Source organism: Phyllobates terribilis, unplaced genomic scaffold, assembly GCF_046119375.1.
Source record: "Phyllobates terribilis strain yellow unplaced genomic scaffold, ASM4611937v1 Scaffold_9__5_contigs__length_417890890, whole genome shotgun sequence".
Classification (NCBI taxonomy): Eukaryota; Metazoa; Chordata; class Amphibia; order Anura; family Dendrobatidae; genus Phyllobates; species Phyllobates terribilis.
In genome coordinates, this window is record NW_027362769.1 from 401,174,433 (window position 1) to 401,289,421 (window position 114,989).

At 47.4% G+C, this 114,989-nt stretch overlaps 1 protein-coding gene across 1 annotated transcript; it reads right to left on the reverse strand.

Annotated features, from left to right (window-relative positions):
• Window positions 1-15,900: 15,900 nt before the first annotated feature.
• Window positions 15,901-99,237, reverse strand: LOC141161436 (transmembrane protease serine 9-like). The gene is made up of 11 exons (XM_073646245.1): window positions 98,730-99,237; window positions 83,685-83,934; window positions 82,986-83,257; window positions 81,309-81,478; window positions 78,448-78,638; window positions 69,055-69,081; window positions 62,614-62,774; window positions 36,817-37,018; window positions 36,105-36,376; window positions 35,701-35,870; window positions 15,901-16,170 (listed from the first exon to the last, which is right to left on the reverse strand). Exons 1-11 carry the CDS (start codon window positions 98,770-98,772, stop codon window positions 15,901-15,903), a joined length of 2,028 nt encoding a protein of 675 aa, XP_073502346.1. The 5' UTR covers window positions 98,773-99,237.
• Window positions 99,238-114,989: the final 15,752 nt, after the last annotated feature.

A 114,989-nucleotide genomic window follows, 5' to 3' on the forward strand; every position in this document is an offset into this window, starting at 1 on the left:
CTCTGAAAAAATATTTGGGCTTCTAGCAGTGTGTGGGACTTGTTCTATTAGTCCATCTATACTGACCTCCATCAGGTTGCAAACTGAATACAATTTTTTTCTGCATCTACCTCTGAAAAAATATTTGGGCTTCTAGCAGTGTGTGGGACTTGTTCTATTAGTCCATCTATACTGACCTCCATCAGGTTGCAAACTGAATATAATTTTTTTCTGCATCTACCTCTGAAAAAATATTTGGCCTTCTAGCAGTGTGTAGGACTTGTTCTATTAGTCCATCTATACTGACCTCCATCAGGTTGCAAACTGAATACAATTTTTTTCTGCATCTAGCTCTGAAAAAATATTTGGCCTTCTAGCAGTGTGTGGGACTTGTTCTATTAGTCCATCTATACTGACCTCCATCAGGTTGCAAATTAAAAATAATTTATATCTGCATCTAGCTCTGAAAAAATATTTGGCCTTCTAGCAGTGTGTGGGACTTTCTCTATTAGTCCATCTATACTGACCTCCATCAGGTTGCAAATTAAAAATAATTTTTTGTCTGCATCTAGCTCTCAAAAAATATTTGGCCTTCTAGCAGTGTGTAGGACTTGTTCTATTAGTCCATCTATACTGACCTCCATCAGGTTGCAAACTGAATACAATTTTTTTCTGCATCTACCTCTGAAAAAAAATTTGGGCTTCTAGCAGTGTGTGGGACTTGTTCTATTAGTCCATCTATACTGACCTCCATCAGGTTGCAAACTGAATACAATTTTTTTCTGCATCTACCTCTGAAAAAATATTTGGGCTTCTAGCAGTGTGTGGGACTTGTTCTATTAGTCCATCTATACTGACCTCCATCAGGTTGCAAACTGAATACAATTTTTTTCTGCATCTACCTCTGAAAAAATATTTGGGCTTCTAGCAGTGTGTGGGACTTGTTCTATTAGTCCATCTATACTGACCTCCAGCAGGTTGCAAATTGAATATAATTTTTTTCTGCATCTAACCCAGCCAATAGTTTTGGCCTAATACCACAGTTTGGCCACTCAGCTCTGCTCGGTTCCCATCCATTGTTTTTTTGTGCAAACAACTCCAGAGTTGTGAATTAGTTAACCACCAAAATGAGTGGAAAAAGGCCTGCTGCTGGTGGAAAGGGGAATAGGCGTGTTGGGAAGGGGAAAAAAGGTTGTGTCCGTGGGGTAGGTGTTAAAGCAACAGTAACATCTGCAGAAGAAAGACCATCTTCCAGCCAAACTAAAATGTCTACTTCTTTTAGCGGACAATGTGATAAGATCCCTTTCTTACGGCCACGCCAATCGCTACAAATTCCAGATGAGGCACAAAAACAGCAGGTGCTTCAACGGATATCAAGTGCTCCTTTAAGTGGGCTCTCCTCCACATCAACTTCAACATCACAAATGCTCCAGTCCTCAAAGGTGTCACCCCAATCGCACTTGCTTCCTCACAGCTCCCAAATCTCCAGCTGCCCGTCTGAGTATGAGGTAGAACAGATGGTTGAGTCTGCAGAGCTGTTTACTCATACTTTAGCCTGGGAATCAGAGGTCGACTCCAGCGCTTCTGTGAATCCAGACGAGGAAATGATCTGCACTGATGCCCAGAATCTTTATGAGTCGGATCCAGGACCAGACGCAGAAGGTTCTGACCATAATGTAGATCCTCATTCCCAAACTGTAACTCCTGTTGGTGGAGACAATGAGGAAGACGATGATGAGACTCAAATACCTGATTGGAGCGACAACTTTAGTTTTTTGTCAGGGCAGGAACAGGTTGGCTCTGAGGACGACGGGTGTGATAACGCACAGGGTGATGATGATGAGGTTGGAGATCCCACTTACTGTCAACCCACAGTCAGCCAAGAGATGAGGTCAGTAGAAGAGGTGGAGGAAGATGCTAGTGACGACGAGGTCAGGTTGTGCCTTCCTGGACAGAGACGTAGTACTGGAAGCACGTCAACAACTGCATCCTCAAACACAACTCTGCCTCTCACCACAAGTTGTGGTGGCTCTTCAGGTCGCATGGGTGCTAAGCCTTGCATAGCCTGGGCATTTTTTCAGATCGATAAAGATGACCCAACTCGTGTTATCTGTAACATTTTTCAGCAAAAGCTAAGTAGAGGCCAAAAAATACATAGTTTGAGTACTTCATGCATGAACCGGCACATGGACATGAAGCATAAGTTGCAGTGGGAAGCTTAGTGTGCTACAATGCGGCCTAGCCGGCCGGGCCAACCACCGTCTGCCATATCTTGTGCATCCGCGGCCTCTTCATCCTCTGTGACTGGAGGGACAGCAGTCACACCTGTTTTGGGGCGCAGACCTGCCACCTCTTTACCCGCAACAGCCAGCGTGATTGGCAGGTCATCATTTTCTTTGGAGGTGGTAACACCAGCTGGTGTTGAGCGCTGTCCGACATCGATAGCACCACCTTTGGATCAAGGCAACCTAACATGTCCGCCTGCATCTTCCTCACAGACCGGCAGTTTGCCGGGGACACCCTTATCAACCCCGTCTAAGCACAATAGCCAGCCCTCGGTCCCTCAGATGTGGACAAGTAAAAGACCATTTCCTCCTAGCCATGAGAAAGCTAAGAGGTTGAATTTCACCATCTGCAAGCTCTTGGCTACAGAAATGCTGCCTTTCCGCCTGGTGGACACAGAGGATTTTCGAGACCTTATGTCCGTCGCAGTGCCCCAGTACCAGATGCCCAGTCGGCACTACTTCTCAAAGAAAGGTGTGCCTGCGCTCCACCAGCATGTCGCACACAACATCACCGCTTCTTTGAGAAACTCTGTGTGTGACAGGGTGCATTTCACCACAGACACTTGGACGAGTAGGCATGGACAGGGGCGTTACATGTCGCTGACTGGGCACTGGGTAACTATGGTGACAGCAGGACAAGGGGCTGCTGTCCAAGTCTTGCCGTCCCCACGAGTTGTGCGTCAATCCTCTTTATGTCAAAGTTCCTCCACTGCTTCTGCCTCCTCAACCTCCTCTCGGTCTTCCACCTGCACCCAAAGCCTGTCTGGTCATGCCACAAGCTTTCTAACTGCGCAGAAGGGATCCTGCACACCTCCTTACTATGCTGGCAGTAGGGCTCAACGTCATCAGGCGGTTTTTACTTTGAAATGTCTGGGAAATGTGAGTCACACAGCTGAGGAGTTGTGGTCAGCTCTGGAGAACCAATTTCATGAATGGTTGTCTCCACTGGACCTGAAACCAGGGAAGGCCGTGTGCGACAATGCTGCAAACCTGGGTGCGGCCCTTCGCCGGGGCAATGTCACACACGTGCCTTGTATGGCTCACGTGTTGAACCTGGTTGTCCAGCAATTTTTAGCCCACTATCCCAGACTAGATGGCCTTCTGCAGAGGGCACAGTCGCTGTGTGCTCACTTCCGCCGTTCGCATCCCGCAGCTCAGCGACTTACATCTCTACAGAAGTCGTTGGGCCTGCCACTTCACCGGCTAAAATGCGATGTGCCTACCCGGTGGAATTCAACTCTGCACATGTTGCAGCGACTGTGGCAGCACCGACAAGCCCTGGTGCAATACGTTCTGACGTATAACCTGGGCCAACGAGATCCAGAGGTGGGGCAAATCACGCTGGAGGAGTGGTCTCAGATCAGGGACCTATGCACCCTTCTGCACAGTTTTGAAATGGCGACGAAGATGTTTAGTGCTGATGATGCCATTATCAGCATGACTATTACGGTGATTTACATGCTGGAGCACATGTTAAACAGAATTCGGAGTCAGGTGGTGGCACAAGAGGAGGTGGAGGAAGTAGAGGAGGAGGAGTTGTATGCGGAAGGGCTAACATCTGCAAGGTCCAGACGGTCGGCAGCACGAAGGCGGCAGGCATGTGAGGGTGGGGGAGATGGTTTTACCAGGGCGCATGGTAGCAGCCAAACTAGTGAGGAAGGTGCAGGAGCCCAGGAAGAAGTGGAGGACGAACTGATGGAAGACTCATCAGATGAGGGAGACCTTGATCACATTTCTGTTGTGCGAGGTTGGGGGGAGAGGACAGAGGAAGGAAGCATGATTGTTACCTCGCCACCAACACAACAGGGACTTGGTGCTCCTGGATGCGCAACACACATGAGTGCCTTCTTGCTGCACTACCTGCAACATGACCCTCGGATTGTGAGAATTAGAAATAATCCTGACTACTGGGTTGCCACACTGTTAGATCCCCGGTACAAAAGTAAATTTGCCGAAATTATTCCTGCCATAGAAAGGGATGCACGCATGCAGGAGTATCAGCAGAGACTGTTGCAGAATCTTACATGTGCTTTTCCACAAAACACCAGTGGTGCACGTAGTGAATCTCACAGTTCCAACTTGCCAACCGTGGGACCGTCAAGTGTTCAGCACTCAAACCGTAACAGAACCACAGTATCTGCTGGTAACATCAATTTTGCGGAATCATTTCACCACTTTTTTAGCCCATCCTTTGCAAGGCCACAGGAGACAAGAAGTCTGACACATAGTCAACGCCTAGAGACGATGGTACAAGAGTATCTCCAAGTAAACATTGAAGCCATGACTGTGTCACTGGACCCTTGCTCTTTTTGGGCTTCCAATCTGGATAAATGGCCGGAGCTAGCCACTTACGCCTTGGAGATCTTGTCATGCCCCGCAGCCAGCGTTCTGTCTGAACGTGTGTTCAGCGCTGCTGGTGGTGTGCTGACAGATAAGCGCACGCGGCTCTCCACTGATAATGTAGACAGACTCACGCTCATAAAGATGAACAAATCATGGATCCGAAATGATTTTTCTACCCCTGTGTCATCCTGGGGAGAGTAAAAGCTTGATGATTGTTTAAAATCACCCTACCAACCGTTTTAAGCTTTCAAATTACTAATCATGTTTATCTGTATCTTGGCTGGAAAATAATTTGGGCTTTGTAGCAGTGTGCAGCACTGATTCTATTAGGCCATCTATAATAAGCTCCACCAGATTTAAAATTACTAATCATGTTTATCTGTATCTTGGCTGGAAAATAATTTGGGCTTTGTAGCAGTGTGCAGCACTGATCCTATTAGGCCATCTATACTAAGCTCCACCAGATTTAAAATTAATAATAATTTTTAGCTGCATCTAGCCCGGAAAATAATTTTGGGGCTCCGAGATGCGCAAGACACATAAGTGCCTTCTTGCTGCACTACCTGCAACATGACCCTCATATTGTCAGAATTTGAAGTAATCATGACTACTGGGTTGCCACACTCTTAGATCCCCCAAACTTTTCGATCAACCTTTTCATTTTAATAAAGACCAAAAAAATGGTCATTTTTGAAATTATAAGCATTAGCAGGTTGTTAGAAACTGAAATCAAACAGTTTTCAACTCAAAACTTTATTCTAGGTGATGTTACATTTTCACATAGGACCCCTTGTTCGAAAGGAGCTTCTGAACTCTCTCGTCCATTGAATTTGTCAGGTTTTGGATGGTTTCTGCTTCAATTGTTTTGCATGAGGACAGAATACCCTCCCAGAGCTGTTGCTTAGATGTGAACTGCCTCCCGCCATCATAGACACTCCTTTTGATGATGCTCCAGAGGTTCTGAATGGGGTAGAGGTCAGGGGAGCATGGGGGTCACACCATAAGTTTGTCCCCTTTTATGCCCATATCAGCCAGAGATGCAGATGCTTTATGTGCAGCATGAGATGGTGCATTATCATGCAGAAAAATGATCTTGCTGTGAAATACACGGTTCTTCTTCTTGAACCATGGCAGGAAGTGCTGTTTGAGAAAATCCACATACATTATGGAGTTCATCTTTAGCGCCTTCAGGGATCCTAAAGGGGCCGACAATCTCTCTCCCCATGATTCCAGCCCAAAACATTACTCCACCTCCTCCTTGTTGGCGCTGTAGCCGTGTTTGCGTGGGGTGTCCATCAACCAGCCATCCTTCACTCCATCCATCTGGACCATCGAGCGCTGCACGGCACTCATCCGTGAACAAAACAGTTTTGAAATCAGTCTTCATGTAATGTTTGGCCCACTGGAGCCGTTTCTGCTTGTGTGAAGTGGATAGAGGAGGTCGACAGGATGGCGTATGCACAGCTGCAAACCTCTGAAGGACCCTGCATCTTGTTGTTCGGGGGATGTTGGAGGCACCAGCAGCTTCAAAAACTTGTCTGCTGCTATGACAAGGCTTTTTTGCCGCTGCTCTTTTAGCCTGACGTAATTGCCTGTAGGAAAGAGTCCTCAATTTGCCCTTATCAGCACGCACACGTGTGTACTGTGAATCAGCTACATACTTCTTGATTGCCAAGACACTTCATCCTGATCATCGCACAATGTTGATTGTAGTCATGCCTTGACCTAAACACTCCACAATTTGTTGCTTCTCAGCAGCCGACACATCCTTTTTCTTTCCCATTTTGGCAGAAAATGTAGGCTGCTTAATAATGTGAGACAGCCTTCTTAAGTAGTCTTGCCTTTCATTGGACACACCTGCCAAACTAATTAGCACAGGTGTCTGCAATTGCTTACAGTGATATAAAGAGCCCTGACACACATCACCATCAATGAGTTTAACTGACAAACAAACAAATTCTTCCCTTATCACTCCTAAACACTTTTTGCATAATAATTTGGAACACAGTGTACATGTGCTTTTCCACAAAACACCAGTGGTTCACGTAGTGAATCTTACAGTTCTAACTTGCCAACCGTGGTCTGTATGGAGTTGTTCAATAAAGGGCCCAAAATTAAGATAACATAGACGGGAGAGATCTCTATGAATAGGAATTCCTAAGTATTTGATACCCTGTGAGGGCCAGGCAAAGGGAAAGTTGGACTGGATGGAATCCTATATGGATTCGGGGAGGGAGACATCGAGGGCCTCAGACTTCGCTGCATTGATTTTAAAATTTGACCATGTAACAAAGTGATCTATTTCAGCCATAACAGCATGGATGGATATATGTGATTGAGTGATATATACTAGGACATCATCAGCAAATAGAGAGCACTTGTACTCGGTGCCTCCCACCTCAATCCACCTAATATTGGGGTTATAGCGAATTGATGAGAGCAGGTGCTCCGTCACTGGGATGTATAAGAGAGGGGACAGAGGACATCCCTGCCTTGTCCCATTGGTGATTGTGAAAGGTGATGAAAATGTTCTGACGCACCCCCTGGGCCTTGGGACACCCGGAGCCGGACCCTTTTTGGTGGATGCTGGTGGTTGTAGTCTTCGTGGCGGCGACCCGGTTCCGTGGCTCAGGGTGGTCAAACCAGTGGCGGAACTATTTATGTGGTTTTGATGCTTAAATGTCCGACTACGCCACCCGTGGATTGCAGTCAGAGTGAACCGCCGCTCCAGGGCAGACCGCTGAGGCTGGTGTTGTGGGTGCAGCAGAGCGTAGCATAACTCCCCACGGGAGGAGTATAGCCTCAGGGCAGTGTATGCAGAGGATGGGGGTGATGGTGCAGGGCAGCAGCAGTAACGACACGGAGTCAGTGATGCAGTCCAGGGCCTTTACTCACAGTTCTTATTATCCAGACCACGTCTGCAGGTAACGGCTGCCCACGTCGTACTGTGCTCACCAGGTGAGGGGCTCAGACAACTACCAGATAACTTTGGAGCGCTTCACAGGACCCCCTTTGTGTGTCCTTTGTCTGGCCTTTCTTACCAACACTTCTGTCCGGCTGCCTCGGGCCTCCTCTTGGTAAACTTGGCGCCAGTTTCCCTGACCCTATGTGGTGCCTTCCTAGCGGGTGGAGCAAGGGGCTGCGCCACATAAAATGTCAGAGCCTCCGGTTTCTAGCTGAGGGTCGTTTCCTGCCTCCACTAGTTCGGGGACCGGTCTCCCCCTTTGGCCTGACCCCTCCACGCAGGTGGATTCGGGCGTGCGGTGGCGACTCGCCCGTCCGCACCCCTGGGATCCCTTCATTCCTCGTTCCTGGAGCCTTCTCCGCTCCTCTTCCTTCCTTCTCCCTCTTCCAGGCCTGGGCCTCTGTTACTAGGCCCGCCTCCGGAGCAGAGCTCATGCAGAGCCCCTGCTCCCTGCCACTTCTGCTCAGACTTCTCTGCACTGAACTAAGATGGTGCCCACCTTTTATACTCCCTTCTCAATGCACCCAGGAACTGCTTCCTCCCTGCTCCTGCACTACAGGGTTCCCCTTCCTCAGTGTTCCCTCCCCCCACTCCAGCCAGGGACAGGGACTGTTGTGCCCATCTCAGAGGCATATTGGTCGCCCTGCTCCACGGCAATGTGGTGTAATGCATGCAGGTGTCGGGTCCTGATCCACACTCCATCCTTACCTGAGAGTGAGATATCACACCTCTGGGTGAGGTGCAATACCTCTGTAGCAACCGAGCCCTCAGGGTGCTACAGTTCCATTTATCTTCAACCTAGGTGACGTATTGTGATACAGGGCCGTGATTTTGGCTATAAAAGGGTCCCCTAGACCCCTACCCCAAGCTTTTTAAGAGAATCATATATGGCGTGCCAGGAGACTCTATGGAATGCTTTCTCAGCATCCAACGAGAGTATTTAATTACAAATTTTTAACTGCATCTAGCCCAGGAAATACTTTGTGCCTAGTAGCAGTGTCTGCTAGTCAGCGGATTATCCCGGCTGTTAAGCAAGCTACACCACCTGTAGTTTAGACACTTAATTTTTTCAAAGGAAATGCTTCGGGACCACGGGATACTCAGTGAAGAGCATCAGGAGGCACCCCAAGGCATAGGGGCTGGGACTGGCAGTAGGATGCCTTGCGGTGGACAGCCGAGCTCGATCCTTATAAAAGCTTTTTAACTGCAGCAGCTTTAGTGGACGCTACTGGAGCTGGAATTACCGCGGCTGCTGGCATGAGACTTGCCCTCCAATAGATCCTTGTAAATGGATTTAAAGTGTATTCATTCAAATTAGAGAGACAATTTAAATTAAAAAGCTTAGAGCTGCCTCCACCACAGGGGGGCTCGCTCGACCCACCAGCGGACAGGCACCATTATTGGGAGAGGGGGGCTGGCCGTCAGGGTTCACCGCGGCTCTGGCACAAACCCGGCGACACGGAGGTGGCACGGACAGGAGCGGACTGAACGTGTCGGCTTCTCACTTTTTGGATTTTAGAAGGGCATGACATGCCTATATCTGTGTCTCCCCCTCCTTTTACTCCTCCACCTCTTTTCTTTTCGCATGACTATATGTACTTGTCACTTTTCCATGTGTTAGTTGTGTCTTCTGAGCAGTTTGTCAGCTTTTGGACACCTTTGAAGGTGTTTTCTATGTGTTTCTATGTGTTTTTGTTTGCCTGCCATTGGTTTTAACGGTGTTCGAAGGTGTTCGACGAACAGTTCGACGAACAGTTCGGCGAACACACGGGTGTTCGACGAACCGAACTCGAACACTACGGTGGAGTTAGATACAGAGGCAGGGAAACAGAACAAGCAGAACCAGATACACACAAGGTACTTGCAATGAAGTAGCGAGTGGACACAAAACTCACAAACAGAAGTACAGAGACAACGAGTTGGAGTTAGGTGCAGGTACATATACTGCAGGAAAAGGGAAAGGTACAGACATAGAGACAAACAGGTAACGAACTAGGACACTGTTCAGACAGAATCAGAACCAGGAACAAGATACAGGAACGAGCCTGGGAACTCAGCCCCCAGGGTGGCGGAAACTGACTAAAGTCACAAGTACAGGTAACAGGCCTGGGCATACAGCCCCCAGGGTGGCATAAACAAACTAGATACAGGACAGGACCTGGCAATTCAGTTGCAAAGACAAACTAAGTGAAGGGGTTGCTCAGGTCCCTCCTACTGGGTGGACGGGGTTTAAGTATCCAGTGACTCACAGCAATAGGCTGGGGATGCATTAGGACTGTGCACACAGTAGCTATAAGAAACAAGCAGAAAGCCGCGCCGACGCCCTAAGCAATCAGACAAGAGACATGGACACAGCAGAAACAGAAACAAAGAGTGCAGCATGGACTGACAGGTAAGATCGAGGTCTTGCATGGTGGAAGGTGGTGCACCATGCAAGCATGCCGCAAGAAATGTTACAGTACCCCCCGCCTTTACGCCCCCTCTTCCTCCAGCCAGCAAGGATTTTATGCAAAGAATTTGGAGGCCGATCCTTCTCCTCAAGAAGATTTCCTCTTCTGTCCACTAGAGGGAACAAAGCTGGTCTCATCATCTTGGTAACTAGAATGTTTCCTTCCATTGTGCCATCCTCAGCAACAGATGAAGTGGGCAAGGTACCAGGAACAGGACACAGGAAAGTCTCTCTCCACTTATTAATAGCGGGTAGCACCCCAAAGGGTTCAAGGGACAACTGAAAATCCTCCAATGAGTTGGAGGGGTGCAAAGACTCGGGGGAAACCACCGCCTTGACGTGCACTTTGCCAAGCTTACTGGATGAAGTGGGCGAAGTACCAGGTATAGAGTGCAGAAAAGTCTCTCTCCAATTGTTATCATCGGGAAGTACCCCAAAGGATTCACGGGACAACTGGAGGTCCTCCACCAGGTTGGAGGGATGCAGAGACTCGGGGTTAACCACCGCTTTGACGTACACTTTGTCAAGCTTATTGGATAAAGTAGGCGAAGTACCAGGTACAGGTTGCAGAAAAGTCTCTCTCCATTTGTTATCAGGTAGCACCCCGGGGGCTTCAGGAAACAACTGGAAGTCCTCCGCCTGGTTGGAGGGGTGCAGAGACTTGGGGGTAAACACCGCCTTGATGTACACTTTGCCAAGCTTACTGAATGAAGTGGGTGAAGTACCAGGTACAGAGTGCAGAAAAGTCTCTCTCCATTTGTTATCAGATAGCACCCCAGAAGATTCAGGAGGCAACTGGAGGTCCTCCGCCTGGTTGGAGGGGCGCAGAGACTTGGAGGTAGCCACTGCCTTGATGGACTTATTGCCAGATTTGTTAGAGATGGAGGATCCTTGATTAGGAACCAACTTCAGTCTGGTTTCTGAGATGACACGTCTGCGAGGCGGGGTGGTGCCTAAAGCCAGATCATTGGTACAATCGTCGAGACTGTGAGGGGAAAATGCCTCCGCTTCCCTTCCTTCGGAGACTTCAGAGCACAGCGAGTCAGCGACTAGCAGATCTGGTGAAGAAGAAGAAGAAACTGCTGACTGTCCTGAAGATATAGGGACTGGACACCTCTTGCACATCAGCAGTCCCCCAGGAAACACCATACAGGATCTCCAGACCTGAGCGGGCACTAGATCTCTCGGCTCTGGACGACTTGTGGGTAAACCAGTCAACACCTGGAACGTGAACTTCTTCATGTGTAATGCTCCAATCTGGAGCTTAATTTGTACAGACTTATTTTGACTGTTTCAGAGTAGGGCTCGTCCTTCTGCTGACAATGCCCAAACCGGCTTCTGGAGTTGTCGGACGGGAATCAGACACCGACTCTTAAAGGCTTTAAGCCCGAAACTTCCGGTTAATCCGATGCCTTCACTTGCCACGGAGACAGTCATGGTCTTCTGTGGAGAAGAAACACTAACGCCAAGGGCAGCCTCTCCTACAGGCTTAATGTCTTTGGGTTCTTCAACCTTCGCTGGACCAAGACCGTCAGGTGGTCCCAAACAACCGCAGCGGGACTGCAATCCGATTTTGTGATGGAATCCTGGCCTCTGCTTTGCCTGACGAACATAGTCATCCTTCATGGATTCTGTGCGGAGAGCTGCCTCTACCGGCTGGGGAACAGGAGGTCTTTGGGAGGACAGAACCTGGCGTGACGGTTTACCTCTACGCCTTGCACGTCTGGACTGCCTCTTGAGGTTGGGAAGGAAAGTATTCTGTGGAGCATTGTCATCCTGTGTGGATTCTGTGTGGGCAGCATTCTCTTCAGGCTGGAAAACTGGTAGGCTACCTGCACACATTACCCATCTGGGCTGCTCCGGGATACTGGGAAGGGAAGCTTTAGCAGAAGCCTCAGGGTTAGGGTCATCGAAGACCATTAGAAAGGCCACCAGGAAGGCCTGAAGGTCAGAGACGATAGGATCCCATGCTTCCCATAGGGGGGTGATCCATTTCAAGGCATCACCCGCTAGGTAGGACATCATGAATGCTACTTTAACCCGATCAGTAGGAAAATAGTGAGCATAGAATTTGAAATGCAGCATGCATTGCTCCACAAATGCACGGGTTCGTTTTGGATCCCCATAGTACCGTGGTGGATCCGCAGGAACGAGTGCTGATAGATCCATTTGGGCGGCTGCGTAAATCGCCTGTGCAACAGCTTGAGAAAAAAAATTTTCTTGGTGCACGTATTCGCCAGACAAGGATTCAAAATGTCTCTGAGAGCGAAGGGCCGTGGGGCTCAACGGGAACCATGGCCTGAGCAAACTGTTGCGCTCGCACCCGGACTGACTGGCGTGAGCGTGATTAGTGATCCCACTGTACCATGAACCGAGGAGTGTCTGGAGGGGCGTAACTAAGTATCAACCCGATTCGACAAGGTCACACGGTGGCTCAGTCCACTCCATGAACCAGAGAGGAACTGAGCAGAGGGACCAGGTGCTACTCCAGGTCAGACCCCTGTCACAGCTGTTGACCCACACTGGGAAATGCAGGAACAGGCAGGTTGAAATGGCATGTAGACAGGTGGGTACTGGCAAACACGGCTGGTATGCAGACAGGTGAATATTGACAGGCACAGCTGGTATACAGACAGGTGGGCACTGGCAGGCACGGCTGGCGTGCAGGCAGGTGGGCACAGGCAGGCACGGCTGACATGCAGAGAGGCGGGTACTGGCAGGTAGAAACGCAGGCAGGATAGGGAGCAGTACAGACTGGGATACAAGAACGGAGCCGCAGGTGCGGTAGGCAAGCAGAGTGAAGCAAAACCCGCAGATGCGATGAACAAGCAAAGCAGAGCAAAACCGCAGATGCGGTGAACAAGCAAAGCAGAGGAAAACCCGCAGATGCGGTAGACAAGCAAAGCAGAGCAAAACCCGCAGATGCGGTGAACAAGCAAAGCAGAGCAAAACCCGCAGATGCGGTGAGCAAGCAAAGAAGAGCAAAACCGCAGGTGCGGTGAGTAAGCAGAGCAAAGAAAAACCTGCAATGCGGTAGACTGGACAGGGCTCTGTTCACATGGAACAGACTGGAGAACACAAGAAGATAGCTGAAACACAGGAGTTAGATACAGAGGCAGGGAAACAGAACAAGCAGAACCAGATACACACAAGGTACTTGCAATGAAGTAGCAAGTGGACACAAAACTCACAAACAGAAGTACAGAGACAACGAGTTGGAGTTAGGTGCAGGTACAGATACTGCAGAAAAAGGGAAAGGTACAGACATAGAGACAAACAGGTAATGGACTAGGACACTGTTCAGAGAGGATCAGAACCAGGAACAAGATACAAGAACGAGCCTGGGAACTCAGCCCCCAGGGTGGCGGAAACTGAATAAAGTCACAAGTACAGGTAACAGGCCTGGGTATACAGCCCCCAGGGTGGCAGAAACAGACTAGATACAGGACAGGACCTGGCAATTCAGTTGCAAAGACAAACTGTGTGAAGGTGTTGCTCAGGCCCCTCCTACTGGGTGGAGGGGGTTTAAGTATCCAGTGACTCACAGCAATAGGCTGGGGATGCGTTAGGACTGTGCACACAGTAGCTATAAGAAACAAGCAGAAAGCCGCGTCGACGCCCTAAGCAATCAGACAAGAGACATGGACACAGCAGGAACTGAAACAAAGAGTGCAGCATGGAAGATCGCGGTCTTGCATGGTGGGAAGTAGTGCACAATGTAAGCACACCGCCAGAACTGTTACAAAAGGGACCGTCTTCTTCAAGAGTTTCTGCTGTGATCTGCAACAAGTACTAAGGAAAGAAGGGGAAAGCTGTCCCTACAGTAAGACTAAGCTGAATCCTACGATGTAGCGGGCTGCCTGTTCCTTGCGAACAGACTCGCCTTAGTCCTCGGCTAATCTGAACGAAGACCTATAGAATAAAGCGAAGGGGTCCCTAAAAGAACTAAGGACTGGAACAAAAAGGTACTAGAGGTCCCAGAAGGACCAAGTGAACTGACAGAGATAGGCACCGAAGCACCAGGCTAGCAAAACAGTCAAACAACACTGAAGTCCAGCAAAGCCAAAAGGGCGGAGCTGGAATATAAAGGCAGATGGTCACGTGACCGCAAAACACAAGATGAAAAAACAAACAGGAGGGTTCTAACAGTTCGTTCTTCAAGGCAATCGGCAACAATAAGCCGGTGGCAGGAGAGCGTTCATGGAAGAGGATACCCCCAAGAGTAGATAGTAATGGGGACACTAACGCACGGACCGTAGAGGAGCCGATCACACGGCAGCGTTCTACCGGGACCGGTCCTTCAACCAATCACCGAGCCGATCACTAGAGCAACCAGATGGTGTGATTGACACATAAATACGCTTGTAACAATGTAGACATGAAATACGATGAATAAACGTGAACAGACATACAATGTGACAAATAATGAAGTGATTTCTGATCAGAAGGCTGAATCCGTGACTGATAAACCTGAGGGAGAAGAAAAGATGATTTTTTTTTTTATTTGATTTTTTTTAAAGTGTGCACTAAAACAATGGCAAAAAGACAATTACAACGAACAGATAGAAGTGATACATTTTATTTAATAAACATCACAAAACAGTATAATTAAAAAAATCCCCAAAATACGTTTGTGATCAAGTAATAATCGTAATAATAGGCGGCACCGAATCAATAAAACTCATCAATCATCCACAAAACAGTCACACACGGTGCCCAAATAATGCCACCATGGAGATCAGGGCAGGTGTCCATCCAACACCCAAAGTCTACCTTCAGATTAAATAAAAAATATTTGCCGTTAGTTCATATGAAGTACAAATATAAGGTCCACAATCTCTACAAAGTGCTGAACGGGGCCCAAATTACCATTATCCAGGCTTAAGAAATAATTACACAGAAAAAGTAATAAAGTCCCATTTACAGGGACTGTGCACTTGTAAACGTTGTGTCCGTGGCTTCGCCTGTACTCGGCACTGTATATTGTACAGAGAATAGTTTTGTGGCTGCCTAATTTTCTTAATCCAGAGATTTATGTCTATGGCCGCTCTACGGATCTGTGCACCCATTTCCCTGAATTTTTCCAGGGAATTAGATTTGCAGCAAATTAAAAATAGTCCTGAGCTTCCAACTGCCCCAAAAAGACGAGTGTAAAACTCTGAGGTCTCCTAGGACTGTATCCAAAAACTCTGAAAACTCCTAGGACTGTATCTAACCCACAAACACATCCTAATGTCAAAGTGATTTCATCATATACAGTACAGACCAAAAGTTTGGACACACCTTCTCATTTAAAGATTTTTCTGTATTTTCATGACTATGAAAATTGTACATTCACACTGAAGGCATCAAAACTATGAATTACCACATGTGGAATTATATACGTAACAAAAAAGTGTCTCGGTCTACGAGAAAAGTCAGCATCCGCAGGTTCCTAATATGGCAGCGTGAATCCACCACTGTGCAGGCACCGGAGGGGATCTGCGTAGCTGCAGATATGGGGCTCTGCTACTTTTTTCTGCACCTGTACACAGCACCATCTTGGGACTCTGTGGTCGTCTTGTATTTGCATTTACATTGAACGATAGTAGACTCAGCCATCTTGAAAATCTATGAAAGCTTTGTACCAGCACCTGCACAGTAGGGGGTTCAGCTACAGCCATCTTGGGAATTATGGACCAGTGGGCATTGGGGGCTTGACTATGCAGACTGTGTTGAGCTGTGAAGCATTCTTGAGTTCCTCATGCCATTACGTGTCAGTATGGGGACAAGTTTCATTGCCTTTTAAAATAACACAAGAAAATTGTGACAAAAACACAAAGTTTATGATTAAGGACAAATGTGGCTCCATTGCGAATGGACATATTCAGACCTAATGCCTACGGCAGCACCGCCTGGAAATGCAACCCTATGTGCAGCAATAGACTGAGCGCCAATAGAGACACTGATGCAGAAAACATGGAGGATGGGGACTTGAAAGACACAGAAGACGGGGACGTAAGGCGAGAGTTGATCCAGTTGTAGTAATCCGGGACATAGGTGTAGACTCCGGGCCGTTCAGACAAGGCACATCCATCTCCCCAATTTACAATGCCAGCTTGATACCAAACCCCATCGATTTTACAGACCAGGGGTCCCCCAGAGTCACCCTGAATAATAAAGAGAGTTTGATAAATGCCACAAATTGAAAAATACTAAATAACAGACATCAGAAATTTTTGAAAATTTGAATTGGCCAGTTACAACAAAATTTTTGTAAAAAATTTGTTTTGTGGCAAATCGATTTGTAAGTCTTCCATTTTCCAAAAAAAGATCAATATAACGCTCTGAGGTCTCCTAGGACTGTATACAACCCATTCAAACTCTTTAATACAAACACAGCTGTAGTAATGACAAAGTGAGATCATCATATATGGCTATGGGTGACTGTTGTGCTGTCACAAACAGCCCGTACAGATTCTATGCTGTTTCATGGCTTTATGTCCCATCCATATGGTTACGTTGTATCATCCTCTCAGCATGCAGATGTACAACAAAGTGGCTGCTTCATTCCCTGCCTTTGATTTTATACAGGCTGTAATAGTTTCTCATGATTGGCTGTGCTGTACCACGTAATATGATACATGCAAGGCATTATGCGGGAGTCATGGGAGCCTTCTGTGGCTGATGCAAACTCAAATCAATTTCCAAAATGTGGTGATCAGAAACATGAAGAGACAAAGGTAAGCAGGGGCAGATACACGAGGAGACAGAGGTAAGAGGGAGCTGATACACGAGGAGACAGAGGTAAATGGAGCAGATATAAAAGGAGGCAGAAGTAAGTGGGGGCAATACATGAGGAGACAGAGGTAAGTGGGGGAGATACACGAGAAGACAGAGGTAAGAGGAAGCAGATACAAGAGGAGACAGAGGTAAGAGGGAGCAGATACATGAGGAGACAGAGGTAAGAGGAAGCAGATACAAGAGGAGACAGAGGTAAGAGGAGCAGATACATGAGGACACAGAGGTAAGAGGGTAAGATACATGAGGAGACAGAGATAAGAGGGAGCAGATACATGAGGAGACAGAGGTAAGAGGGAGCAGATACATGAGGAGACAGAGATAAGAGGGAGCAGATACATGAGGAGACAGAGGTAAGAGGGAGCAGATACATGAGGAGACAGAGATAAGAGGGAGCAGATACATGAGGAGACAGAGGTAAGTGGGGGAGATACATGAGGAGACAGAGGTAAGAGGGAGCAGATACATGAGGAGACAGAGGTAAGAGGGAGCAGATACATGAGGAGACAGAGATAAGAGGGAGCAGATACATGAGGAGACAAAGGTAAGTGGGGGAGATACATGAGGAGACAGAGGTAAGAGGGAGCAGATACATGAGGAGACAGAGGTAAGCGGGAGCAGATACACGAGGAGACAGAGGTATGTGGGGGAGATACATGAGGAGACAGAGGTAAGTGGAGGCAGATACATGAGGAGACAGAGGTAAATGGAGCAGATATAAAAGGAGGCAGAAGTAAGCGGGGGCAGATACATGAGGAGACAGAGGTAAGTGGGGGCAGATACACGAGAAGACAGAGGTAAGAGGAAGCAGATACATGAGGAGACAGAGGTAAGAGGGAGCAGATCTATGAGGTGACAGAGGTAAGTGAAGCAGATACATGAGGAGACAGAGGTAAGAGGAGCAGATACACGAGGAGACAGAGGTAAGTGGGGGCAGATACATGAGGAGACAGAGGTAAGAGGAAGCAGATACATGAGGAGACAGAGGTAAGCGGGAGCAGATCTATGAGGTGACAGAGGTAAGTGAAGCAGATACATGAGGAGACAGAGGTAAGAGGAGCAGATACACGAGGAGACAGAGGTAAGTGGGGGCAGATACACGAGGAGACAGAGGTAAGAGGGAGCAGATACACGAGAAGACAGAGGTAAGAGGGAGCAGATACACGAGGAGACAGAGGTAAGATGGAGCAGATACACGAGGAGACAGAGGTAAGAGGGAGCAGATACAAGAGGAGACAGAGGTAAGAGGGAGCAGATACACGAGGAGACAGATATAAGAGGGAGCAGATACATGAGGAGACAAAGGTAAGCGGGGGCAGATACAAGAGGACACAGAGGTAAATGGGGGCAGATATGTGGCACCCCTGCGGGTTCAGTCGCCACAGAGGTACTGCATCTCACCCAGAGGTGTGGTATCTCACTCTCAGGTAAGGAAGGAGTACAGCCCGGAACCCTAACACCTGCATCCAACACTACACTACTCCAGACCAGCAGGAGGGGCAAGATGCGTCGCTTCCCTGCTGAGCCCTGTCCCTGGCTGGAGTGGGGGGAACCAAAGTAGGGGGAGCCATGTAGTGGGTGTGGGTGGAGGAAGTAAATCAGAGGAGCACTTGTTAGGAATAGAATAAAGAGGGAAGCCATCTTGGGTGTGAGAGTTCAGTCAGAGGAGGACAGTGAGAGGAGCAGGAGCTCTGTAGGAGCTCTGCTCAGGAGGAGGACCTAGTCAGAGAGGCTCAAGACTGAAGGGAGAGAGAGGAGCAGGAGAAAGGCTCCAGGAACGTGGAAGGGACCCCAGGGGTACGAGTAGTGCTGGAGGCCATCCGTACACCCGAATCTGCCAGGCGGTGGAGGGATCAGGTCGCACAGAGGGGACCGGTCCCTAAACTAGCAGAGTTCTTTAAGCCTCAACTAGGAAACCGGAAGCTGCAGTATTTCAGGTACTGCAGCCACAAGCAACATCTATCTCACCAAGAAGGTGGCCATAGAGGACCAGGGGACAGAGAAGACGTCGCCCGACATGGTCCGCAGTCACAAGATTGGGACACTAGGTGTGAGGTGTAGGGAGACGGCCAGAAAGAACACACAGAAGGGGGTCCCGTTATGTACTCTGGAGGTACCTGAGGGTTGGCTGAGCCCCTGCACGGTGAATGCAGCACGACGTGGGAAGTTATGATCTGCAGTTGTAACCAGGAGCAAAGTAAGAACTGTGAGCAAATCCGGAAGACTGCACCCCACTGTCTCTGTCAATTATTACTGCTGTGCCATCCCCTGCACTACACGGCACCACGAGTGCTACCTCAATAACAGCAACATCTACACTGCCCTGGAGCTTAGCTCTGCCTGTTGAGAGCTGAACCAACTCTACTGCATTCACACCAGCTCCAGAGGATCTGCTCCGCAGCGGCAGCTCCATATAGCCGCATACCACAGGTGGCGTCACGAACTGTATATAAGAACTTTAATTCCACTTTAAATATCCCCTTTTTACTGACCGCCCTGGGTCACGGACCGGGTCACGGACCGGGTCACCGCCACTGTGACATCTCCCTTAGCAACGACCGGCCCGGCATCGAGTACCAGGGGGCGCGTCAGATACATGAGGAGACAGAGGTAAGGGGGGGGGGGATTGAAGATAAAAGAACATATTCGGAAAAAATATTTTTTTTATTTCAAATTCTGCACGAATGTTGCTCATTCGGATTCATGATCGGACACCTAAGTGTCGTTACTGAAAATCGTCCAAATTTGGCAAAAGTCCGGTAAATGATCACGTTTCCATTACTGTATTGTAATTGTAGGGTAGTGATGCTGTATGATGAGCTGGGAGGGGAACATGTTTAATGAGGGCAGGGGTGGGGAGAGGAAAGAGTAACGGTGTGCTGGTAATCTTAATTTTTTTTTCTCTTAACTTAATGTGTGGATTCCTGCAGCTAATCAGGGCGTAGGAACCATCCACAACGTCCAGACACAAGGGCTTCTGTCATTGGTTGCTGAAGTCACATGTCTCTCTCCATATAAAGAGCGGACATGTTGTGTTAGCACCATATTGTTAGTATAATAGATCAGAGGGGATTCTCCTGACGCTGCTCCTGGATACTGATAGATTGAGATAGTTAGCTAGGCGCTTGCTTCTAAGTCAGATAGTTTAGATAGATAGGATCCTGTGTGGATGGGAAATCGACTTTCCAGCAGATCAATCGTTTTTGCTAATAGTGAGGTCAGGACAGAGACAGCAGGGCACATTTCAGCATTTAACTCTGTTGTGCTGATATTGTGCTCCATGCACGAGTATACCTTGGAAACTCTATTTTTTTCTGTTACTACTGTGCTACATAAAGTAGGCCACATCTGAGCTTGTAATTGCATTGGGCTGAGATTCTGCAGTATCCAGGGCTCCACAGTATAACATCTAAATTTTTGTTGCTAATAGCGTGCTCCAGCCACACTATCTGAGCAAATAAATACTGATTGGTAATTTAGTGACAGGTGACTGACATGTCTGGGCATAGGTTTGTTAAACAGCTGATTAAAAAAGGGGAAGGTTACATCTAATATGAGTGGGAGGTTGTGGTGGAAGGGGGAATAGGCTTGGTGTTCATGGTGTACGTGGGGTAGGTGGTAATGTTAATGAAAGCACTAGTGAACCACCACCGTCATGTCCTATCCAAAGATCCAAAGACAACTGACAACTGTTACTGGATGGGCTACTCCACTCCATTCCTTTGGCAGCTGCACAGCGATACGCCTTGTTGCTAAGGGCCAGAAAGAGCAGTTGCTCCAGTGGATGGAAAATGCTGCTTCAAATGGCCTCTCCTCTTCTTCCTCCACCTCAACATCACACACAGTAGAATACACAGAGGTGGCATCCCAATTACCCTTGCTTCCCCCGCATCACAACTGCCCAACTACCCAACTGACTGTAGCGAACCACAGATGGACGAGTCTGTAGAACTGTTCACACATTCTATACCATGGGCATCAGAAGTGTACTCCAAAGATTCACAGAGTCAAGAAGAGGAGGAAAGCATCTGCACCGATGCCCAAAATTTTTTTCTGTTGGATCCAGGGCAGGACGGAGTAGGGTCCAAGCAGAATCCCGACCCTCATCACCAGACGTTAACCCCCGGGGGGAGGTGATCCTTATGACACTCAGATACCTGAGACACACACGGACTGTACTGTGCTGTCAGGGCAGGAAGAGGAGGAGAGTGACTCTCATGGCGAGGAATGGGAGAACAGAGAGGATGATGATATGGATGTAGATCCCACTTGGTGTGAACCCAGAGGCACGTAGCTGAGTAGCTCATCTGAGGAGATGGAGGAGGAGGAAGATGAAGAGGTTAGGTTGTGGTCTACCGCACAGACAAGGAGTGATGCAACCATGCCGAGCACTGCATCCTCAGCCTGAATTTTGGCGCCAGCAGCAGTCGCGGAGTCTGCAGCTCACAGGAGTGGCAAGGGTTGCCTAGCCTCGGCCTTTTTTGAGACCGCAAAGGATGACCCAACTCACGTTATCTGCCAACTTTGCAAAAAAAATGGCTCAGTAGAGGGAAAAAGTCCAATAATTTGACTACTACATGCATGAACCTTCACATGTGCAATCAACATGCGTTACTCTGGCAATCTCACTGCGATAAAATGAGGTCCTCAACAATCATGAGCCGCCCCATCAATCGCATCTGCTGCTTCTTCTTCCTCTGTTACCATGTCAAGTATTGTCACGCAGGTCTCCGACCACAGAACCTCCGATTCTTTACCCTCTCCAGTCAGGCTGAGAGAGAGCCCGTCAGCTGTAACGGAAGTGGACATGCCTGCTGCTTTTGTTTCACCAAGCACACCACATGTTTCTCAATCCACCGTAACATCTGCGCCTGCACCTCACTCACGGTCCAGCAGTTTGTCCATTTCACCGTTTTCGACCCTCTCTCAGCACAGCAGCCAGCCCTCGGTCCCACAGTTGTGGTCACGTAAAAATTGTTTCATCCTACACATGACAAAGCTAAGAGTTTGAACTATCCTGCTTAGTGGATATAGACGGCTTCCAAAATGTAATGGCTGTCGCAGTCCTCTAGTACCAGGTGCCCAGTCGCCATTACTTCTCTAACAAAACTGTGCCTGCGCTACACCAGCATGTCGCAGACAACATCCTTGACTAAATATATGTCTGCCAGGCTGCATTTCACCACAGACACCTGGACGAGTAAGCATGCCCAGGGGTGTTACATCTCGCTGACTGGTCACTGGGTGACTCTGGTGGCTGTGGGGGCAGGCGGGGAAGGGTCTTCTCCACAAGTTTTGGAATCCCCAAGTCTTGCGGGACAAACCTCTGTGCAGAATGAATCCCCACCACCCCTGTACTGCGCAGTCAGGGCTCACTGCAATCAGGCAGTCTTAAAATTAATATGTCTTGGAGATCGCAGTCACACAGGTGAAGAGTTGTGGACAGCTATCCAGGATGAGTCTGAGAAATGGCTGTCTCCACTGAACTTGGAACCAGGGAAGGCCATGTGCGTTAACGGTGCATACCTGGTGGCCAATCTACGCTGGGGCAACCTCACAAACGTGCCTTGCATGGCTCACATCCTTAACCTGGTAGTACAGCAATTTCTCCGCCACTTTCCCGGCCTGGATGCGCTGCTGCAGAAAGCACGGTTGCTGTGTGTTCACTTCCGCCGTTTGCACCCCTCAGGTCATCGACTTGCATCGATACAGAGGTCTTTCTCCATACCAGTTAACCGGTTGACATGTGATGTGCCGACACGGTGGAATTCCATTCTGCACATGTGGCAGCGACTGTAGCAGCAGTGGCGAGCCCTGACGCAGTATCTCATGTCATACAGCCTGGGCCAATGCACTGCGAACGTGCTGCAAATCACGTTTGCTGAGTGGGTACAGATTAAAGACCTCTGCACCCTTCTGCACAGTTTTTAAATGGCTAATAAGATGGTTAGAACTGACAATGCCATTCTCAGCATCACTATTCCGGTCATCTACATGCTGGAGCACACTTTGAATAGTCTGCGGGAGGGTGTGGTGATCCCAGAGGAAGAGGAGGATGTGGAAGGGATAACAAAGTCTCTAAGTTCCAGACAGTCATCACAAAGACAGGTTCTAAGGCAGGGTGTACTACAGAAATCGAGGGGGGCTCGTGTTACCAGCCAAACTGTTAGTGAAGGTGCAGGAGCCGAGGAACAAATGGAGGAGGACGAGAAGGAAGAGGTGATGGGCAAGCAACAATCAGGAGATGTGTGATGCTCGCAAGCCCTGCCCTGGGAAGATGGGGTACTCGGAGCCGGGTCAGATGTTGAGAACGGGGATGCAGTCGTGGCCTGGACCCGTTCCGTGCCCAGGGCCGTCACATTGAAAATGATGTTAGGCCTTTCCGGGTTGAGTGGTAATTGTCGACTACGCCACCTGTGGTGTCTGGTGATGCGCCACCAGTGCCGCTACAGTCCGCTGAGGCCCGATGTCATGTCGTCTAAAGCTCTCGCTGCTCCCCACAGGCGGAGCCCGGCCTCAGGGCAGGCAAGACAGGATGAAGGGGGGTAGTAGTGCGGGAGTAGGGATGCGGTGTCGCACGGTATGGCGCGTAATGAACAGTCCGAAGGCCATAGGGATGAATTTCCAAGGCTTTACTCACAGTTCTCATAAGCAGCTCAAGGCTTCTCCCTGCTCCTCGCGGAGTCCTGCGGCCACCAGGGATGGGGGTCCGACTACCTCCGAGGAAGTCCAGTATGAGGTAGCATCCCTACACCAGAGTGTTCCTGCACTACAGACTTTACCCCTTCCCGTCGGTGCGTGTGTGGATAGGCCGGGTCTCCCTCTGAGCTCCTCTCAGGTGTATGGCTCGGGTGGCAATTCCTCTCCATCCCAAGCCCGGCGGGATCCTCAGGGCCTAACCGGGCTTTCCCGTCCTGGACATAGAGTACGAGGTCGGGGGCCGGTACCCCTCTTGCAGCCGGAATCCCTCTGAATAGATCAGGTAGGCGAGGACAGGTGGCGTACTCCGCTCCGTCTGCATCCTCCCCGGGACCCATTTGCTAGGGAGCCACACTCTATAGCTCCCGGGCCTTCTTGATCCTGGTCCTTGGCCGGGTTGAGACATTCCTTGTCTGCAACCTCCCTCTCGTCCCATAGACCGGGGTACGAGGGCTGCGTCCCATCCGGTGCAGGCCCACACAGGATCTGCGCTCCCGAAGGGAAGTCACATCACACACAGTTCATGACAGCACAGTGCGACCACTTAGAAGGATAGGTCCACACAGAACCTAAAGGACCAGCAAGAGACCAAGATCAAAGGTGGCATCCTATTAAATATGAAATTAGAAGTGTCACTAACTAACTGTTCCTCCACCCACACCCACTAACTGGTTCCTACCACTTTATGTTCCCCAGTCTCCCTGTAACCAGGGGAGCAGCACCTAGTGCATACTAGCTCCCTCTGGTGGAAATGTGGTGTTGGATGCAAAAGGCTGGAACACTACCATCACACCGGCCTTACCTCAGAGGAGGAACACCACACTCCATTAAAGAAGTGCAGCATTCCTGTGGCGGTCGAACCCTCAGGGGCGCCACAGATGAATAGAATTATGATCCCCTTCTGTTGTACGTGGTTGGCGGGAGGGGACGGAGGAAATAAGCATCAGCGTTATGCGGCCACCAACACTCCATGGGCTTGGAACTCCTGCAAGACCCCAATATAGGAGTGCCTTCTTGCTGCACTATCTGCAACATAATCCCCGTATAGTTAGGATTCAAAATAGTGCTGACTACTGGGTTGCCACTCTTAGATCCATGTTATAAGAGTAAATTTTGCCAGATGCTTCCTGCCCTGGAAAGGGACAGTACGGTAATTCCTGGGACTGGTCGGGTACTACAGGAGGTTCATAAAGGACTATACCAAAAAGGTAGCACCTCTACAAGATCTCCTGGTAGGACAGTCCAAAAGAGGAAAAAGTCCCCCATTCCAGTGCGGCAAAAAGCAGACTGAGTCCTTTGCATCAATGAAGGAAGTCCTAACTGGTGAAGAAATCCTGGCTTACCCCGACTACAGCCAATCTTTCCTGTTATACACAGACGCCAGCAATGAGGGACTGGGAGCTGTGTTGTCCCAGTAGCAAAATGGCAGAGAAAAGGTAATTGCGTATGCCAGTAGGAAGCTTCGTCCTACTGAGAGGAACCCGGAGAATTACAGTTCCTTCAAGCTGGAGTTCCTGGCCTTGGTCTGGGCTATCACTGAAAGATTCAAGCATTACCTAGCCTCAACCAAATTCACAGCCTTTACCGACAATAATCCCTTGACACACCTGGAGACAGCCAGGTTGGGAGCCATGGAACAGCGTTGGGTGGCCAGACAGTCGAATTATCAGTTCACAATCAAGTACCGGGCAGGTCACAAGAATATCATTGCTGATGCCTTGTCAAGGATGCCCCACCAGTCAGACACCGAGGATGAAGTGGATGATCTTGAAGAAACTGAACTAACTGCCACAGAAATGGAATGGTCCACGAGCAGCGCGCCTCCAGAAGATGTCATGGTAGGAAGCCAAACCCTCTACCTCATCACAGCTGGAAGGAGACCCAGGACAGTGACCCAGTTGTCAGCCTCATCAAAAGACTGATAACCCAAGAAGGTTCTCACCTGGAGAAGGATGCTCCCCCACAAGCCAAGCACCTGTGGAATGAAAGAAGCCGGCTGTTCATCTACAGAGAGAAGCTGTGCAGAAGGTATGTCAACCCCAAGACCCATGGAATGGTTTGGCAGATTGTTGTACCTAGGACAGATATCCAGATGGTGTTGGAGGCCTACCACGACCAGGCAGGTCACTTTGGCTGGAAGAAGCTGGAAACCCTGCTGAAGGACCGGTTCTATTGGGTTGGAATGCGGAGCTCCATAGAAAGGTGGTGCCAGAATTGTGGGCCCTGTAGCCTCAGAAGAAAAGACTACGGCAGCCAGAGAGCGCCCTTGCAGTCCATCAAAACAACCCAACCCCTGGAGATTGTCGCTCTGGATCACGTCAAACAGTCACCCAGCAGATCAGGCTACTCCTATGCCCTGACCATGGTGGATCACTATTCCCAGTTCCTGGTGGTAGCCCCTGTCAAGGACCTGACAGCAGAAACTGCAGCAAGAACGTTCCAAGCCTACTTCTGCAGACCCCATGGATATCCGGAAAAGGTGCTCACAGATCAAGGCCCTGCTTTCGAAGCTGAGCTATTCAAGGAATTCTGCCACCTGTATGGATGCAAGAAGATCCGGACTACGCCATATCATCCGCAAACCAACGGTATGTGCGAGAAAATGAACAACATCGTCATTGACCTGTTGAAAACCCTACCTTTGGAAGAAAGGAACCAGTGGCCAGAAAAGCTACCTGACCTAGTGGACCTGTATAACCACATACCCGTGAGTTCTACTAATTGTACCCCAGCGTACCTTATGAGAGGAAGACCTGGAAGATTGCCCATGGGCCTGGAGCTCGGAGTGGTAGAACCTGCTGCAGATACGTCCACTGAAGACTGGGACACAAGTCGGCAAGAGCAGTACAGGAAGGTACAGGCCTGTGTCGAAGACAGTCTAAACAATGTGAGGGAAAGACAGGAAGAGCAGTACAATAAACATGCACCAGCAGAACCCTTGGCACCTGGAGAGATAGTGCTGACGCGGAAAAGAAGAGGTCACAAGCTCGATGACCAGTGGGAAAGAGAGCCCTACACTGTGTTAAACTCCAGATTTGACAACAGTAAAACCTGCCTGATTAGTAAGGATGGAGGTAAGACAACCGCAACAGTCTCAAGACACCACTTGAAATTGTGCCCAGGTCTACTGAAGACAACGGAGGAAGAAGTACCTCCTATAGCACCGGAAGAACCCAAGGAAGATGTGCTTCACACAGTTCTAGGAGATTTCCCTGCAGACTGGCCTCAACTTGATGGAGCAGTTATTATACCAGTAATACACTTCTATCAACCACAAGAAGAACCTGTGAGTGCCCTAGAGGAACCTGCTCAGGAACAGGAAGAGTCCCCAGTCAGAGGAGGATCACTCGTTGAGGCAGAGCCTGAAGGCCCAGTAATCAGTGCACTTGCCAGTCCCATAGAGAGATTGAGGCAGTTTTATAATCTACCAGCACGTACACCTGATAGGTTAGCAGAGAGTGCATGCACAGACACCAGTACCACCCCAGTGCTACGAAGGTCCACACGCAGCACACAAGGACAAATCCCAGCCAGGTTTAGGGAATAAGCACAAAGTGCCTACATTATAAATAGTTACCCATTGGGGTATTGTCTATTGTTTATTGTGTAAACTGAAAATAATGTGTGCATTTAGTTACCCGTCAGGGTACAGAGACTTGTAGGCTGACGACTGTGAGCAGCGAAAAACTGTCCTTGTAAATAGTTGCACTCATCAAAAGTGCCCCCTTATTTGACCACTGAACAAAAACCCGTTTGGCGTGGCCGAAGACGTGGTCCAACACCTGGATCACCTATGCCCTGTAGCCACGCGCCCAGGTCCTATGTTGAGGGTTTTCAGGCGGGTCCCTCATGTTACTCATTTTGCACTTTCATCGGTGAAATGGACACCGGGTTACGGGACTTACTGTAACTTTATTATTGGTATTGTTATTATTATTATTGTTACTGTTGTAACCTGTTACAAAATGCTTCAGTCCAGGAGTACTGAATTGTACTAGGGGGGAATGTGGCACCCTGCTGTTCACAGGTACCACAGGACCCCAAAAGGGTGCATGGATGGACTTCTCCACAAGAGGCCCTCGTTACAAACAAACACCTCCACCCTTCCACCTCATACCACCATAGGGATCCCTGATAGGTGTTATGTTCTGCTACCAGAGCTAAGGAAAGAGAGGAGATCTGTCCCTACGATAGAACTCAGCTGAATCCCTACGATGTAACAGGGAACCTGATCCTGCGATCAGACCTGCTAAAGTCCTAAGCTAGTCTGTACGAAGACCTATAGATGTGGGGGAGGAATCCCTACAAGTACTAAGGACTGGGAGGAATATGGGACACCTCCTAACTGAAATAGTAGCAGACAGACGAACAAACAAAATATAAAGAACATAGAGGTCAGTAAACCAAGCAAACTAACAGAGCAAGACACAGAGCACAGGCTAGCTAGAAAGTAGAAATACAATGAAGTCCAGCAAAGCCAGAAGGGCGGAGCAGGATAAATAGGCCAACAAGGTCATGTGACCAGCAAAGGAAAAAAAACCTAACAGCAAGGTTCTAACAGTACCCCCCCTTCTAAGAGGATCCTCCGGATCCCCTAGGACCAGGCTTATCAGGAAATCTCCTGTGAAACGCTCTGATAAGTCTGGACGCGGAAACATCATCAGACCTCACCCAAGAGTTATCCTCGGGTCCGAAACCTTTCCAGGCCACAAGATACTGCAAACTACCTCTATACCGTCTAGAGTCAAGGATGCGAGAAATTTCATATTCCCCGTCCTCCACCACCGGAGGAAAAGAGGCAGAGGCGTCACCATCCGACACAACAGCTTTTTTTAACAGAGAGACATGAAAGACCGGATTAATTCTCCAGGAGGTAGGAACCTCCAACCTAACAGCAGATTGGTTGACAACCTGAAGCACCTTAAAGGGCCCTACAAACTTGGGACCCAATTTCTTAGAAGGAATCCTCAACCGCAGATTCCTAGAGGACAACCAAACCATGTCACCAACAGCGAACAAAACCTCCTGTCGTTTCCTATCAAAGTAGTCTTTAGATTTTCTGTTGGCCTCCTGAAGATTACCACGCACATCCGTCCAAACTCTTTCCAAATCACCGGAAAAATTCTCCTCCTCAGGCACGGCAGATCCCAACTTGGAGAACGACCCAAACGACGGATGTCTCCCAGAACAACAAAAAAAAGGCGAACAACCAGCAGAAGAAGATGTATGATTGTTCAGAGCAAATTCGGCAAGTGGCAGAAACTCAGACCACCCCTCTTGATTGTCTGCCACAAAACAACGCAAGAACTGCTCAACATCCTGGTTTTTCCTTTCTGTCTGGCCATTAGATTCAGGATGATATCCGGACGAAAACGACAAATGAATTCCCAACCTGTCACAAAAGGCACGCCAAAAACGAGCCACGAACTGAGGACCCCTATCAGAAACAATGTCAGTAGGAACGCCATGAAGTCTGACAATTTCCTTGACAAAGGCCTTAGCGAGAGTTTTAGCGCAGGGCAGTTTGATGAAGGGAACCAAGTGACACATCTTACTAAAACGGTCCACGACCACCCAGATGACAGTAAAACCCTCAGAGGGGGGAAGGTCAGTTATAAAGTCCATAGCCAAATGTGTCCAAGGAGCACTGGGGACCTCCAAAGGACAAAGCAACCCCGCAGCAGGAGTATGTGAGGACTTAGATCTAGCACATACAGTACATTGGCGTACCCACTTAATGACTTCCTTCTGCCATCCAGGCCACCAAAAACTGCGACCCACCAGTCTCTTGGTCTCAGAGATTCCGGGATGACCTGCCAACCGAGATTCGTGACACTCAACAAACAAATCTCTCCTAAAGGTCCCAGGCACAAACAACCTCCCATGAGGAGTGTTAGATGGGGCATTCTCCTGAGCTTTAAGAATCTCATCTTCCAAAACGGAGTCTAAAGCAGCTATCACAACACCTTCTTGTAAAATGATTTCCTCTTTCTCAGCACCGACTATGGGAGAAAAACTGCGAGACAAGGCATCCGCCTTAACATTCTTAGTACCAGGGATGTAAGTAACGGAGAAATTAAACCGCGAGAAAAACAGTGCCCACCTAGCCTGACGGGCATTCAGGCGCTTGGCAGCGTCAAGATATATCAGATTTTTATGATCCGTAAGAACCTGAACGGGAAATTCCGCACCTTCCAAGAAGTGGCGCCAGTGTTCAAATGCGAGTTTAATAGCCAATAATTCCCGATTACCAATATCGTAATTCAATTCAGTCTCCGAAAATTTTTTTGAAAAAAAGGCACAGGGATGTAATCCATCCCCGTTATCCTGAGACAATACTGCGCCAACCCCCACAGAGGAAGCATCAACCTCAACCAAAAACGGCCTAGTAACATCAGGCTGCATAAGGATGGGAGCAGAGGTGAACCTCTCCTTGAGATACACAAAAGCTTCAATGGCCTCAGAAGACCACTGAACCGCATCAGCACCTTTCCTGGTGAGATCAGTCAGAGGTTTGACAATACTAGAAAAATTTTTTATGAATTTTCTATAGTAATTGGCGAAACCCAAAAACCTCTGTATCGATTTCAAACCAATAGGCCTAGGCCATTCCTGCACAGCCTGAACCTTAACCGGATCCATCTCAAAACCTTTGCTGGAGATAATGTAGCCCAAAAAACTAATTCTCTGTACAGCGAACTCACATTTCTCCAGCTTAGCAAAAAGCGAATTGTCCATTAATAACTGTAATACCTCACGCACGCTCCGCCAATGAGACTCCAGATCTGGCGAATAAATCAAAATGTCATCCAAATACACAACCACATTTTTACCGATCAAAGGTCTAAGGATGTCATTAATCAGATTCTGAAAAAATGCAGGAGCATTAGTAAGACCAAAAGGCATAACCAGATTCTCAAAATGACCCACAGGAGTGTTAAAAGCAGTCTTCCATTCATCACCCTCCTTCATGCGCAACAGATTGTATGCCCCCTTAAGGTCAATTTTAGAGAACCACTTGGCCCCCAATAACTGGTTAAACAGATCAGGAATCAATGGCAGTGGGTAAGGATTGCGTACCGTAATTTTGTTAATCTCACGAAAATCCAGACAAGGACGTAAACCGCCATCCTTTTTTTTTACAAAAAAAAATCCAACCGCCACAGGAGACTTAGAGGGCCTAATGTGACCGGCGGCCAAACTTGTCTGTATGTATTCCTCCAAAGCCTTCCTCTCAGGAATAGTAAGGTTAAATAAACGACTTTTAGGAAGAGTCGCTCCAGGGACAAATTCAATAGAACAATCATAGTCTCTATGGGGAGGCAAAACCTGCGATTCCTTCTCAGAAAAAACTCTCCAAAAATCCTGAATAGGAACAGGCAATTCTCCCCTATCCAAAGCTGCAATACGCCCGTTACAACACTTGTCATAACATTTATGGCTCCAGGATTTAATTTCACTGGTAGACCAATCCAGTACAGGATTGTGACATTTTAACCAAGGCAATCCCAATATTACTGGAGAAGGCAAGTTATTCAACACTACCAAATCCAATTTCTCATGGTGAACACCATTAATAGTGAGAGGAAATTCACAGACCTTGAGAGTAATATTCTTCAAAGGGGAGCCATCCACAGAAACCACAGCAATGGGGGATGATAAAGGTTCAGGTTTTAAATTGAGTTTTTCCACGAATCCCCCATCAATTACATTCAGTGTAGACCCGCAATCAACAAACACCCGAAATTCCATTAATTTTTCCTGAGCAATCGTGGAAGCAGCTAAAAATATACCCTTGGAATTTAAACAGGCAATACGGGCATGACTGACCATTTTTTTTTCTTTCTTCATACGAAGCTCACAGCCTTTAATCAAATGACCAGATTTTCCGCAATAGAAGCACAAGCCTTTCGAAAAACGACGGTCTTTTTCTTGAGAGCGAGGTGCCACCGATCCAATCTCCATCGGTTCACCACTGTTAGTACACACATTCTCATAACCAGAAACTGACATAGCAGAGGATTTGCTCTCATTAACCCTAGCACGCAGTCTTCTATCCACCCGTATAGCTAATTGCATAGCCTGTTGCAAATCCTCAGGTGTAGGATAAGCAATTAGCAGGTCTTTAACCCTTTCACTGAGCCCAGCAAGAAATAGACTTTTCAGAGCAGAATCGTTCCACCCTGTCTGAGTGGACCAACGACGAAAATGTGTACAATATTTTTCGACATTACCTGATCCTTGTTTTAAACGTCTCAACTCAGTCTCAGCTGATGCGACACGGTCAGGATCATCATATAATAGTCCTAAAGCAGAAAAAAAACTATCCACTGATCTGAAGCATGTATCACTAGGTTGCAAAGAAAAGGCCCACTCCTGAGGCTCTTTGCGCAAAAGTGACATTATAAACCCTACGCGCTGGGATTCATCCCCAGAGGACTTGGGTCTCAAACGAAAATACAATAAGCAAGCATTTTTAAATGAAAAAAATTCTCGATGTTCACCAAAAAATAAATCCGGCAAACATACCTTAGGCTCCAAGAAATGTGCTCCAGAACAGTTACTCACGTGCTGACGGAGCTCGGTCACTTCCAGAGAGAGTCCCTGCAGGCGATGAGCCAAATCCTGAACCGACACCATGATGGAACAGAAAAATCTTTCCTTAGAGAATTTGCTGGCTGGACTTACTGTTATGTTCTGCTACCAGAGCTAAGGAAAGAGAGGAGATCTGTCCCTACGATAGAACTCAGCTGAATCCCTACGATGTAACAGGGAACCTGATCCTGCGATCAGACCTGCTAAAGTCCTAAGCTAGTCTGTACGAAGACCTATAGATGTGGGGGAGGAATCCCTACAAGTACTAAGGACTGGGAGGAATATGGGACACCTCCTAACTGAAATAGTAGCAGACAGACGAACAAACAAAATATAAAGAACATAGAGGTCAGTAAACCAAGCAAACTAACAGAGCAAGACACAGAGCACAGGCTAGCTAGAAAGTAGAAATACAATGAAGTCCAGCAAAGCCAGAAGGGCGGAGCAGGATAAATAGGCCAACAAGGTCATGTGACCAGCAAAGGAAAAAAAACCTAACAGCAAGGTTCTAACAATAGGGATGTATATATGGAGGGTGGAGAAAGGCAGTTCAGTTGTTGTTTAGTCAGAGAGTGTGCTGACACTGAGAGCAGTGAAGACGCAGCACGTCTGCTGCTGTATTGAGGGCCCCGAGTGTGGCCGGAGGCAAGGAGGAGAGGAGAGAGGAGTTGAGGGAGAAGAGGAGCATCATAGGCTCACCCCAAGATACGAACCGGACACCGGGTCCGCGCCTACAGGGTCCTTTATACCCAGAAGGGATCACCGGCATACCAGGAGGACTACAAGTCCCTGGTCGACCTGAAGCTAAACCATTGACAGGACTAGGAACCACGAAGGCCCCAGCATCCAGGGATAGTGGTTGCCGGAAAAAGGTCCTACTACCAAGCGACAGGTGAAGGAACAGCACGACACAGAAGCTAGGCCCAGTTGCAGGCTGGCCAGGAGCTTAGAGAGAGGGCGACACGGACCGGGAGGCCTTATACCCACTCACTGGGGAGAAGTCCTGAAGTGCACCCTTCCTACCGAGTACCCTGGACCATACCTGACATCCGCACCAGTAAAGGTACTGAACTGAATCTCCTGTCTCTGTCAGTTACTTCTGCTGCTCCATCTCTCAAGCACTGCAAGCCCCAGCATCACCACCATTTGCACGTACACTGCCCCGGGGGCCCGCTCCACCTGTGGGGAGCAGAAACATCCCAGCTGCCATCCCATCACCCTCGGAGGTCTGCAGCAGCACCGGTAACCATTACCGGAAACCACGGGTGGCGTCACGAGACAAATTGTATACTAAAACCCCTTTTTAAAGAGAGACCCAGAGTACGGGCCCGGGAGCCGACTGCCGTGACATCCTAAACAAGGTAAAAGGCCCGGGTACCGAGTCCCCTATATTCCCCCATGGGTGACACATTTGTTTGTAACGAGGGCCTCTTGTGGAGAAGTCCATCCATGCACCCATTTGGGTCCTGTGGTACCTGTGAACAGCAGGGTGCCACAGATACATGAAGAGATAGAGGTAAGAGGAAGCAGATACATGAAGAGACAGAGGTAAGTGGAGCAGATACATGAAGAGACAGAGGTAAGAGGAGCAGATACATGAAGAGACAAAGGTAAGTGGAGCAGATACATGAGGAGACAGAGGTAAGAGGAGCAGATACAAGAGGAGACAGAGGTAAGAGGGAGCAGATACATGAGGAGACAGAGGTAAGAGGAGCAGATACATGAGGAGACAGAGGTAAGAGGGAGCAGATACATGAGGAGACAGAGGTAAGAGGAGCAGATACATGAGGAGACAGAGGTTAGAGGAGCAGATACATGAGGAGACAGGGGTAAGAGGAGCAGATACATGAGGAGACAGAGGTAAGAGGAGCAGATACAAGAGGAGACAGAGGTAAGAGGAGCAGATACATGAGGAGACAGAGGTAAGTGCAGCAGATACATGAGGAGACAGAGGTAAGTGGGAGCAGATCTATGAGGAGACAAAGGTAAGAAGAGCAGATACATGAGGAGACAGAGGTAAGAGGAGCAGATACAAGAGAAGACAGAGGTAAGTGGAGCAGATACAAGAGGAGACAGAGGTAAGAGGAGCAGATACATGAGGAGACAGAGGTAAGAGGGAGCAGATACATGAGGAGACAGAGGTAAGTGGAGCAGATACAAGAGAAGACAGAGGTAAGAGGAGCAGATACATGAGGAGACAGAGGTAAGTGGAGCAGATACAAGAGGAGACAGAGGTAAGTGGAGCAGATGCAAGAGGAGACAGAGGTAAGAGGGAGCAGATACATGAGGAGACAGAGGTAAGTGGAGCAGATAGATGAGGAGACAGAGGTAAGTGGAGCAGATACAAGAGGAGACAGAGGTAAGTGGAGCAGATACAAGAGGAGACAGAGGTAAGTGGAGCAGATACAAGAGGAGACAGAGGTAAGTGGAGCAGATACAAGAGGAGACAGAGGTAAGAGGGAGCAGATACATGAGGAGACAGAGGTAAGTGGAGCAGATACAAGAGGAGACAGAGGTAAGAGGGAGCAGATACATGAGGAGACAGAGGTAAGTGCAGCAGATACATGAGGAGACAGAGGTAAGTGCAGCAGATACATGAGGAGACAGAGGTAAGTGGAGCAGATACAAGAGGAGACAGAGGTAAGAGGGAGCAGATACATGAGGAGACAGAGGTAAGTGGAGCAGATACAAGAGGAGACAGAGGTAAGAAGAGCAGATACATGAGGAGACAGAGGTAAGTGGAGCAGATACAAGAGGAGACAGAGGTAAGAGGGAGCAGATACAAGAGGAGACAGAGGTAAGTGGAGCAGATACAAGAGGAGACAGAGGTAAGAGGGAGCAGATACATGAGAAGACAGAGGTAAGAGGGAGCAGATACAAGAGGAGACAGAGGTAAGTGGAGCAGATACAAGAGGAGACAGAGGTAAGAGGGAGCAGATACATGAGGAAGCAGAGGTAAGTGGAGCAGATACAAGAGGAGACAGAGGTAAGAGGGAGCAGATACATGAGGAGACAGAGGTAAGTGGAGCAGATACAAGAGGAGACAGAGGTAAGAGGGAGCAGATACTTGAGGAAGCAGAGGTAAGTGGAGCAGATACAAGAGAAGACAGAGGTAAGTGGAGCAGATACAAGAGAAGACAGAGGTAAGAGGGAGCAGATACAAGAGGAGACAGAGGTAAGAGGGAGCAGATACTTGAGGAGACAGAGGTAAGTGGAGCAGATACATGAAATGATATAGGTAAGTGGGTGCATTCTGTACAACGTCTTTCTGTCCTTTCTTAGCTACCCCTTTCTCCTGAACATTTCTGCTCCATCATTTGATGGGCCTTGTGGACCTCCTATTGATGAAAATCTCAAAAGTTTTTTGAAAGTACAGTCTAATCTATACAACAATATACAAAAGCTCTATGTCCCACCACCTAAAGTCACGTCCCCCTTTTGCTTATTGCTCTGGGGGTCTATATTGCACTTTATCAATTGCTGGAAATGGAAAATAAGGTTTTTAAAAATAAAAATACTTTTAATGGTTTGTTCCCACCACGGATGTGCCTATTATTAAAGTCTGAGATCCGAATACCCCTTTATTTGGAGGATACGTCACTCACCTGGCAGGAATCTTTCTGTCCGGCCTCAAATCCTGCACAGATTTGGTCACTTGGCACAATCTGGTGGTTGGCACTAATACCGGAGTTGATGTGGTACATGGCATCACAGGCACTGTTATTGATCAGAGGCACCATGACCTGCTGGAGAGTCTTGGGAGAAGGAAGAGACACTGCAAGAAAAAGAGAAATGGTCCAGGTCATGTAGTGTAAAATACAGAAACACAAAGACCTGAAATGGTGAGAACTCTTCCTTGTTGTCCCTAAAATTGACAATTTTAACCCGTATCTGCTAAAGTCACAGAAAACAGAGATAAAACAGAGGCGTCCGGGGATGTAGAGTGGTACTCATGGTCAGCATCATACATGATTAGCTTATAGTCCCATGAATCTCATGAGCTTCTTACCATTACTTCCCGTTCTGCCCCATCCTGTCACCCAGCAGTTGGTGCCATCGGAAAAGTTCATGGACGCTGGTGGGACACACACCGGCAGGATGTAGTCAGTATAAGTAACGGGACTGGAGAGTTTGATCAGGGCGATGTCCCCTGGGGTGGCAACTCCACTGAAAAGGGGGTTCACGATGATACTTTCTACACTGGACACAATCCTGTGAGCACTGGGGTTCAGCAGCTGGTACTCGCCAAGACCGACTTTGAAATAAGAGGCATTCTTAGACCTATGGGGTGAAACCAAACACAACAGTGAGTAGGAACATCTCCACCCTCCATAATTTTATTCTTGTGGGGTCAACACATCTGCCTCGTGTTATCACAAAAGAGAATACATTACGGCAATGGATTGGCAGTGATGTCTTCCACTAGAATCATCCCTGCTTCAGACATAAGTCCACAGCTGGGACCCTCCGCCTGGTGCCACCAAGGACTGTTAGTACCTCTACACTTCTTCTCCCAGGTTGTAAGAAGACAAGGTGGTCATCTTATCTGCCTTCCTTCCCCTTCAACCCAATAGCCATGTTTTAATCTTCTTCATGTCCAGCTGAAATACTAAAATAAATGCAGTACCCTTTTTCCCCGTTTCCACTTGGTGGACCATACTGACCACTACAGGTTAAGGACCACGTTTAGATCAAGCATTCTGTCTGCAGCAGCAACTTACAATTTAAAACAATGTGCGGCGCAGAGCACCCACTGGTTGGAGATCAGGGACCCTCCGCAGATGTGGTAACCATTGTACCGCAGGCTGATCTGCCACGGCCATGCTCCTTCAGTTGCAGCTGTGCCACCAAGAATCCGATTGTTGATCACTGGATTTCCGCACACTGGTTGGGCGGTGGTGGCGGTGGAGGTGGTGGTGGTGGCGGTGGTGGCGGTGGAGGTGGTGGTGGTGGCGGTGGTGGCAGTGGTGGTGGTGGTGGTGGAGGAGTTGGAAATCACAGGGGAGGTGCAGACTGGAAAACAGAAAAGAAAACAGTATATCAATCTGGGGCAAAAGGGGCATTATTATTAAATGTTCACACACAGGGGCATTATTAATATACAGAGGTACAGAGAGGGCAATTATTACTATGTGCAGGCACAATGGGAGCATTATTACTATGTTGAAGAACGAGGGGGTACTATTACTATGTGAAAGCACAATGGGTGGACCACTACAATATGGAGGCACAGAGGGAGCACTATTGATATATAAAGGCACAGAGGAGGCATTCATACTATATGGGGTCAAAATTGTTAGGTTGGGTTACACAGAGAGGCAATATTTGTTGAGTCAAAAAGGAGGCATTATTACTATATAGAAGCACAGATGGGGCACTATTACTGTGTAGAAACATAAAAGGGAGCATTATTACTATATAGGAGCAGAGGGGGCACTATTACTGTGTGGAAACACAAAGGGGGCATTATTACTATACAGAAGCACAGAGGGGGCACTATAACTGTGTGGAAACACAAAGGGGGCATTATTACTATACAGAAGCACAGAGGGGGCACTATAACTGTGTGGAAACACAAAGGGGGCATTATTACTATACAGAAGCACAGAGGGGGCACTATAACTGTGTGGAAACACAAAAGGGGCATTATTACTATACAGAAGCACAGAGGGGGCACTATAACTGTGTGGAAACACAAAGGGGGACATTATTACTATATAGAAGCACAGAGGGGGCACTATAACTGTGTGGAAACACAAAGGGGGCATTATTACTATACAGAAGCACAGAGGGGGCACTATTACTGTATGTAAACACAAAGGGGGCATTATTACTATATAGAAGCACAGAGGGGGCACTATAACTGTGTGGAAACACAAAGGGGGCATTATTACTATATAGAAGCACATAGGGGGCACTATTACTGTGTGGACACACAAAGGGGGCATTATTACTATACAAAAGCACAGAGGGGGCACTATTACTGTATGTAAACACAAAGGGGGCATTATTAATATATAGAAGCACAGAGGGGGCACTATAACTGTGTGGAAACACAAAGGGAGCATTATGACTATATAGGAGCAGAGAGGGGGCACTATTACTGTGTGGAAACACAAAGGGGGTATTATTACTAGTGATGAGCCAGCGCTAAAATGCTCGGGTACTCGTTGTTTGGGTTGAGCACATTGGAATACTCGGGTGCTCGAGTATTTTTCAGGCGGCTCCCCCCGGCGGTCTGCAGAGGGCCTAAAGATTGCCCAAATCTATGGGAACAGTGCCCAAATGGCAGGGGAACAGCATGGGGAAGACCCCTGGAAGCATTTCTGACTCCCAGGTCACTTCTGTCAACAACGTGGTCAGAGTATTACACCACTTTTACAGACTCACAACAAAACATACAAAAACTAAACCAAAATGTATTTTCCTTTGAAATATGTTAAGGAACATACTTTTCAGGGTAATGACTTGTATATAAGGCAAAATAAATAACCAAAAACAAAAATACTCCTCCACACTTTGGGCTATGTTCACACGTTGCGTTTTTGATGCGTTTTTGCAATTTTGCATTGCTTTTAACCGTGACAAATGCTTTCACTGGGAAATGTCATTTTAACATTTTACAACCTTATCTGGCCATGGGGTGTGTGAGATATCATCAGACACATCGTGCTTAATTTATGATGGAGGGACTCTGAAAGTGACAAAGCCTATTTTTATAAGGCCATCAGGTGGCCTTTACTATTCTTAAAGGGCCAGCAGTCGCCCCTCACTATTCTTAGAGAGCCATCAGCCAGCTAGGCTTTGTTGTTCTATTACTAAAGAATGGGTCTCCTATATTGTAATTGCATATGCAGTGAGTGGCAGGGCTGCCCAAAATTTGGACGCACCCCAATACCACTTTGAAAATTGGGATGCACCACAATACCCCTTTGAAGAGATTTAGAGGAGGGCCTCCTGAAAACAATGTTCCCCCTTATTAGAAAGTGGGTCTCCCATAGTGTTGGCCTATGCAGTGAATGCAAGGGTTGCCAAAAATTGTGAGGTACTCCAATGCCCCTTGGAAGAGACGTAGAGGGCCTCATGAAAAAATATTCCCATTATTAGGAAATGGGTCTCCCATAGTGTTGGCCTATGCAGTGAATCCAAGGAATGGCAAAAATTGGGAAGCACTCCAATGCCCCTTGGAAGAGATGTAGAGGGCCTCATGAAAAAATGTTCCCATTATTAGGAAGTGGGTCTCCCATAGTGTTGGCCTTTGCAGTGAATACAAGGGTTGCCAAAAATTTGTAGGCACCCCAATGCCCTTGGAAGAGACGTGGAGGTCAGAGGGCCTCCTGAAAACAATGTTTCCATTATTAGGAAGTGGGTTTCTCATTGTGTTAGCCTACACAGTGAATCCAAGGGTTGACAAAAACTGGGAGGCACTCCAATGCCCCTTGGAAGAGACATGGAGGTCAGAGGGCCTCATGAAAAAATGTTCCCATTATTAGAAAGTGGGTCTCCCATAGTGTTGGCCTATGAGGTGTATGCAAGGGCTGCCAAAAATTGGGAGGCTCTCCAATGCCCCTTGAAAGAGACGTGGTGGAGGGCCTCATAAAAAAATGTTCCCATTAGAAGGAAGCAGGTTTCCTATACTTGAAATGCCCATGCACTAAGTGTATGGGCTGACAAACATTTACCCCTGGGGGGTATACATGAACATACTGTATAATTTTTTTTTTTCTTACGGGCATCATAAACACCCTTTAAAAAAATTATGTGGCTGTTGCATCACAGACCACGGTTACCCTGGTGATATGGTGGTGGAGGATGAGGATGAGGAGATGGAGGAGGACAAGAGCAAATAGCCAAAATCAGGAAGCGTATACCAATGTGTGGGTGTGAAAAGGTGCATGGGAATACACCTCCCAAAAAAAGACACTGCATTTGAGTTTATGTTACGCTGCTATCATTCGGTGGTGTTGAGAAGTCTGGCCCAATCCAGCCCTTGTTCATTTTTATAAGAGTCAGCCTGTCATCATTTTCAGTTGACAGGCCGATGCACTCATCAGTTATAATTCCACCAGCGGCATTAAAAACCCGCTCTGATAAAATGCTAGCGGCAGGGCAGGCCAGGATCTCCAAGGTATAGAGAGCCAGTTCATTCCACGTATCCAGCTTGGATACCCAATAATTATAAGGCACAGAGGAATCACGGAGGACGTTGGTACGGTCAGCAAGGTACTTCTTCAGCATCTTCCTAACTTTGCACTCCTTGTGAGAGTACCCCGTGCCTCAGGGCCTGTGCGATGGAAGGGGCTGAGAAAATTCTCCCAGAACTTTGACAGTGTTCCCCTGCCTCTGCTGGATTGAAGTTGTGTCTCTCTCGCCTGTAGTCCTTGGTTATCCAACGAACTGTGACCCCTGCCACCAGCGTTTTCAGATGGGAATCTTTTTAGTAATTCTGCAACAAGGGCCTTCTGGTACAGCCCCATTTTTGTAGACCTGTCCGCCTCAGGAATAAGAGATAGAAAGTTCTCCTTGTAGTGTGGGTCACCAACCAGTAATGACTGTCACCCAAAATTTTGAGAACGCGAAGGTCATGGGAAAGGCAGCATAACATAAACTCAGCCATGCGTGCCAGACTGCTAAAAGGCAAGACTTCCATGTCCTCACCAAGAGGACAACTGACCATGCTCTCCTCCTCCTCCCTGTCCTCAGGCCATACATGCTGAACAGACAGTATGAGAGTTGTGCAGGTAGTACCGTCTATAGCGCATGAAATTAGCTCCTGTTCTTCCTCCTCCTCCTCTTCCTCATTGTAACCCAATCCACATTGGGATGAGATGAGGCTGGGCTGTGTGTAATCACCCTGTATGGTTCCTTGCTCAATCTCATCGTACTCCACCTGCAATGCATCCTCTTTGATTGTGAGCAGAGAGCATTTCAGAAGACAGAGAAGTGGGATGGTGAGACACTAATTATGGCGTCATCGCCACTCACTATCTTAGTGGAGTCCTCAAAGTTTTGGAGGATGGTACATATGTCTGACATCCATGTCCACTCCTGAGGTCTTATGTGTGGAGTCTGAACTGAATACTGGCGACCTTGTTGATGCTGATACTCAACAACTGCCCTCTTCTGCTCACAAATCCTTCCGAATATCTGCAGTGTAGAGTTCCAGTGCCTGGGGACATCACACACCAGTCTGTGAGCCGGAAGCTGCAAACGCTGCTGAAACACGGCAAGGGCGGCGGAAGCTGTAGCTGACTTTCTAAAATGGGCACACAGGCGGTGTACTTTAACAAGCAGATCCGGCAGCTCTGGGTAGGATTTGAGAAACTGCTGAACCACGAGGTTAAGCACATGGGCCAGGCATGGTACGTGTGTGAGCTTGCCTCGCCTCAGAGCTGCCACCAGGTTCCGGCGATTGTCACACACGACCATGCCTGGCTGGAGGTTCAGCGGTGTGAGAGACAGATCTGCCTGCTCTTTCAGAGCTGTCCACAACTCTTCAGCATTGTTCGGTTTGTCACCTAAGCATATTAGCTTCAGCACAGCCTGTTGCCGCTTGGCCGAGGCAGTGCTGCAGTGCTTCCAGCTTGTGACTAAAATGGTCATTTCGGAGATGGAGGCTGAAGAGGAGGAGGAGGCTGAGGAGGAGGAGGCTGAGGAGGATGAGGCTGAGGAGGATGAGGTGCAGGAGCTGTACTGTGGGGGCAACCCTGATTGACCTAGGGCCCCCAATCCTTGGCGTCGGGAGGACGTTTTCCGTCCCAAGGTCCGACTGGGTCCCGGCTTCCACTATGTTAACCCAGTGTGCCATCAGCGAGATGTACCATCCCAGCCCACAAGCTGTCCATGGTCCGTGTCCGTGGTTAGGTGGACTTTCCCGGTAACTGCGTTGTTGAGGGCATGGCTAATGTTTTGGGACACGTGCTTGTGTAATGCAGAGACGGCACACCAGGAGAAATAGTGGCGGCTGGGGACCGAGTACCGAGGGACGGCCACCGTGATCAGGTTGCAGAATACTTCTGTCTCTGCAAGCCTAAAAGGCAACATTTCAAGAGCAAGCAGTCGCGAAATGTGGGAATTTAGTAGTGTGGCCTGTGGGGCGTTGGCTGCGTATTTGCGCTTGCGTTCCATTGACTGGGGTATGGACAACTGAATGTGACGCACCCCTGGGCCTTCGTCGCGCGGCATCGCGCGCACGGGAGCTTACCCGGAGCCGGATCTGCTGAGCGTTGTAGTCTTGTGGCGGTGACCCGGTCCGTGCCCAGGGAGTCAAACTGAGCGACGAGTCTATTAGCAGTAGATGTTGGATGACTACGCCACCCGTTGAATGCAGCTTTGAAGCTGCCGCTGCAGGGCAGACCGCTGAGGCCGGTGGAAGGATGGTGCAGCGGGGATGGTATAACCCCCAACGGGAGGGGTATGGCCTCAGGGCAGCCGACGTGGATGATGGGGGTAGCAGGAACCACTCAGAGACGATGCGTGTAGTTCAGGGTCTTTACTGGTGATAAAGATAGACCCTCCCGGAGTACTGGCTAGCGACCGGGGCCTGGTCAGTCCTTGAGCAGATGGGATCTCCCCTGGCCAGGCGGAGTTGTAGGCCTCCCAAACTGACTGTACTCTTCTGGCTACCTTGCTAGAGGCGGGTATAAGTAGCCCACGTCCCTGAGTGTATCGTGTGGTGCTCACCCGTATGGCCGGTGACTCGGGGCCTTCTAGTGGCGTCCGCTCCACGACGGCGGTGCTGGTCCCACGCGTGTGACCGTGCCTTCGGGTTTCTTGGCCAGAGGACCTGAAATCCCCTGCCGGGCGGTTTCTGCTGCTGGGTAAAGATTAGTCCCCACAGCCTCGGACTCCGGGTCCGGTGATAGCTTCTCAGTCAGGGCGAGCTCTGCAGCTGCCAGCCCCTGACTCTTTGTATTACTGCTCCCACAGAGCTCCTGTTGTTTCTTCCTATGCTGCTTCTCTGTCTCTACTTCTTCTCTACTCACTAACCCTGCCTCAGCCCTAGGTTTATATAGGGGAAGTTCTTCCCCTCCCAGGACTGGGCAGGAGGTGTGGCATGCACAGGATCCCTGACCAAGAGACCTCCCACCTGCTCTCAGACATAACATTGCCGTTACTGTGGAAACCAGACCCCTGGGGTGCCACAAATGCTGTGCTGGGACAAGGACACGGACGTGCTTCCTGATGCTGCTACTTGAGAGTGTGCAACGACAGGTGCAGGGCAGGAGGCATCTTTGCCTGCACCACGGACAGGAGATAGGCTTGCATGTACAACAGCAGAAGAAGCAGTGGTGCCACCCGCAGTCAGTGTTCCTGGACCCTTGGGTTCGGCCCACAAAGTCGGGTGTTTTGCTGCCACGTGCCTGATCATGCTGGTGGTGGTCAGGCTGGTTGTTTTGCTACCCCTGCTGATGCTGGCCTGGCAGGTGGTGCAAATGGCCCTTTTGGGGTTATCGGCAGAGTCTTTAAAAAATAACCAGACTCTGGAAGACCTAACAGTTGTACTGGGAACTTCCTTTGTGTTGGTGTTACGGGTAACGGTTGCCTGCCCTCTGCGGCCACCACACTGCTTCTTCCGCTGCCTCCCTCCCCCTGTGTGCTGCTATCCTCGCTCTGCATGTCCCCCTGCCAGGTTGGGTCAGTTACTATATCATCCACTACCTCGTCTTCCACTTCTGCACCCTGGTCCTCCTCCTGACTTTCTAGCAATTGTGTCTCATCATCGTCCACCTCTTGTGACACTTTCCCACCGTCGCCTTCATGTGACCGCGGCTGCTCAAATATTTGGACATCGCTACATGCGATCTCCACTTGCCCCGCTTTAAGTGGACCGGGCGAGAGGCCCGAATCTATAAATGGAAAAGTGAACAGCTCTTCAGAGTGTCCAAGTGTGGGATCAATTGTGTCTGAGCACTCGGCATGGTGGGAGGAAGGAGGATCAGGATGAGGAATATATGGTCCAGACTTGACCGTGTGGAAGACAAGGTGGTGGTGGTGATGGCTAAGTGACTGGAAGCATTATCTGCTATCCAACCAATAACCTTTTCACACTGCTCTGGGTTCAATAGTGGTGTTCTCCAGTCCTCTATTAATTGGGACAGGAAGGTCGAGCGAGAAGATGTGGGTGTTTGTTGTGGCACAATTTTGGCTTGCCCACAGCCTTGTCCTCGGCCTCTGCATGTGACGCGCCCCCTGGGCCAGTGTTGTTTGGGGGATACCCGGAGCCGCATCAGATGGGGGTTGTAGTCTCCGAGTGGCGGTGACCCGGTCCGTGCCCAGGGTGTCAAGCTCAGTGTGTGGCAGTCCTACAGATGTTACTGGATGTTCTTTAGTGTCGACTACGCCACCCGTTGATTTGCGGTCACTACGGCCGCTACTGCAGCAGGGTCCGCTGAGGCTGGTGGTGTGTGTGCAGCTCAGGTAGTATAACCCCCAACGGGAGGGGTATAGCCTCAGGGGGTCAGTTGCAGAGGATGGTGGTTGTGGAGGTGCAGTGAGGATGGTAATGAAACTCAGAGTCGGGCTGTGCAGTTCAGGGTTTTTACTTACTGCTTTTGTGTTGGTCACTCCGGCCTTGAGTGACCACCCGAGCCGTGCTGCGTCCACCAGGTCCTGGACTCGGCCAACCCCCAGGTGATTCTGGAGCGTGTTCCTGAGCTCCCTTTCTGACTTGTCCTTCTCTCTGGCCTTCCCCACCAGGGATCCACCTAAGTCCGGCTCCCTCGGGCCTCTTGTTGGTAAAACCCTTGTCTCTGGGTTCCCTGACCCTATTCTTGGTTTGCCTTCCGGGTGGATTTAGTGGGTGGTCGTGGCAGATCCTGCCCACGACCTCCGGTCTCTGGCTAAGGATTAGTGCCCTCCACCAGCTTGGGATCCGGTACCCTTGTGCCAACTCTTCACCCTCTGGTCTAATTTTGGGTTCTTGGAGTTCCCTCTTCTCCCCCTCTGGGTCCTTCTTTTCTCCTCTCTCTCACTCTCTTGGCCTTGGAGCTGGCTGAGCTGCTCTGCTTGTCTGACCAAACCTCTACAAAAGACCCTGTTCTAAGATGGTTGCCACCTTATATACTCCCTCTATGTGTGAGCTCAGGTGACCAGCACCCAATGAGCTCCTAGCATTACCCAGACTGCTCCCCCTATCTGCCCCTACACTACTGGGATGTTCCACCCCCCTCCCACTCCAGCCAGGGACAGACGCTGTCGTACCTGCACATTTCTCTAGTGGGAGTACCATTGGTCTGTCCCCCGGAAATGGGATGTATGTAGTGCATGCAGCCTACTGAGCTCAGTTCCACACTCCATCCTTACCCGGGAGTGGAATATCACACCTCTGGCTTGAGGTGCAATACCCCTGTAGCAGCCGAATCCTCAGGGTGCTACATTCCCCCCTGGTAAATCACAGCACGTCCTCGGGCTGTAAGATATAAAAAACATCCAAAACATACAATTTTTTTTTTTTTTCATGAACATAAACATATAAAACATCACATATATTATCAGCAATAAAACTTTTCATATAAAACTTTTCATAAATAACATCCTTGTAAACACTCTTGCTCCTCCGGCCACGGTGCAACTTGTGACCGGGAAAAGTGCGACAGTCTCCTTTAGAAACACGGTTTTCCTATAAAACCTGTAGAGGGCGCCTTAGAAAGCGCAACTATATACAGGGGGAATATGGCCGCTCTCAGTCCTCGGCCAGGTAATGGGAATAGGGACACACGGGTTAACAGTTCACTCTTGTCCCAACGGGGACATATTTAAAGCAGCAACAGTTCACTGTACCCCGATGGGTAACTATTTACAGTCTCTTTACCGTACTTTAACGACGGCGTCCTCCTGCTCCTTCTTTGGATTCAGACCCGTCTGGGTCCTCTTGCTCCTCCTCACACCGCAGCTCCTCCTCCGTCAGGCGATGTACATGGAGGGCGTAGGGTCCTTTGGCACACTTGTGCCGGGTGAAGGTGACCTCGTCCCCTACATACAGGTCACGACCTCTGTGTCCCTCCGGCAGATGGCTTTCTACGTCTCTGCGGGTGACAAAGACGTCGCCGGGGGTATGATGGTCTCTTATGAAGCCCCACCCATGCTGCAGGTTGAATTTAATCACAGTCCCGGTGGTACGGGGACCATGAGCTGCACAGGGATCTCTCCTGGTCCGGCTCTTCTGCTCCGCGCTCCTTATCTGTGCTTGCTGTTCCCGGACCCGCCTCTCTCTCCGCTCCTTCTCGAAGACCTCGAGCTGCTGGCGGCAGCACTCTGCACGCTCCGCTGCGGCCGCCCGAGTCTCCTGAGTGAACCCCATGAGGTCTCCTCCGGTGGGGTCCCACTCAAACTGTGCCTCCTCTAGCGGGGGCTGGGTCCTCCTGACGGGCTTCGGAGCCGGAATCAGGGGCTCACACAGGGGCCTCGCCCTTTGGAGTTCCAGTTGGTAGTACTCCTGGGGCCATATGAAGGGCTGCCCATCCGGGCACGTATGCTGGGCGAACAGGTCCTCACCCAGGTGCGGTACTTTAGGTGTTATGGGCGCTGTGGTGGTAGCGGCGCCCGGGTTGACCAGGCCTTGCAACCAGGCTTGGGGCACGCTAAAGGAAAAGGGCACCGTAAGAACGGCGGCGCCCGTGGTTACTCGGCCCTGCGACCAGGCTGGTGGCTCCGCGGAGGTAGGGGGCGCTGTTGGAATGGCGGCGCCCGGGGGTACTAGGCCTTGCGACCAGGCCGATGGTATTTCCTGCTTTGCCGCGCTCAGGGTCGAAGCGCGTGACGTCACAGGGGTCGCGGCCGCGGTTTCCGGTTGAGGCCTAGTCTGCGGCGGTGACGATGCAGCGACGGGCACGGCAGGGGGAATTTCGGGCTCTGCGACGGGGAGCTGGGGCAGGCACGCGGTTTCCCGGCTCGGGGTAGAGACGTCCCCTTTACCTGCCTCCATTCGTTCAGCTCCCTTCTCGGCGCCGTCTCCGGCCTTGAGTCCTCCTGCACCATCCTCAGAGGCGGTCTGTCTCCTCGTCTCGGGTGGCGTGCTCCGCTGACGGGTTTCGGTCCGCTGGGCCATCTCTCGGCTCCACTCCGCCAACGTCTCTCGCTGCACCCGGGCCATCCTCCGTGCGAGGCCCTCCAGCGCAGTCTGTGCACACTCCCGGTCTCGGGGGAGCTGTGCCAGGACCTCCACTAGGCCTAGTGGGGTTGTGGCTTGTAGCAGGCTCCTGACCACTGGGTCGGTGCTGCCTGACTCTCCCTCCATCTCCGGGTAGGCTCTCTCTGGACTCCTCTCCAGACTTCTTGTCTCCGGGTGCGCTCTCTCCAGACTGCTCCAGGCGACACCCATCTTTGCTCTCTTGTTCTGTCTCCGCCCACATTGAGGGTGGTCCCGGGGCAACTTTGTGATTGTCAGTTCCAGGGGCAGTTCTCTCACGCTGATGGACACTTCCAGCATCACAGTCTCTGTTGGTGGGCGCGGTTTCCCTTTTGGCGCCATTCTTCGACCTGGCCCACGATGGGAGGTGACCTCTTGCCACCCTCTGGCACGCCCATAATGGCGTCCGCTCTTCCAAGGCGGGAAATCTTTGGAAATGGCGGGAATCGTCTCCCAGTGGCGGGAAACTCCATGGATGGCGGGAAAAAGCTGCAAATGGCGGACAACCGGCGGGAAACGACCTGTGATGGGGTCCGTTGGCGGGGACCCTCCAGAACCGGCGGGAGACTTCTTTTTAAGGTAACGGTGAACTTTTCTTCAGGCACGCAGTACCCGGTTGTTGCGGGCACGTTATCCTGCCGACTACGCCAAAATTGACGCGCCCCCTGGGCCAGTGTTGTTTGGGGGATACCCGGAGCCGGATCAGATGGGGGTTGTAGTCTCCGAGTGGCGGTGACCCGGTCCGTGCCCAGGGTGTCAAGCTCAGTGTGTGGCAGTCCTACAGATGTTACTGGATGTTCTTTAGTGTCGACTACGCCACCCGTTGATTTGCGGTCACTACGGCCGCCGCTGCAGCAGGGTCCGCTGAGGCTGGTGGTGTGTGTGCAGCTCAGGTAGTATAACCCCCAACGGGAGGGGTATAGCCTCAGGGGGTCAGTTGCAGAGGATGGTGGTTGTGGAGGTGCAGTGAGGATGGTAATGAAACTCAGAGTCGGGCTGTGCAGTTCAGGGTTTTTACTTACTGCTTTTGTGTTGGTCACTCCGGCCTTGAGTGACCACCCGAGCCGTGCTGCGTCCACCTGGTCCTGGACTCGGCCAACCCCCAGGTGATTCTGGAGCGTGTTCCTGAGCTCCCTTTCTGACTTGTCCTTCTCTCTGGCCTTCCCCACCAGGGATCCACCTAAGTCCGGCTCCCTCGGGCCTCTTGTTGGTAAAACCCTTGTCTCTGGGTTCCCTGACCCTATTCTTGGTTTGCCTTCCGGGTGGATTTAGTGGGTGATCGTGGCAGATCCTGCCCACGACCTCTGGTCTCTGGCTAAGGATTAGTGCCCTCCACCAGCTTGGGATCCGGTACCCTTGTGCCAACTCTTCACCCTCTGGTCTAATTTTGGGTTCTTGGAGTTCCCTCTTCTCCCCCTCTGGGTCCTTCTTTTCTCCTCTCTCTCACTCTCTTGGCCTTGGAGCTGGCTGAGCTGCTCTGCTTGTCTGACCAAACCTCTACAAAAGACCCTGTTCTAAGATGGTTCCCACCTTATATACTCCCTCTATGTGTGAGCTCAGGTGACCAGCACCCAATGAGCTCCTAGCATTACCCAGACTGCTCCCCCTATCTGCCCCTACACTACTGGGATGTTCCACCCCCCTCCCACTCCAGCCAGGGACAGACGCTGTCGTACCTGCACATTTCTCTAGTGGGAGTACCATTGGTCTGTCCCCCGGAAATGGGATGTATGTAGTGCATGCAGCCTACTGAGCTCAGTTCCACACTCCATCCTTACCCGGGAGTGGAATATCACACCTCTGGCTTGAGGTGCAATACCCCTGTAGCAGCCGAATCCTCAGGGTGCTACACATGCACCATTACCATCACGTCCAGTTCCCCGTCCCTTGTCACGTGCCTTGCCCATTTTAAATGGAGGACAGTATCTTCCACGCTCACTACAAATGGGTAACTATTTTGAACAACAAACTGGTGTCAAAAACTTTCGTTGACACACTGAAACAAATTTTTAATGGAGGCCAGAAATGGCAGTATTTTCAGCGCAATTATATGTGATCCGTGTGACGGACAAAGCACAGTTTTAAATAGCTGGATTTCTAGCGCTGTAATATGGAAAGGACCTGGCTGTCTTCTGCAGTGCCAACAAGCAAATGGCGCAGAAAAATGGTGTTCTCTGGATTGCTTTTTAAGCAAATAATGAGGATTAAGATCCAAAGAAAAGTATTCCTGGCCCCTGAGACCTGGGCCTATTTATAGAAATATCTAACAGCAGCAGAAGGCAGAACTGGAATGGAGCCTCTTGTGCTATGTGCACTGCAGTCTGCTATATACACTGCCTGCCTATATACACTGCCTGCCTGATATCTCTGCAGATGGATTAGTCCTCAGAAGGACTGTTAGTTGAGATGGATATGTGTCTCTAATATCGTTTTTTACACCTACACTAACTAGAAACAAGCGAATCTCTCCCTAGCTCAGCAGCACCTCTCCTGTCTGATTCCGGAGTGAGGAAGTTGGAACCAGCTCAACACACCGGAGTAATTAAAAATTCACAAAATCTTTATTGGAAATCCTTTAAAAATAAAAATGCTGAAAAATTGGACATCTCAGACAACAAAGCAATAAAGAGGGGTGGTGTGTATAACAGGAATCAGTCCATACGCGTTTCGAGCTACATGGCTCTTGAACGCTGGATGAAGAGTGGTATACGAACTTGGAATTAAATATACTCCAACGTAATCAAGGGAAAAACAAAAACACATGGTACGTATGTGAGACTGCACGGAGGAAAAGAAAAAAAAAAGGAGAGAAAAAGGAAGCAAAAAAATGTGTATAAGAAATATATAAGTAAAAACAATAAAGAAATAAAATTAGGACATAGTAAAATATCGCAGAACATTGATAGAGAAAGAATAAATTGTATAAATTACAAGAAGGGCAAGTATGGCAATGCAAAATTAAAAAATCTGACCGAAAAACCTGATCAAAAAATAGTGAATTGTGCACTGAAAAAGAACTAGTAATGGAACATCACTTCTCGTCTGAGGTTCAATCCTAATGGAACGTAAGTATTCAAAGAAAAGATCCAGTAGGCTTCTTTATTGCGTACCGCACCCGTGTGATGACCAGCTCTGATACATCTAGGTATATGTTCAACCGCATATGCACCAAAACCTACTATGCTACGATTGTGACTTTCCAAAAAATGTCTGGAAACGTGTGATAAGTTTGTATCTGTGGATTCTTCAGTATCATAGAGATGTTCTCTTATTCTAGATTTCAGTTTTCGGATAGTGGAACCGACATATTTGCAATATTGCAAATTGTGCACTCCATAACGTAAACCACGTGATCACTGTTGCAATTCAAAAAGTTTTTTATAAAAAAAACTTCATTATTGAAAAAATGATTTAAAAGAAGTTTAAAAGAAACTTTGCAAGTTTTACACGGTAATTGGCCGCACTCGTAATAGCCTTTAAGAGACAACCAGGTTTGAGAACTGGGTTTGTTGGAAAGATTAATATGAAGACTTTGAGATAATAAGTTTCCTAATGTTCTCGCTTTTCTGGGTACAATCCTGACACCGTCTTGCAATATATCCATAACAATGGGATCATCATATAGAATAGGTATATTGCGCTGCACTATTCGGGAGATAGACTGAAAGTATGTACTATGTGAATTATTTTTTTTGTCTTTGGGTTCTGATTTTTCATTAATTAAATCGACTCTATCCCGATCGGTGGCAATTTTAAGTGGTCTATTTAGACTCCACGTTGGATAGTGACAGTCAGATAAACGTCGTCTAATGTTTTCAGATTCAATCCGAAAGCTCTCAGAGGTGCTACAGTTTCTTTCGGCTCTGATAAATTCGCCTACAGGAATTGCCTTAGTGACACGAGGAGGATGGAAACTACATGTATCTTGAGCGCCTCTTGAAAAAGAACGCCGAAACGCGCGTCGGGGCGCGTTCTCACCCGTCGCACTGCTGGGGACTCCCCTTTGGGGTCGTGGGCTCCTCCTATATCATCTGTTTGTGGTGAGTTCATACATTGATGCGCTATAGGGACTATTGGCCTGACTAATACCTCCTTTTCTCAGTATTAGGACATTTATATATAGAGTGCATAACGTTAAGGCCTCCCTGTATGCCATACTGCATCAATTCTGTTTTTCATTGGACACTACCTGTTCTATGCTATATGTATTAACTATGACTCACCGCAACCTATATTGACTATATAGATAAATTAACTACCCTAAACTGCCCATTTCCCCACGGTACTCCCCAGCTACCTTGCACCTTACCCCCCTGCTATTTAAAATGTTATATGTTTTTTACAAATTTGGAATGTTGTATTTAAATAAAATTGTATTCATTGTTTGCCACAGTACTCAAGTGTCCTCCTATTTTTACATGAATTTATTTGAGTAGGCATTACAGACTTGGTGCCTGACACTTGGTCTTGGTACCATGGTCTGTTTAGCATTCAACATTTGGCCTGTTTTCTTCTCATATATATCTAAAATTGTATTACCAGCTGAGGGCTTCCTAAGTGACTAGCGACAGTACATCCATCTGAACCAGTCAGTCCCAAGTCCACAAATGTGATTTCTGCATGATGGTAATTGCAGGTGAACTGCACATTGAACTAGTTGATATTCAAATAGGAAACAAAGTCTGCAATTTTGGACGCTTCATCGCCCCAGAGAATAAACATATCGTCTATATATCCACCGTATAGTTCTATAGACAAAAATATAGGGGTTGAATATAGAATATATAAAGCATTCTTCCCACCAAGCCATGGTCAAGTTGACCACTGATGGTGAGAATTTGGCCCCCATTGCCACTCCGCTGATTTGCAGGGAAAACTTTCCATTAAATATAAAATAATTATGCCGAAGTAGAAAGGAAAGTTCAAATTTGATATATTCCTTAAGATCAGGGGTGTGAGAGCTATACTTATCCAGAAGATACTGGATGGCCAGAACAGCTGTGTGTTGGGGTATACAGGTGTAAAGTGACGAGAGGTCACATGTTACCCAGGTATATGAGTGGGACCACGTGAGGTCATGAAGCATGCGTAGCACATCTCTTGAATCTTGCAAAAAAACAATATTCGGTGTACTAAGGGTTGTAGCTCACTGAGTGACCAATACCTGAGACTATCGGTCTAATAGGAACCGGTGACAAAGACTTATGTGTCTGCGGTAGTACGAGTGTGATAGGAATAACAGGAGAAGCTACAGGCAAAAGTTCTGCTTCTGGAACAGCATCTCAGGGGTGAGCTGAATGTTTTCTTATTATTTATTGCCATTACTGATTCCGGAGTGACTGTGACGAGCATGGCGGCGCCAGGTCTGATATACACCTGATGACGCTGTGCGGCCAGCCAATCACTGTAATGCCACATCCAACATGGCTACAGCATTACAGTGCATGGCAGGCAATCCCTGCATGTTCATTGGCTCTGTAAAGAGCGCAAAACAAGTAGGTGTGGCGCCCTGCTGCGCATTGGTGCCACAGAACCCAGAAGGGTGCATGGATGGACTTCTCCACAAGAGGCCCTCACACATTCACACACCTCCACCTTCCACCTCAGACCAGCAGAGGGAGCCCGTTAGGGACATATATAGGGAAGGTGGAGCCAGGCAGCTCAGTTAGTTGGAGTTAGATTAGTTCCTGCTTAGAGACTGAGAGGAACACAGCTCAGAGTGAGCAGAGAGCGTGCCGACGCTCAGAGAGCGGTGAAGACGCAGCACGCCAGCTGCCGAGTAGTGAGGGCCCCGAGTGTGGTCGACGGCGAGGAGAAAAAGAGAGTGGAGCTAAGGGGGCAGAGGAGCCTAGTAAGCTCACCCCGTTATACAAACCGGACACCGGGTCCGAGCCTACAGGGACCCTTTACACCCAGTAGGGATAACCGGAATCCCAGGAGGACTACAAGACCCTGGCAAACCTGAAGCTAGACACCTACAGGACCAAGAACCACGAAGGCCCCGACATCCAGGGAAAGTGGTTACCAATCAGAGGTCCTACTTCTGAGCAACAGGTGAAGTAAAAGCAGGACACATAGTCTAGGCTCAGTTGCAGGCTGGCCAGGAATATACACAGAGACAGACACGGATCAGGAGGCCCTATACCCACTCACTTGGGCGAAGTCCAAAAGTGCGCCCTTCATCTGGAGTACCCTGGACCGTACCTAATGACAGCACCAGTAAAGGTAATCAAGCAAATCCCCTGTCTCTGTCCGTTACTTCTGCTGCGCCATCGCTCCCCCTGCACTACAATGCCCAGCGCACCTCCATTTATCTACACTGCCCTGAGGCCTGCTCCACCTGTGGGGAGCCGTTCCATCTCAAGCTGTCATAACACCTGCCTCAGAGGACTGTCGTAGCGCTGGTGATGCTCACCAGACACCACAGGTGGCGTCACGACAAATCCCCTATGAATATCCTCTTTTTGCACTGACCGCCCTGGGTCATGGACCGGGCCAGCCACCGTGATCTTCCCCCAAAAGCAGCCATAAGGCCCGGCTGCCAAGTACCCCACGGCCCTGGGGCCGAGTCATAGGGAGAGGACCCGAGCTCCCCCTGAGCAACCCGGAAATACTCGTCGAGCGCCGAGCATGTCGAGCAGTGAGAAGCCCGGGCGAGTACCGAACAGTGGCGAGCATGCTTGCTCATCACTAATTATTACTATATAGGAGCAGGGGGGGCACTATTACTGTGTGGAAATGCAAAGGGGTCATTATTACTATATAGGAGCACAGAGGGGGCACTATTACTGTGTGGAAACACAAAGAGGACATTATTACTATATATAGGAGCACAGAGAGGGCACTATTACTGTGTGGAAACACAAAGAGGACATTATTACTATATAGGAGCACAGAGGGGGCACTATTACTGTGTGGAAACACAAAGGGGGCATTATTACCATATTGGAGCAGAGAGGGGGCACTATTACTGTGTGGAAACACAAAGGGGGCATTATTGCTATATAGGAGCACAAAGGGGTCATTATTACTATATAGGAGCACAAAGGGGGCACTATGTCACGGGTGTGTCGCCACGAAGATCGTCGCGACTACACAGCCTGACTTCTCGCAGCTGAGTTTTTGGTGCTTTGTGTTTTGGTAGTCAGGGAGTTAATTCTCTCCCTCTGTGCTTGACAAGGCTCTGCCTCGCCCAGCTGCAGTTAATGCTGCTGGATTGGGATTCCTTCAAATACCTGCTGGTCTGATAGGGAAGTTGTCGGTGAAAGCATTTCTTGCAGACCTACAGAGCGGATCGTTGTTTGGTGGAGTTCGGAGCGAAGAGTATACGGTGTGGTTTCTTCCCTTCCTCCCTTTATCATTTATCTCCTAACCTGTTGTTGTTCCCTCTGTAATTGTGGTGTGAGTTTTTTGTATGCAAGGTGGTTTTTGGTTTTCCCCTTGTACTGTCTCGTTTGTTTAGTACTGTGTTTGGGCATTTTCTATCCTGTTCCCCATTGTTGTGATCGGGGTCCTTCTCAGGACTAGATTACAGAGGTTCAGGGATATTCAGGAGTTTAGGGTTACGCTGGCGGCCTGGACCTCTGTACCATTAACAGTACCTCCAGGTTGAGGGATTAGTCAGGGCCCCTGTTTAGGGTCAGCTCAGGCCCCTGACCTCCTGTACGTTGAGACAGCGTGACATTTTCACTGACCGACACAAAAAAAAAAAAAATTCTCTCCAGCCACCATGGATCCAGTAGTCAGTATAGCTCGGCAGTTGCAGAGTTTGTCCATGGAGCTGGCGGACGTTAAGTCCAAGGTTTTGTATCCCCTGGAGCAAGCCGGACCAGAACCTAAAGTAGCTCTCCCTGACAGGTTCACCGGGGGGCGGGACAAGTTTTTTGTTTTCCAGGAGGCATGCAAGTTGTACTTTCGGCTGCGGCCTCGGTCATCGGGGAGTGAGGAGCAAAGGGTGGGAATTGTCATCTCGCTCCTACAAGGGGACCCACAATCTTGGGCGTTCTCTCTTCCCCCGGGCTCCCCGGCTCTCCAGTCAGTGGATAGGTTCTTCGCTGCTCTGGGACTTGTATATGATGACCCGGATCGGATCTCCCTTGCTGAATCTAAGTTACGTAGGATCCACCAGGGAGATCGTCCGGCGGAGGAATTCTGTTCGGAGTTCCGTAGGTGGGCCACGGACACCCAGTGGAATGACCCGGCTCTTAGGAGCCAGTTTTGTCAAGGGTTATCTGACAAATTAAAGGATGTGTTGGCACAGTATGATCCTCCCGCCTCACTGGAAGCCGCTATGGCCCTTGCTATTCGCATTGACAGACGGCTTCGGGAGAGGTGCGGGATAACTCCGTTCCCTGTGATGACTCCACCTCCTACAAGGTCCCCTCATATGGAGGTTCCCCTGGTCAGTCCAGAGGAGCCTATGCAGTTAGGAGGGACATCATTCCGGGGGAGGGGACCGGCGGTGCGCCACAAGACTGGAAGGTGCTTCTTCTGCGGGAGAAAGGGACATTTTATTGGGGGGTGTCCATCCCGTCCTTTGCAGAGTAAAGAGTCGTCGGAAAACTGTTGATCCCAGGTTGTGTGGTGGACGGCAATCTGGGAGTAGGTATTTTGTCCCTAGGTTCGTCTCAGTTTCTCGTGCCGGCGGAGGTGGTGGTGGGTACGAGAACTGAGAGGATATCTGTTCTTCTAGATAGTGGGGCCGGGGCTAATCTGGTGGACGCTCGGTTTGCCCGGGTTCAAGGTATGCTATTGAATATGTTGGCTAAACCCGTCCCCATATTTTCAATCGACGCCAGGCCTCTCGGTCAGGGAAGTTTTTTGCAAGTGGTGCATAACGTAAATCTTCAAGTGGGGGCGATACATAAAGAACTGTTGTCTTGTTACGTGTTGGAGGGTCTTCCCACTCCTATTGTGTTGGGCCTTCCTTGGTTAACTAAGCATAACCCGGTTATTAATTGGCAATCCAGGGAGATAAGCCAATGGATTGAATTCTGTAATAAAAACTGCATGAATACGGTCATCGGTGCTGTCACTCCTAGGGTCTTACCTCCATTTCTGGCAGACTTTGAGGATGTATTCTCGGAGAAAGGGTGTCAGGAACTACCTCCTCATCGCGTGTATGACTGTTCTGTAAAATTGCTTCCTGGGGCCAATTTACCTAAATCTAGGTTGTATAACCTATCTGGTCCGGAAAGGCAGGCCATGAAGGATTATATTTCAGAGAGTCTGGCTAAGGGGCATATTAGACCTTCATCTTCCCCGGTGGCCGCGGGGTTCTTCTTTGTGAAGAAGAAAGATGGAGGCCTACGCCCTTGCCTGGATTTCCGTGAACTTAATCGGATTACGGTCCGAGATCCGTATCCACTCCCACTTATCCCCGATCTTTTTAATCAGATCGTGGGCGCCAAGTGGTTCTCTAAGTTGGATCTCAGGGGGGCGTACAATCTGATTAGGATGAAGGAGGGGGATGAGTGGAAGACGGCGTTTAACACTCCGGAGGGGCATTATGAGAACCTTGTCATGCCATTCGGTCTGACTAATGCCCCGGCGGTGTTCCAACACTTTGTTAATGACATTTTTCGCCGCCTGGTGGGTCAATTTGTGGTCATATATCTGGATGACATCTTAATTTACTCGCCTGATCTTGTGTCTCATCAGGAGCATGTTAGGCAGGTGTTACAGATCTTGCGGGATAATAAACTGTACGCCAAATGGGAGAAGTGTGTGTTCGCCGTACAGGAACTCCAGTTTTTAGGTTTCCTGGTGTCAGCGTCCGGTTTTCGTATGGACCCAGGGAAAGTGCGGGCAGTTCTGGAGTGGGATCGGGCAGAGAATCTTAAGGCACTACAACGTTTCCTGGGGTTTGCTAATTAATACCGGAAATTCATTCGGAATTTCTCATCCATGGTTAAACCTCTCACAGACATGACAAAAAAGGGGACGGATTTTTCTAGATGGTCTGACAAGGCTTGTCAAGCATTCTCCTCCTTGAAAAAATGTTTTGCCTCAGCACCCATACTCATTCAACCTGATGCGTCACAGCCATTCATTGTAGAGGTAGACGCTTCCGAGGTAGGGGTGGGAGCAGTATTGTCACAAGGTTCGTCCCCTGGTAAGTGGCATCCGTGCGCTTTTTTCTCCAAAAAATTGTCGTCCGCTGAGAGGAATTACGATGTCGGCAATAGGGAACTCTTGGCCATTAAGTTAGCTTTTGAAGAGTGGCGCCATTTTTTGGAGGGGGCAGTCCATCCAGTCACCGTTATCACCGATCACAAGAACCTGCTATATCTGGAGTCCGCAAAACGTCTGAATCCCAGACAAGCCAGGTGGTCGTTGTTTTTTACCAGGTTTAATTTTGTCGTTACATATCGTCCTGGGTCAAAAAATGTGAAGGCGGATGCCTTATCTCGTAGTTTCCCTGGGGCCGGGAATACGGATGATCCGGTTCCTATCCTTCAAGAGGGGGTGGTGGTGTCGGCAGTATGCTCTGAGCTTGAGGAGGAGGTATTGGAGGCTCAGGGGGACGCCCCTGTTGGACCTCCAGGGAGACTGTTTGTTCCAGATCAGCTACGACAAAAGGTGATCGAGACACACCATAACTCAGCTTTGGCAGGACACCCAGGGAGTAAAGCAACTGTGGATCTCCTCTCGCGTCGGTTTTGGTGGCCTAACTTACATAAGGAGGTGGTAACTTTTGTTGCGTCCTGTGGGGTTTGTGCGCGCTCTAAGACCCCACATACCCGTCCGTCTTGGGCCCTCTTACCTTTGAAGATCCCGGAGCGTCCTTGGTCTCATCTGTCTATGGACTTTATTACGGACCTCCCGCCGTCCTCGGGTAAAACGGTCATACTCGTTGTAGTAGACAGGTTCAGCAAGATGGCACATTTTATCGCTCTTCCTGCTCTTCCTAATGCTAAAACTCTTGCGCAGGTGTTCATTGGAGAGATTGTGAGGCTTCACGGGGTACCCTCCGATGTGGTGTCGGATCGGGGGTCTCAGTTTGTGTCCAAATTCTGGAAGGCTTTTTGTACTCGGCGGGGGATGCATTTATTGTTCTCATCGGCTTTTCATCCTCAGACCAATGGTCAGACGGAACGTATGAACCAGAGTTTGGAGACATATCTCCGGTGTTTTGTGTCAGAGAACCAGGAGGACTGGGCTTCTTTCTTACCTCTGGCGGAGTTTGCTCTTAATAATAGGCGGAGCGAATCCACTGGTAAGTCCCCGTTTTTTGGGGCATATGGTTTTCACCCCCAGTTTTGTACTTTCAGTAGAGGGGGCTCTTCGGGGGTTCCTGAGGAGGAACGATTTTCGTCATCACTCGCTTCAGTGTGGAGAGGGGTACTGAATAATCTGAGTACTATGGGGAACCGATACAAACGTATGGCTGATAGGAGGAGAGTGTCTGGTCCGGACCTAAGTGTGAACGATCGGGTATGGTTGTCTACTAAGAATATAAAACTCAAGGTTCCCTCCTGGAAACTGGGTCCCAGGTTCATCGGGCCGTACAGGATCAGTTCTATAATTAATCCGGTGGCATTCCATCTTGACCTCCCCCCTACGTTTAAAATTCATAACGTGTTCCACAGATCTTTGCTTAAGAGGTATGTGGCGCCAATGATACCGTCACCTTTACCTCCTCCTCCAGTGGTGGTCAATGGAAATTTGGAGTTTCAGGTATCGAAAGTCATCGATTCATGTTTTAGTCGCCGGTCCCTTCAGTACCTGGTTCATTGGAAAGGGTATGGTCCTGAGGAGAGAATGTGGGTTCCTGCATCAGATATTAACGCAGACCGGTTAATTCGGGCCTTCCACACGACTCACCCGGATAAACCTGGCCCTGAGGGTCCGGAGGCCCCTCGTAGAAGGGGGGGTACTGTCACGGGTGTGTCGCCACGAAGATCGTTGTGACTACACAGCCTGACTTCTCACAGCTGAGTTTTTGGTGCTTTGTGTTTTGGTAGTGAGGGAGTTAATTCTCTCCCTCTGTGCTTGACGAGGCTCTGCCTCGCCCAGCTGCAGTTAATGCTGCTGGATTGGGATTCCTTCAAATACCTGCTGGTCTGATAGGGAAGTTGTCGGTGAAAGCATTTCTTGCAGACCTACAGAGCGGATCGTTGTTTGGTGGAGTTCGGAGCGAAGAGTATACGGTGTGGTTTCTTCCCTTCCTCCCTTTATCATTTATCTCCTAACCTGTTGTTGTTCCCTCTGTAATTGTGGTGTGAGTTTTTTGTATGCAAGGTGGTTTTTGGTTTTCCCCTTGTACTGTCTCGTTTGTTTAGTACTGTGTTTGGGCATTTTCTATCCTGTTCCCCATTGTTGTGATCGGGGTCCTTCTCAGGACTAGATTACAGAGGTTCAGGGATATTCAGGAGTTTAGGGTTACGCTGGCGGCCTGGACCTCTGTACCATTAACAGTACCTCCAGGTTGAGGGATTAGTCAGGGCCCCTGTTTAGGGTCAGCTCAGGCCCCTGACCTCCTGTACGTTGAGACAGCGTGACACACTATTACTGTGTGGAAACACAAAGGGGGCATTATTACTATATAGGAGCACAGAGGGGCACTATTACTGTGTAGAAACACAAAGGGGGCATTATTACTATATAGTAGCACAGAGGGGGCACTATTATTGTGTGGAAACACAAAGGGGCATTATTACTATATAGGAGCACAGAAGGGCATTATTACTATATAGGAGCACAGAGGGGGCACTATTACTGTGTGGAAACACAAAGGGGGCATTATTACTATATAGAAGCACAGAAGGGCATTATTACTATATAGGAGCACAGAGGGGGCACTATTACTGTGTGGAAACACAAAGGGGGTCATTATTACTATATAGGAGCACAGAGGGCGCACTATTACTGTGTGGAAACACAAAGGGTGCAATATTACTATATAGGAGCAGAGAGGGGGCACTATTACTGTGTGGAAACACAAAGGGGGCATTATTACTGTATATAGGAGCACAGAGGGGGCACTATTACTGTGGGGAAACACAAAGGGGGCATTATTACTATATAGGAGCACAGAGGGGCACTATTACTGTGTAGAAACACAAAGGGGACATTATTACTATATAGGAGCACAGAGGGGGCACTATTACTGTGTGTAAACACAAAAGACTGCATTATTACTGTATAGAAGCACAGAGGGGCACTATTACTTTGTGGCAACACAAAGGAGGCATTATTACTATATAGTAGCACAGAGGGGGCACTATTACTGTGTGGAAACACAAAGGGGCATTATTACTATATAGGAGCACAGAAGGGCATTATTACTATATAGGAGCACAGAGGGGGCACTATTACTGTGTGGAAACACAAAGGGGGTCATTATTACTATATAGGAGCACAGAGGGCGCACTATTACTGTGTGGAAACACAAAGGGGACATTAGTACCATATAGAAGCACGTAGGGGGCACTGTTACTGCGTGGGGCACAGAGTTGGGGAATTATGACTATATAGGGCACTATGATTGGTTCCAGCAGTATTTTCTTTGTGAGAGATGGGGCAATGTGAAGAAGGTGCTGGACAAACAATCATCTAAAGATCCCTGTGTGTTATAATCTAAGGTTGGAGATATACAAAGTCGTCATGGCGGTCTGGGCTGAATGGAGAAGAAAAATAAAAATGAATGAATCCCATTAGAGACAATGTCACTTATCACTGGATTTATATCACTTTCAGAGCGGCTGTGTGGGACTGATATCTACCACTATATGGTCACAATATGATGGTAATATGGGTCTTAATACAGCGGTGTTTGCTAAAAATGTAGTCCGGGGCAAACATATCGATGACCTTTCTTTTAGTCATCAGCCTATTTTTTAGGAGGAAATAATCAGATTAAATTGTTTGCTGGGGACGAATGCTTGAAGTATTTTCTCCAAGGCATGTATTGTGATGTAGACAACAGAATGTTCTCCTGAAGATCGAAAAGGTGAACACAAGACGTGGCTTCCTATATTCATGGTGGGCAGGATCGGACTGGTGAAAATGATTATGGTTCTCCGGTTCCTGTATGCATTAACGTTGCAGAGCATTTTCAGAAGTTTAGAAGGGCTAATCGAATTGGGGAGGAAGAAATGCTCAGAAAAAAGAGATGAGGAGTTTGTTGCGTCTATAGAAATTGTCACCATTATTGCACGTTATCACTTTTTAAGGCATTTTGTAATTTCTTTTAATCGTATAAATTTGGACATTTTCGGAAAATGTTCCATCTACAAAAAGTTCTCAGTCCAGTTGTTAGTAAAGCGCCCAGACTTCATCCATAATAGTACTTCGAAATGGGATAAGAATATTGACTTTGTGGGAGCAGGAATGGAAAAGAATTCTGAAAAGGTCCCAAAGTGAAATACAGTATTCCCCAAAATCACTGGTAAAATATAAGAGACACTGATAACGCGCGTCCGAGATCCGGTAGATGACGCAGTGGGATTATGAATTTGTAAATCCAGTATTGAGAGATGTGACAAAAGAGATCAGAGAGATCTGTGATTGTGATCTCCATGGAGGGATTTTCCTTGTAGCCAGAGGTGTGGATGGGTTCAGATATCTCAAGATCTTTTCTTTTCCCAGCATCTCCTGTGCCTCTCCCAGTTCTCAAGATGTGACAATCATTAAAACAATGAAATAATAATAATAACAATAAATAATGAATATAGTGATTTTGGCTAAAAGAGTTAAGACTCTGACACTTAGAATGAGAGGATCAGGTAATTGTAGGACACTTACCGGACAGCAGTAGGAGGCAGGTGAGAGAGTAGCTCATGGTCACTTTCTCTGGTTGCTTTGCTCTTTGTTCTTCAAAAATGTTCTTTGTCTCTTCTCAGTACTGACAGCAGCGTCACTAAAATATCAAAGCTCGTAATGTGGCTCAACCTGCTCTGACCATGGAGAAGAATGCGACTGTACACAAGACGTAACGTCCATAGCTATGGTTCTGGGACACTTTATCAAATTCTTGAGCAGGTGACGTATATTACTTATCCTGTACTGATCCTGAGTTACATCCTGTATTATACTCCAGAGCTGCACTCACTATTCTGCTGGTGCAGTCACTGTGTACATACATTACATTACTGATCCTGAGTTACATCCTGTATTATACCCCAGAGCTGCACTCACTATTCTGCTGGTGCAGTTACTGTGTACATACATTACATTACTTATTCTGTACTGATCCTGAGTTACATCCTGTATTATACTCTGGTAGTGGGTCTACAGGTCGTTGGACAACTGATCGAGGGTCTACCAGTGGAAGAACTACTGTTGGAGGGTCTACCGATGGAGGGTCTATTGGTGTAGGGTCTACCAGTGGAAGAACTACTGGTGGAGGGTCTACCGGTGGAGGGTCTATTGGTGTAGGGTCTACCAGTGGAGGGACTACTGGTGGAGGGACTACTGGTGGACGGACTACTTGTAGAGGGCCTACCGGTGGAAGGATTACTGGTTGAGGGTCTACTGCTGGATGGTCTACTGATGGAGGGACTACAATTTGAGGGACTACCAGTGGAAGGACTACTGGTGAAGGCTCTGCTAGTAGAAAGTTTACCAGTGTTGAATGTACTGGCGGAGGGTCTACCAGTTTAGGGATTAAGGGTGGAGGGTCTACATGTGGAGGTCTACTGATAAAGGGTCTACTGATGGAGGGTCTACCAGTGTAGGGTCTACTTTAGCTTTTTTCTCCTATTTTTCTTAGACTTTGATGGCTGTTTTTTTCCCCCTTTAGTTAAGTGTATTTTGCCAGGCAAAATCTTGCGCCTGTGCAGAGAAATTGCGGCTCACACGTGCACGCTATGTTTTGCCCTACTGCGCGCATACGTACTTATGTTTTCGGCTCTGCCCGCAGTAGGGAAAAGCATAGTGCGCAGGCGTGAGTGGCAATTTCTCTGCGCAGGCGTAAAATTTCACCCAGCAATGTGGATGACTCAGGAGTCTGGACAAACTCTTCATGGTCATAGGTTATATGCAGTTTATCAAAAATTGACCACTTAGTGGATGCAAAATTGCCTTTGTTTGAGTCCACTGGATGAACAGACGTAATATAAAGTATCACCAACACAGAAGAATGCAGATTACATGTAATTACATTTTTTTTAACCCAAAAAGTGTGAGCAAAATTGATTATTTGTGACCATGTGCACATTGCGCTTACTCTATTATTACATGCCATTAAAAGCGAAGCTTTTACCTCCTATCTATTTTGTGCTGGAGAATATCCTATTTGGACTTTTTTGTAGCTACCCTGAGGAAAGCTAAATCCATGGAACACTAAGGCTGTGTGCCCACGATGCGTTTTTTAAGCGTTTCTGCGGCGGCAGTTCCGCCACGGAAACGCTTAAAAAACGCTTGGTAGAAGGCCTGCCATGTTCATTATCATTGCGGAAAAATCCGCAGCACTACCATTAATTTTGCGGAATCGCGGCATTTTAGCCCCCATTGACTTGCATTGGAACGCTTAATATCTGCATGACGACATGTGCACATGCAGATATTAAGCGGTTCAATTAGCGGATGGTACCCGGGTCTGGAGAAGAGGAGACTGTCCTCCAGACCCGGGTACCATAGTACCTGTAAAAAAAATAAATAAATAAAATTAAAAATATACATTATACTCACCTTCTGATGGCCTCCTCTCTGCTCCCGGCGGTGCTGTTGGCTCTTCGGCTGCTCGTGGTGGTGTAAAAGGACCTTCCATGACGTCATTTAGTCTTTTAGCTGACGTCGGCGGTCGCGTGAACTGTCACAAAACTAAATGACGTCATGGAAGGTCCTTTTACACCACCGCGAGCCGCCGAAGACACTGGAGAAGGAGACCGGGGGCCATCGGAAGGTGAGTATAATGTTGTTTTTTAATTTTTTACCATTTTTATTCTTTTTTTTTTTACTATTGATGCTGCATTTGCAGCATCGTAACTTGGTCACACAACATAAATCCATGCCGGTTGCATGCATTTATATAGTGTGACCAAGTAGTCAAGCACTTTCCAAGTGATGCTAAAATTGCTTGGAAAAGCGCTTGACAACCCGGATGCGAAATCACATGTTCAAAACGCTTCATTTATGCTTCTACCCATTAGAAAAAAAGGATGTAAAATCCGCATGCTCGGTAGCATTTCTGCATCGTGGGCACATAGCCTAACTCTAGAAAGACTCATCTGTGGAACACTAAGAAAAAGAACACTAAACTCGAGGAACACTAACTCTACAAACATGAATCCGAGGAATGCCAAATCTAGTAAGACTAATTGGAAGATCATCAATCCTGAAGCACACTAAACCTGAGGACTAACAATATTACAAAGTCTAATCTGAGGACCTCTAACCAAAAGAACACTGGACTTGAGGAACACTAACTGTAGAAGTATGAATCTGAGGAATGCCAATTCTAGAATACTAATTGGAAGAACACTAATCCTGAAGAACACTATACCTGAGGAATAGTAATTTTAGAGGAACACTAACAAAAAGAACACTAAACCTAAGGAACACTAACTCTAGAACCACCTGGAAAGATTAATCTGAGGAATACCAAATCTAGAAAGACTAAAAGAAGGAACAATAATTTTGAAAAATACTAACTCAAAAAAGACTAATCTAAAGAACACTAAACTTGAGGAACAGTAGTTGGAGAAAATCTAGATAGAGAAAACTATTGCATCTACTATAATAACTACTACTTTTACTAATAATACCACTACTACTCCCTTCTGCTATTTTCCTACTATTATTACCACTACTCATATTACTACCATAAAACCTAATACTACTATTACCAGGACTATTATTACTAGTAACAGGGCCGGTTCCAGGTTATTTTTGGGCCCTGGGGGAAAGAGTCTCAGTGGGCCCCTTTAACACATACCACGATTCATGATGCAGAGATACCGCAGAGAAATTATATATTGTAAAATCTACAATAGCTCAGAAACCGGCGAATTGCTCCATACAGGATACTGGCCCCCATATAACGCTCCATACAGAATACTGGCCCCCATATAACGCTCCATGCAGGCTGTACCCCCACATAATGCTCCATGCAGGTGACTCGCCCCCTGGGCCGCGTGGGTAACCCGGAACCGGGCCTTTGGTGGGATGCTGGGGGTTGTAGTCACCGCGGCGATGACCCGGTCCCGTGGCTCAGGGTGATCAAACCAGTGGCAGTCTATTGATATGGTTTTCATTATTTTCAAATGTCCGACTACGCCACCCGTGGATTGCGGTCAGGATGAACCGCCGCTGCAGGGCAGACCGCTGAGGCTGGTGTTGGTGAGCAGCACAGGGATGGTATAACTCCCCACGGGAAGAGTGTAGCCCCAGGGCAGTGTAGGTGAATGATGGGGGTGATGGTGCGCGGGAATAATAACTCAGAGTCTCTGTAATGCAGTCCAGGATCTTCACTCACAGTTCGTTACTCCACGTTACTCCGGCCAGCTGTAACTTCCCGCGTCGCACCATGTTCACCAGGTGAGGGGGCTCGGTCAACTCTCAGATAATTTTGGAGCGCTTCGCAGGACCCCCTTCTCGTGTCCTTCCTCTGGCCTGTCATACCCCACCAGTGACCACGCTTCTGTCCGGCTGCCTCGGGCCTTATCTGGGTAAACTTCGGTGCCAGTTTCCCTGACCCTATGTGGTGCCTTCCTAGTGGGTGTAGTGAGGGGCTGCACCATATAAAATGTCACAGCCTCCGGTTTCTAGTTGAGGGTAGTTCCCCGCCTCCACTAGTTTCAGGAACCGGTCTCCCCCTTGGCCTGACCCCACTACTCAGGTAGATGCGGGCGTATGGTGGCTACCAGCCGGTCGACACCCCTGGGGTCCCTTCTTTCCTCGGTGTTCCTGGAGCCTCCTCCGCTCTTCTTCATCTCTTCTCCCCCACTCTCTCTCTCTCCTTTCAGTGCTGACTGGGTCTCACTGGCTAGACCCGAGTCCGGAGCAGAGCTCCACAGAGTCCTGCTCTGTCACATCTTCTCTCTGACTCTACTGAACCGACTTCCCCTAAACTAAGATGGTGCCCACCTTTTGTACCTCCCTCTAGGTGTACCCAGGAACTGCTTCCTCCCTGCTCCTGCACTACCGGGTTCTCCCTTTACTAGGTGTTCCCTCCCCCCACTCCAGCCAGGGACAGGGACTGTCGTGCTCTACTTGGAGCATATCAGTCACCCTGCCCCCCGGACATGTGGTGTAATGCATGCAGGTGTCGGGGTCCTGGTCCACACTCCATCCTTACCTGAGAGTGAGATATCGCACGTCTGGAGGAGATGCAATACCTCTGTAGCAACCGAACCCCCAGGGTGCTACATTCCCCCCTGGTAAATCACAGCACGTCCGCGGGCTGGAACAGAGTAAAAGACAGTTCAAAACATGCAAATTTTTAGAATGCATCCACATATAAGATTATAAACCATTATAGCTCATCCCTTTATGGGAGGCAATTTTTCTTTTCAAAAGTCACGGTCATCATATAAAATTTTTCACTTTCAATATGACTTTCAGCATACAAATTTAACCCCTTAACAACATTAGACGTACTAATACGCGTCTGTGCCCTGGGACTTAAGAGCCAGACCCGTATTAGTACGTCATCGCGATCACGCACGCACACAGGCTGTGCGGGCGCGATCGCCGCCGGGTGTCAGCTGATTGTCACAGCTGACACCCGGTACTATGTGCAGGGAGCGGCCTCCCTGTACATAGTCCTGAGCTTCCAACTGCCCTGAAGAGATGTGTATAAAATATTGCGGCCTCCTAGGACTATATCCAACCCAAGGTCTTTAATACAAACACATCCTAATGTTACATAATTTCATCATATAGTATGTGGGTAAATGGACGGTAATCAGTCCCCACTCCTGAGCTGTCACACACTATCAGTACAGTTTACTCAGTGTTTTATGGTTTTATCTCCATTTTTAATCTATGAATCTATGAATTGTGACTAGTGTTGAGCCACCCCCGTAGTGTTCGAGTTCGGTTCGGTTCGTCGAACACCTTCGAACACCGTTAAAACCAATGGCAGGCAAACAAAAACACATAGAAACACATAGAAAACACCTTCAAAGGTGTCCAAAAGCTGACAAACTGCTCAGAAGACACAACTAACACATGGAAAAGTGACAAGTACATATAGTCATGCGAAAAGAAAAGAGGTGGAGGAGTAAAAGGAGGGGGAGACACAGATATAGGCATGTCATGCCCTTCTAAAATCCAAAAAGTGAGAAGCCGACACGGCCAGTCCGCTCCTGCCCGTGCCACCTCCGTGTCGCCGGGTTTGTGCCAGAGCCGCGGTGAACCCTGACGGCCAGCCCCCCTCTCCCAATACTGGTGCCTGTCCGCTGGTGGGTCGAGCGAGCCCCCCTGTGGTGGAGGCAGCTCTAAGCTTTTTAATTTAAATTGTCTCTCTAATTTGAATGAATACACTTTAAATCCATTTACAAGGATCTATTGGAGGGCAAGTCTCATGCCAGCAGCCGCGTAATTCCAGCTCCAGTAGCGTCCACTAAAGCTGCTGCAGTTAAAAAGCTTTTATAAGGATCGAGCTCGGCTGTCCACCGCAAGGCATCCTACTGCCAGTCCCAGCCCCTATGCCTTGGGGTGCCTCCTGATGCTCTTCACTGAGTATCCCGTGGTCCCAAAGCATTTCCTTTGAAAAAATTAAGTGTCCAAACTACAGGTGGTGTAGCTTGCTTAACAGCCGGGATAATCCGCTGACTAGCAGACACTGCTACTAGGCGCAAAGTATTTCCTGGGCTAGATGCAGTTAAAAATTTGTAATTAGATACTCTCGTTGGATGCTGAGAAAGCATTCCATAGAGTCTCCTGGCACGCCATATATGATTCTCTTGAAAAGCTTGGGGTAGGGGTCTAGGGGACCCTTTTATAGCCAAAATCACGGCCCTGTATCACAATACGTCACCTAGGCTGAAGATAAATGGAACTGTAGCACCCTGAGGGCTCGGTTGCTACAGAGGTATTGCACCTCACCCAGAGGTGTGATATCTCACTCTCAGGTAAGGATGGAGTATGGATCAGGACCCGACACCTGCATGCATTACACCACATTGCCGTGGGGCAGGGCGACCAATATGCCTCTGAGATGGGCACGACAGTCCCTGTCCCTGGCTGGAGTGGGGGGAGGGAACACTGAGGAAGGGGAACCCTGTAGTGCAGGAGCAGGGAGGAAGCAGTTCCTGGGTGCATTGAGAAGGGAGTATAAAAGGTGGGCACCATCTTAGTTCAGTGCAGAGAAGTCTGAGCAGAAGTGGCAGGGAGCAGGGGCTCTGCATGAGCTCTGCTCCGGAGGCGGGCCTAGTAACAGAGGCCCAGGCCTGGAAGAGGGAGAAGGAAGGAAGAGGAGCGGAGAAGGCTCCAGGAACGAGGAATGAAGGGATCCCAGGGGTGCGGACGGGCGAGTCGCCACCGCACGCCCGAATCCACCTGCGTGGAGGGGTCAGGCCAAAGGGGGAGACCGGTCCCCGAAACTAGTGGAGGCAGGAAACGACCCTCAGCTAGAAACAGGAGGCTGTGACATTTTATGTGGCGCAGCCCCTCGCTACACCCGCTAGGAAGGCACCACATAGGGTCAGGGAAACTGGCGCCAAGTTTACCAAGAGGAGGCCCGAGGCAGCCGGACAGAAGTGTTGGTAAGAAAGGCCAGACAAAGGACACACAAAGGGGGTCCTGTGAAGCGCTCCAAAGTTATCTGGGAGTTGTCTGAGCCCCTCACCTGGTGAGCACAGTACGACGTGGGCAGCCGTTACCTGCAGACGTGGTCTGGATAATAAGAACTGTGAGTAAAGGCCCTGGACTGCATCACTGACTCCGTGTCGTTACTGCTGCTGCCCTGCACCATCACCCCCATCCTCCGCATACACTGCCCTGAGGCTATACTCCTCCCGTGGGGAGTTATGCTACGCTCTGCTGCACCCACAACACCATCCTCAGCGGTCTGCCCTGGAGCGGCGGTTCACTCTGACCGCAATCCACGGGTGGCGTAGTCGGACATTTAAACATCAAAACCACATAAATAGTTCCGCCACTGGTTTGACCGCCCTGAGCCACGGAACCGGGTCGCCGCCACGGAGACTACAACCACCAGCATCCACCAAAAAGGGTCTGGCTCCGGGTGTCCCAAGGCCCAGGGGGCGCGTCAGAACATTTTCATCACCTTTCACAATCACCAATGGGACAAGGCAGGGATGTCCTCTGTCCCCTCTCTTATACATCCTAGTGACGGAGCACCTGCTCTCATCAATTCGCCATAACCCCAATATTAGGTGGATTGAGGTGGGAGGCACCGAGTACAAGTGCTCTCTATTTGCTGATGATATCCTAGTATATATCACTCAATCACATATATCCATCCCTGCTGTTATGGCTGAAATAGATCACTTTGTTACATGGTAAAATTTTAAAATCAATGCAGCGAAGTCTGAGGCCCTCGATGTCTCCCTCCCTAAATCCATATAGGATTCCATCCAGTCCAACTTTCCCTTTGCCTGGCCCTCACAGGGTATCAAATACTTAGGAATTCCTATTCATAGAGACCTCTCCCATCTATGTTATCTTAATTTTGGGCCCTTTATTGAACAATTCCATACAGACCACGGTTGGCAAGTTAGAACTGTAAGATTCACTACGTGAACCACTGGTGTTTTGTGGAAAAGCACATGTACACTGTGTTCCAAATTATTATGCAAAAAGTGTTTAGGAGTGATAAGGGAAGAATTTGTTTGTTTGTCAGTTAAACTCATTGATGGTGATGTGTGTCAGGGCTCTTTATATCACTGTAAGCAATTGCAGACACCTGTGCTAATTAGTTTGGCAGGTGTGTCCAATGAAAGGCAAGACTACTTAAGAAGGCTGTCTCACATTATTAAGCAGCCTACATTTTCTGCCAAAATGGGAAAGAAAAAGGATGTGTCGGCTGCTGAGAAGCAACAAATTGTGGAGTGTTTAGGTCAAGGCATGACTACAATCAACATTGTGCGATGATCAGGATGAAGTGTCTTGGCAATCAAGAAGTATGTAGCTGATTCACAGTACACACGTGTGCGTGCTGATAAGGGCAAATTGAGGACTCTTTCCTACAGGCAATTACGTCAGGTTAAAAGAGCAGCGGCAAAAAAGCCTTGTCATAGCAGCAGACAAGTTTTTGAAGCTGCTGGTGCCTCCAACGTCCCCCGAACAACAAGATGCAGGGTCCTTCAGAGGTTTGCAGCTGTGCATACGCCATCCTGTCGACCTCCTCTATCCACTTCACACAAGCAGAAACGGCTCCAGTGGGCTAAACATTACATGAAGACTGATTTCAAAACTGTTTTGTTCACGGATGAGTGCCGTGCAGCGCTCGATGGTCCAGATGGATGGAGTGGAGGATGGCTGGTTGATGGACACCCCACGCAAACACGGCTACAGCGCCAACAAGGAGGAGGTGGAGTAATGTTTTGGGCTGGAATCATGGGGAGAGAGATTGTCGGCCCCTTTAGGATCCCTGAAGGCGCTAAAGATGAACTTCATAATGTATGTGGATTTTCTCAAACAGCACTTCCTGCCATGGTTCAAGAAGAAGAACCATGTATTTCACAGCAAGATCATTTTTCTGCATGATAATGCACCATCTCATGCTGCACATAAAACATCTGCATCTCTGGCTGATATGGGCATAAAAGGGGACAAACTTATGGTGTGACCCCCATGCTACCCTGACCTCTACCCCATTCAGAACCTCTGGAGCATCATCAAAAGGAGTGTCTATGATGGCGGGAGGCAGTTCACATCTAAGCAACACCTCTGGGAGGGTATTCTGTCCTCATGCAAAACAATTGAAGCAGAAACCATCCAAAACCTGACAAATTCAATGGACGAGAGAGTTCAGAAGCTCCTTTCGAACAAGGGGTCCTATGTGAAAATGTAACATCACCTAGGATAAAGTTTTGAGTTGAAAACTGTTTGATTTCAGTTTCTAATAACCTGCTAATGCTTATAATTTCAAAAATGACCATTTTTTTGGTCTTTATTAAAATGAAAAGGTTGATCGAAAAGTTTGGGGGATCTAAGAGTGTGGCAACCCAGTAGTCATGATTACTTCGAATTCTGACAATATGAGGGTCATGTTGCAGGTAGTGCAGCAAGAAGGCACTTATGTGTCTTGCGCATCTCGGAGCCCCAAAATTATTTTCCGGGCTAGATGCAGCTAAAAATTATTATTAATTTTAAATCTGGTGGAGCTTAGTATAGATGGCCTAATAGGATCAGTGCTGCACACTGCTACAAAGCCCAAATTATTTTCCAGCCAAGATACAGATAAACATGATTAGTAATTTTAAATCTGGTGGAGCTTATTATAGATGGCCTAATAGAATCAGTGCTGCACACTGCTACAAAGCCCAAATTATTTTCCAGCCAAGATACAGATAAACATGATTAGTAATTTGAAAGCTTAAAACGGTTGGTAGGGTGATTTTAACCAATCATCAAGCTTTTACTCTCCCCAGGATGACACAGGGGTAGAAAAGTCGTTTCGGATCCATGATTTGTTCATCTTTATGAACGTGAGTCTGTCTACATTATCAGTGGAGAGCCGCGTGCGCTTATCTGTCAGCACACCACCAGCAGCGCTGAACACACGTTCAGACAGAACGCTGGCTGCGGGGCATGACAAGATCTCCAAGGCGTAAGTGGCTAGCTCCGGCCATTTATCCAGATTGGAAGCCCAAAAAGAGCAAGGGTCCAGTGACACAGTCGTGGCTTCAATGTTTACTTGGAGATACTCCTGTACCATTGTCTCTAGGCGTTGACTATCTGTCAGACTTCTTGTCTCCTGTGGCCTTGCAAAGGATGGGCTAAAAAAGTGGTGAAATGATTCCGCAAAATTGATGTTACCAGCAGATACTGTGGTTCTGTTACGGTTTGAGTGCTGAACACTTGACGGTCCCACGGTTGGCAAGTTGGAACTGTGAGATTCACTACGTGCACCACTGGTGTTTTGTGGAAAAGCACATGTAAGATTCTGCAACAGTCTCTGCTGATACTCCTGCATGCGTGCATCCCTTTCTATGGCAGGAATAATTTCGGCAAATTTACTTTTGTACCGGGGATCTAACAGTGTGGCAACCCAGTAGTCAGGATTATTTCTAATTCTCACAATTCGAGGGTCATGTTGCAGGTAGTGCAGCAAGAAGGCACTCATGTGTGTTGCGCATCCAGGAGCACCAAGTCCCTGTTGTGTTGGTGGCGAGGTAACAATCATGCTTCCTTCCTCTGTCCTCTCCCCCCAACCTCGCACAACAGAAATGTGATCAAGGTCTCCCTCATCTGATGAGTCTTCCATCAGTTCGTCCTCCACTTCTTCCTGGGCTCCTGCACCTTCCTCACTAGTTTGGCTGCTACCATGCGCCCTGGTAAAACCATCTCCCCCACCCTCACATGCCTGCCGCCTTGGTGCTGCCGACCGTCTGGACCTTGCAGATGTTAGCCCTTCCGCATACAACTCCTCCTCCTCTACTTCCTCCACCTCCTCTTGTGCCACCACCTGACTCCGAATTCTGTTTAACATGTGCTCCAGCATGTAAATCACCGGAATAGTCATGCTGATAATGGCATCGTCAGCACTAAACATCTTCGTCGCCATTTCAAAACTGTGCAGAAGGGTGCATAGGTCCCTGATCTGAGACCACTCCTCCAGCGTGATTTGCCCCACCTCTGGATCTCGTTGGCCCAGGCTATACGTCAGAACGTATTGCACCAGGGCTTGTCGGTGCTCCCACAGTCGCTGCAACATGTGCAGAGTTGAATTCCACCGGGTAGGCACATCGCATTTTAGCCGGTGAAGTGGCAGGCCCAACGACTTCTGTAGAGATGTAAGTCGCTGAGCTGCGGGATGAGAACGGCGGAAGTGAGCACACAGCGACCGTGCCCTCTGCAGAAGGCCATCTAGTCTGGGATAGTGGGCTAAAAATTGCTGGACAACCAGGTTCAACACGTGAGCCATACAAGGCACGTGTGTGACATTGCCCCGGCGAAGGGCCGCACCCAGGTTTGCAGCATTGTCGCACACGGCCTTCCCTGGTTTCAGGTCCAGTGGAGACAACCATTCATGAAATTGGTTCTCCAGAGTTGACCACAACTCCTCAGCTGTGTGACTCACATTTCCCAGACATTTCAATGTAAAAACCGCCTGATGACGTTGAGCCCTACTGCCAGCATAGTAAGGAGGTGTGCAGGATCCCTTCTGCGCAGTTAGAAAGATTGTGGCATGACCAGACAGGCTTTGGGTGCAGGTGGAAGACCGAGAGGAGGTTGAGGAGGCAGAAGCAGTGGAGGAACTTTGACATAAAGAGGATTGACGCACAACTCGTGGGGACGGCAAGACTTGGACAGCAGCCCCTTGTCCTGCTGTCACCATAGTTACCCAGTGCCCAGTCAGCGACATGTAACGCCCCTGTCCATGCCTACTCGTCCAAGTGTCTGTGGTGAAATGCACCCTGTCACACACAGAGTTTCTCAAAGAAGCGGTGATGTTGTGTGCGACATGCTGGTGGAGCGCAGGCACACCTTTCTTTGAGAAGTAGTGCCGACTGGGCATCTGGTACTGGGGCACTGCGACGGACATAAGGTCTCAAAAATCCTCTGTGTCCACCAGGCGGAAAGGCAGAATTTCTGTAGCCAAGAGCTTGCAGATGCTGAAATTCAACCTCTTAGCTTTCTCATGGCTAGGAGGAAATGGTCTTTTACTTGTCCACATCTGAGGGACCGAGGGCTGGCTATTGTGCTTAGACGGGGTTGATAAGGGTGTCCCCGGCAAACTGCCGGTCTGTGAGGAAGATGCAGGCGGACATGTTAGGTTGCCTTGATCCAAAGGTGGTGCTATCGATGTCGGACAGCGCTCAACACCAGCTGGTGTTACCACCTCCAAAGAAAATGATGACCTGCCAATCACGCTGGCTGTTGCGGGTAAAGAGGTGGCAGGTCTGCGTCCCAAAACAGGTGTGACTGCTGTCCCCCCAGTCACAGAGGATGAAGAGGCCGCAGATGCACAAGATATGGCAGACGGTGGTTGGCCCGGCCGGCTAGGCCGCATTGTAGCACACTGAGCTTCCCACTGCAACTTATGCTTCATGTCCATGTGCCGGTTCATGCATGAAGTACTCAAACTATGTATTTTTTGGCCTCTACTTAGCTTTTGCTGACAAATGTTACAGATAACACGAGTTGGGTCATCTTTATCGATCTGAAAAAATGCCCAGGCTATGCAAGGCTTAGCACCCATGCGACCTGAAGAGCCACCACGACTTGTGGTGAGAGGCAGAGTTGTGTTTGAGGATGCAGTTGTTGACGTGCTTCCAGTACTACGTCTCTGTCCAGGAAGGCGCAACCTGACCTCGTCGTCACTAGCATCTTCCTCTACCTCCTCTGCTGACCTCATCTCTTGGCTGACTGTGGGTTGACAGTAAGTGGGATCTCCGACCTCATCATCACCCTGTGCGTTATCACACCCGTCGTCCTCAGAGCCAACCTGTTCCTGCCCTGACAAAAAACTAAAGTTGTCGCTCCAATCAGGTATTTGAGTCTCATCATCGTCTTCCTCATTGTCTCCACCAACAGGAGTTACAGTTTGGGAATGAGGGTCTACATTATGGTCAGAACCTTCTGCGTCTGGTCCTGGATCCGACTCATAAAGATTCTGGGCATCAGTGCAGATCATTTCCTCGTCTGGATTCACAGAAGCGCTGGAGTCGACCTCTGATTCCCAGGCTATAGTATGAGTAAACAGCTCTGCAGACTCAACCATCTGTTCTACCTCATACTCAGACGAGCAGCTGGAGACTTGGGAGCTGTGAGGAAGCAAGTGCGATTTGGGTGACACCTTTGAGGACTGGAGTATTTGTGATGTTGAAGTTGATGTGGAGGAGAGCCCACTTAAAGGAGCACTTGATATCCGTTGAAGCACCTGCTGTTTTTGTGCCTCATCTGGAATTTGTAGCGATTGGCGTGGCCGTAAGAAAGGGATCTTATCACATTGTCCGCTAAAAGAAGTAGACATTTTAGTTTGGCTGGAAGATGGTCTTTCCTCTGCAGATGTTACTGTTGCTTTAACACCTACCCCACGGACACAACCTTTTTTCCCCTTCCCAACACGCCTATTCCCCTTTCCACCAGCAGCAGGCCTTTTTCCACTCATTTTGGTGGTTAACTAATTCACAACTCTGGAGTTGTTTGCACAAAAAAACAATGGATGGGAACCGAGCAGAGCTGAGTGGCCAAACTGTGGTATTAGGCCAAAACTATTGGCTGGGTTAGATGGAGAAAAAAATTATATTCAATTTGCAACCTGATGGAGGTCAGTATAGATGGACTAATAGAACAAGTCCCACACACAGCTAGAAGCCCAAATATTTTTTCAGAGGTAGATGCAGATAAAAATTATATTCAGTTTGCAACCTGATGGAGGTCAGTATAGATGGACTAATAGAACAAGTCCCACACACAGCTAGAAGCCCAATATTTTTTCAGAGCTAGATGCAGAAAAAAATTATATTCAGTTTGCAACCTGATGGAGGTCAGTATAGATGGACTAATAGAACAAGTCCCACACACTGCTAGAAGCCCAAATATTTTTTCAGAGGTAGATGCAGATAAAAAATTTATTCAGTTTGCAACCTGATGGAGGTCAGTATAGATGGATTAATAGAACAAGTCCCACACACTGCTAGAAGCCCAAATATTTTTTCAGAGGTAGATGCAGATAAAAAATTTATTCAGTTTGCAACCTGATGGAGGTCAGTATAGATGGACTAATAGACCAAGTCCCACACACAGCTAGAAGCCCAATATTTTTTCAGAGGTAGATGCAGATAAAAAATTTATTCAGTTTGCAACCTGATGGAGGTCAGTATAGATGGATTAATAGAACAAGTCCCACACACTGCTAGAAGCCCAATATTTTTTCAGAGGTAGATGCAGAAAAAAAATATATTCAGTTTGCAACCTGATGGAGGTCAGTATAGATGGACTAATAGAGAAAGTCCCACACACTGCTAGAAGGCCAAATATTTTTTCAGAGCTAGATGCAGAAAAAATTTTATTCAGTTTGCAACCTGATGGAGGTCAGTACAGATGGATTAATAGAACAAGACCCACACACAGCTAGAAGGCCAAATATTTTTTCAGAGGTAGATGCAGATAAAAATTATTTTTAATTTGCAACCTGATGGACGTCAGTATAGATGGACTAATAGAGAAAGTCCCACACACTGCTAGAAGGCCAAATATTTTTTCAGAGCTAGATGCAGAAAAAAATTATATTCAGTTTGCAACCTGATGGAGGTCAGTATAGATGGACTAATAGAACAAGTCCCACACACAGCTAGAAGCCCAAATATTTTTTCAGAGCTAGATGCAGAAAAAAATTATATTCAATTTGCAACCTGATGGAGGTCAGTATAGATGGACTAATAGAATGATGCTATGCCCAAAAGATTTTACTTCACTAGGTGCAGTAAAAAAATTGGTATTCTATACACAGGTGGTATATCTTGCAACACAGATAGGCTACTCCACTGACTAACACACTCTGCAATAGGCCAAAAAGGATTAGCTTTGCTAGATTCAGCCAAATGCTGTGAAAAAAACTTGCACAGCACTGGCACAGACCTGCCTGGCAAAAACTGATAGGAACTGATGTAACCTAGTCCTGAAAAGGACTCCAATTACAATTAGTCTTTACTCCCACAACCTATCTATTTAAGAGCACAGACCTGCCTGATAAAAGTCATAGGAAATGCTGTAACCTAGTCCTTAAAAGGACTGCAATCACAACTATTCCCTACTCCCAAGCTATCTGTAGATTTGTGCGAAAATTGGCTTGAAATTAACAAGGTATAGCGCACACAGCAACAGCGGTGCCGTCTAACACGCAGCTGCAGCAGTGAGAAAATGGTGGCGACGGGGAAAATGGCTTGGTCTTATAGGGCAAGGACATGTGACATACACTGCCAATGACACATGCCCTTGCTTGTGTGAAAAAAAGCACTTTGCTCCGTGTGTGCGCTGCTGATAGGCTGACAGATTGCACCTCCCCACTGCAAATGCGGGAAAGAGAAAAAAAAAATGGAGATCTTCATTGTTCCTGCAGAGATCCATCCCCTGCCCCTCCCCCCACCCCGCTGTACACTCAAACTGCGTATTAACATTAATTTTCATCATTACTGAGAAAAAATCCAGTTATGATTTTGGTGCACGAACAGTTATCGAACATAACCTCGAACAGCCGAATTTTTCTCAAATCGTTCGTGTTCGCCGAACGGCTCGAACACCGCCCAAAACAGCTCGAATTTGAGATTGGCGAACAGTTCGAGTAGAACAACGCTCATCTCTAATTGTGACATCTTCTCAAAATGGCTGCTGCCTTCCCTGCTTCTGTTTTTATTCGGGCTTTGATAGCCTGAGGTCGCGTGATCCTTCTCTGGTTGATGCAATGTTCTGCAATATGGAAAATGGCAGTGGGCATATTATGCAATTTGCGTGACGTGAATCATAAATTATTGGAACACGTCGGGTTCATCAAAATCTTAAAAAATTTAGATAAATTGCTTTCGCAACAAATCGATTTGCTAATCTCTAATTTTAATAACGAGTTGGTGAAGTGAAGTCATCAGTCCTACTGGTGTACAAGAAAAATTCCTAAAATGGCAGCGTGAATCCACCACTGTGCAGGCACCGGAGGGGATCTGCGTAGCTGCAGATATGGGGCTCTGCTACTTTTTTCTGCACCTGTACACAGCACCATCTTAGGACTCTGTGGTCGTCTTGTATTTGCATCTGCATTGAACGATAGTAGACTCAGCCATCTTGAAAAACTATGAAAGCTTTGTACCAGCGCCTGCACAGTAGGGGGTTCAGCCAAGGCCATCTGGGAAATTATGGACCAGTGGGCATTGGGGGGTTGACTATGCAGACTGTGTTGAGCTGTGAAGCATTCTTGAGTTCCTAATGCCATTACGTGTCAGTATGGGGAGAAATTTCCCTGAATTTTAAAATAACACAAGAAAATTGTGACAAAAACACAAAGTGTATGATTAAGGACAAATGTGGCTCCATTGTGAATATGGACACAATCAGACTTGATGTCTATGGCAGCACCGCCTGGAAATGCAACCCTATGTGCAGCAATAGACTGAGGGCCAATAGAGACACTGATGCAGAAAACACGGAGGACGAAGACGTGTAAGACACAGAGGACGACGACGTAAGGCGAGAGTTGATCCAGTTGTAGTAATCCGGGACATAGGTGTAGACTCCTGGCCGTTCAGACAAGGCACATCCATCTCCCCAACTTACAATGCCAGCTTGATACCAAACCCCATCGATTTTACAGACCAGTGGTCCCCCGGAGTCGCCCTGAATGATAAAGAGAGTTTGGTAAATGCCAAAAAATGAAAAATACTAAATAACAGAGATCATAAACTTTTTAAAATTTGAATTGGCCAGTTACGACAAATTTTTGTAAAAAATTAGATTTGTGGCAAATCGATTTGCAAGTCATCCGTTTTCCAAAAAAAGATCAATGTAATGCTCTGAGGGCTCCTAGGACCGTATACAACCCATTCAAACTCTTTAATACAAACACAGCCGAAGTAATGACAAAGTGAGATCATCATATATGGCTATGGGTGACTGTTGTGCTGTCACAAACTGCCCGTACAGATTCTATGCTGTTTCATGGCTTTATGTCCCATCCATATGGTTACGTTGTATGATCCTCTCAGCATGCAGATGTACAACAAAGTGGCTGCTGCATTCCCTGCCTTTGCTTTTATACAGGCTGTAATAGTCTCTCATGATTGGCTGTGCTGTACCACGTAATATGATACATGCAAGGCATTATGCGGGAGTCATGGAAGCCTTCTGTGGCTGATGCAAACTAAAATCTAATCTCAAATTGTTCAAATTCATCGGGCTCAGTGAATTTCCAAAAAGTGACGATCAGAAACATGAAGAGACAAAGGTAAGAGGGAGCAGATACATAAGGAGACAGAAGTAAGTGGAGCAGGCACTTGAGGAGACAGAGGTAAGCGGGAGCAGATAGATGAGGATGTAAGGAGATGGAGAAGCTGCCATGTTTCCCCTGAAGACATCAATGCTGCTGTGGTACAGAATGTAAATTATGTTTTGTTCCTGATATGTTTCTCTGCCGGCTGCAGTATTAACTAACGGTCACAAGAAGTCATTGTCTAGAATGCAGGTGAAAGATGAAGATTACCCGGTAACACAGCCTGTGAGGACAGCCCATACAGGGGGGCACTTTAGGAATCTCTGGTTAGTGTGAGGAATAGGAAGTAAAGTTCAATCAGTAGTTGTGCAGTACAACAGAAACCAGCAGGGGCTGTAGGGGCTGCTAGGGTAAATGTGGGCCTAGTATCCTGGACAGTGGATCACCAGAGAATCCATCCGCAAAAGTCCCCTTAGCTGGCCCGGGAACCTTGAGATAGTCATCGGGGCCTGGGGGCACATTCTGTCTGCGAGGCTGCAAAAGAAATCAGGACTCAAGCGCTCATAGGCAGAGTGACATGGGATCTAGATATACTGTCATTGGTGAGGAAGAATCTCTAGGGCTAGAGAAGAAAGCAACAGAGATGCTTCACCTAGATAGAGAAGCAGTGCTGAAATTGTATCCGGTACCTATGGGAAAGATGACAACCCGTTGGCCCTTATCCTATATACCAGCCTGTAAATACCACCAATTACCAAGTAAAGTTCTGGTTGTTTTTATAAACCCTGTGTCTATTGAATTGATTGCTGCCCTGGTTCCAGAAGAAGGATTCCTGGAGTCTGAACAGGCCGGCTGGTCAGAAGTAAGTGGGAAACACCACATACACAGCAACACACCAGTGCGGGGACACACTTTGTCTGTAGGGTGCCAAAGCGAGCAGGGGCTACAGCTCGCCCATGACTACCTCGCTTGGGCACCTTACAAGGAGACAGAGATAAGGGGGGAAGATACATGAGGAGACAGAGGTAAGTGGAGCAGACACTTGAGGAGACAGAGGTAAGAGGAGCAGATACATGAGGACATAGAGGTAAGTGGGAGCAGATCTATGAGGAGACAGGGGTAAGTGGAGCAGATACATGAAGAGACAGAGGTAAGTGGAGCAGATACAAGAGGAGACAGAGGTAAGAGGAGCAGATACATGAGGACATAGAGGTAAGTGGGAGCAGATACATGAGGAGACAGAGGTAAGTGGAGCAGATACAAGAGGAGACAGAGGTAAGAGGAGCAGATACATGAGGACATAGAGGTAAGAGGAGCAGATACATGAGGACATAGAGGTAAGAGGAGCAGATACATGAGGACATAGAGGTAAGTGGGAGCAGATACATGAGGAGACAGAGGTAAGTGGAGCAGATACAAGAGGAGACAGAGGTAAGAGGAGCAGATACATGAGGACATAGAGGTAAGTGGGAGCAGATCTATGAGGAGACAGAGGTAAGTGGAGCAGACACTTGAGGACACAGAGGTAAGTGGAGCAGACACTTGAGGAGACAAAGGTGAGTGGGAGCAGATAGATGAGGAGACAGAGATAAGGGGGGAATATACATGAGGACACAGGTAAATGGAGCAGACACGTGAGGAGACAGAGGTAAGTGGAGCAGATAGATGAGGACACAGAGGTAAGTGGGTGCATTCGCTACCACGTGTTTATGTCTCTTCTTAGCTACCCCTTTTCCCATGTGGAGCAGCACTTGACCAAACATTTCTGCTCCATCATTTGATCAACTTTGTGGGACCCCCTATTGATAAAAATCTCAAAAGTTTTTTGAAAGTACAGTCTAATCTTTGCAACAATATGAAGACGCTCTATGTCCCACCACGCAAAGTCATGTTCCCCTTTGCTTATTGCTCTGGGGGTCTATATAATACTTTATATTATTGTTAAATGGAAAATAAGGCTCTTAAAAATACAAAGACAAAACTACATCCACTTTTAATGGTTTGTTCCCACCACGGATGTGCCTAGCATTAAAGTCTGAGATCCGAATACCCCTTTATTTGGAGGATACGTCACCCACCTGGCAGGAGTCTTTCTGTCCGGCCTCAAATCCTGCACAGATTTGGTCACTTGGCACAATCTGTTGGCTGGCATCAATGCCGGAGTTGATGTGGTACATGGCATCACAGGCACTGTTATTGATCAGAGGCACCATGACCTGCTGGAGAGTCTCGGGAGATGGAAGAGACACTGCAAGAAAAAGAGAAATGGTCCAGGTCATGTAGTGTAAAATACAGAAACACAAAGACCTGAAATGGTGAGAACTCTTCCTTCTTGTCCCTAAAATTGACAATCTGCAAAGTACATAACTCGTATATGCTAAAGTCTCAGAAAACAGAGAAAAAACAGAGGCGTCCACTTCCTAGATCCTGGGGTACAGAAATATTTCTCCTGTCCTTTTTTGCACTCTCTAGATGTGTTCTCGTAAAATAAAATGTCACAGACGATGCCTGACTAAAAGCTTATAATGAGGTATATTGTAGGAGACATTGACTTATAGGGTGACACTGACTACCTCCAATAGGTGGCACTAGAGAGACAGTTCTCTTCCTTCTCGGGGAGAGCTCATTTGCATATGACGCGCCCCCTGGGCCGTGGGGAACCCGGAACCGGGCCTTTTAGGATGAATGCTGGGGGTTGTAGTCCTTGCGTGATGGTGACCCGGTCCCGTGGCTCAGGGTGGTCAAACCAAATGGCAGTCTATATGTTCTGAATGTCCGACTACGCCACCCGTGGATTGCGGTCAGAGTGAACCGCCGCTGCAGAGCAGACCGCTGAGGCTGGTGTTGTGGGTGCAGCAGAGTGTAGTATAACTCCCCACGGGAGGAGTATAGCCTCAGGGCAGCAAGTGTGGATGTTGGGGGTGATGGTGGTGCGCGGGAATAATGACTCAGAGTCTCTATAATGCAGTCCAGGGTCTTTACTCACAGTTCTTATTATCCAGACCACTTCTGCAGGTAAGTTTCGGGGACCGGTCTCCCCCTTTGGCCTGACCCCTCCACTCAGGTAGATTCGGGCGTGCGGTGGCGACTCGCCGGTCCACACCCCTGGGGTCCCTTCGTTCCCTGTTCCTGGAGTTCCTCCGCTCCTCTTCCTTCCTCTTGCTTCCTCCAGGCTCCGGCCTCTTTACTAGGCCCACCTCTGGAGCAGAGCTAGTGCAGAGCCCCTGCTCCCTGTCACCTCTCTCCTCAGACTGAGCTCTGAACCCAAGATGGCTCCTCCCTTTTATACCTCCTTACTGTGCATCCAGGAACTACTTCCTCCCTGCTCCTGCACTACAGGGTTCCCCCTTCCTCTGTGTTCCCTCCCCCCACTCCAGCCAGGGACAGGGACTGTCGTGCTCTACTTGGAGCATATCGGTCACCCTGCTCCCCGGAAATGTGGTGTAATGCATGCAGGTGTCAGGGTCCTGATCCACACTCCATCCTTACCTGGAAGTGAGATATCGCACATCTGGTTGAGATGCAATAGCTCTGTAGCAACCGAACCCTCGGGGTGCTACACATACTTTTCCCAGGGAGCTTTGCCTGAATTGTAAGACTTCATGCGTCAGCTGTAGGTCTCCATGAGAATAAACAGTTCCACCCAAAGTATAAGACTAGATACAAGTGGTAAATGATGGGGATGTAGAGTGGTACTCTTCGTCAGCATCATACATGATTAGCTTATAGTCCCATGAATCTCATGAGTTTCTTACCATCACTTCCCGTATTGCCCCATCCTGTCACCCAGCAGTTGGTGCCATCGGAAAAGTTCATGGACGTTGGTGGGACACACACCGGCAGGATGTAGTCAGTATAAGTAACGGGACTGGAGAGTTTGATCAGGGAGATGTCCCCTGGGCTGCCAGCTTCAACGAACTGGGGGTTCACGATGATACTTTCTACACTGGACACAATCCTGTGAGCACTGGGGTTCAGCAGCTGGTACTCGCCAAGACCGACTTTGAAATAAGAGGCATTCTTAGACCTGAGAGGTGAAACCAAACACAACAGTGAGGAGGAACATCTCCACCCTTCATAACGTTATTCTTGTGGTAGTGGGAACTGAAATGTATCTGGGGTCAACACATCTGCCTCGTGTTATCACAAAAGAGAATACATAAGGCTATTGGATTGTCAGCGATGTCTTCCACTAGAATCATCCCTGCTTCAGACATAAGTCCACACCAAGGACAATTCTACACTTCTTCTCCCAGGTGGTAAGAAGCCATGGTTGTCATCTTTCCTGGCCTCCTCCTCCTCCAACCCAATGGCCATATTTTACTCTTCTTTATGTCCAGCTGAAATACTAAAAGGAATGCTGTCAGTTTTTCCCATTCCATTATGGTGGCCCATACCAACCACTACAGGGTATAGACCAAGTTATAGCATTTTATCTGCAAGCAGTAACTTACGATCCGAAACAATGTGCGGCGCAGAGCACCCACTGGTTGGAGATCAGGGACCCTCCGCAGATGTGGTAACCATTGTACCGCAGGCTGATCTGCCACGGCCATGCTCCTTCAGTTGCAGCTGTGCCACCAACTATCCGATTGTTGATCACTGGATTTCCGCACACTGGTTGGGCGGTGGTGGTGGTGGTGGTGGTGGTGGTGGCAGTGGTGGTGGTAGTGGTGGAGTTGGAGATCACTGGGGAGGTACAGACTGGAAAATAGAAAGGAAAACAGTCTATCAGTCTGGGGGCAACAGGGGCATTATTACTAAATGGAGGCACAATGGGCGAACAACTATCACAATATAAAGGCACAATGGGAGCAGTGTTACTAAGTTGAGGCTACACAGCGCCATTATTTCTCTTTGAAGGATGGAAGCATTATTACTAAAGTCTTTAGACACCCAGAGGGGGTACTATTACTATATGGAAGCACAATAGGTGGACTAATATATGGAGGCACAGAGGGACGCTATTACTATATAAAGGCACAGTAGGGTCATTAAAACTGTGCAGTGGCACACTGGGGGCATAATTTCTATGTGGGGTTACAGAGAGAAGCACTATAACTATATTGTGGCACAAATGGGACTATATTACTATATTAGTGGACAGGTGGGCAATATTACTATATAGAAGCACAGGGGGGCAATATTACTGTATAGGTGCACAGGGGGGGCAATATTACTATATAGATGCACAGAGGGGCAATATTACTATATAGAAGCACAGGGGGGCAATATTACTGTATAGGTGCACAGGGGGGGCAATATTACTATATAGAAGTACAGGGGGGCAATATTACTGTATAGGTGCACAGGGGGGGCAATATTACTATATAGAAGCACAGAGAGGTCAATATTACCATATAGAAGCATAGAGGGGGCAATATTACCATATAGAAGCACAGAGGGCAATATTACTATATAGAAGCACAGAGGGGGTAATATTACTATATAGAAGCACAGAGGGGGCAATATTACCATACAGAAGTACAGGGGGGGTAAGATTACTATATAGAAGCATAGAGGGGGCAATATTACAATATAGAAGCACAGAGGGGGCAATATTACCATATAGAAACACAGGGGGCAATACTACTATATAGAAGCATAGAGGGGGCAATATTACCATACAGAAGTACAGGGGGGGTAATATTACTATATAGAAGCACAGAGGGGGCAATATTACCATATAGAAGTACAGGGGGGTAATATTACTATATAGAAGCACAGAGGGGGCAATATTACCATATAGAAGCACAGGGGGGGCAATATTACCATATAGAAGCATAGAGGGGGCAATATTAGTATATAGAAGTACAGAGGGGGCAATATTAGTATATAGAAGCACAGAGGGGGCAATATTACCATATAGAAGCACAGGGGGGGTAATATTACCATATAGAAGCACAGGGGGGGTAATATTACTATATAGAAGCACAGAGGGGGCAATATTACTATATAGAAGCACAGAGGGGGCAATATTACTATATAGAAGCACAGAGGGGGCAATATTACTATATAGAAGCACAGAGGGGGCAATATTACTATATAGAAGCACAGAGGGGGCAATATTACTATATAGAAGCACAGAGGGGGCAATATTACCATATAGAAGCACAGGGGGGGTAATATTACCATATAGAAGCACAGAGGGGGCAATATTACTATATAGAAGCACAGATGGGGCAATATTCCTATATAGAAGCACAGAGGGGGCAATATTACTATATAGAAGCACAGAGGGGGCAATATTACTATATAGAAGCACAGAGGGGGCAATATTACCATATAGAAGCACAAGGGGGGTAATATTACTATATAGAAGCACAGGGGGGGTAATATTACCATATAGAAGCACAGAGGGGGCAATATTACTATATAGAAGCACAGAGGGGGCAATATTACTATATAGAAGCACAGAGGGGGCAATATTACTATATAGAAGCACAGAGGGGGTAATATTATCATATAGAAGCACAGAGGGGGCAATATTACTATATAGAAGCACAGAGGGGGCAATATTACTATATAGAAGCACAGGGGGGGTAATATTACCATATAGAAGCACAGAGGGGGCAATATTACTATATAGAAGCACAGAGGGGATAATATTACTATATAGAAGCACAGAGGGGGCAATATTACTATATAGAAGCACAGAGGGGGCAATATTACCATATAGAAGCACAGAGGGGGCAATATTACTATATAGAAGCACAGAGGGGGCAATATTACCATATAGAAGCACAGGGGGGGTAATATTACTATATAGAAGCACAGAGGGGGCAATATTACTATATAGAAGCACAGAGGGGGCAATATTACTATATAGAAGCACAGAGGGGGTAATATTACCATATGGAAGCACAGAGGGGGCAATATTACCATATAGAAGCACAGAGGGGGCAATATTACAATATAGAAGCACAGAGGGGGCAATATTACTATATAGAAGCACAGAGGGGGCAATATTACAATATGGAAGCACAGAGGGGGCAATATTACCATATAGAAGCACAGAGGGGGCAATATTACCATATAGAAGCACAGAGGGGGTAATATTACTATATAGAAGCACAGAGGGGGCAATATTACCATATAGAAGCACAGACGGGGCAATATTACAATATAGAAGCACAGAGGGGGCAATATTACTATATAGAAGCACAGAGGGGGCAATATTACAATATGGAAGCACAGAGGGGGCAATATTACCATATAGAAGCACAGAGGGGGCAATATTACCATATAGAAGAACAGAGGGGGCAATATTACCATATAGAAGCACAGAGGGGGTAATATTACCATATAGAAGCACAGAGGCGGCAATATTACCATATAGAAGAACAGAGGGGGCAATATTACTATATAGAAGCACAGAGGGGGTAATATTACCATATAGAAGCACAGAGGGGGCAATATTACTATATAGAAGCACAGAGGGGGTAATATTACCATAAAGAAGCACAGAGGGGGCAATATTACAATATGGAAGCACAGAGGGGGCAATATTACCATATAGAAGCACAGAGGGGGCAATATTACCATATAGAAGCACAGAGGGGGCAATATTACCATATAGAAGCACAGAGGGGGCAATATTACTATATAGAAGCACAGAGGGGGTAATATTACTATATAGAAGCACAGAGGGGGCAATATTACCATATAGAAGCACAGAGGGGGCAATATTACCATATAGAAGCACAGAGGGGGCAATATTACTATATAGAAGCACAGAGGGGGTAATATTACCATATAGAAGCACAGAGGGGGTAATATTACCATATAGAAGCACAGAGGGGGTAATATTACAATATAGAAGCACAGAGGGGGCAATATTACTATATAGAAGCACAGGGGGGCAATATTACTGTATAGGTGCACAGGGGGGGCAATATTACTATATAGATGCACAGGGGGGCAATATTACTATATGGAAGCACAGGGGGGCAATATTACTGTATAGGTGCACAGGGGGGGCAATATTACTATATAGAAGCACAGGGGGGGCAATATTACTGTATAGGTGCACAGGGGGGGCAATATTACTATATAGAAGCACAGAGAGGTCAATATTACCATATAGAAGCATAGAGGGGGCAATATTACCATATAGAAGCACAGAGGGCAATATTACTATATAGAAGCACAGAGGGGGCAATATTACCATATAGAAACACAGGGGGCAATATTAGTATATATTGAAGCATAGAGGGGGCAATATTACAATATAGAAGCACAGAGGGGGCAATATTACCTTATAGAAGCACAGAGGGGGCAATAGTACCATATAGAAACACAGGGGGCAATATTACTCTATAGAAGCATAGAGGGGGCAATATTACAATATAGAAGCACAGAGGGGGCAATATTACCATATAGAAACACAGGGGGCAATAATACTATATAGAAGCATAGAGGGGGCAATATTACCATACAGAAGTACAGGGGGGGTAATATTACTATATAGAAGCACAGAGGGGGCAATATTACCATATAGAAGCACAGGGGGGGTAATATTACTATATAGAAGCACAGAGGGGGCAATATTACTATATAGAAGCACAGAGGGGGTAATATTACCATATGGAAGCACAGAGGGGGCAATATTACCATATAGAAGCACAGAGGGGGCAATATTACAATATAGAAGCACAGAGGGGGCAATATTACTATATAGAAGCACAGAGGGGGCAATATTACAATATGGAAGCACAGAGGGGGCAATATTACCATATAGAAGCACAGAGGGGGCAATATTACCATATAGAAGCACAGAGGGGGTAATATTACTATATAGAAGCACAGAGGGGGCAATATTACCATATAGAAGCACAGACGGGGCAATATTACAATATAGAAGCACAGAGGGGGCAATATTACTATATAGAAGCACAGAGGGGGCAATATTACAATATGGAAGCACAGAGGGGGCAATATTACCATATAGAAGCACAGAGGGGGCAATATTACCATATAGAAGAACAGAGGGGGCAATATTACCATATAGAAGCACAGAGGGGGTAATATTACCATATAGAAGCACAGAGGCGGCAATATTACCATATAGAAGAACAGAGGGGGCAATATTACTATATAGAAGCACAGAGGGGGTAATATTACCATATAGAAGCACAGAGGGGGCAATATTACTATATAGAAGCACAGAGGGGGTAATATTACCATAAAGAAGCACAGAGGGGGCAATATTACAATATGGAAGCACAGAGGGGGCAATATTACCATATAGAAGCACAGAGGGGGCAATATTACCATATAGAAGCACAGAGGGGGCAATATTACCATATAGAAGCACAGAGGGGGCAATATTACTATATAGAAGCACAGAGGGGGTAATATTACTATATAGAAGCACAGAGGGGGCAATATTACCATATAGAAGCACAGAGGGGGCAATATTACCATATAGAAGCACAGAGGGGGCAATATTACTATATAGAAGCACAGAGGGGGTAATATTACCATATAGAAGCACAGAGGGGGTAATATTACCATATAGAAGCACAGAGGGGGTAATATTACAATATAGAAGCACAGAGGGGGCAATATTACTATATAGAAGCACAGGGGGGCAATATTACTGTATAGGTGCACAGGGGGGGCAATATTACTATATAGATGCACAGGGGGGCAATATTACTATATGGAAGCACAGGGGGGCAATATTACTGTATAGGTGCACAGGGGGGGCAATATTACTATATAGAAGCACAGGGGGGGCAATATTACTGTATAGGTGCACAGGGGGGGCAATATTACTATATAGAAGCACAGAGAGGTCAATATTACCATATAGAAGCATAGAGGGGGCAATATTACCATATAGAAGCACAGAGGGCAATATTACTATATAGAAGCACAGAGGGGGCAATATTACCATATAGAAACACAGGGGGCAATATTAGTATATATTGAAGCATAGAGGGGGCAATATTACAATATAGAAGCACAGAGGGGGCAATATTACCTTATAGAAGCACAGAGGGGGCAATAGTACCATATAGAAACACAGGGGGCAATATTACTATATAGAAGCATAGAGGGGGCAATATTACAATATAGAAGCACAGAGGGGGCAATATTACCATATAGAAACACAGGGGGCAATAATACTATATAGAAGCATAGAGGGGGCAATATTACCATACAGAAGTACAGGGGGGGTAATATTACTATATAGAAGCACAGAGGGGGCAATATTACCATATAGAAGCACAGGGGGGGGTAATATTACCATATAGAAGAATAGAGGGGGCAATATTAGTATATAGAAGTACAGAGGGGGCAATATTACTATATAGAAGCACAGAGGGGGCAAGATTACTATATACAAGCACAGAGGGGGCAATATTACCATATAGAAGCACAGAGGGGGCAATATTACTATATAGAAGCACAGAGGGGGCAATATTACCATATAGAAGCACAGGGGGGGTAATATTACCATATAGAAGCACGGGGGGGTAATATTACTATATAGAAGCACAGAGGGGGCAATATTACTATATAGAAGCACAGAGGGGGCAATATTACTATATAGAAGCACAGAGGGGGCAATATTACTATATAGAAGCACAGAGGGGGCAATATTACCATATAGAAGCAAAGAGGGGGCAATATTACTATATAGAAGCACAGAGGGGGTAATATTACCATATAGAAGCACAGAGGGGGTAATATTATCATATAGAAGCACAGAGGGGGCAATATTACAATATAGAAGCACAGAGGGGGCAATATTACTATATAGAAGCACAGAGGGGGCAATATTACAATATGGAAGCACAGAGGGGGCAATATTACTATATAGAAGCACAGAGGGGGTAATATTACCATATAGAAGCACAGAGGGGGTAATATTACCATATAGAAGCACAGAGGGGGCAATATTACTATATAGAAACACAGGGGGCAATATTACCATATAGAAGCATAGAGGGGGCAATATTAGTATATAGAAGCACAGACGGGGCAATATTAGTATATAGAAGCACAGAGGGGGCAATATTACAATATAGAAGCACAGAGGGGGCAATATTACTATATAGAAGCACAGAGGGAGCAATATTACTATATAGAAGCACAGAGGGGGCAATATTACTATATAGAAGCACAGAGGGGGCAATATTACTATGTAGAAGCACAGAGGGGGCAATATTACTATATAGAAGCACAGAGGGGGCAATATTACTATATAGAAGTATAGAGGGGGCAATATTACCATATAGAAGCACAGAGGGGGTAATATTACCATATAGAAGCACAGAGGGGGTAATATTACCATATAGAAACACAGGGGGCAATATTACTATATAGAAGCACAGAGGGGGCAATATTACCATATAGAAACACAGAGGGGGCAATATTTGTATATAGAAGTATAGAGGGGGCAATATTACTATATAGAAGCACAGAGGGGGTAATATTACCATATAGATGCACAGGGGGTAATATTACCATATAGAAGCACAGGGGGGGTAATATTACTATATAGAAGCACAGAGGGGGCAATATTACTATATAGAAGCACAGAGGGGGCAATATTACCATATAGAAGCACAGAGGGGGCAATATTACAATATAGAAGCACAGAGGGGGCAATATTAGTATATAGAAGTATAGAGGGGGCAATATTACCATATAGAAGCACAGAGGGGGTAATATTACCATATAGAAGCACAGAGGGGGCAATATTACTATATAGAAGTATAGAGGGGGCAAAATTACTATATAGAAGCACAGAGGGGGTAATATTCCATATAGATGCACAGGGGGTAATATTACCATATAGAAGCACATGGGGGGTAATATTACTATATAGAAGCACAGAGGGGGCAATATTACAATATGGAAGCACAGAGGGGGCAATATTACAATATGGAAGCACAGAGGGGGCAATATTACTATATAGAAGCACAGAGGGGGCAATAGTACTATATAGAAGCACAGAGGGGGCAATATTACAATATAAAAGCACAGAGGGGGCAATATTACTATATAGAAGCACAGAGGGGACAATATTACTATATAGAAGCACAGAGGGGGCAATATTACTATATAGAAGCACAGAGGGGGTAATATTACCATATAGAAGCACAGAGGGGGTAATATTACTATATAGAAGCACAGAGGGGGTAATATTACTATATAGAAGCACAGAGGGGACAATATTACTATATAGAAGCACAGAGGGGGCAATATTACTATATAGAAGCACAGAGGGGGTAATATTACCATATAGAAGCACAGAGGGGGTAATATTACCATATAGAAGCACAGAGGGGGTAATATTACTATATAGAAGCACAGAGGGGGCAATATTACTATATAGAAGCACAGAGGGGGCAATATTACAATATGGAAGCACAGAGGGGGCAATATTACAATATAAAAGCACAGAGGGGGCAATATTACTATATAGAAGCACAGAGGGGACAATATTACTATATAGAAGCACAGAGGGGGTAATATTACAATATAGAAGCACAGAGGGGGCAATATTACTATATAGAAGCACAGAGGGGACAATATTACTATATAGAAACACAGGGGGCAATATTACCATATAGAAGCATAGAGGGGGCAATATTAGTGTATAGAAGCACAGAGGGGGCAATATTAGTATATAGAAGCACAGAGGGGGCAATATTACAATATAGAAGCACCGAGGGGGCAATATTACAATATAGAAGCACAGAGGGGGCAATATTACTGTATAGAAGCACAGAGGGGGCAATATTACCATATAGAAGCACAGAGGGGGCAATATTACTATATAGAAGCACAGAGGGGGCAATATTACTGTATAGAAGCACCGAGGGGGCAATATTACAATATAGAAGCACAGAGGGGGCAATATTACTATATAGAAGCACAGAGGGGGCAATATTACTATATAGAAGCACAGAGGGGGCAATATTACTATATAGAAGCACAGAGGGGGCAATATTACTATGTAGAAGCACAGAGGGGGCAATATTACTATATAGAAGTATAGAGGGGGCAATATTACCATATAGAAGCACAGAGGGGGTAATATTACCATATAGAAGCACAGAGGGGGTAATATTACTATATAGAAGCACAGAGGGGGCAATATTACTATAGAGAAACAAAGGGGGCAATATTACTATATAGAAGCACAGAGGGGGCAATATTACCATATAGAAACACAGAGGGGGTAATATTACCATATAGAAGCACAGAGGGGGCAATATTACTATATAGAAGCACAGGGGGGGTAATATTACCATATAGAAACACAGGGGGCAATATTACTATATAGAAGCACAGAGGGGGCAATATTACCATATAGAAAGACAGAGGGGGCAATATTAGTATATAGAAGTATAGAGGGGGCAATATTACTATATAGAAGCACAGAGGGGGTAATATTACCATACAGATGCACAGGGGGTAATATTACCATATAGAAGCACAGAGGGGGCAATATTACTATATAGAAGCACAGAGGGGGCAATATTACAATATAGAAGCACAGAGGGGGCAATATTACCATATAGAAACACAGAGGGGGCAATATTACCATATAGAAACACAGAGGGGGCAATATTAGTATATAGAAGTATAGAGGGGGCAATATTACCATATAGAAACACAGAGGGGGCAATATTAGTATATAGAAGTATAGAGGAGGCAATATTACTATATAGAAGCACAGAGGGGGTAATATTACCATATAGATGCACAGGGGGTAATATTACCATATAGAAGCACAGAGGGGGCAATATTACTATATAGAAGCATAGAGGGGGCAATATTACAATATAGAAGCACAGAGGGGGCAATATTACCATATAGAAGCACAGAGGGGGCAATATTACCATATAGAAGCACAGAGGGGGCAATATTACTATATAGAAGTATAGAGGGGGTAATGTTACTATATAGAAGCACAGAGGGGGTAATATTACCATATAGAAGCACAGAGGGGGTAATATTAGTATATAGAAGCACAGAGGGAGTAATATTACCATATAGAAGCACAGAGGGGGCAATATTACTATATAGAAGCACAGAGGGGGCAATATTACCATATAGAAGCACAGAGGGGGTAATATTACCATATAGAAGCACAGAGGGGGCAATATTACTATATAGAAGCACAGAGGGGGCAATATTACTATATAGAAGTATAGAGGGGTAATATTACCATATAGAAGCACAGAGGGGGTAATATTACCATATAGAAGCACAGAGGGGGCAATATTACAATATAGAAGCACAGAGGGGGCAATATTACTATATAGAAGCACAGAGGGGGCAATATTACAATATAGAAGCACAGAGGGGGTAATATTACTATATAGAAGCACAGAGGGGGCAATATTACCATATAGAAGCACAGAGGGGGCAATATTACTATATAGAAGCACAGAGGGGGCAATATTACCATATAGAAGCACAGAGGGGGTAATATTACCATATAGAAGCACAGAGGGGGCAATATTACTATATAGAAGCACAGAGGGGGCAATATTACTATATAGAAGTATAGAGGGGTAATATTACCATATAGAAGCACAGAGGGGGTAATATTACCATATAGAAGCACAGAGGGGGCAATATTACAATATAGAAGCACAGAGGGGGCAATATTACTATATAGAAGCACAGAGGGGGCAATATTACTATATAGAAGCACAGAGGGGGCAATATTACTATATAGAAGCACAGAGGGGGCAATATTACTATATAGAAGCACAGAGGGGACAATATTACTATGTAGAAGCACAGAGGGGGCAATATTATCATATAGAAGCACAGAGGGGGTAATATTACTATATAGAAGCACAGAGGGGGCAATATTACCATATAGAAGCACAGAGGGGGGAATATTACCATATAGAAGCACAGAGGGGGTAATATTACTATATAGAAGCACAGAGGGGGCAATATTACCATATAGAAGCACAGAGGGGGTAATATTACCATATAGAAGCACAGAGGGGCAATATTACTATGTAGAAGCACAGAGGGGGCAATATTACCATATAGAAGCACAGAGGGGGTAATATTACTATATAGAAGCACAGAGGGGGCAATATTACCATATAGAAGCACAGAGGGGGCAATATTACTATATAGAAGCACAGAGGGGGTAATATTACCATATAGAAGCACAGAGGGGGCAATATTACTATATAGAAGCACAGAGGGGGTAATATTACTATATAGAAGCACAGGGGGGGTAATATTACTATATAGAAGCACAGAGGGGGCAATATTACCATATAGAAGCACAGAGGGGGCAATATTACTATATAGAAGCACAGAGGGGGCAATATTACTATATAGAAGCACAGAGGGGGCAATATTACCATATAGAAGCACAGAGGGGACAATATTACTATGTAGAAGCACAGAGGGGGCAATATTACCATATAGAAGCACAGAGGGGGCAATATTACTATATAGAAGCACAGAGGGGGCAATATTACCATATAGAAGCACAGAGGGGGTAATATTACCATATAGAAGCACAGAGGGGGTAATATTACTATATAGAAGCACAGAGGGGGCAATATTACCATATAGAAGCACAGAGGGGGTAATATTACCATATAGAAGCACAGAGGGGGCAATATTACTATATAGAAGCACAGAGGGGGTAATATTACTATATAGAAGCACAGAGGGGGTAATATTACTATATAGAAGCACAGAGGGGGCAATATTACTATATAGAAGCACAGAGGGGGCAATATTACCATATAGAAGCACAGAGGGGGTAATATTACCATATAGAAGCACAGAGGGGGTAATATTACCATATAGAAGCACAGAGGGGGTAATATTACCATATAGAAACACAGAGGGGGTAATATTACCATATAGAAACACAGTGGGGGTAATATTACTATATAGAAGCACAGAGGGGGTAATATTACTATATAGAAGCACAGAGGGGGTAATATTACTATATAGAAGCACAGAGGGGGCAATATTACTATATAGAAGCACAGAGGGGGCAATATTACCATATAGAAGCACAGAGGGGGTAATATTACCATATAGAAGCACAGAGGGGGTAATATTACCATATAGAAGCACAGAGGGGACAATATTACCATATAGAAACACAGTGGGGGTAATATTACTATATAGAAGCACAGAGGGGGTAATATTACTATATAGAAGCACAGAGGGGGCAATATTACTATATAGAAGCACAGAGGGGGCAATATTACCATATAGAAGCACAGAGGGGGTAATATTACCATATAGAAGCACAGAGGGGGTAATATTACTATATAGAAGCACAGAGGGGGCAATATTACCATATAGAAGCACAGAGGGGGTAATATTACCATATAGAAGCACAGAGGGGGTAATATTACCATATAGAAGCACAGAGGGGGTAATATTACTATATAGAAGCACAGAGGGGGTAATATTACTATATAGAAGCACAGAGGGGGCAATATTACTATATAGAAGCACAGAGGGGGCAATATTACCATATAGAAGCACAGAGGGGGTAATATTACCATATAGAAGCACAGAGGGGGCAATATTACTATATAGAAGCACAGAGGGGGTAATATTACCATATAGAAGCACAGAGGGGGTAATATTACTATATAGAAGCACAGAGGGGGCAATATTACTATATAGAAGCACAGAGGGGGCAATATTACCATATAGAAGCACAGAGGGGGTAATATTACCATATAGAAGCACAGAGGGGGTAATATTACCATATAGAAACACAGTGGGGGTAATATTACTATATAGAAGCACAGAGGGGGTAATATTACTATATAGAAGCACAGAGGGGGTAATATTACTATATATGTCACCAGTGAGTTACAGAGCGCCCGGGTATTGCTGATGTCACTGTATGGGGGGAATAAGGGTCTTAATACGGTGCTGTTTGCTGAAGATGTTGTGGGCCTATCTCTCAGTCTTGAGCCTTTCCTTCAGTAGAGCCGCTGTTCACACTGGATGTGCATTTAACGTTCAGGATTATTTTATTTCTTTAACATCAGAGCCGACCTGGGGAAGGTGTGGGAAGGGGCAGCAGGGCCACGAAGACGTAAGAAGCGAAGGTGGATCTTCAGTCCCGGTATGGCCACTGGGTAAGGAAATAATCAGACTAAAGTGTAGAGGAGGAACGCCTCAAATATTTGCTCTAAGGGACATATTGCAATATACAAAACAGAACGTTCCCTCCACGATCCAACGGGTGAACACAAATATGAAGACGCGGCTGCCTTTATTCATGGTGGACAGAATCCTGAAAATCACTGCGGTTTTGTAGTTCCTGAAGGTGTGAGACTGTCCGTGTGTACTGTACGTGTGAGACTGTCCATGTGTACTGTACGTGTGAGACTGTCCATGTGTACTGTACGTGTGAGACTGTCCATGTGTACTGTACGTGTGAGACTGTCTGTGTGTACTGTACGTGTGAGACTGTCCATGTGTACTGTACGTGTGAGACTGTCCGTGTGTACTGTACGTGTGAGACTGTCCGTGTGTAGCGTACGTGTGAGACTGTCCGTGTGTAGCGTACGTGTGAGACTGTCCATGTGTACCGTACGTGTGAGACTGTCCGTGTGTACCGTACGTGTGAGACTGTCCGTGTGTACCGTACGTGTGAGACTGTCCGTGTGTACCGTACGTGTGAGACTGTCCGTGTGTACTGTACGTGTGAGACTGTCTGTGTGTACTGTACGTGTGAGACTGTCCGTGTGTACTGTACGTGTGAGACTGTCCGTGTGTACCGTACGTGTGAGACTGTCCGTGTGTACCGTACGTGTGAGACTGTCCGTGTGTAGCGTACGTGTGAGACTGTCCGTGTGTACCGTACGTGTGAGACTGTCCGTGTGTACCGTACGTGTGAGACTGTCCGTGTGTAGCGTACGTGTGAGACTGTCCGTGTGTAGCGTACGTGTGAGACTGTACGTGTGTAGCGTACATGTGAGACGATCCGTGTGTAGCGTACGTGTGAGACTGTCCGTGTGTAGCGTACGTGTGAGACTGTCCGTGTGTAGCGTACGTGTGAGACGATCCATGTGTAGCGTACATGTGAGACGATCCGTGTGTAGCGTACGTGTGAGACTGTCCGTGTGTAGCGTACGTGTGAGACTGTCCGTGTGTACCCTACGTGTGAGACTGTCCGTGTGTACCCTACGTGTGAGATGACGATGGATACATAGGCAGTTAGTGCTGTGTGTACTTTACTGTACATGGATTAACTCAAAAAATATAAATGAAAAAATAAAACCACGTGGTGTCCCCTCTCCCCGCTACTTTTTATAACCAGTCAAGATAAAGCAGACAGCTGCAGACTCATATTATCAGGCTGGGAAGGTGCCTGGTTACTGGACCCTTCCCAGCCTGATAATAGCAGCCCGCAGCTGCCCCACCTCTATCTCTGCACACCTTTAACACCTAAAAATCTGATATTTCTATTCTGCATTCTATTCCGGTCACACGGATGGCACAGAGATTGCATGCTTCATGTCATCCGTGTGCACTAGTGCGGGACATATTATCATCCGTGCTGCCGGAAAAAAATGGAGATGTCTATGTGTGGGTCACACACGATCTGCGTGACAACACGAACAAGTGTTCAACCCCATAGATTATAATGAGTGTGCTTGTGTACGTGTCTCCAGTACATGTGAAAGTGGATGCCACACGTACTGGAGACACCGATGTGTGAATGGGGCTTTATCATCACAGAACATTTCCAGGAGTCTAGATCAGATGGGAGAAGTTCTATTTTAAGGTGAACTTTGGAAGAAAAAGAAACTTTTGCCTTTATGGGGACATCTGGGAGACTTTATGATCTGGATATTGGTAAGGGTATTGTCCAGCTCAATTCCAATAATAAAGCTTAATTGTTCAGGTCGGAAAAAGAATGAGGGGATAATTGTATTTACGGAAACGTTCACCATTGTTGCACAATATCACTTTTTAAGGCATTTTGTAATTTCTTTTAATGGTATAAATTTAGAGTGTTTTGGAAAAATTCTATCTATAAAAAGTTCTCTGTCCAGATATCAGTAAAGCGCCACAGGGTTCGTCCATAATAGTACTTCGAAATGGGATAAGAAAATTGACTTTGTGGGAGCAGGAATGGAAAGTGATCCTGAAAAGGTACCAAAGTGAAATACAGTATTCCCCAAAATCACTGGTAAAATATAAGAGACACTGATAACGCGCGTCCGAGACGTGGTGCATGGCACGCTGGGATTATGACTTTGTAAAACTAATGTAGAGATTTGGGATTGTGATTTCCACGGAGGGATTTTCCTTGTAGCTGAATATGTGGATGGGTTCAGACATCTCAGAAAATACAGATCTCTTCTTATCCCAGCTTCTCCTGTGCTTCTCCCCATTCTCAATGTGATAAATCATTAAATAAAATTATGAATATGGTGTTTTTGTCCAAAGAGTTAGGACTGTGACACTTAGGAGGAAGGATTAGGTAATTGTAGGCCACTTACCGGAGAGCAGCAGGAGGCAGGTGAGAAGCCGCACGCAGCTCATGGTAGTTTTCTCTGGTTTCTTTGCACTTTGTTCTTCTAAAATGTTCTTTGTCTCTTCTCAGTACTGACAGCAGCGTCACTAAACCCTCAGAGCTCGTAATGTGGCTCAACCTGCTCTGACCATGGAGAGGAATGCGACTGTACACAAGACGTAACGGCCAGAGCCATGGTTGTAGGCAATGTTATCAAATGCTTCATCAGGTGACAAGTCCTCCAATTACCGCAAGAATCGTGCAATGGGGCTTAATGATATATACAGCATTATATTACTGATCCTGAGTTACATCCTGTATTATACTCCAGAGCTGCACTCACTATTCTGCTGGTGCTGTCACTGTGTACATACATTACATTACTGATCCTGAGTTACATCCTGTATTATACTCCAGAGCTGCACTCACTATTCTGCTGGTGCAGTCACTGTGTACATATATTACATTACTGATCCTGAGTTACATCCTGTATTATACTCCAGAGCTGCACTCACTATTCTGCTGGTGCAGTCACTGTGTACATACATTACATTACTGATCCTGAGTGTTATACTCCAGAGCTGCACTCACTATTCTACACTTACTAATGAGTCCTGCCTGCACTACTGATCAGCACTTCGACAGAGAATCTTCTTATCAAATGTGTCACGCATTTGGGTTCGAACCCTTGAGCCTGTGCTTTGTGGTCGGTTACTCTGTTCGCTGAGCCACAGCAGAGACACCTATTCTTCAGGTGTGTAGTTTCTGTTATCCTTGCTTCAGTCTTTTTAGGATAACAGGTGTTTTCATTTACTCATTTGCTCTATCACCCTTGCGGGTGCAGTTTTATGTCCTTTCTCCCTGCTGGTATTTCTTGCTGGTGGTAGTTTCATTTGGATGTACAGCCTTTCTGCTGTAGTGTAAGCCAGTCAGTGAAAGACCAGCTAGGGTTTCACTTTCTGTTTATGTTGTTTACCCTGCACCTATCTTCAGTTTCTTTTTAGGAAGTAGGCAGCATATTCTCTAACAGTACGTACTTAATCCATTATTTTCTTTATCGTGGTGGTTTATATTACTCACTCTGGGATCTTTTCTATTTCAGCACACTTTCCCTTCTATAGGTAATTCACACTCTGCTCTGCCCTCCGGTTCTTTAGGAGAAACGTGAAGCGCTCGACGGCCTTTAAGGCAGCCTAGGTCCGAGTTTCCATCGCCTAGTCTGTGGTTAGGGCTATCTCAGCTCTCGAAGGAACCACTAGGGACTGTGGGGTCAGGATCTCTAGTCTGCTCAGGAACCGGCAGTTTTTAGTGTATTTCCTATTTCCGAGTGAGTTGCTACACTAGAATAACAAAATGTTATCTTTACCATTGATAGGACTAGATTGCAGTAGACCGAGTTAACTACTAGCGATTCTTCATCTTATCTCATTCTCATTTATTCATTCATTCTCCATCTTATAGGAAAATTACCAGAAAACTAGAAGATTATCACAGAAAAGAAGGATAACCACAGGATAGGAGGGTGCACATAGGAAACTGTGATGACCTTGTTAAAGGAGACTGACCATAGGACAGGAAACTGGCAACGGGTCAGAAGATCATTACAGGAAAGGAGGATGACCAAGAGACAGGAAAATTGATTATTCAATGGGAGGATATCGATGGGGCAGAAAGATGATTATGAGACAGGAAATTGATTATGAAACAGCAGGATAACAATAGGGAGGAAAGATGAACATGGGACGATCATGAGGAAAATGAGCAATGACCTGTAGGATGAATATAGGATAGGAGGATGACCATCAGCTAGAAGAATAAATATGGGATAGGAGGATAATTGTTGGTAAGAGGAGTATGGGATAGGAGGAAGAGTATGGGATAGGAGGATGACCATCGGAAAGGAGCAGTACGGGATAGGAGGATGACTGTCAGGAGGATGAGTATGGGATAGGAGGAAGAGTATAGGATAGGAGAATGACCGTCGGATAGGAAGAGTTTTAGATAGGAGGACGAGTATGAGGATGACCTTCGGATATGAGGAGCATGGGATAGAAGGAGGAGTATGGGATAGGAGGATAAGTATGAAAAATGAGGAAGTGTAGGGGATTGGAGGATGAGTATGGTATAGGAGGATGAGCATTGGATAGAAGGAGGAGTATGGGATAGGAGGAGGAGTACAGGATATAAGGATGAACATGGGATAGGAGGATAAGTATGAAAAATGAGGAAGTGTAGGGGATTGGAGGATGACCATTGGATAGGAGGAGGATTATGGGATAGAAGGAGGAGTATGGGATAGGAGGATGACCATTGGATAGGAGGAGGATTATGGGATAGGAGGAGGAGTATAGGATAGAAGGATGAACATGGGATAGAAGGATAAGTATGAAAAATTAGGAAGTGTAGGGGATTGGAGGATGACCATTGGATAGGAGGAGGATTATGGGATAGAAGGAGGAGTATGGGATAGGAGGATGACCATTGGATAGGAGGAGGATTATGGGATAGAAGGAGGAGTATGGGATAGGAGGATGACCATTGGATAGGAGGAGGATTATGGGATAGAAGGAGGAGTACAGGATAGAAGGATGAACTTGGGATAGGAGGATAAGTATAAAAAATGAGGAAGTGTAGGGGATTGGAGGATGACCATTGGATAGGAGGAGGATTATGGGATAGAAGGAGGAGTATGGGATAGGAGGATGACCATTGGATAGGAGGAGGATTTTGGGATAGAAGGAGGAGTATGGGATTGGAGGATGACCATTGGATAGGAGGAGGATTATGGGACAGGAAAGTGGCAATAGGAAATGAGAAGAAAGATAGCAATAAGTCAAGAGGATGAGCATCAGCTCTCAGAATTATTTAGATGTTGTGTATATCATTCTGCAAAGCATAGAAAAATGAGATTTTCTGAAGGAATGTAATACTCGGGTGTTTCCGCATTTTTTCATGGGCTGCTGAGATTTTACTTATTTGTGCAGCATAAACCAAAGAACATTGAGTAGGAAAAGTGTGATTCTTACAGAGGTGAAGACAAGACATCTTAGGAATAGATCTCACATCTCAGGATGACTCATTTGGAAGTGTTAATGCTGGGCATGTAGTGCCATCATAGCATCTTGTTATTTCAGAAGTAGATATTTTTGGGCTTCCTTGTGTGACTGAACCAATAACGAGCTTTCTTAGATTGCAGGTCCAGATGTTTGCTGATAGCTCGCGATACATGGGATTTATGTCTATGTGGCGCCCCTGAGGGTTCGGTCGCCACAGAGGTACTGCATCTCACCCAGAGGTGTGGTATCCCACTCTCAGGTAAGGAAGGAGTACAGCCCGGGACCCTAACACCTGCATTCACTACACCACATTTCCGGGGGACAGGGCGAGATTGCTCCTACGGGAGAGCACAGTCCCTGGTCCCTGGCTGGAGTGGGGGGAACCACCTAGAGAGCAGGAACTATGTAGTGGATGGGGTGGAGGACGTAGATCCTGGGGGCACTTGTCAGGTAGTATAAAAGAGAGTAGCCATCTTAGTTTAGTGTTCAGTTCCAGTCAGACAGACTGAGGAGAATTCAGGGAGCAGAGGCTCTGTAGGAGCTCTGCTCCACAGGCGGGCCTATTCCAGGGGGTCTAAGCCTGGGAGAAAAGAGAGGGAGCAGGAAGGCTCCAGGAACCAAGAAGGGACCCTAGGGGTACGGGCCGTGCAGAAGGCCACCCGTACGCCCGCTGCTACCAGGAGGTAAAGGGGTCAGGCCAGAACAGGGAACCGGGTCCCTCAACTAGTAGAGAAACTGCAAATGATCAACTAGGAACCAGAGGCTGCAGTGTTTCAAGTGCTGTAGCCATAAGTCCACACCAGTACACTAAGAAGGTAGCCACATAGGACCCAGGGGACGGAACATACGTCGCCCGCCAAGACCCCAGGGTACCGGATAGAAGTGGCGCTGGGTGTGAGGTGCAGGAAGAGGCCAGAGAAAGGACACACAGAAGGGGGTCCTGATAAGTGCTCTGGAAATACCTGAGGGTGGACCGAGCCCCTCACTGAGTACGCACAGCACGACGGGGAAAGATTGCTTGTTACCTGTAATCTGAACTACAACAACAGTGAGTAAAGACCCTGGGACTGCATTGCAAAGACTCCGTGTTGTCATTACCGATACCTTGCACTACTAACACCATCATCCTTACACGCTGCCCTGAAGCCACACTCCTCCTGTGGGGAGTCACTTCACCTTACTGCACATACCACCAGCTTCAGCGGACTGCTCCGCAGCGGCGGTTGCCAATAACCGCATCCCACAGGTGGCGTAGTCGGACATTAACATTTGTACACATAGACTACCCCATTGGTTTGACCGCCCTGGGTCACGGACCGGGTCACCGCCACGGTGACTACAACCCCCAGCATCTACAAGGCCTGGCTCCAGGTATCCCCATGGCTCAGGGGGCGCGTCATCTTTATTGTGCAATTATAACCGTCTGTGCCCAATCGTTGTATCATAGGATATTCTGCAGCTTTCTGTTTGTGTTTCCGTTTTACACTATTTTAGGATCTTAGTTTGCGGAGTGTGAAATGGAACATTTTGGCTCCAAAACCTTGTGCTGATCCTTCCCACAACTGATAAGCTGTTGATATTTGCTCCCAGACAAATAATTAAGGATAAAAGTATCAGTGTGCTGAGTTACCGGTCCATGGAGAATTTCAGGCTTTTTTGCAATCTGTGAACTGCAATTGAAATCTGAGGTTTTGCCAGCAGGCAATAAGGTGAAGATTATGAGAAGGGCCCACAAACCCTTGAAAAACTAAGAGTGAGTCCAGACAGTCTCATGCCAACAATGCCTGCCAGGCCCATGGCATGAATGAATAAGAATCAATCTAAGTCACCAGTGATCACTTCCCACGTTGTCCTCTGCTTCTGGAAGGTCTACTATTGGAAGGTCTACAGGTGGGGGGTCACTGGTGGAGGGTCTAGAGGTGGAAGGACTACTAGTGGAGGGTCTACTGGTGGAGGGACTACTGGTTGAAGAAATACTGGTGGAGGGTGTACTGGTGAAGAGACTACTGGTTGAATGTCTACAGGTGAAAGGATCACTGGTGGATGGTCTACTGGCAGAGGGCCTACCGGTGGTGGGTGTACTGGTGGAGGGTCTAACGGTGGAGGGATTAATGATGAAGGGTCTACTGATGTACGGTCTGCCGGTGGAGCGGGTCTACTTTAACTCCTATCTTTCTTATGTTTCGAGGACCTGTGTATTTTTTCCCTTTATTATCATTTGCACAGTGACTCACCTGACTACCGACGACTGCTGTGAGCAACTATCCTCATCATTGTTCTGACGTAAAGGGGAATTTTGGCAGATTTTTTTTCCTTGTCGCTGCCAGAAACAAGTTTTAATTTGCATAATATTTCTAAAAATAGCAAAAAATCGCCTTGAGATATTTGTCAAATGATGGTGGCCAGAGATGATTCTAAAAATATTGTTAAATTTAACCCTGTCTTAGTAATTTCAATTGGATTCCCAAAATCAAGTCATGTCTCTAAATTGTTCACGGCCTCTGGCCAAACTCATCATGGGCATAGGTTATGTGCAGCTTATTCAAAATTGACCACGTAATGGGGGCAAAATTGGCCTTTGTTTAAATCCAGACGTAATATAAAGTGTCACCAACACAGAAGAATGCAGAAAAGTTGTGATTAAGGTTTTTATAAACCCTAAACGTGTGAGCAAAATTGATTGTTTGTAACCATGTGCACATTGCGCTTGCTCTATTATTCCATGCGAAGCTTTAGCCCCCTTTTTCAGTGCTGGAGAATATCCTATGCGGACTTTTCTGTAGCTAACCTGTTCTGGGTTACCCCTCGTGGGATTATGTGTGACTTAATGTGAGAAGCCGTAATTCTTTAATCTGAGGAACACTAACCAAAATTAGTGAGGTCTCCTTCAATGGAAGTCTTCAAACAGAGGCCGGACAGACATCTGTCTGAGATGGTTTCATGAATAGAGATGAGCGTTGTTCTACTCGAACTGTTCGCCAATCTCAAATTCGAGCTGTTTTGGGCGGTGTTCGAGCCGTTCGGCGAACATGGACAATTTGAGAAAAATTTGGCTGTTCGAGGTTATGTTCGATAACTGTTCGTGCACCAAAATCATAACTGGATTTTTTCTCAGTAATGATGAAAATTAATGTTAATACGCAGTTTGAGTGTACAGCGGGGTGGGGGGAGGGGCAGGGGATGGATCTCTGCAGGAACAATGAAGATCTCCATTTTTTTTTCTCTTTCCCGCATTTGCAGTGGGGAGGTGCAATCTGTCAGCCTATCAGCAGCGCACACACGGAGCGAAGTGCTTTTTTTCACACAAGCAAGGGCATGTGTGATTGGCAGTGTATGTCACATGTCCTTGCCCTATAAGACCAAGCCATTTTCCCCGTCGCCACCATTTTCTCACTGCTGCAGCTGCGTGTTAGACGGCACCGCTGTTGCTGTGTGCGCTATACCTTGTTAATTTCAAGCCAATTTTCGCACAAATCTACAGATAGCTTGGGAGTAGGGAATAGTTGTGATTGCAGTCCTTTTAAGGACTAGGTTACAGCATTTCCTACGACTTTTATCAGGGAGGTCTGTGCTCTTAAATAGATAGATTGTGGGAGTAAAGACTAATTGTAATTGGAGTCCTTTTCAGGACTAGGTTACATCAGTTCCTATCAGTTTTTGCCAGGCAGGTCTGTGCCAGTGCTGTGCAAGTTTTTTTCACAGCATTTGGCTGAATCTAGCAAAGCTAATCCTTTTTGGCCTATTGCAGAGTGTGTTAGTCAGTGGAGTAGCCTATCTGTGTTGCAAGATATACCACCTGTGTATAGAATACCAATTTTTTTACTGCACCTAGTGAAGTAAAATCTTTTGGGCATAGCATCATTCTATTAGTCCATCTATACTGACCTCCATCAGGTTGCAAATTGAATATAATTTTTTTCTGCATCTAGCTCTGAAAAAATATTTGGGCTTCTAGCAGTGTGTGGGACTTGGTCTATTAGTCCATCTATACTGACCTCCAGCAGGTTGCAAATTGAATAAAAAAATTTTCTGCATCTACCTCTGAAAAAATATTTGGGCTTCTAGCGGTGTGTGGGACTTGGTCTATTAGTCCATCTATACTGACCTCCATCAGGTTGCAAATTAAAAATAATTTTTTTCTGCATCTAGCTCTGAAAAAATATTTGGGCTTCTAGCAGTGTGTGGGACTTGGTCTATTAGTCCATCTATACTGACCTCCAGCAGGTTGCAAATTGAATAAAAAAATTTTCTGCATCTACCTCTGAAAAAATATTTGGGCTTCTAGCGGTGTGTGGGACTTGGTCTATTAGTCCATCTATACTGACCTCCATCAGGTTGCAAATTAAAAATAATTTTTTTCTGCATCTAACCCAGCCAATAGTTTTGGCCTAATACCACAGTTTGGCCACTCAGCTCTGCTCGGTTACCATCCATTGTTTTTTTGTGCAAACAACTCCAGAGTTGTGAATTAGTTAACCACCAAAATGAGTGGAAAAAGGCCTGCTGCTGGTGGAAAGGGGAATAGGCGTGTTGGGAAGGGGAAAAAAGGTTGTGTCCGTGGGGTAGGTGCAGAAGAAAGACCATCTTCCAGCCAAACTAAAATGTCTACTTCTTTTAGCGGACAATGTGATAAGATCCCTTTCTTACGGCCACGCCAATCGCTACAAATTCCAGATGAGGCACAAAAACAGCAGGTGCTTCAACGGATATCAAGTGCTCCTTTAAGTGGGCTCTCCTCCACATCAACTTCAACATCACAAATACTCCAGTCCTCAAAGGTGTCACCCAAATCGCACTTGCTTCCTCACAGCTCCCAAATCTCCAGCTGCCCGTCTGAGTATGAGGTAGAACAGATGGTTGAGTCTGCAGAGCTGTTTACTCATACTATAGCCTGGGAATCAGAGGTCGACTCCAGCGCTTCTGTGAATCCAGACGAGGAAATGATCTGCACTGATGCCCAGAATCATTATGAGTCGGATCCAGGACCAGACGCAGAAGGTTCTGACCATAATGTAGACCCTCATTCCCAAACTGTAACTCCTGTTGGTGGAGACAATGAGGAAGACGATGATAAGACTCAAATACCTGATTGGAGCGACAACTTTAGTTTTTTGTCAGGGCAGGAACAGGTTGGCTCTGAGGACGACGGGTGTGATAACGCACAGGGTGATGATGATGAGGTCGGAGATCCCACTTACTGTCAACCCACAGTCAGCCAAGAGATGAGGTTAGCAGAGGAGGTGGAGGAAGATGCTAGTGACGACGAGGTCAGGTTGCGCCTTCCTGGACAGAGACGTAGTACTGGAAGCACGTCAACAACTGCATCCTCAAACACAACTCTGCCTCTCACCACAAGTCGTGGTGGCTCTTCAGGTCGCATGGGTGCTAAGCCTTGCATAGCCTGGGCATTTTTTCAGATCGATAAAGATGACCCAACTCGTGTTATCTGTAACATTTGTCAGCAAAAGCTAAGTAGAGGCCAAAAAATACATAGTTTGAGTACTTCATGCATGAACCGGCACATGGACATGAAGCATAAGTTGCAGTGGGAAGCTCAGTGTGCTACAATGCGGTCTAGCCGGCCGGGCCAACCACCGTCTGCCATATCTTGTGCATCCGCGGCCTCTTCATCCTCTGTGACTGGGGGGACAGCAGTCACACCTGTTTTGGGGCGCAGACCTGCCACCTCTTTACCCGCAACAGCCAGCGTGATTGGCAGGTCATCATTTTCTTTGGAGGTGGTAACACCAGCTGGTCTTGAGCGCTGTCCGACATCGATAGCACCACCTTTGGATCAAGGCAACCTAACATGTCCGCCTGCATCTTCCTCACAGACCGGCAGTTTGCCGGGGACACCCTTATCAACCCCGTCTAAGCACAATAGCCAGCCCTCGGTCCCTCAGATGTGGACAAGTAAAAGACCATTTCCTCCTAGCCATGAGAAAGCTAAGAGGTTGAATTTCACCATCTGCAAGCTCTTGGCTACAGAAATGCTGCCTTTCCGCCTGGTGGACACAGAGGATTTTCGAGACCTTATGTCCGTCGCAGTGCCCCAGTACCAGATGCCCAGTCGGCACTACTTCTCAAAGAAAGGTGTGCCTGCACTCCACCAGCATGTCGCACACAACATCACCGCTTCTTTGAGAAACTCTGTGTGTGACAGGGTGCATTTCACCACAGACACTTGGACGAGTAGGCATGGACAGGGGCGTTACATGTCGCTGACTGGGCACTGGGTAACTATGGTGACAGCAGGACAAGGGGCTGCTGTCCAAGTCTTGCCGTCCCCACGAGTTGTGCGTCAATCCTCTTTATGTCATTTTTCCTCCACTGCTTCTGCCTCCTCAACCTCCTCTCGGTCTTCCACCTGCACCCAAAGCCTGTCTGGTCATGCCACAATCTTTCTAACTGCGCAGAAGTGATCCTGCACACCTCCTTACTATGCTGGCAGTAGGGCTCAACGTCATCAGGCGGTTTTTACATTGAAATGTCTGGGAAATGTGAGTCACACAGCTGAGGAGTTGTGGTCAGCTCTGGAGAACCAATTTCATGAATGGTTGTCTCCACTGGACCTGAAACCAGGGAAGGCCGTGTGCGACAATGCTGCAAACCTGGGTGCGGCCCTTCGCCGGGGCAATGTCACACACGTGCCTTGTATGGCTCACGTGTTGAACCTGGTTGTCCAGCAATTTTTAGCCCACTATCCCAGACTAGATGGCCTTCTGCAGAGGGCACGGTCGCTGTGTGCTCACTTCCGCCGTTCGCATCCCGCAGCTCAGCGACTTACATCTCTACAGAAGTCGTTGGGCCTGCCACTTCACCGGCTAAAATGCGATGTGCCTACCCGGTGGAATTCAACTCTGCACATGTTGCAGCGACTGTGGCAGCACCGACAAGCCCTGGTGCAATACGTTCTGACGTATAGCCTGGGCCAACGAGATCCAGAGGTGGGGCAAATCACGCTGGAGGAGTGGTCTCAGATCAGGGACCTATGCACCCTTCTGCACAGTTTTGAAATGGCGACGAAGATGTTTAGTGCTGACGATGCCATTATCAGCATGACTATTCCGGTGATTTACATGCTGGAGCACATGTTAAACAGAATTCGGAGTCAGGTGGTGGCACAAGAGGAGGTGGAGGAAGTAGAGGAGGAGGAGTTGTATGCGGAAGGGCTAACATCTGCAAGGTCCAGACGGTCGGCAGCACCAGGGCGGCAGGCATGTGAGGGTGGGGGAGATGATTTTACCAGGGCGCATGGTAGCAGCCAAACTAGTGAGGAAGGTGCAGGAGCCCAGGAAGAAGTGGAGGACGAACTGATGGAAGACTCATCAGATGAGGGAGACATTGATCACATTTCTGTTGTGCGAGGTTGGGGGGAGAGGACAGAGGAAGGAAGCATGATTGTTACCTCGCCACCAACACAACAGGGACTTGGTGCTCCTGGATGCGCAACACACATGAGTGCCTTCTTGCTGCACTACCTGCAACATGACCCTCGAATTGTGAGAATTAGAAATAATCCTGACTACTGGGTTGCCACACTGTTAGATCCCCGGTACAAAAGTAAATTTGCAGAAATTATTCCTGCCATAGAAAGGGATGCACGCATGCAGGAGTATCAGCAGAGACTGTTGCAGAATCTTACATGTGCTTTTCCACAAAACACCAGCGGTTCACGTAGTGAATCTCACAGTTCCAACTTGCCAACCGTGGTCTGTATGGAATTGTTCAATAAAGGGCCCAAAATTAAGATAACATAGATGGGAGAGGTCTCTATGAATAGGAATTCCTAAGTATTTGATACCCTGTGAGGGCCAGGCAAAGGGAAAGTTGGACTGGATGGAATCCTATATGGATTTGGGGAGGGAGACATCGAGGGCCTCAGACTTCGCTGCATTGATTTTAAAATTTTACCATGTAACAAAGTGATCTATTTCAGCCATAACAGCAGGGATGGATATATGTGATTGAGTGATATATACTAGGACATCATCAGCAAATAGAGAGCACTTGTACTCGGTGCCTCCCACCTCAATCCACCTAATATTGGGGTTATGGCGAATTGATGAGAGCAGGTGCTCCGTCACTAGGATGTATAAGAGAGGGGACAGAGGACATCCCTGCCTTGTCCCATTGGTGATTGTGAAAGGTGATGAAAATGTTCTGACGCACCCCCTGGGCCTTGGGACACCCGGAGCCGGACCCTTTTTGGTGGATGCTGGTGGTTGTAGTCTTCGTGGCGGCGATCCGGTTCCGTGGCTCAGGGCGGTCAAACCAGTGGCGGAACTATTTATGTGGTTTTGATGTTTAAATGTCCGACTACGCCACCCGTGGATTGCGGTCAGAGTGAACCGCCGCTACAGGGCAGACCGCTAAGGCTGGTGTTGTGGGTGCAGCAGAGCGTAGCATAACTCCCCACGGGAGGAGTATAGCCTCAGGGCAGTGTATGCGGAGGATGGGGGTGATGGTGCAGGGCAGCAGCAGTAACGACACGGAGTCAGTGATGCAGTTCAGGGCCTTTACTCACAGTTTTTATTATCCAGACCACGTCTGCAGGTAACGGCTGCCCACGTCGTACTGTGCTCACCAGGTGAGGGGCTCAGACAACTCCCAGATAACTTTGGAGCGCTTCACAGGACCCCCTTTGTGTGTCCTTTGTCTGGCCTTTCTTACCAACCCTTCTGTCCGGCTGCCTCGGGCCTCCTCTTGGTAAACTTGGCGCCAGTTTCCCTGACCCTATGTGGTGCCTTCCTAGCGGGTGTAGCGAGGGGCTGCGCCACATAAAATGTCAGAGCCTCCGGTTTCTAGCTGAGGGTCGTTTCCTGCCTCCACTAGTTCGGGGACCGGTCTCCCCCTTTGGCCTGACCCCTCCACGCAGGTGGATTCGGGCGTGCGGTGGCGACTCGCCCGTCCGCACCCCTGGGATCCCTTCATTCCTCGTTCCTGGAGCCTTCTCCGCTCCTCTTCCTTCCTTCTCCCTCTTGCAGGCCTGGGCCTCTGTTACTAGGCCCGCCTCCGGAGCAGAGCTCATGCAGAGCCCCTGCTCCCTGCCACTTCTGCTCAGACTTCTCTGCACTGAACTAAGATGGTGCCCACCTTTTATACTCCCTTCTCAATGCACCCAGGAACTGCTTCCTCCCTGCTCCTGCACTGCAGGGTTCCCCTTCCTCAGTGTTCCCTCCCCCCACTCCAGCCAGGGACAGGGACTGTCGTGCCCATCTCAGGGGCATATTGGTCGCCCTGCCCCACGGCAATGTGGTGTAATGCATGCAGGTGTCGGGTCCTGATCCACACTCCATCCTTATCTGAGAGTGAGATATCACACCTCTGGGTGAGGTGCAATACGTCTGTAGCAACCGAGCCCTCGGTGCTACAGTTCCATTTATCTTCAGCCTAGGTGACGTATTGTGATACAGGGCCGTGATTTTGGCTATAAAAGGGTCCCCTAGACCCCTACCCCAAGCTTTTTAAGAGAATCATATATGGCGTGCCAGGAGACCTTATGGAATGCTTTCTCAGCATCCAACGAGAGTATCTACTTACAAATTTTTAACTGCATCTAGCCCAGGAAATACTTTGTGCCTAGTAGCAGTGTCTGCTAGTCAGCGGATTATCCCGGCTGTTAAGCAAGCTACACCACCTGTAGTTTGGACACTTAATTTTTTCAAAGGAAATGCTTCGGGACCACGGGATACTCAGTGAAGAGCATCAGGAGGCACCCCAAGGCATAGGGGCTGGGACTGGCACTAGGATGCCTTGCGGTGGACAGCCGAGCTCGATCCTTATAAAAGCTTTTTAACTGCAGCAGCTTTAGTGGACGCTACTGGAGCTGGAATTACGCGGCTGCTGGCATGAGACTTGCCCTCCAATAGATCCTTGTAAATGGATTTAAAGTGTATTCATTCAAATTAGAGAGACAATTTAAATTAAAAAGCTTAGAGCTGCCTCCACCACAGGGGGGCTCTCTCGACCCACCAGCGGACAGGCACCAGTATTGGGAGAGGGGGGCTGGCCGTCAGGGTTTACCGCGGCTCTGGCACAAACCCGGCGACACGGAGGTGGCACGGGCAGGAGCGGACTGGCCGTCTCGGCTTCTCACTTTTTGGATTTTAGAAGGGCATGACATGCCTATATCTGTGTCTCCCCCTCCTTTTACTCCTCCACCTCTTTTCTTTTCGCATGACTATATGTACTTGTCACTTTTCCATGTGTTAGTTGTGTCTTCTGAGCAGTTTGTCAGCTTTTGGACACCTTTGAAGGTGTTTTCTATGTGTTTCTATGTGTTTTTGTTTGCCTGCCATTGGTTTTAACGGTGTTCGAAGGTGTTCGACGAACAGTTCGACGAACAGTTCGGCGAACACACGGGTGTTCGACGAACCGAACCGAACTCGAACACTACGGGGGTGGCTCAACACTATTCATGAATCCTGCATTGAGCCGGGAGTTGGACCAGATGACCCTGGAGGTCCCCTCCAACTCTAACATTCTATGATTCTATGATTCTATGAAAAGAACACTAAATCTGAGGAATACTAACTCTAGAAAGATTAATCTGAGGAATACTAACTCTAGAAAGATTAACTTGAAGGAACACTAACTCTGAAGAACTCTAACTCAAAAAAAGACTAATCTAAGGAACACTAACCAGAATAAGATTAAAAATAAGGAACTCTAACTCTAGAACCAGCTAGAAAAATTAATCTGAGGAATTCAAAATCTACAAAGACTAATAGGAAAAACATTAATCCTGAAAAACACTAAACCAGAGGAATAGTAGTTTTTAAAAGTCTAATCCGAGGAATGCTAACAAAAAGAACAGTAAACTCGAGCAACACTAACTCTAGTGTGGCGCCCCTGAGGGTTCGGTCGCCACAGAGGTACTGCATCTCACCCAGAGGTGTGGTGTCTCACTCTCAGGTAAGGAGGGAGTACTGCCCGGGACCCACCCACCTGCATCCAACACTACACCACTCCAGACCAGCAGGAGGGGCAAGATGCACGTGCACAATGCTGAGCCCTGTCCCTGGTTGGAAGGGGGGGAACCAAGAGGGGGGAACCATGTAGTGGGTGTGGGTGGAGGAAACAGATCAGGGGAGCACCGTCAGAAGGAGTATAAAAAGAAGGTAGAAGGTTCTAGAACAAGCCAGTCTCCTGCTCCAGTGCAGGGAGCAGGAGTGCAGTGTGAGTACAGAGGAGAAACAGTGGGGAGTGGGAGCTATGGAGGAGCTCCGCTCAGGAGAGAGGAGAGCAGGCCTAGTCTGAGAGGCCCAGAAGAGAGAGAGAGAGGACGGGAGCAGAGGGAAGGCTCCAGAGATGGAGGGGATCCCAGGGGCACGGGAAGTGCAGGAAGCCACCCATGCGCCCGTATCTACACGGACGTGGAGGGATCAGGCGGCAGAGGGGACCGGCCTCTAAACTAGTGGAGAAGAATCAGGCTCAGCTAGATAACCGGAGGCGACAGAACTTTCAGGGTGCAGCTGCCAACCACCACAATTACATCGCCGAAAAGGTGGCCGCATAGGGTCCAGGGGATTGCAAGTCGCCCTTGGGTCACTGATTGTGAGGCGCAGGCCAGGAGGGTGAGAGCCAGCGCAGGGAAGACGACCGAGAAAGGAACATAGAACGGGGTCTCGTTTAAGTACTCCTGAAATACTTGAGAGCTGATGAACCCCTTCCTTGGTGTTCCTAGGGCGAAGTGGGCAGTTATAATCTGGAAAGTGTAACCTGAGGAACTTAACAACTGTGAGTAAAACCTGAAAACTACACCCCACTGTGTCCTTGAATAATTGCTGCGCCATCACCCACTGCACTACACAGCACCAACAACATCTACCTCATAGCATAACTATATCCTGCCCTGGAGCTAAGCTCTGCCTGTGGAGAGCTGAGCCAACTCTGCTGCGTTACCATTAGCTCCAGAGGATCTGCACCGCAGCGGCGGCTCCTCATAACCGCATACCACAGGTGGCGTCACGAACATTATCTCTAAAAACTTTATTCCCCTTTTACATTCCCTTTAATTGACCACCCTGGGTCACGGACCGGGTCACTGCCACCGTGGCATCCCCCAACATCGACCGGCCCGGCTACCGAGTGCCCCACGGCCCAGGGGGTGCGTCATACTAGTAACATGAATCTGAGGAATGACAAATCTAGAAGACTAATCGGAAGAACTCTAATCCTGAAGAACACTAAATCTGAGGAACACTAACTCTAGCACCAGCTGGAAAGATTAATCTGAGGAATACCAAATCTAGAAAGACTAACCGAAGGACCAACAATTTTGAAGCACACTAAACTCAAAAAAGACTAATCTGAGGAACACTAAACCTGAGGAACAGTAGTTCGAGAAAATTTAATCTGAGAAGCATTAATCTTGAGAAACATTAACTAAAGAAAGACTAATCTGAGGAACACTAAACTTCAGAAACAGTACAATATAGTCTGAGGAACAATAAACCCAAGAAACACTAATTCTAGAAAGCTTATTTGAGTAACACTAAATAACAGAATGCTAAACGTGAAGAATTGTAGCCTATCTGGAGCTTCATCTCAAGAAGCCCTTTCTTACATCTTTACTTTTTGATTCCTTTTATATGCCTAAACTTCAGCTAACTTTTTTCCTCAGTTGCTTCCATCCTGGTCAACCCTACAGCAGAGTCCTCGAAGGGAACTGGCCCAAGAGCCTTTATCAGAATAATTAGGGGTATGAACGCTGATGACGGAGAATGGCCTTGGCAAGTCAGTGTGCAGTATGAAGGATACCATATTTGTGGGGGGACGCTGATCTCCGACCAGTGGGTGATGTCTGCTGCTCACTGCTTTGAATGGTAAGACCATGTCATCAGTGTGAGATGGTGCGGAGGAGATTTGTGGGACTAGTGCTAATGGCACAGAATCCATGACTCATGAGGATGACACCACCGGTCTAGGGAGCTCGGCTGCAGTCTGGTGCTTGTAGTTGTAATCAGCTGAGAAGATCAAATAAAATGACAAATTTGCAATAAATAAGAAATCCTCCAGTTTGCATTCGATTTGGCGATCCAGCCAGGAGGAGAACCTGGCGGACAGTCCAGGGATTGTGATGCCCATAGTAATATCAGTATGGCTGCCAGGAGGGAGCTGGCACTTCATTTCCAAAAAGAGATCCCCCACTATCCCCCAGATCTGTGACCTGAAGGCAGGAATGA

Excerpts from the sequence above, each read along its gene's own strand:
- LOC141161436 (XM_073646245.1), bottom strand. The coding sequence starts at position 98,772 with ATGAGCTGCGTGCGGCTTCTCACCTGCCTCCTGCTGCTCTCCG. Across the intron at positions 83,935-98,729 it reads CTGCCTCCTGCTGCTCTCCG|TCTGTACCTCCCCAGTGATC; the intron begins GTAAGTGGCCTA and ends TCTATTTTCCAG. Across the intron at positions 36,377-36,816 it reads GCCGCACATTGTTTTAAATT|GTCTAAGAATGCCTCTTATT; the intron begins GTAAGTTGCTGC and ends TTCACCCCATAG.